The sequence below is a fragment of the Tiliqua scincoides genome, chromosome 1, assembly GCF_035046505.1.
Source record: "Tiliqua scincoides isolate rTilSci1 chromosome 1, rTilSci1.hap2, whole genome shotgun sequence".
Lineage (NCBI taxonomy): Eukaryota > Metazoa > Chordata > Lepidosauria > Squamata > Scincidae > Tiliqua > Tiliqua scincoides.
Window position 1 is genome coordinate 17,768,787 of NC_089821.1, and position 107,584 is coordinate 17,876,370.

General features: G+C 45.3%; 2 protein-coding genes, 1 long non-coding RNA gene and 1 pseudogene across 4 annotated transcripts; 2 read left to right on the plus strand and 2 right to left on the minus strand.

Moving 5' to 3' along the window:
- Positions 1 to 17,781: 17,781 nt before the first annotated feature.
- On the minus strand, positions 17,782 to 21,060 carry LOC136662484 (uncharacterized). The gene is made up of 3 exons (XR_010794984.1): positions 20,928 to 21,060; positions 19,500 to 19,626; positions 17,782 to 19,117 (listed from the first exon to the last, which is right to left on the minus strand). It is a non-coding gene; the product is annotated as an uncharacterized lncRNA (long non-coding RNA).
- A 255-nt stretch (positions 21,061 to 21,315) lies between these two features.
- Positions 21,316 to 53,154, plus strand: ZFYVE1 (zinc finger FYVE-type containing 1). 2 transcript variants are annotated; one of them, XM_066631495.1, is made up of 12 exons: positions 21,316 to 21,378; positions 23,031 to 23,905; positions 30,878 to 31,382; positions 34,637 to 34,851; positions 42,561 to 42,667; positions 43,197 to 43,305; positions 45,018 to 45,115; positions 45,203 to 45,320; positions 46,440 to 46,610; positions 48,091 to 48,295; positions 48,920 to 49,033; positions 51,122 to 53,154. In XM_066631495.1, exons 2-12 carry the CDS (start codon positions 23,408 to 23,410, stop codon positions 51,352 to 51,354), a joined length of 2,373 nt encoding a protein of 790 aa, XP_066487592.1. In that variant the 5' UTR covers positions 21,316 to 21,378; positions 23,031 to 23,407; the 3' UTR covers positions 51,355 to 53,154. The 2 variants fall into 2 exon arrangements, with proteins under 2 accessions (XP_066487592.1, XP_066487594.1); XM_066631497.1 differs by lacking the exon at positions 21,316 to 21,378 and adding an exon at positions 21,721 to 21,815.
- On the minus strand, positions 52,396 to 74,406 carry DCAF4 (DDB1 and CUL4 associated factor 4). Its single transcript, XM_066631498.1, has 14 exons — positions 74,320 to 74,406; positions 70,476 to 70,581; positions 67,537 to 67,628; positions 65,811 to 65,968; positions 64,863 to 64,945; positions 63,788 to 63,890; positions 62,869 to 63,012; positions 62,255 to 62,304; positions 60,906 to 60,985; positions 58,790 to 58,885; positions 58,600 to 58,697; positions 58,140 to 58,316; positions 57,907 to 58,021; positions 52,396 to 55,319 (listed from the first exon to the last, which is right to left on the minus strand). The coding sequence occupies exons 2-14, from the start codon at positions 70,577 to 70,579 to the stop codon at positions 55,078 to 55,080; spliced, it is 1,542 nt and encodes a 513-aa protein (XP_066487595.1). The 5' UTR covers positions 70,580 to 70,581; positions 74,320 to 74,406; the 3' UTR covers positions 52,396 to 55,077.
- Positions 74,407 to 89,278: 14,872 nt separating this feature from the next.
- On the plus strand, positions 89,279 to 89,398 carry LOC136637578 (5S ribosomal RNA; annotated as a pseudogene).
- Positions 89,399 to 107,584: the final 18,186 nt, after the last annotated feature.

The window sequence follows — 107,584 nt, forward strand, 5'->3', positions numbered from 1 at the left end:
ATGGGGTGCTTGCTCAGTCATGGCGTCCGTCGTGATGCCATCCAACCCCGCAGGGCAGGTTTTTTCATGCGTACATTCCAGGGACAGATTTGAATTGATATTAAGAACCTCTCTGTAATAAGTTGGTGGTGTAGGGAGGAGGGGTTTAGATTCGTTAGGCACTGGGGAACGTTTTGGGACAAGCGGGGCCTGTACACGAGGGACGGGCTCCATTTGAACCAGAATGGAACCAGACTGCTGGCGCATAACATTAAAAAGGTGGCAGAGCAGCTTTTAAACTGATCCCTGGGGGAAGGCCGACAGGAGCCGAGGGGCATCCAGTTCGGGACTCCTCATCCCTATGGGATGAGGATGGGGAGGTTAGAGAACAACAAGACAAAGGCAGGGTAAGAGAAGAAATTGGGAAAGGTAGGGTGATGGGATGTGATAGACGGTTTGGCACAATGAGAGGATGCGGGGACAAAGGAGCAAATAAGCAGACCATCCTGGGGCATTCCGTGTATAAATGCTTTTATGCGAATGCCCGAAGTCTACGAGCAAAGGTGGGAGAACTGGAATGTCTGGTGACAAGGGAAAACATTGACATAGTGGGCATAATGGAAACCTGGTGGAATGCGGAGAATCAGTGGGATACCGCAATCCCAGGCTATAAACTCTACAGGAGGGGCAGGCAGGGGCGTGTTGGAGGTGGGGTGGCCCTTTATGTTAAGGAAGGGATAGAATCCAGCAAAGTAGAGATTGAAGGTGGGTCCGACTCCACCGTAGAATCTCTGTGGGTTAAATTACCAGGCTTGTGCAGCGATGTAATACTGGGGGCGTGCTATCGTCCTCCAGACCAGAAATCTGATGGGGACCTTGAAATGAGGAAACAGATCAGGGAGGTGTCAAGGAGGGACAGGGTTGTAATCATGGGGAACTTCAATTATCCTCATATTGACTGGGTCAATTTGTGTTCTGGTCACGATAAGGAAACCGGATTTCTTGACGTGCTTAATGACTGTGGCTTAGATCAGCTAGTCACGGAGCCCACCAGAGGACAGGTGACTCTGGATTTAATATTGTGCGGTACGCAGGACCTGGTTAGAGATGTAAATGTTAGTGAGCCATTGGGGAACAGTGATCATGCTGCGATCCGTTTTGACATGCACGTTGGGGGAAGAATACCAGGCAAATCTCTAACAAAATCCCTTGACTTCCGACGGGCGGACTTCCCTCAAATGAGGAGGCTGGTTAGAAGGAGGTTGAAAGGGAGGGTAAAAAGAGTCCAATCTCTCCAGAGTGCATGGAGGCTGCTTAAAACAACAGTAATAGAGGCCCAGCAGAGGTGTATACCGCAAAGAAAGAAGGGTTCCACTAAATCCAGGAGGGTGCCCGCATGGCTAACCAGCCAAGTTAGAGAGGCTGTGAAGGGCAAGGAAGCTTCCTTCCGTAAATGGAAGTCTTGCCCTAATGAGGAGAATAAAAAGGAACATAAACTGTGGCAAAAGAAATGTAAGAAGGTGATATGGGAGGCCAAGAGAGACTATGAGGAACACATGGCCAGCAACATTAAGGGGAATAATAAAAGCTTCTTCAAATATGTTAGAAGCAGGAAACCCACCAGAGAAGCGGTTGGCCCTCTGGATGGTGAGGGAGGGAAAGGGGAGATAGAAGGAGACTTAGAGATGGCAGAGAAATTAAATGAGTTCTTTGCATCTGTCTTCACGGCAGAAGACCTCAGGCAGATACCGATGCCCGAACGGCCCCTCCTAACCAAGGAGTTAAGTCAGATAGAGGTTAAAAGAGAAGATGTTTCAGACCTCATTGATAAATTAAAGATCAATAAGTTACTGGGCCCTGATGGCATCCACCCAAGGGTTATTAAGGAATTGAAGAATGAAGTTGCAGATCTCTTGACTAAGGTATGCAACTTGTCCCTCAAAACGGCCACGGTGCCAGAAGATTGGAGGATAGCAAATGTCATGCCTATTTTTAAAAAGGGAAAGAGGGGGGACCCGGGAAACTATAGGCCGGTCAGCCTAACATCCATACCGGGTAAGATGGTGGAATGCCTCATCAAAGATAGGATCTCAAAACACATAGACGAACAGGCCTTGCTGAGGGAGAGTCAGCATGGCTTCTGTAAGGGTAAGTCTTGCCTCACGAACCTTTTAGAATTCTTTGAAAAGGTCAACAGGCATGTGAATGCGGGAGAACCCGTGGACAATATATATCTGGACTTTCAGAAGGCGTTTGACACGGTCCCTCACCAAAGGCTACTGAAAAAACTCCACAATCAGGGAATTAGAGGACAGGTCCTCTCGTGGATTGAGAACTGGTTGGAGGCCAGAAAGCAGAGAGTGGGTGTCAATGGGCAATTTTCACAATGGAGAGAGGTGAAAAGCGGTGTGCCCCAAGGATCTGTCCTGGGACCGGTGCTTTTCAACCTCTTCATAAATGACCTGGAGACAGGGTTGAGCAGTGAAGTGGCTAAGTTTGCAGACGACACCAAACTTTTCCGAGTGGTAAAGACCAGAAGTGATTGTGAGGAGCTCCAGAAGGATCTTTCCAGACAGGCAGAATGGGCAGCAAAATGGCAGATGTGCTTCAATGTCAGTAAGTGTAAAGTCATGCACATTGGGGCAAAAAATCAAAACTTTAGATATAGGCTGATGGGTTCTGAGCTGTCTATGACAGATCAGGAGAGAGATCTTGGGGTGGTGGTGGACAGGTCGATGAAAGTGTCGACCCAATGTGCAGCGGCAGTGAAGAAGGCCAATTCTATGCTTGGGATCATTAGGAAGGGTATTGAGAACAAAACGGTTAGTATTATAATGCCGTTGTACAAATCTATGGTAAGGCCACACCTGGAGTATTGTGTCCAGTTCTGGTCGCCGCATCTCAAAAAAGACATAGTGGAAATGGAAAAGGTGCAAAAGAGAGCGACTAAGATGATTACGGGGCTGGGGCACCTTCCTTATGAGGAAAGGCTACGGCATTTGGGCCTCTTCAGCCTAGAAAAGAGATGCCTGAGGGGGGACATGATTGAGACATACAAAATTATGCAGGGGATGGACAGAGTGGATAGGGAGATGCTCTTTACACTCTCACATAATACCAGAACCAGGGGACATCCACTAAAATTGAGTGTTGGGCGGGTTAGGACAGACAAAAGAAAATATTTCTTTACTCAGCGTGTGGTCGGTCTGTGGAACTCCTTGCCACAGGATGTGGTGCTGGCGTCTAGCCTAGACGCCTTTAAAAGGGGATTGGACAAGTTTCTGGAGGAAAAATCCATTATGGGGTACAAGCCATGATGTGTATGCGCAACCTCCTGATTTTAGAAATGGGTTAAGTCAGAATGCCAGATGTAGGGGAGGGCACCAGGATGAGGTCTCTTGTTATCTGGTGTGCTCCCTGGGGCATTTGGTGGGCCGCTGTGAGATACAGGAAGCTGGACTAGATGGGCCTATGGCCTGATCCAGTGGGGCTGTTCTTATGTTAGAAAGTGTAAATACTCTTCCCAGAACTGAGGACATATCCACTAAAATTGAGTGTCGGGAGAATTAGAACAGAGAAAAATAAGTATTTCTTTACCCAGCATGTCATTAGTCTGTGGAACACCTTGCCCCTGTGAGACGAGGCCATGAAAGCCACTTACGCTAACAAACTAAATGTTTACAAGCTTAATGAACCAAATGTTTATGCTATGCTATAGGTGTTTATAGCTAAATTAGTTTAAAACAAATTATTAGTTTATATGTTTAAGAAATAGGGGAAAAAATGTTTATATGCTTAGCATGATCACAAACACATTAGTTTAGCAGCTTAATGGGAAAATGATGCTTAAAACATGAAATCCACTATGTTTGTCTGAAGAAGTCTGTCTGCAAATTGCAAGCTGGCTGTTAAATTAGTCTCAAGGAATGTCTCTTGACAAACTGCCAAAGCATCAGATAAGGTGAACACTTCATGAAAAGGGAGTATGAAGCTGGAATTTCCATCTCACGCTCAATTGCTAGTATGGCAAATGAAAACAAAGTGCCAATGTTTGCATGCATTCTTCAATATTTTAATAGTTATTGCTTAAAAGTATAAATTAATGTTAGTAGCAATATATGGTAGTTTAAAGTGAATTTTAGCTGTTAGAATAGTTTGATCAAAGCATAAAATACACAGAAAGGTGAAAAAGCTATTAAAAAGGCTTAAGCCACAAGTCTGAAAATACAACCTTGAAAGGCAGATGTCTGGCAAAAGTTAATTAAAAGAGTCTAACAAGGAGACTCTGGAATGTGGTATAAAGTTACTCCTCACAGATAAGACTCTTATCTTGGGCAAAAGCATTCCTAACTCTGTATCTCCTCTGTAGACTCAAGGTCCTGCCTGATACTTTTAATTGGAACTAGGGAGTTACAACTCAAAGAGAGATTTAGATACAACATATGAGAGAGAGAGAGAGAGTGAGAGAGAGAACACACAGATAGGGAGTAGCCAAGAAGCAGAGTGCATTTGCAACAATTAATTGGGAAGAGTTCTCTCTTGGCACCTAGAAGAGAGAAAACACAGGTTAGAAACATTTTAATGAGGAAAACTAGCAACATTAGATAGAAAGGCCTTGGCAAGGTCAGTTTATCTGTTGCTAATTAAAATAGCATTTTCTAAGATACCGACACCTGCAAACACCAGCTAGACAGAAGATAACAGAAATAACATGTTATATAAATACTGTTAACAACGACGACGGCGACGGCGTCCCCTGATCAGCAAAACATCATGAGAGCCTCTAAGCTGACAGAAGGAGCTGGATTTAGTTAAAATGAATGAGAAATGTATCTTAAAATCCTTTTTACAATAAGAGGTTGTTTTGTCTTGTATTAAATATAAGTTTATACCACTATACATCACAGTAACAAGTCACATATAGAGAATTACACATGGAATAAAGGAAAGACCAAAGGGCTTAGTTTAAACAGAGGTTGGCAGAAAACCCACAGTGTTTGATGAGACCAGACAGAAAGGAATGTTAGAGAGATAGCACTGGTGGCTCTACCAAGGTCAAACCAGTAAAGAGTAGCAAAAGAGATAAGCACAAGACATATCAAAAATCCATTTCTGTAATAAATGAGTAAATAGTGCCACGTAGTGCTTGTTGCCTTTTTTGGAACTTGTAACTTGAAACCAACTAATCAAATGCTTGTAAAGTTATCTCTAGCCAACCCTGAAAAAGCCCCATCTACGATGTCACACACCAGCCAATGTGAAGTGTAAGACTCCTCAAACAAAGGAGCCAGAATCAAATATAAGTGAGAGGCTCACACTGGAAAATTGCTCTCTTTGAGGGCTCTCATTGCTCTCTTCACTTTGGACAGGAGTCCCTGAGAAGCCCGTTGCTGGCAACAAAATAAAGCTTGCAGACGATCACCACTCTTGCCTACTGAGTTTGCTTTTGAACTTTGCTTTTGACCTTGCAACAACAGGATGTGGTGATGGCATCTGGCCCAGATGCCTTTAAAAGGGGATTGGACAGATTTACAGAGGAAAAGTCCATCACAGGTTACAAGCCATGATGGGTATGCACAGCCTCCTGGTTTTAGAAGTAGGCTATCTCAGAAGGCCAGGTGCAAGAGGGCACCAGGATGCTTGTTCTGCCACATTCCCAGTCCAAGCTCTGCCTGGAGAACTATGCCCACTTTTAGCTAATTAGCTCCCCTTCTTTCCTCAAAAATGACCCTGGTTCTGCCCTGCAGTACTGCTGGACCCACCACCAGTGTAGCTCACCTGTTTAACCTACAGAGGTCCTCTTTCCTGCCAGCAGCCTCCCACCACTACAGCAGCCCCTTGTGTCCTTAGCAGGTCTTGGGCACAGCAGCCAAACACCAGTCTTAGTGTCTCTAGTAGTTTCTGCGCCAGCAGCTTTAAAATCCATTCACAAAGCCATCCAGTCTGTCTTTCTTCCTTCTGCTACCCACACCAAACTCTCCCTTTATCAGGTGCTTTTATGCCTGAGGGCCCTATTGCCTTCAACTGGCTGCAGCTGTGCAGCACACTCTGCTGGATGCCCAGGCCTTACCCTTAAAGGGGCCACTGCTAATACCACATTGGACAATAAAAGGGGATTGGACAAGTTTCTGGAGGAAAAATCCATTATGGGGTACAAGCCATGATGTGTATGTGCAACCTCCTGATTTTAGAAATGGGTTATGTCAGAATGCCAGATGCAAGGGAGGGCACCAGGATGCGGTCTCTTGTTATCTGGTGTGCTCCCCGGGGCATTTGGTGGGCCGCTGTGAGATACAGGAAGCTGGACTAGATGGGCCTATGGCCTGATCCAGTGGGGCTGTTCTTATGTTCACATCTACCTCCTCGCCAGATCTTCCAAGATTCCAATACAATGCAGTCTCTTGTCTTGTGTTCTCCCTGAGGCATCTGGTGGTCCACTGTAAGACTGTTCTTAGAAGCTCTAGAGTGCCTTTTTTTAAAGCTTCCAGTGTGCTCAGGTCACTTTTTTTTTTTAGGTTCTAGCATGCTAGGCAAGCTAGAATTTCTGCAAGTGAGCTCAGAGCTACAAAGATGGCCACCACCATTTTTTCCTCACCTCCGTCTATTTTCAATCAAAACGAATGCGGGAACCTGTCAAAAACATGGTGGCCTCCACAGTGTATGGAGTGTATTAAGAAAACATATCGACCTCCATACAACTGATTTTAATGAAGGGGCATCATTTTGTCCTTTTTAAAATAACCTTGCTGGAACCAGGCTAGCAGCATGCTAGAAACGTCACTTCCGCCTATATCCCTAGCTAAAAAAAGAATGCAGCCTCAGTGATAGAGAGAGCAACAGTAGCGGGGGGGGGGGGGTCACACAAGGATGAGAGTACAATCTTATAAAAACTTTCATGGGAGCAAGCCCAATTGTGCTGAAAAACACTGTGCTTGCACAACAGAGCTGCTTGTTGTTTGACATCCCGCTCTGAAATTTGAAATCACTATGTGGGATGATAAAGTGCTATAATTTCATCAGTTAGACATTAACTACTCAGTACTGTTTTCCACTTTGTGTTAATTTACAACTGAAATCCTATGTGTGCTTACATAAGGAGTAGGGACCATTGAACTCAGTGATACTTCACATATAGGCTGATGGGTTCTGAGCTGTCTGTGACAGATCAGGAGAGAGATCTTGGGGTAGTGGTGGACAAGTCAATTAAAGTGTCTACCCAATGTGCGGTGGCAGTGAAGAAGGCCAATTCTATGCTTGGGATCATCAAAAAAGACACAGTGGAAATGGAAAAGGTGCAAAAGAGAGCGACTAAGATGATTACTGGGCTGGGGCACCTTCCTTATGAGGAAAGGCTAAGGTGTTTGGGCCTCTTCAGCCTAAAAAAGAGGCGCCTGAGGGGGGATATGATTGAGACATACAAAATTATGCAGGGGATGGACACAGTGGATAGGGAGATGCTCTTTACACTCTCACATAACACCAGAACCAGGGGACATCCACTAAAATTGAGTGTTGGGAGAGTTAGAACAGACAAAAGAAAATATTTCTTTACTCAGCGTGTGGTTGGTCTGTGGAACTCCTTGCCACAGGATGTGGTGATGGCATCTGGCCTGGACGCCTTTAAAAGGGGACTGGACAAGTTTCTAGAGGAAAAATCCATCACGGGTTACAAGCCATGATGTGTATGTGCTTTTGTATTGGCAACCTTCAGTCTCGAAAGACTATGGTATCGCGCTCTGAAAGGTGGTTCTGGCACAGCTTCTAGTGTGGCTGAAAAGGCCAATCCGGGAGTGACAATCCCTTCCACACCGGGAGCAAGTGCAGTCTGTCCCTGGTCTGTCTCCCTGGCTATGGGCCTTTCTTCTTTGCCTCTTAGCCTCAGACTGTTGGCAAAGTGTCTCTTCAAACTGGGAAAGGCCATGCTGCACAGCCTGCCTCCAAGCGGGCCGCTCAGAGGCCAGGGTTTCCCACTTGTTGAGGTCCATCCCTAAGGCCTTCAGATCCCTCTTGCAGATGTCCTTGTATCGCAGCTGTGGTCTACCTGTAGGGCGCTTTCCTTGCACGAGTTCTCCATAGAGGAGATCCTTTGGGATCCGGCCATCATCCATTCTCACGACATGACCAAGCCAACGCAGGCGTCTCTGTTTCAGCAGTGAATACATGCTAGGGATTCCAGCACGTTCCAGGACTGTGTTGTTTGGAACTTTGTCCTGCCAGGTGATGCCGAGGATGCGTCGGAGGCAGCGCATGTGGAAAGCGTTCAGTTTCCTCTCCTGTTGTGAGCGAAGAGTCCATGACTCGCTGCAGTACAGAAGTGTACTCAGGACGCAAGCTCTGTAGACCTGGATCTTGGTATGTTCCGTCAGCTTCTTGTTGGACCAGACTCTCTTTGTGAGTCTGGAAAACGTGGTAGCTGCTTTACCGATGCGCTTGTTTAGCTCGGTATCGAGAGAATGAGTGTCGGAGATCGTTGAGCCAAGGTACACAAAGTCATGGACAACCTCCAGTTCATGCTCAGAGATTGTAATGCAGGGAGGTGAGTCCACATCCTGAACCATGACCTGTGTTTTCTTCAGGCTGATTGTCAGTCCAAAATCTTGGCAGGCCTTGCTAAAACGATCCATGAGCTGCTGGAGATCTTTGGCAGAGTGGGTAGTGACAGCTGCATCGTCGGCAAAGAGGAAGTCACGCAGACATTTCAGCTGGACTTTGGATTTTGCTCTCAGTCTGGAGAGGTTGAAGAGCTTTCCGTCTGATCTGGTCCGGAGATAGATGCCTTCTGTTGCAGTTCCAAAGGCCTGCTTCAGCAGGACAGCGAAGAAAATCCCAAACAAGGTTAGTGCAAGAACACAGCCCTGCTTCACTCCGCTTCGGATGTCAAAAGGGTCTGATGTGGAGCCATCGAAGACAACAGTGCCCTTCATGTCCTTGTGGAAAGATCTGATGATGCTGAGGAGCCTGGGTGGACAACCAATCTTGGGGAGAATCTTGAAGAGGCCGTCTCTGCTGACCAGGTCGAAAGCCTTTGTGAGATCTATGAAGGCTATAAAGAGTGGCTGTCGTTGTTCCCTGCATTTCTCCTGCAGTTGTCTAAGGGAGAATACCATATCAGTGGTGGACCTGTTGGCTCGGAATCCACACTGCGATTCTGGATAGACGCTCTCTGCAAGTACCTGGAGCCTCTTTAGTACAACTCGGGCAAACAGCTTTCCTACAACGCTAAGGAGAGAGATGCCGCGGTAGTTGTTGCAGTCACCCCTGTCACCTTTGTTCTTGTACAGCGTGATGATGTTTGCATCCCTCATGTCTTGAGGTACTCCACCTTCTCTCCAGCAGAGACAGAGGATTTCATGCAGCTCAGTGACGATGATCTCTTTGCAGCATTTTAGGACTTCAGCAGGGATGCTGTCTTTTCCAGGTGCCTTGCCAAAGGCAAGGGAGTCCAGGGCCACGTGAAGTTCTTCTAGGGTTGGTTCACTGTCAAGCTCTTCCAGCACAGGCAGGCACTCAATGTTGTTCAGTGCTTCTTCGGTGACTACATTTTCTCTGGAATATAGCTCAGAGTAGTGCTGCACCCAGCGTTCCATCTGCTGCGCCCGATCCTGGATGACCTCGCCTGTGGCAGACTTCAGAGGGGCAATTTTCTTCTGTGTTGGACCTAGGGCCTGCTTGATACCATCATACATCCCCTTGATGTTGCCCGTGTCAGCTGCTATCTGTATCTCGGAACAGAGCTCGAGCCAGTAGTCGTTAGCACATCTCCTGGCAGTCTGTTGGACTTTGCTGCGAGCAGTTCGGAGGACCTGCAGGTTGCGCTCACTGGGACAGGCCTTGTATGCTGCTTGAGCTCTCCTCTTTTCCTCAATGACTGGTGTCAACTCCTCAGAGTGGGCTTCAAACCAGTCTGCCGCCTTGTTGGTCTTTTTGCCGAATATGGACAAGGCGGTGTTGTAAACGGTATTCTTGAAATGTTCCCATCTGTTGGATGCGTTTGCGTCGGCCGGGCCTGGAAGAGATTCCTCAAGCGCTTGTGCAAATTCCTCCACTTTTCTCTGATCCCGGGTCTTGCTGGTATCAATGCGAGGTCTTCCTTCCTTTTTCGTGTGATACAGTCGCTTTGTTTGCAGTTTCACTCTGCTGCACACCAGGGAGTGGTCAGTGTCGCAGGCAGCACCATGATAACTGCGTGTGATCTTGATGCTGGGAAGGCTGGAGCGTCTGGTGAGGATCAGGTCGAGCTGGTGCCAGTGCTTTGATCTTGGATGTCTCCAAGAGACTCTATGTTGGGGCTTTGTGTTGAAAAACGTGTTGCTGACACAGAGACCGTGATGACAGCAAAACTCTAGCAGGCGTTGGCCATTTTCGTTCATCCTCCCAGTGCCAAACTGACCTAAGCAAGTGGGCCATGAACTGTTATCAGCACCAACTCTAGCATTGAAATCGCCGAGGATGAACAATGGCTCTTTTACAGGGATTTTCTTGACAGTGGTGGCCAGGTCATCATAGAATTTGTCTTTGGCTTCTGCTGGAGACGACAGAGTCGGTGCATAAGCACTGATGAGAGTGATAGGTCCTGCTGATGACTGCAGCTGCAGGGACAAAATTCTTTCACTTCCCACAGTAGGTGGGATGATGGATTTCAGCAAGGTATTTCTGACCGCAAAGCCAACGCCATGTTCCCTGGTTTCGTTTGGTGGTTTTCCCTGCCAGAAAAATGAGAAATTTCTCTCCTTGACAGATCCGAAATCTGGCAGCCTAGTCTCTTGAAGGGCGACGATGTCCATCTGCAGTCTGCTCAGCTCCATGTCGATGACAGCTGTTTTGCGTGCGTCGTCTATTTCTTGCAGGTCATTAGAGAAGCCAGGTGTCATTGTCCTAACGTTCCAGGTGCCCAGCTTTAGGGCAGTAGTTTTCTGTTTTCTGTTGCATGGTGCAGAGTTGTCGATCCGCTTGTCGGTTTTCACCCTAAACCCCACGCACCCCATGAGGTTAACAGACCGTGGCGAGGCAACACCTTACTGGCTGGGGACTGCCCAGCTTAAGGCGGGCGGTAGCTGCCCAATGAGATGCAATGATCTCTCCCACCGTCGGAAGCAGCCCCTGGCGTCATGCTCTACGCCAATCGAGCAAAGACTTATAACCGGTAAACTGCTGCTTCCCGTGTTGTGCCGACGCCGTATGGCGAAGTTGGAGTGTCCTCTCCAGTGCACGAAGCCTGGGTAAAGAAGGTATGGAGGATAGGCTGTTACCCATGCAGCAAATCCCCCCTCTCCACGTCGCTGGAATGGTCCAATGGAAAGGCAGAAGCCAATACGGTTGGTTCCAGCGGCGTCGCAGGAGTTGCCAGAACGTGACTGTGTTCAGCCATGAACTGCCTAAGGGACTCCGGCTCCTGATTTTGCCTCGAGGTTGACTCCTGAAGCCTTTTCCAGAACTGGATGTAGCCACAAGGCAGTGGAGGTTTGAGGTCAGAGTTTCCTTCTCTTAGATGAGCTGCCTTCCTAGGCTGACGAGTCCCATCTACCCGGTGGCTGTTTAGTCGCCTCTTACGACAAGTACAGCCAAACTGAGGGCCTATTCTTAGCCCCCAGCCCCCAGGATATGTGCAACCTCCTGTTTTTAGAAATGGTCTATGTCAGAATGCCAGATGCAAGGGAGGGCACCAGGATGAGGTCTCTTGTTATCTGGTGTGCTCCCTGGGGCATTTGGTGGGCCGCTGTGAGATACAGGAAGCTGGACTAGATGGGCCTATGGCCTGATCCAGTGGGGCTGTTCTTATGTTCTTATACTTATTCCTTGATAAATATGTCCAGGATTGGGCTGCACAATAATTAAAACAAGATGACTAAGCATCTTTTAATTGATTGCAGTTAGAATATGTTGGTTGATGTCTTACAGCCCAATCCTAACAAAAACCCTGCACTATGATGCGGTGGTGCTGATGTAGGGCGCAATCCTAACCCCTTATGCCAGTGCTTTCCAGCACTGGCATAGTGGTGCCAATGGGACGTGTGCTGCATCCTGCAGTTGGGGGGGCACTCACGGAGACCTCCTCAAAGTAAGGGAATGTTTGTTCCCTTACCTAGGAGCTGCATTGCCCTTATGTCCGCACTGGAAAGCACTGACATAAGGGGTTAGGATTGCGCCCGTAGCCTCCATCACACCCAGTGGATACCTACACATCCTGTAGATGCATAGGTGTGATGTTATGGGAAAAGCTTCCCATGCTGAACTTTTGCCTGTCATGAAGTTGTTACAGCACGGGAAGAAATGGTAGTTTTGCTCACATTTTTGAAGTCATTATATGGGGTTACAACCTGTTCTGGTTGGAGTTGCACTCCTTGAAGATCAGGTTCACAGTCTGCAAATCTTCTGGATCCAGCCTTGGTCCTAGATCTTCAGATAGTAGGTGTGGCCAGAAGTGCTTTTACTGAGCTTCCACTGGTGCACCAGCTGTGGCTCTTCTTGAAGAAAGCAGTTCTGCCTACAGTGATCCAAGGCTCAGTCATATCTCATTTGGATTACTATAACACACTTTACTGGAGCTTCCCTTGAAGGCTGTTCCCAGAAACTGCAGTTGGTGCAAAATGTGGCAGTCAAGGTGATTTTGGTGTGCAGTGCTCAGAGCATGTTATACCTGCTTGTGAACAGCTTGGCTTCTAGTGTGTTTCTAGGCATAATTCAGGGTGCTAGTTATAACCTATAAATTATTATATGATTTTAGTACTGGATGTCTGAAGGATTATCTCCTCCCACATCAACCTGCCTGCACTCTCCATTTTTAATTAGAGGCTTTGCTTTGTATTCCACCATTGATTAAAATACAGTTGGAGAAGCAAAGCAGCACCTTCTCAAGAGGTGGCCAAGATTACTGTTTTTTAAAAAACAGATTGCAATTGTAATGGCTACTAACAGATCATCCTTTTGTAAAGCAAATTGCTTGTCAATAGTTCAGGATCATCCCTTGAAATTTCCTGAATGTGATGGTTAGAGGGGATAATTTCCTGAAGGGGAATTTCACCTACCCTGCAGGGGAAGGGTCTAAGTTGATGAGTCACTCTGCAAAGTGTGTGTGTTAGAAACAGCCAGCTTAGAATTTGAATGATGGGGGGGGGGCGAGTGGGAGAGAGTGCCTATGCATGAACTGAGAGTTTAGCTGGTGCAGGGTGGAAATGGTTGCAGTAGCTGCTCTTGAGAAATCTAATGCATAAATTAATGGCTCTGTATTATTTGCTTTATTTACAGATATATAAGCAGAGTGGAGGGTGCGTTCACAAAAAAAAAAATAATTAATGGTTTTGAACACACTCCCCTCTGCTCTGCTTGTATATCCCTGAATAAAGCAAAATATATGTCTAGTTGTCTCCAGGGTTGGGAACTTGACGTGGATGACTGAGACTCATGTCGCAAAAATGTGCATTTATCGCTGACTCGTGAGTTGTGCGCATGGAAGACTTGAGTCAGGGGCCTCCTGACTCGGCACTCATCCACTCTGAGTCTGCCTGTGTCTGAGATTGCTTGCTTACTGTTTTCACGGTATGAAAAACCTTGTGAGGCCATCATTCTGACTGGGAGAGCAGCAGGGAAGTTCCGGCTGGGAGGCAGGGAAGGGTTAATGTTTTCCTTTTGCATTGGGCAGGAGAGTGAGAGGGAGCTCTTTTCTCCATCTGTGATAGGAAGGAAGGAATCTGCATCATTGGACACAGGATGCAAAGTATCTTCCAATATTTTCTTTGGCTGAGGGAGGACAGAAGGAGAAGCCAAGGGTGTTCTTGCCTTACCATTGGCTGCAGAAGCCCAGGGAGGAAGATTTTTCCCCTGGATGAATGAGGAGAGAAGGGGGGGGGGCAGTTCCTAGTCATCCCAGAGAAATTCATGGCATGGCTCCAGCAAATTCACTGAATGACTGGCTGCAGTGGGACTACTTGTGAGTAGAGCTGCAAAGAATTGGGTTGCCTTGGAAAGCCTTGCAGCTGCTGCACATGACCTCCTCCCTCCTGCCACTTCTGTCCCCATTCTTCTGCAGTTTCTCCCACCCTGTTTATAGATGGGTGGGGACATCAAAGGTGTGTTTAAAGAGAATTCCAACACACATACCCTGGCAGCATCCCCATTTTTCCCCACCTTGGGCTTTTTAAAGGGGGCAGGGCAATTCAAGTCCTATCAAGTCATGAAAGAGTGAATGGGGGACTTGGAAAGTGCCCCGTTATGACTTGTTTTTGAGTCAAGTTGCAGGGGGCAGTGACTAGACTCAACTTAAGTCAAGCTGTGCTGGACCTTCCCATCTCTGGTGTTCTACATCTTGCTGTTCAAAGTACTAAAGATTAGGGTCAGGGGGTCTATGTGGGGCTGCCCTTCAGTCAGGAAACTTCAGCTGGTGCAAGTGCAACCAGTTGGCTGCCAACTGGTGTGAGATGCCTTGAGTATATCTCACTTGTGTTGTATCCTCTGCATTGGCTTTTATTTCCAATGACCAGTTCAAGGTATTGGTTATTACCCTTAAAGCTCCCTATGACTTGGGGCCAAGTTATCTGAACACTTGTACCTGTATGTGCTTGCCCAGAGTTAAGATCACCATCTTGGGCTATGTCTCTATCCTGCCACCTACACAAGTTCAGTTGAGGATCAGAGATAGGGCCTTCTCTGTGGTGGTGCCACAGCTGTGGAACACATTAGTAGAGGAGGTCTGTCAGATCCCCAAACTCACTGTCTCCCATTGTGCCTTTTCCACTCAGCATTTATGTGTAGTTTTTTTATTCCCGCTGTTTTGTGGTTTTATTTCAGACTGCTGGTTTTTTTTAATGTGCTGTCCTATCTTTTTAATTATTTAATTTTTTTTAATTTAAGAAATTTATATCCCACCTTTCCCATGCCAAAGCAAATGCCCAAAGCAGCTAACAAAGCTTACAAATAGGTACAAAGTTTAGTAACAGGTAAAAACATCAAATTAAGCATTAAAGCAATTAAATTTTCCCATTACATAGTGGAACCTGGAATGTAACAAAAACTAACAATTAGAGTAAGCCCAGGGAGGCAGTCAAGTCACAATAGTATTATTAGAGACATTGAGGACAAGTATTCATTCAACAGCCAAATATCAGACAAAACAGGTATGTTTTGAGCCCTTGATAAAAAGCCACAAGAGAGGGAATACAGGTACAAGGGAGAGGGAGTACAAGTACAGTCTCATTAGTCATTAGTCTCATTAGTCTCTCTCCAGGTGCTTAGGCTTCACTAGGAGGCAGCAATCCCTCCCTTCACCAGAAGCCCCAGCTAGGGGGAAAGAATGGAGAAGGTGATAATTGCTGCCATTTAGCTTTCTTTCATGTGCTCAGGGGGAAGGGAGGAGTGAAGCCTGCAGAGAATGATTGATGGATTGTCAGCCTGCTGCCCTCTCTGGCTTTATTAAAAGACTGTTTTCCTTTAATTTAAAGGGCCCTTATCAGCTTTGACATAGAAAAATCTGTGGATACTTAGGTTATACCTGTAATCACTTGTATGACTGTCTCTCTGCAACAGTAAAAAGCAGTTTTTTAAACTGATTTTAAAGGGGTGCATTTTTTCCCCTTCTCCAGGGATCAGCACATTCTTTCTCATTTGCAGGGGTCATTCCTGTTGAGTCAAATCTGTGTATAAAAAAATCTGAGTATAACAAGGCTGGACCTGTAGTTTTCAATTCCCCTGGGAGAGAATTCCATAGTTGTGACACCACTACGGAGAAGGCTTGCCCCCAAGCTGCCACTTCTCTCACTTGGGACAAAGGCAGCACTTTGTAGAAGTGGGTGGGCTGAGGGTTACCACTTACCTAAGAGGGTGGGCTGGAATGTATGGAAGGAGGCGGTTTTTCAAGTAGCCTGGACCCAGATATGGAGGGCCTTAAAGGCTAGAACTAGTACCTTGAATTGGGATTGGAAGTGAATGGGCAGCCAGCGTAGCTGTTGAAGCAATGGTTCAGCCGAGTCATAAAGTCTGGCTCCTGTAACCACTCTAGCTGCTGCATTCTTCACTAATTGCAGTTTATGAATTATGATTGTAGATCTTTTTTTTATTTTGTATGTTGCTTTTTGTAAAATTATTTTTTAAAAGTCTGTTTATAAATATATTAAAATAGATATGAACTAATGTTTCATAATGAAATCTCTTTCCCAGGAGCAGTGCCAATAAATTCCTGGAACAATTTTTGTAATTGCATTCTGCCACTTAACTGCTGTGTTGTGTAACATTAAAATGTTTGTTCTGATGTAGATTTATTGACATCAAATAGTTTGAAGTTTTCTGTCTATACAGACACATTGTGTGGTTGGGGGTTTCTGATAACCAAGCATGATTATCTAGGATGCATGTTCTTCAGCACTGGCTTTAAACCTTTTCTTTTGCACATACCACAACTGTCACCAGAGGCAGCAACCAGAGGCATGCACAGGAGTTGGTAGTTGTCCCATAGTTGAGGATTTGCTGTGTTGCCAACCCTTACTGAGGCTGTTCCTGGAGATGTTTTTCCCACCATGATGTAATGTCATTAAACCAGGGAGACTTCAGGTCAATGCTGGAGGGTTGTTTGCCCAACCTTCTTCCCCAGATTAGGGCTGTTTAGAAGATCAGGCAGCTGTACATTCGTACTGTGCCCATTGGTGCACTACTACCCCAGCTACCTCCACATTTCAATTAAATTTTACAGGAAAGGCACTCTGTGAGGCACTCTGGGACACAAAACTAACGTTTGTTTGTTTGGCTGCATAAACTGCTTTGTAAGCTTTTTGTTGAATGGCAGAATAATTCTTATAAATACACTGTGTGTGGAAAGTAGCATGTCAAGTGTATCGCAGCGGGCCTGTTTGAAGCACACTTTATGTCACTGCTCAATTTTGAGACTAGCTTTGTGCAATAGAAGTCTGGCAAGCATCTGAACAGGCCAATGTGATCCATCACAAAGATAGAAGCAGGTTCAAGGAGCTCTGACAAACTACAATCAGAGATCCAAAGCTTTTGTGGTTAACATTGCAAAGCGACTGTATGAATCTCTTTCCAGTAATAAAAGAGTGATACGTACAATCCTCTATTCAAGTGGCTCCCAAACTGTGGGTCAGGACCCACTGAGGAGTTGACAAAGGGTGATGGACCAATCAGATACCATTTCCCCGAAAATAAGACCTACCCCGAAAATAAGACCTAGTGCGTTTTTTGAGAATTGCTGAAATATAAGACCTACCCTGAAAATAAGACCTAGTTGTGATCAGGGCTGGGATGAGGGGGGCAGAAGGGGTCCTCGGGCAAGGGCGGGTGGACAATGTGAACACTGCACTCCCACGCGTGCCACCTAGAAAGCGCCTGCTGTGCTGCCTTGGGCAGAGGACGCTGAGGGGGAGCTGAGGCAGGAAGCAGCAAGCGAGGCAACCCTGCCTACCAGGCTCTGAGGCTCTCCACACTTTCCAGGGAGTAAGTTCCATTAACTATAAAGGGGCTGACTTCTGAGTAGACAGGCATCCCCCTGAGCGCTGAGGGGACACCATCTCCACACCTTCAAGGGAGTAAGTCCCATTAACTATAAAGGGACTGACTTCTGAGTAGACAGGCAGGCAGTACATTGTTGTACATTTAAAAAAAAGAGACTACCCCGAAAATAAGACCTAGTATGATTTTTTGAGCCAAAAAAAAAAAAAAAAATAAGACAGTGTCTTATTTTCAGGAAACAAGGTAACTAACTGCCTGAAGCCCTGAGGCTATTCAAAAATCAGATACTTTAGCTGCTTTTTTGGTGTTGTTGGCAACCTTCAGTCTCGGAAGACTATGGTATCGCGCTCTGAATGGTGGCTCTGGAACAGCGTCTAGTGTGGCTGAAAAGGCCAATTTGGGAGTGACAATCCCTTCCACACTGGGAGCAAGTGCAGTCTGTCCCTGGTCTGTCTCCCTGGCTATGGACCTTCCTTCTTTGCCTCTTTGCCTCAGTCTGCTGGCTAAGCATCTCTTCAAATTGGGAGAGGCCATGCTGCACAGTCTGCCTCCAAGCGGGACGCTCAGAAGCCATCTATTGAGGTCCATTCCTAAGGCCTTCAGATCTCTCTTGCAGATATCCTTGTAATGCAGCTGTGGTCTACCTGTAGGGTGCTTTCCCTGCCCTAGTTCTCCATAGATCCTTTGGGATCTGACCATCGCCCATACTCACGAAATGACCAAGCCAACGCAGGTGTCTCTGTTTAAGCAGTGTATACATGCTAGGGGTTCCAGCTCATTCCAGGACTGTGTTGTTTGGAACTTTGTCCTGTCAGGTGATACTGAGGATGTGTCGGAGGCAGTGCATGTGGAAAGCGTTCAGTTTCCTCTCCTGTTGTGTGTGAAGAGTCCATGACTCACTGCAGTACAGAACTGTACTCAAGACGCAAGCTCTGTCGACCTGGATCTTGGTATGTTCCATCAGCTTCTTGTTGGACCATACTCTTTGAGAGTCTGTAAAATGTGGTAGCTGCTTTGCTGATGCGTTTGTTTAGCTTGGTATCAAGAGAAAGAGTGTTGGAGGTCGTTGAGCCAAGGTACACAAAGTCATGGACAACCTCCAGTTCATGTGCAGAGATTGCAATGCAGGGAGTTGAGTTCACATCCTGAACCATGACCTGTGTTTTCTTCAGGCTGATTGTCAGTCCAAAGTCTTGGCAGGCCTTGCTAAAATTATTCATGAGCTGCTGGAGATCTTTGGCAGAGTGGGTAGTGACAGCTGTATCTTCGGCAAAGAGGAAGTCATGCAGACATTTCAGCTGGACTTTGCTCTCAGTCTGGAGAGGTTGGAGAGCTTTCCGTCTGATCTGGTCCGGAGATAGATGCCTTCTGTTGCAGTTCCAAAAGGCATGCTGCAGTAGGACAGCGAAGAAAATCCCAAACACGGTCGGCGCAAGAACACAGCCCTGCTTCACTCCGCTTCGGTGTCAAAGGGGTCTGATGTGGAGCCATCAAAGACTACAGTACCCTTCATGTCCTCGTGGAAAGATCTGATGATGCTGAGGAGCCTGGGTGGACATCCAATCTTGGGGAGAATCTTGAAGAGGCCGTCCCTGCTGACCAGGTCGAAAGCCTTCATGAGATCTAAAGAGCTCAGCTCCTGCAGTTTGCAAGATAGCTGCCAATTGCCCTGCAAGGAACTGAGCTCCTGAAGTTTGGAAGCAAGTATAAACATAGGGAGATAAATGTTTGAGGGTCTTTTTCTAGTTGTTGTTATTAATAAATAAATATAATAAAATATTATTTCCAGATGTCCTTTTTAAAAAATCTGCTAAACCCAGGTGGGTCCTGATGGAGTGTTGTTTTAAAAAGTGTGGTTCCTGTGCTAAAAAGTTTGGGAACCCACTCCTCTATTCCTTCTTAAACTACAGGTGCGCATCACTTAACGACAGGGATACATTCCCCAATCCCTGTTGTTATGTGATTAGGTTGTTAAGCAGACATTCAGTCCAATCTAGTGCCTTTGTTGTGTAGACAGGCACTCCATGCCAGACACTTGCTGGCTACACAGGCTACTGGAGACCGCTTACCTCATCTTTATATTAAGAGCTTCCTTGTTGTATAAACAGACACTCTGTTGCAGGCTACAAGAGACCTGATTGCCTCTATAAAGATTGCCTCTATGCAGTCCCTCGTTAAGCATTAAATAATGCACACCTGTATTAGGAGGAAAGAGCATACAGTATTACTAACAGCTGCACAAAACCAGGTTTCATAGCTTCATGCATTTTTCCAAACTGTAGCTTTAGGATGGAGGTGCAAAGGTGTTGGTGTCTAGTTACTGGCTCAGAGCCCAATCCTATGCATGCCCAATGCATCCTCAGAGCCCAATCCTATGCAAGTGTAAAGTCATGCACATTGGGGCAAAAAATCAAAACTTCACATATAGGCTAATGGGTTCTGAGCTGTCTGTGACAGATCAGGAGAGACATCTTGGGGTGGTAGTAGACAGGTCAATGAAAGTGTCGATCCAGTGTGCGGTGGCAGTGAAGAAGGCCAATTCTATGCTTGGGATCATTAGAAAAGGTATTGAGAACAAAACAGCTAATATTATAATGCCGTTGTACAAATCGATGGTAAGGCCACACCTGGAGTATTGCGTCCAGTTCTAGTCGCCACATCTCAAAAAAGACATAGTGGAAATGGAAAAGGTGCAAAAGAGAGTGACTAAGGTGATTACTGGGCTGGGGCACCTTCCTTATGAGGAAAGGCTACAGCGTTCGGGCCTCTTCAGCCTCGAAAAGAGATGCTTGAGGGGGGACACGATTGAAACATACAAAATTATGCAGGGGAAAGATAAAGTGGATAGAGAGATGCTCTTTACACTCTCACATAGTACCAGAACCAGGGTACATCCACTAAAATTGATTGTTGGGAGGGTTAGGTCAGACAAAAGAAAATATTTCTTTACTCAGCGTGTGATTGGTCTTTGGAACACCTTGCCACAGGATGTGGTGATGGCATCTGGCCTGGATGCCTTTAAAAGGAGATTGGACAAGTTTCTGGAGGAAAAATCCATTACGGGGTACAAGCCATGATGTGTATGCGCAACCTCCTGATTTTAGAAATGGGTTATGTCAGAATGCCAGATGCAAGGGAGGGCACCAGGATGAGGTCTCTTGTTATCTGGTGTGCTCCCTGGGGCATTTGGTGGGTCGCTGTGAGATACAGGAAGCTGGACTAGATGGGCCTATGGCCTGATCCATTGGGGCTGTTCTTATGCCTTCTCACAAGTAAGTTCCATGATAGTCAATGGGGCTTACTCCCAGGTAAGTGTGGATAGGATTGCAGCCTCAGTTACCCCTCTTCTTAATCCAACTGCAGGCAAACAGAGTAGCCTTCCACTCCTAGGCATGCCAAAGCCAACAAGAATGTTCCATAAATGCGGAAGTCCCTCTGTATGGATATATTTCTCACCATCATTGATCTGCACATATATCATTGAATATATTTCTCACCCTACTTATCATTGATCCGCATCTCTTCCCATTACACAACATGTTGTTAAACCACATGGCACCCAGCCAGCCAGTCCTTCCACTCTCCTCTTCCTTGCACCAAGTCTTCTTTTCACTGACTCAGCATATCCCTGGAAAGGAGTTCAGGGGGCTTTCCAAAACTCCATCTCCCAGCATGCAGCGCGCACCCCCTTCCCTTCTTCCTGCTATGCACAGAGGGACATGTAGTCCCACCCTGTCCCTGAGTACATCAAGGTATTACTCTTTGAGTACTACAACTCCCAGAATGCATCTGGAAGCTCCCTCCTCCCCCTATTCTACCATTCACCTTCCTGTCTTGGATGAGGAAAAAAAATAACCCTGAAGTTCCCTGGGATCAGCTGATCACCATTGACAACAAGGAGAGAGGAACTGGAGACTGGCCCTGATCACCCCTTCCCCTTGGAGCCAGGTCTGCATGGTGGGGCTTGGAGGCACCTGGAGTTAAACCCTAAGCAGGGAAGGGGGGCTCTGGGGAAGGGTTCTCCCCCTCCCTGCAGCCAGGAGGAGGAGCATGAGGCTGGGGAGGGGCTAGGATCTGATTCCTTAGTCACCCACACTTGCAGGGAGGAAGAGGGTGCCCCACTGGTTTGTAAACAATAGGCTGGGCTCATAGAGTCCTTTCACTAGGGACCCTGTTTTGTCCCTAGACCTGATTTTTTGGGTTTAAACTTGTTTATCCCATTTCTTCCTCTCCCTGTTGCTTTCTAGGAAGGGTGACTACTTCCTAAGAAATATTAAATACTATTATACTAAAATACTATAATATAGTATTTAGTATAGTATTTGGTGTAATCGTATTTAGTATAACACTATTTCTATTTAAAGTGAACTGTCAGAGCTTCTTAGGTAAGTATTTGTCCTTTGATTATATTAATGAGAAAAAGCATTATTTATTGTGGTTCAGGGAAAGGTCTTGTTTTGGAAGCCGTGGAGCTACACGTGTAAACAGTGAAGACATCGAAATCGTGTTACTGTAAATCCTACTTCCCCCCACCAAGTGGCTTAAAGATTGCCTGAGGCTGCAATCCTAACCACACTTTCCTGAGAGTAAGCAGCACTGAACAAAATAGGACTTACTTCTGAGTAGACATGGTTAGGATTGTGCCCTAAGTGTACAGTATCTGTGAAAGGATTCTTCTTGTTTTGATTTCAGGTAAGTGGGGAGATCTCCACTGGAAAACAAACAGCTGTTAGTGTATAGATTAGGGGAGGGGAAAAAACATGTTAACCCATTTCTGCCCAGCCCACAGGTGTTCACATTTGATCTCTGTTGCATACATGCAACACTGGGCAGAAATGGCTTAAATGCTGGATTTTACTGAGATCCAGGTTTATTTGCAAAATATGTTTTTCAGGGCACCATCCTAACCAACTTTCCAGCAGCAAGCTAAGGGCAATGCAGCTCCAAGATAAGGAAACAAACATTCCCTTACCTTGAGGAGGTCTCTATGACTGCCCCCCACCCCATCTGTATTATGAAGCTTTTTAAATAAAAATCTATATTTCCCTAAAAAAATAATCTGTATTTCCCAACTGCAGGATGCAGCACATGCCCCATTGGCACAGTTATGTCAGTGCTGGAAAGTTGGTTAGGATTTGGGCCTCAGTGGCTTAAATACTGCAATCCTATGCACACTTATATGAGTAAGCCCTATTGAACTCAGTCAGATGTACTCTGTGTAAACATACATAAGATTAGACTGCATACCAGTTAGCTTTGTGCAGGCTTCCAACTATTTTTTCTCTCTGATATATTTGTAGCTAAAGTAGATAGCATTGCTGTAACCAGAAAAAGAAGTGTCTTGTTTTTGGAAAAGTCAGCCAATCTGGGAAATCCCTGCAAGTGGTTTGCAAGGAAGAGCTGACCCCATCGAAGGAAAACAGTGGATTTTATAATATTTATTTTTCACATTTTATATTGCCCTTCCTCCAAGGAGCTCAGGGTGGTGTACATGACTCATTGTCTTAATTTAATAATAATTCTTGTCTTAATTCTCTGTTGATCCTTTGCTTTTCTAATGTTGTTTGTTTGCTTTACTATTTTTCTTTTTTCTTTTCTAGGTATCCCAGAAGGGGGAAAAAGGAAAAAAGCTGGATTGCATTTTAGAAATGCATGAGATTGCTTTTCTTCCACCTATCTAATGTGATGGTGACTTTAAGCTCAGAATTCATTTACGTCAGCATTTGGGCCTCTAGTTAGTTGTGAGAAACTGATTACATTTGTGTTAGACACACAGAAAATTGTAGTTTGTGTTTTATGAAGCCATTATAGCGAAAACATTAAGCCCAGTACAGACCAATATTAAGAGAAGCCCTCTCTTTTGCAGACTGTCTTCCATGAGAAGGTAAATACTAATTTTAGACCTTTGGACAACCAATGCCAACTTCTGTTAAAAAAAATAAACTGGTTGTATAAAGCCAATAGCAAGTTGCTGACAATGAGTGCCCAGCCTCCAACAGGAGATAAAGGACTGAATACTGCCCTTTTGTGCCAGGAAAGCTATGCTTGCAGTGGGACAGATGAAGCAACCTTTGAGTGTGATGAGTGTGGAAGCCTACAGTGCCAGTGGTGTGAAGAAGAGCTGCACAGGCAGGAAAGGCTCCGAAATCATGAACGGACCCGTATTAAAGCCGGCCATATCCCCTACTGTGACTCCTGCAAGGTTTCCAGTGGGAATATCATGCAGAGTAATCACACCAGCTCCAGGCAGAGGGCAGCAGTCAGGTGCCAGGCGTGCAAAATCAACCTCTGTATCGAGTGTCAGAAGAGGACTCACGCTGGTGGAAACAAGAGGAAGCACCCCATCACTGTCTACCATGGTGGCAAATCCCAGGAACAAGAGGTGGAGGAGGGAGTGGACCAGGAGGCCAAGAGGAAGAAGATGACGGAAAATGTTGTGAGCTTCCTCTTGGTGGACGAAACAGAAGAGATCCAGGTAAGAACTGCTGTGAGTGCTGAAAAGCAAGGAGCAGCTAGGCCAATGGGAAGTCCTCTGGTATGCCAATCATGTCAGCTTGGTCTACATGAAGGGCCTGAGGATCAGTATCTTGAGAAACATAAATCAAACAAGGTATAGGATTTTCATTTGCTGTCTATAGGGTTGAAGAACACTGGGTTTGTTCTGTTTCTGAATGCAAAATACTGGACTTCTTTAGCTGGATTGTCATAACAGAGATTATGTTAGAGCTTGTTACAACAATTCTTTACTTCTGCAAATCTACCAAAATACAGGATAATGGGAAATGGAAAATAAGCATGCATTGTACCCAGGTCAGAGCTTGTCTTATGCATGAGCTAGTCAGAAGCAAGCATTAGTTGGGGTCCCTGGAAAACTGTGTGGCTGAAATTGCTTGGCAGTAAGGTGAACTGGTAGAAAAACAGAGCGGTCTAGTGAAGAGATATCTAGAGAAGGGTTCCCTCCATGCCTGCAATCTGTGGTTTTCATTGACATGTGGATCATAGGGATGATGTATCTAGTGATTTGATTCAAAGTACCATTCCAAATCTTGTGCCAATCCTGACTAGAAATTATTCAGAATATTTATTATCCCAGTATTGACTGACATCTGACAACTGACATCTTAGCCAAAGCCAGGTTGTGTTTGTATTATGACTGTAATTGATCCCCTGTACAAAGTTTTGGGATCAATGCTTCATTTGCCATGAATAACCAGTAACCTCCTTTAGAGCTTCTTTTCTGCTAAATTCTTGTTCCAAGCTTTACCTAGAGAATTTGTGCCCACTTTAAGCTAATTAGTTCCCCTAGCTCAAACCCTGCTCACTGCAGCAGTGTACAAAACTATTATGACCCTCAGCGCTAACAGGAAGGAAACCAGTAGATAGCTTGCCTGTGGAGCTGCAGGATCCCTCCTCCCAGTTCTCAAAGTAACAGCTCTTCTGAATACAGTAGCATCCCTCAGCTGTCCACCACCCAGCAGTCCCCGGTCCAGCAATCCTTAGTAGTACATTCATCTGGCCGTCCACCCATCTGTTAGTTAGTCCACTGATCATTCAGCAGGTCCAGCAGTCCATCAGCCAGCCTGCCCATCCACTTTCCTCCAAGCTCCTTCCTTCAGCTCTCTCAGTCTCACCAAGCTCCTTCCCTCTGCACCCACAAACTCTTCCTCCTTCCAGGTGCTGCTTTTATCTCTGAGGACCTTGTTGCCTCTAAGTGACTGCAGCTGTGCAGCACACGCGCTACAATCTAAGGCCCTGGTGTTAACTCCATGCTTCCCAGACCTGTCAGAGCAAGGGGCCACTGTTGACACCACACCCTGTCTCCTTGAGGGATCTTTCGCATTTCCACTCCATTTTCTCCAATGTATAGTGGTAGGATACAAAAGAGCTTTAAAAACTGATGTATACAGACATGAAGGTGTGGTTCACTGAATGCTATGCCATTGTGCAACCTTCTTTCATTTTGCTGGAATTTAGGTGGGAAGTATTCAAAAGTTTCAGGGTGCAATCCTAGAAGTGAATAACAAGGCACAACCTGTATGTCTTGCTGTCAAGCACTTTTGCGCCACTTGTTGGGGCCTCCCTACGCCGATGCAGGCCCCGGAGGAAAGGTGAGTTGTGTTGGCCAAGCTTGGCCGATGCAGGGGTCTGGGGGGAAAGTGGGGAGGACAGGGAGGAGGTAGGTGGGAGGCCTTTCAGGGTGGGGAGCGGGAGGCAGGGCAAGGGTCTGGCAGTTATGTCAGAACCCAACCCTGTTCCTGAGTGGCCCGGGGCAGTCCTGAGCTGCTTGGATTTGCGCCATCTCATCAGGTGGCGCAGATCCCAGTAGACTCATTGGGGCTGCTGCCGCATGACGTGGGGTAAGGGGGAAATGTTTCCCCTTGTCTCAAGCTGCACTGATGAAAAGAGATTTTCTAGAGGTAGGTGAAACTCTTCTCTCCTCCTATGCATTGTCCTTTGTTCCTGCTGGAATGAGCACTTGTGTGGTCTCCTGCCTTGGTTCCTTGCCCTGGGGTGAAGTCAGACCCCACTGTCACCTTGCTATTCAGTGGCAAGGAAATGTTTTCACTCCATCCATACTGTTTCTATTGTATATTCCAAGCCTAATGACTCATGGTATGGCACGTGGAAGTCTGCAAATTGACAAAAAGACTCCATGTAAAATACTTCTGTGTTGCAAGAACAATAAATGGGGTTAGGCTGCAATCCTATACATGCTTACCAGGGAGTTGGTTCTGTTGAACTCAGTGGGGCTTATGTCTGAGTGACATGCCTAAGATTGCACTGTTAGTAAGGCAAGAGTGGTGGTTGATTACAACAGCAAGCAGGGACTGGAATATAAGAGAGATTGCTATTTTTAGGCGTGCCAATGACTTGAGTTGATAACTAGGGTTGCCATCTTTTTTAATAGCCCTGTTCCAGTGCCTTTTAAAGAAATGCAAGTCATGCTTGACTTGTTGTGGAAGTAAGGAAAAGCACCACCTGCTGGGTTCCTGGCTGTGAGCAACACTAGCAACAACACAGCAATTATTTACAGACTTGTAAACGCTACTCCGGTCTTTGTTCTTTCACTGGGCAAGTCCATGGGACTGCAGAGTATGTAGAAATGAACAATAACACATTTGTAAACTGCAGCATTTCCACTGCCTTTAAATAGGAGTACAGAGTAAGAGGGTGCTTGGGAGTAAGAGGGTTATTATGGCTTGTGGCTGTCAGGGAGGTTCCCGTTTCCAAAATACCTCTTTTATGATTTGTTTGGACAGGGGTTTGGACTTGAATTGGAAGTGTTCTTTTTAGCCATTACATATTACTTTGGAAGTTCTCCCATCTTTCCGTTCTTGCTCTTTGTGATATTATAAGCAGCTTTGACTCAGAAGGAAACACCCCCCCAAGATAAAGTAGTATCTTTCTGATGCAAATGAAAATTAGATGTGTTGAATTAGTACAAGGAGTTTTCTAATCTGCTTTTTACAGTCTTGATGCAATTGGTAGAAACAAAAATAATCATCCCCCCCCCCATTTGTTTCTTAAGCAATAAACTTTAATGTGGTGGTTTTGACACCAGGGAGGACAAAGGCCACTTTGGTGGGCCACTGTGAGATACAGGAAGCTGGACTAGTTGGGCCTATGGCCTGATCCAGCAGGGCTGTTCTTATGTTCTAAAGAGCTCCACCCAGTGGCTTTCTTAGGAGGCTAGTTACAGTTTTCAGTATGGCTTTTGAATTATCAGTCAGTTGTCAGTCACAGCTGGAGCACATCTGCTCCTTGTTTAGTTTACCTATAAATGGGATCATAGGTCATAGCAGTATAAAAGGGGGATCCTGAACAAGTAAATAGGCCAGTTGGTGAGTATGTTGTTTCTTTAAAAACCAGTAACTAAAGAAGAATGAGATATAGCTGCTCTCTCTAATGCTTTCTTTAAATCAAGTAGTGTACCTTGCGGAAAATGGCCAGCTCTTTTTTCAGTTTTAGTACATGTGGTTTGTTTTTTTTAAAAAAAAAGAGTTTGAGACACATAGGGTGCTGGAAAGCACTGGCATAGTGGTGCCAATGGGCCGTGTGCTGCATCCTGCAATTGGGTGTCACTCATGGAGGCCTCCTCAAAGTAAGGGAATGTTTGTTCCCTTACCTCAGAGCTGCATTGCCCTTATGTCAGTGCTTCACTTTCTAACTTTTGCCTAAATATACAGGAGTCCTGCAAGAGAAAAGTTGGCAATATCTATTATTATTATTGTTGTGGTTGTCAAAGTAAGAGCTATAATTTTGTATTTTCCTGTGAAAGAGCACATTAAAGTGACATTACAAATGGACATAAAAGCATAAGATACATATGCCTCCTATCTTTTGCTGAACATTTTGCATGAAATACATAGCTTTCAATCCCATACACATGGACCTGCTTCTCTTGGAGACCTATATGTCATTAATATAGGTATGTACACTTTATCCACTCATTTAGAGGTTTATACTTCTGGGGCTAAATGAATTTAATTATTATTCACTGTTATTATTCACTGGCTCACTGGAATTGGCATAGCTAGAACTAAGGCAAAGATGTAAGGGAAGTCATAATAGGTGGCCTGCATCCTTGGCCTGGCCACTTTTGCTTCCAGGGGCCACCTCCTGGTTCACAGCTTTGGGGGTCTCCTAACACACTACAGTCACATGGGAAATAGCTGTAAACATCCTACCTTGTAGGTCTACTCGGAGGCTATATGTGTATTTCGGTGTGCCCTTGCTCTGTGCTTCTCAAACAGCCTGATGTGGCAGACCAGCAATTCTTGTTTCTAATGTGCTAAGGAGCAGTACTATGTTTGTGCCACGTTACTGTATTCTCATAGTCTTGGGCATCTTCTTCAAAGATGCCCACGTTGCAGCATACTCATTCACAAGAAAAAGAGCGTTGCTCAGATAGAACTGACGGAGCCTGCATCTGTGAAAGGCAGATGCCCGATCTCGTCTGATCTAGGAAGCTAAGCAGGGTCAGGCCTGGTTAGTACTTGGAGGGGAGACTGCCTGGGAATACCGGGTGCTGTAGGCTTATACCATAGTCTTTAGAGACTGAAGGCTGCCAACCAGCTGCTTTGTGTTACAAATTAATACAAATAAAGAAATATTAATGCAATAATAAACTGTGGCTGCCGCCACTGAACCCTTACCTCCTCCACACAAAATAGCCACTTACTCACTTTCTCCACATTAGTGATTTGAAGTTGGTAGGTAGCAATGGATGGAGGAGGTGGGCATAGCTCTAACACCAAGGACGTAAAGCTCCAACCAAATCAGACCCCAGAGTCTTCCAGGCTCTAGAAACAATTGTTGCTTTTCTTTTCCCTCTAGCAGCTTTGAGGTGAAGTTTGGGGAGTTGAAAGCTTTGGAGAAAGCTTTGGGGTGTGTGTGGCACAAGAAGAAAGAAGAAGAGAGATGTTTTCATTGGGTGGGAGGACATGTATTGCTCAGAGCTGATGATGGCTCATGGATCAGCAATAGTCCACACTTGGAGAAGTACTGCTCTAGCTGATTTTGGCCATCTGTGCAGCATTGGAGGTTGTGGTTTTGGTCTACACAGGCCTAAATAACTTCCTGATCCTAGTGCACTAAGTACCTCATAGCTGTGGCAGTCCTTCCCTTCCCTTGAATCTGTGCCAAAGTTCAAGTGCTATAAACTAAAATGTGGCTTTAAAGGGAGCAAGAGGAAGGGATGAACTTTAAAGAGTTACCCCTGCTAACTGGGTAAGAGGCACTTTTTCAAGTAGGTGCTCCTCTTTTTAGCAGGGGAAGAGTAACTGGCTTACCTCACCCCAGCAGTGTCTTTTCTAGTGGCTGACTGCTAGTGTTCTTTTGCATCTTTTTAGATTGTGAACCCTTTGGACACAGGGAGCCATTAGTTATTTGATTTTTCTCTGTAAACAGCATTGTGAACTTTTAGTTGAAAAGTGGTATATAAATACTGTTAATAATTAATAATAAGATTGCAAATAATATTCAGAATCAGAAGCAGGTGGCTTGAGACTCTGGCCCAAAGCCCTATATTGAGTCCTTCAAATTTATTGATGGCAGGTGATGGCTAGTGGCAATTCCTTCCACCCTGCCCATGCCACTTGGGGGGTGGTTGGGAGAGATGCATGGCAGCTGACCAGTACTAGGGACTTAGGAGCTTGCTCAGCTGACAGCATCTTCTAGTGAATCCTTGGACCATAGGAAGGATGTAGGCTGACCTCCTAGCCTGCTAACCAGAGTTGGCTGTAAACCAGTTTATTCTTTGATTTGGTGGATCCACCTTTGATACAGCACTGCAGATTGGAACTGCTACTAGTTGTTCTTTGTACTGTAAACCTGCACTTTTACAAGGAAGGTGTTTTGAGACTTAGTAAAAGTGTTTAGGAATGCAGAAATGCTAAGTTAAGCATAGAAATTCAGAGAGGCAATTAACAGCATGAACCTTCTTGGGTCTATTAGGAAGCAAATTCTATTCAATTCACTAGGAATTACTTCCATGAAAATGATTCATTAGGAATAAGCACTCCCCCCTTCCCCCCCCTCTCTTCATCAAAGGTGGGTTAAGAAAGAAATGGAGTAAAAACAGAGGAGTTATTGCATTAGGAACCAGAGATAAATGGTTGATGAAGAAAGGGAAAGAGCTGTGAGATTCAAGTTGTTTTGAGAGAGAAAAGATAAATACAACTGTGTCAAGATTATGATTAGGAGTTAAAGTTAAAGAACCATCATAAGAATGCTGTATTTCGTTATGCTTTGTGGAATGATGTGCAGATTTTTCAGAAAGCTATGAAGAAGTTGCAGAGAATGTCAGGAGCTGAAGGATCACTGAGAATTGTATTCAGGAACAGGAAGAGAAAATAGATTTAGATGTGGTTGGTGGATTGTGAAGGGGATACGTTTCCCTTGAGTAGTGGTGTATCTAGAGGAGGTGCAAAGCACTAAGTTCTGCTGGGAGCCTCACTGCAGTGTGTAAGCAGCCCCTCCCCCTTCAGAGCCATTCCGGGTGGGGGGGAGCAAAATGTGTGAATGAAAATGCATGACAGTAAGATGAACTGGTAGAAAAATAGAATGGTTTAGTGATGTAGACCAGTGGTTCTCAAACTTTTGGCACCAGGACCCACTTTTTAGAATGAGAATCTGTCAGGACCCACCAGAAGTGATGTCATGACCGGAAGTGACATCAAGTCAGAAAATTTTAACAATTCTAGGCTGCAATCCTCCCCACGCTTACCCAGGAGTAAGTCCCATTTACTATCATTGTTTAAAGCATATGCAGAATAGCCTGTTAAAAGTACAGAGCTGTAACATTTCCCCAATGCAGTCTCCTTCGTTTTGAGTTTTGAGCAGCTGCTTCTTTGGGGTGGGGCTTGTAAAGTCTAGAGTAGCACAGCCTCGGCTGTTGGCTTTTTCAGTATCAACGTTCTAAAACAGTCTTCTTTTGTGTTGGAAGGTGGAGAATGAAGAAGAATTCATCAGGAAACTGGACTGCAAACCTGAACAGCATGTAAAAGTAGTGTCTATTTTTGGGAACACTGGGGATGGCAAATCACATACCCTGAACCACACTTTCTTCTATGGCCGTGAGGTCTTTAAAACCTCTCCTGGACAGGAATCTTGTACAGTTGGGGTTTGGGCAGCTTATGATCCTGTCCATAAAGTGGTGGTGGTGGACACAGAAGGTCTCCTAGGAGCCACTGTGAATCTTAGTCAGAGAACTCGACTGCTTCTGAAGGTCTTGGCCATTTCAGATCTCATCATCTACCGCACTCACGCTGATAGACTTCATAATGATCTCTTCAAATTTCTTGGCGATGCCTCGGAGGCCTACCTAAAACATTTCACCAAAGAGCTGAAGGCAACCACAGCCCGTTGTGGTCTGGATGTTCCCTTGTCTACTCTGGGACCTGGAGTTATTATCTTCCATGAGACTGTATACACACAGCTATTGGGTGCTGGTGAGTAATTGTAGATGGTCAGTTGCAATGGGGTGGATCCATAGCATGACAGCTAGAGGTGTGAATAAGATAGGTATACCCTCTTACTGAATGCAGTGGGCTGACTTCTGTGTGAAATAACACTGTTTTCAAGCACCTCTAATGATAGCACTCAGGATCACCAAACAGAATCCCTGGGTTTGAATCCTGACTTGCTTCACTTTGTAGGATATGAAAATTCAAAGGTTAAGGACAGGTAGTTAGAATTTTTCAACTTAAAAAGAATCTGTTAGCCTGGCTGAGGTGGGTTCTATGCAAAGACAGCATTTGGTACAGAATTCATTAATTTGATGATGGAGGACAGGAACGGAACTCCAATAAGCTAATGACAAAAGAAGAAAAGATAGAAGCAAAAATGGCAATCCCCAATTGGCAGGATTGTGCTTTGAAGGAGGCATAGGATTTGTGCTTGCAAGCTAGTGTTAAACATAAATATTTTTGTAAGGACTGACAGAATGATACAATGAGGAGTGTGTGTGGGTATTTAAAAGAATAAGACATTTTTTAAAAGATCACAAAATGTCAGAGTGGACATTAGGTCTGCAGTGGCAGTGATGTTAGTAGGCACTATCCAATCAGTTACCATGATACTCGCACAGGAAGGGCCATAGCATATTGGCAGAGTGCATGCTTTGTATGCAGAAGGTTTCTGGCAGCATCTCCAGGTAGGGTGGAGAATGATTCTTGCCTGAAAACCAGGAGAGCCACTTCCAGTCAGTGTTGACCATGCCTAGTGAGATGGACCATTGGTTTGTCCTAGCATGAGACAGATTCCCTTGTTCCTACTCACAAGTCCACATAGCACTTGCCATTGCAACAGCGGGTCTCATTGGGGTGGATATGGAAGGAAAGCATTTTCCCTGCTTCCAAATAAAGTCGTGTTTTGTTAGGAATTGTAATTTCCGCACAACTGAAGTGACTTTTGATAGAACCATATTTTTGTTTTCCAAAAAAAGACAGGAACACCTATCAACCCCCCCCCCCCCACAACCCAGCATCATGTAGACTATACTTCCTGCTATTCCCCCATCCAGCCTTAGGGCACAATCCAACCGGCCTGCACAGTATCCAACACAAGGTAGGTGTGGGCTGGAGTGCAACTCGGAGTAATTGGGTATTTGTTCCCTTACCCCGTGTTGCATGCCAGTCACCCCTGTGGGGCTACTTGGATCTGCACCAGCAATATTGCTGCTCAGGCCAGGGACTGGGGTTGGGATTCAGCCTAAGATGCTGCAGCTGGTTCCACCCTCCTGGATCTGATCCTGGACCACCCTTCCCCTGACCAAAAATGCCCCCTCCCCACCTCTGTTTCACCCTTCCACCACCATCCTCTGTGCTAGCCTGCCTTGGCCAGTACAAACTCACCCTTTCCAGGGCAGGATCTGGCACCAGCAGGTAAGTGCACATCCTGTGCTGGCCTAATCGGCTCTTAAATAGCCACGAAGTGCTTTATAGCACATTTGTGACACTTGGGAGCAGGCACAAGGAACTTGTACTGGTTCAGGAGCAAGTTTGGATTGCTCTGTTAGCCGTAAAATTATCACACGGACAAAGGGATGGGAGAAACAGAAAAACTGTGAATTCTTCTTGTGCAAGAAGGCTATTATCTCAAAGGCCCACAGATAATTATCCAGGTCCCCCACATGTTATATGTAGCAATGAATGACTATCCAATGAGTAGATTTTAACTAAAAGTGAAAGCTGGAAAGGGGCTAAGAACACCTTTTCCTAGCAGTTTTGCTTCTGGTGAGACTCTGAAACTTTGAGAAAGGCTGATGAGGGAAGCTGGAAAGCTAGGAGTGGTGTTTCAGAGGGGAGAAGCACAGGCAAATGAAGAATTCAGCACCCGCCTTCTGCCCATAATTTTTAATTTAACAGTATTTATATACCGTTTTTCAACAAAAGTTCACAAAGTGATTTACAGAGAAAAATCAAATAACTAATGGCTCCCTGTCCCAAAAGGGCTCACAGTCTAAAAGATGCAAAACACCAGCAGACAGCCACTAGAAAAGGCACTGCTGGGGTGAGGAGGGCCAGTTACTCTCCCCTGCTAAATAAAAGAGGAGCACCCACTTGAAAAAGTGCCTCTTACCCAATTAGCAAGGGTAATTTGAACTCCTTTTCATAAGGATTTGGTGGTGAACAACCAGCATATGACTCTGCCTTGTCCCATTTCGGCCAGCATTGTCTACTCTACCTGGCAGTGGCTCTCCAGGTCACAGGCAGTGATCTGGTTCACCTGGAAATAGCCTTCTGAAGACAATGCATGTGCTGTACCATCGTGCCCATCCCAGTATTCAGCTTCAAGAGCCTGCTGTTCTTGCATCTACTTGGCTTTTGAGATATGTGGCTGACAGAGCTTGGAGAACTTTCCCCACCATGAAGCTGGCGGCTTCCATCATTTTCTGAGCATTTCTCTGAACACAATTTGAAAGGACTATTAGCAAAAACTAATGCTAAAAGAAGTCCTTGGGGGAGGGAGGTGTTTGCAACAATTTCCTATGGAAAGGGAAATGTAAAGGCTATTTTGCCTTTTACTTATACACACACACACTGTTTTGCCAGATTCCTGTTCCTAGCTTTAACTAGAGAACTTATGCCCACTTTAAACTAACTAGTTCCCCTGGCTTAAACCCAACTCACTCTAGCAGCATACAAAGCTACAATTAAGCCTCAGCTCTACCAGGAAGGTAACTAGTAGGCAGCTTGCCTGTGGGGCTGCAGGGTCCCTGCTCCTGGTTCTCAAAGCAACAGCTCCTCTGGGTACAGCAGCACCCCCTCAGCTCTCCATCACCCAACAGTCTCCAGCCATCCCCATTCCATCAATCCTCAGTAGTCAGTTCACCCATCTGTCAGTCAGTAGGTTCAGTAGTCTGTTAGTCAGTCCTCTCTCCTTCCTCCAGCTTTTCCTCCTGCTGCTAACAAACTCTCCTCCAGGTGCTACTTTTATCCATGAGGGCCTTGTTGCCTCTAAGTGGCTGTAGCTGGGCAGCACAACACTACAATCTAAGGCCCTGGTGTTAACCCCATGCTTCCCAGACTTGTCAGAGCAAGGGACCACTTTTGACACCCTATCTCCTTGAGAGATCTTTCACTCACTCACTCACTCACTCACTCACTCACTCACTCACACCAATTCTTAAGAGACTAGAAAAATGACGTTGAGGTGGTAAGAATGATCTGTTTTAACAGCTGTTCATTGCTTGAATGTTTAGATCGCCCTTCTGAGGTGCCCGAGAAACTTATCCAGGATCGGTTCCGGAAACTGAATCTTTTGCCTGAAGCTTTCAGCTCAATTCATTACAAAGGAACCAGAACTTATAATCCCCCAACTGATTTCTCTGGACTCAGGCATGCTGTGGAGCAGCAGCTAGAAAACAATACCACTCGTTCTCCCCGGGCTCCTGGAGTTATCTATAAAGCACTCAAAGTAAGTTTGGGATTGGGAATCACCAGAGTTCTATAGAGCTGCCAAGGTTCTATGGCTGGGACCTCAGTGTCTATCCACTGTTCATTACCACCTTGTTGGCAAGTGGCAATTTTCCAACCTGCAATTTTTCCCGTCTCATTGTTATAAGCGATCAGAAAGTAATGCAATCTAACTTTTGCCACAAGCCAGGATTGCCCCACACAGGTACCATCCACAGATCAGCTCCCAGAATCTAAAGCAATGAACAGTTGCCTACAAGATGCATTGCACCAGGGTCCCTGAAGTTTAGGAAGCCCTAGAATATCACAGCAAGTATATCAAGGAGTAGATAGGCAACCATCCACCCCCACTTCTAGAATTCCTAGGCAGTTTAACCCTTTTTTGCCCACAGGTGTACACATTTGGTCCCTGTTGTGTATATGCAACACTGGGTAGAAATGACTTAACCTTGGGGGGGGGGAAATGTCTGACACTTCGCTCTGAACAATCTGGGATACAGGTGAGACAGGTGATACTGAAGGTGAAAGGATTTGAACACTATCTGACTTGAACACTGTTTTTCTTAGGCTGAGTAATCTAATTTTTATAGTCTCAGGGCCCAGTCCTATCCAACTTTCCAGCAGCTGTGCAACTGCAATGCAGCCCCAAGGTAAGGGAACAAATGTTCCCATACCTTGAGGAGGCCTCTGTGATTGCATTTCCATCATAGGAAGCAGTGCATATCCCATAGGCCCATCAGCACTGGAAAATTGGACCCTCAGTACCACAGAGGTTTAGCCTCTAACACTTAGTACTAGTAATAATTTGTGTACTATAAATGCATGAGCAAGACAGGACTAAGGTATTGCAATACAATGGAAAGGTCTATATTGTTGCCAGGGTAACTGAGAGTCAAGACATGGTCTCCAGGTAACAACCCATTCTCTGACTTTCCTCCAGTTTCCTTAAATGAGAAGCATGTTTTTCATGCGATGATCATAAAGATGTGACACCTGAAACTAGTGGAGGTCAAGAGCAGCTCTTCAAGGGACAATGTAAGAGCCTGAGTAGCTGATGGGAAAAGTATATGAATCAAATCTGTGTATTTCACAATGAGAAGACATTGTTTTGGAGGGAAATTTTTAGCCTTTCCCACAAATCCATTGTGGCTTCATCTTTCACATCTAACTCTGGTGTCACTAACCAACACCCCTGCCGAGCCCAGGGTTACCAAGAGCCTAGGAGATGGACCCAATGCGTGGAGCTAAAGTTTTCCCCTTGATATTAATCCTTCATGTTTTAATCTGTGTAATATCTATTCATTCACGATGAATTATGAAATGTGCACATTTTTGGAAGTTATTTTCTTTCCCCTGGCAGATTAAGAGATGCCATTTAAATTAAAAGTAGTCGTTATTCATGAAGGGTTGTTGTCTCTGGGACCAATGAGGGCTTCTGTGGCATGAATTACAGTGTCACAGGGAATGTCTGTAAAGTGCCTTTTTACCCCAAGAGTCATCAGAGTTTCTCCCAAGCCAAGCACTGACACCTTTGTAATCTGTAAGGTATCTAAGTGTTAATTTGGCACTTTTGCCATTTTTACATTACATGTAAAAAAACAACTTGGTTACAAACTACTCAGGGAAACTTTCTCCCATAGAATGTTGTTAAGTTACCAATTTAGAGCCCAATCCTGGGCTCAGTGCTGCGACTTCGTGCTGGTGTGCACTGTTACGGAACGTTTGCGAGCCTCACACCAGCGCTGGCTGGTGCTGGGTTATTGCTGGGCTAGTGCGGGGCAGGTGCCCAGCCTCCGCCGTTAGGCGGTCACATGGACTGCCAAGTCGCAGCACGGTAAGCAGGGGCGGGGAGGGGGGCGAGGAGAAGGCATTCTGGGGAGGGAGGAGGCGTGGGGAGGGCAGAGAGAGGTTGGGCAAGAGGCGTGCCGGGGGAGGGAGTGGGGAGGTAGGAGGTGGGTTCGGTGGAGCGGACAGGTGGATCCTGTCCATTTGTGCAGAGCTCAGCACCTTACACCGGGGGTCTCCAAACTTTTTGGCCAGAGGGCCGCATCAAATACCTGGCACGGTGCTGAGGGCCGGAAAAAAAATTTAAATATAAAATTTGTATAAATAAGAGGTAGAACTTAGATGAGTGAATAAATGAATGAATGGACTCGTTCATTCAACCTCTCTGGCCCTTAGAACACCCTCCAGACACAACCAGAGCATAGTTCCTGTCACATTCGGCCAAATGGGCCAGAGGCTTTCAAGGGACAAGAGGCTGGCTGAGGGCCGGATAGAGGCTTGCCTCGGGCCGCATCTGGCCCCCGGGCCGGGGTTTGGAGACCCCTGCCCTACACGAATGGCTTTACTTTGCCGCCGACCTTTTGGGGCTGCTTCCCTTACCTGGGAGAAGGGCACTAGAGTCTCCTTCTCCAGAGGTGCCGCCTGCAGTAGCCCGAAACGCACAGGATTCGGTGGCAGATGTTCTCGGTGTCGCCAAAGCTGGGTTCCCCGGGCAGCTCAGGATTGCGCTGTTACAGTGCTGAAAGTAGGCTGAGAATGAAGGGGTCATCTCTTTACCCTTCTTTCTCTTGCTGGAAAGTGGTAATGGATGAGCAATATGGTTAGAATTCCTGGGCATCTCAAAAATCGGAGAATTTTTTATCCTTGCCCGGGATCTGCATCTTACAGGCCTGAAGCTAGAACATAAGAACATAAGAACAGCCCCACTGGATCAGGCCATAGGCCCATCTAGTCCAGCTTCCTGTATCTCACAGCGGCCCACCAAATGCCCCAGGGAGCACACCAGATAACAAGAGACCTCATCCTGGTGCTCTCCCCTACATCTGGCATTCTGACTTAACCCATTCCTAAAATCAGGAGGTTGCGCATACACATCATGGCTTGTACCCCATAATGGATTTTTCCTCCAGAAACTCGTCCAATCCCCTTTTAAAGGCGTCTAGGCTAGACGCCGGCACCACATCCTGTGGCAAGGAGTTCCACAGACCGACCACGCGCTGAGTAAAGAAATATTTTCTTTTGTCTGTCCTAACCCGCCCAACACTCAATTTTAGTGGATGTCCCCTGGTTCTGGTATTATGTGAGAGTGTAAAGAGCATCTCCCTATCCACTCTGTCCATCCCCTGCATAATTTTGTATGTCTCAATCATGTCCCCCCTCAAGCGTCTCTTTTCTAGGCTGAAGAGGCCCAAACGCCGTAGCCTTTCCTCATAAGGAAGGTGCCCCAGCCCCGTAATCATCTTAGTCGCTCTCTTTTGCACCTTTTCCATTTCCACTATGTCTTTTTTGAGATGCGGCGACCAGAACTGGACACAATACTCCAGGTGTGGCCTTACCATCGATTTGTACAACGGCATTATAATACTAGCCGTTTTGTTCTCAATACCCTTCCTAATGATCCCAAGCATAGAATTGGCCTTCTTCACTGCCACCGCACATTGGGTCGACACTTTCATCGACCTGTCCACCACCACCCCAAGATCTCTCTCCTGATCTGTCACAGACAGCTCAGAACCCATCAGCCTATATCTAAAGTTTTGATTTTTTGCCCCAATGTGCATGACTTTACACTTACTGACATTGAAGCGCATCTGCCATTTTGCTGCCCATTCTGCCAGTCTGGAGAGATCCTTCTGGAGCTCCTCCCAATCACTTCTGGTCTTTACCACTCGGAAAAGTTTGGTGTCATCTGCAAACTTAGCCACTTCACTGCTCAACCCTGTCTCCAGGTCATTTATGAAGAGGTTGAAAAGCACCGGTCCCAGGACAGATCCTTGGGGCACACCGCTTTTCACCTCTCTCCATTGTGAAAATTGCCCATTGACACCCACTCTCTGCTTCCTGGCCTCCAACCAGTTCTCAATCCATGAGAGGACCTGTCCTCTAATTCCCTGACTGTGGAGTTTTTTCAGTAGCCTTTGGTGAGGGACCGTGTCAAACGCCTTCTGAAAGTCCAGATATATAATGTCCATGGGTTCTCCCGCATCCACATGCCTGTTGACCTTTTCAAAGAATTCTATAAGGTTTGTGAGGCAAGACTTACCCTTACAGAAGCCATGCTGACTCTCCCTCAGCAAGGCCTGTTCATCTATGTGTTTTGAGATCCTATCTTTGATGAGGCATTCCACCATCTTACCCGGTATGGATGTTAGGCTGACCGGCCTATAGTTTCCCGGGTCCCCCCTCTTTCCCTTTTTAAAAATAGGCGTCACATTTGCTATCCTCCAATCTTCTGGCACCGTGGCCGTTTTGAGGGACAAGTTGCATATTTTAGTCAAGAGATCTGCAACTTCATTCTTCAATTCCTTAATAACCCTTGGGTGGATGCCATCAGGGCCCGGTGACTTATTGATCTTTAATTTATCAATCAAACATCTTCTCTTTTAACCTCTATCTGACTTAACTCCTCGGTTAGGAGGGGCCGTTCGGGCAGCGGTATCTGCCCGAGGTCTTCTGCCGTGAAGACAGATGCAAAGAACTCATTTAATTTCTCTGCCATCTCTAAGTCTCCTTTTATCTCCCCTTTCCCTCCCTCACCATCCAGAGGGCCAACCGCTTCTCTGGCGGGTTTCCTGCTTCTAACATATTTGAAGAAGCTTTTATTATTCCCCTTAATGTTGCTGGCCATGCGTTCCTCATAGTCTCGCTTGGCCTCCCCTATCACCTTCTTACATTTCTTTTGCCACAGTTTATGTTCCTTTTTATTCTCTTCATTAGGGCAAGACTTCCATTTACGGAAGGAAGCTTCCTTGCCCTTCACAGCCTCTCTAACTTGGCTGGTTAGCCATGCGGGCACTCTCCTGGATTTAGTGGAACCCTTCTTTCTTTGCGGTATAGACCTCTGCTGGGCCTCTATTACTGTTGTTTTAAGCAGCCTCCACGCACTCTGGAGAGACTGGACTCTTTTTACCCTCCCTTTCAACCTCCTTCTAACCAGCCTCCTCATTTGAGGGAAGTCCACCCGTCGGAAGTCAAGGGATTTTGTTAGAGATTTGCCTGGTATTCTTCCCCCAACGTGCACGTCAAAACGGATCGCAGCATGATCACTGTTCCCCAATGGCTCAGTAACATTTACATCTCTAACCAGGTCCTGCGTACCGCACAAAATTAAATCCAGAGTCACCTGTCCTCTGGTGGGCTCCGTGACTAGCTGATCTAAGCCACAGTCATTTAGCACGTCAAGAAATCCGGTTTCCTTATCGTGACCAGAACACAAATTGACCCAGTCAATATGAGGATAATTGAAGTCCCCCATGATTACAACCCTGTCCTTCCTTGTCACCTCCCTGATCTGTTTCCTCATTTCATGGTCCCCATCAGATTTCTGGTCTGGAGGACGATAGCACGCCCCCAGTATTACATTGCTGCACAAGCCTGGTAATTTAACCCACAGAGATTCTACGGTGGAGTCGGACCCACCTTCAATCTCTACTTTGCTGGATTCTATCCCTTCCTTAACATAAAGGGCCACCCCACCTCCAACACGCCCCTGCCTGTCCCTCCTGTAGAGTTTATAGCCCGGGATTGCGGTATCCCACTGATTCTCCGCATTCCACCAGGTTTCCGTTATGCCCACTATGTCAATATTTTCCCTTGTCACCAGACATTCCAGTTCTCCCACCTTTGCTCGTAGACTTCGGGCATTCGCATAAAAGCATTTATACACGGAATGCCCCAGGATGGGCTGCTTATTCGCTCCTTTGTCCCCGCATCCTCTCATTGTGCCAAACCGTCTATCACATCCCATCACCCTACCTTTCCCAATTTCTTCTCCTACCCTGCCTTTGTCTTGTTGTTCTCTAACCTCCCCATCCTCATCCCTATGGGATGAGGAGTCCCGAACCGGATGCCCCTCGGCTCCTGTCGGCCTTCCCCCAGGGATCAGTTTAAAAGCTGCTCTGCCACCTTTTTAATGTTATGCGCCAGCAGTCTGGTTCCATTCTGGTTCAAATGGAGCCCGTCCCTCTTGTACAGGCCCCGCTTGTCCCAAAACGTTCCCCAGTGCCTAACGAATCTAAACCCCTCCTCCCTACACCACCGTCTCATCCACGCATTGAGACCCCTGATCTCCGCCTGCCTAGCTGGCCCTGCGCATGGAACAGGTAGCACTTCAGAGAACGCTACCTTTGAGGTCCTGGCTTTCAGCTTCCTGCCTAAAAGCCTAAATTTGGCCTCCAGGACCTCCCAGCTACACTTGCCCACATCGTTGGTGCCGACATGCACCACAGCCGCTACCTCTCCCCCAGCACTGTCTACTAGCCTGTCTAGACGAGAAGTGATGTCCGCAACCTTCGCACCAGGCAGGCAAGTCACCATGGGGTCCTCACATCCGTCGCAAACCCCCCTCTCTATGTTTCTAATAATCGAATCCCCCACTACAAGAAGCCCCCTCCCCCCCTCCCGCCGAGGAGTATCCCGAGTGCGCTCGGATACGGGCCCATCCCCTGGAGAAGGGATCCCCCCTAGGGGATTGTTTCCCTCCTCTCCAGGATGACGTCCTCCAGTCCCGAGACTTCCCACCCGGGCAGCCGAGGAGCTGCACGCCTGAGGTTGGGACGAAGCCTGATCGTCCCCAGAAGTCTCCCCACGGTCCTCCTCTGGCTGCCTGCGCTTCTCCAGGTCGGCCACCAAGGCTTCAAGGGAGCGGACGCGTTCCCTGAGAGCCTGGAGCTCCTTGCATCGAGGACACACCCATGACTTATGCCTCAGAGGCATATAATCATACATGTGGCACTCGATGCAGAACACTGGATAGCCCCCACCCTGCTGCTGGCTGTCTGACTGCATAGCTTTTTTTGTGTGTGTGTTGTTGTTTTATTTAGGGGTCCTTTTAAAAACCGTACACTGGATAGCAGCCCTCTTCTCGAGGGAAGAGGAAGGGCAGCGTATGGGGCCCTGGCCTCCTCGCCCTGCTGCTGAACTCGCCCAGATGCTAAACTCTTGTGCCTTACCTGGCACTTAGTTCCCGAGGCACTTGGTTCCCAGAGGCCACACGCGTCTGCAGAGAGCCTCACGCGATGGCCCGCCTAGCTTTATACTCCTGGCTGGCTCCTCCCCTTATTATATTATTAATTATTAATATTAATTATTATCATTATTAACAGTATTTAATAATTTGATTCTGGTGCTAAAAAATAGGCAGTCTTTTTGCAGGCCAGTATGTGAGAGCAGTTTTCACCTTTTCCACATTGTTTGTCAGGGTAGTTCTTACTTTGGTCTCTGCTTGGAAGCTACCTAGGGCCGAATCCTATCCAACTTACCAGCACTGGTTCAGCTACAATGCATCCCTGAGGTAAGGGAAGAAATGTTCCAGACCTTGAGGGGGCCTCTGTGACTGCCTCCCCACCACAGGATATAGTACATGCCCCATTGGCACAGCTGCACTGGCATTTGGCAATTGAATCGGATTGGGCCCCTGGTCTCCCCATTCCTAAGCATACTCTTCAAGAGCTCTAAAACAGGAGAGGGTCAACAGAAGTAATAACATGTGTTTCAGGAAATAGGTAGCTGCTTTCAACAAGAAGGTAGCAATTACAGGTGGCAAAATAGAGAAGGGGTGAGCCTTCTGATCTTACTATATTCTCAACTCTAAGGCAGACAGTGCAACATTAATGAAAAAACAGGCAGCCTCCGAGGAGGTGTCATTCACTGATACCCTTCTGTAAAGCTACAATCTTTGATGGTTTCAGTCTCACTGTCTTGCAGGCGTTGAGTGATCGGTTCTGTGGTGAAATCCCAGATGATCAGATGGCTTACAGCTCCTTCTTCCCAGATGAGTACTTCACCTGTTCCTCTGTATGTCTCAGCTGCGGGTAGGTGGATGCAAAGCACCTTATTTGGTCTACAGTGCTAGAGCATTTTGTATAGTATTGTGCTGTGAGCAGGCTGGCCCAGGGAGAAATGGCACCTGAAGCTGACATGGCTGTTTGCGCCCCTGCATCCCTTCATCTGCTTCTGTGAAGGTATATTTCAAAGATTCCCAAACTGGGGCATCGCCACGCCCATGCCAGCGGAAACTTGGTCATTACCCCCTTAAGGGGCCTTTAGGATCCCTCTTAAGGCACCTCCAGGATCGTGCCACCGCTGTGAAAAGGGGGCATTCTTTAACTCAACTGGGGTCACGCTGGCCCTCTGGAGGGTGCAGGGAACCTGTGGACTCCTTTGTGGGCCGTCCTGTGCCTCAGAATGGGAAACCGATGAAAACTGAAAGTGGATCACAATCATGTTACGTTATATAGGATTGCAGCCATTATCTGTGTCGTAACAATTAACATTAAAGCAAGATTGTCTTGCTGTGAGCCAATCCACTGAGCATTTCTCTGCTTTATTCTGAAACTCCAGGTGTGGGTGTAAGAACAGCATGAACCATGCAAAAGAAGGAGTTCCTCATGAAGCAAAGAATCGCTGCAGGTATACCCACCAGTATGATAACAGAGTGTTCACCTGCAAGGTGAGTGCAAAAAGTGAAATGGGGCCTGAGGGTACTAAAGGAGATAACCTGTAAGCCCTGGGAGGCCTGCACAACTGAACGCAGCAGCCAGCTATGTGTGTGTTTATTTTAGAAGTGTATCACCTGACTTTTTACTCCAGTAAAGCGGCAGCTGAGGTGACTTACAGTTTCAGTGAAAATAATTTAGCAGCCAAGGAAAATCCCATTTAAAAAAAAGAACAAGCCAAATAAAACATAGCAAAATGTATTGTGGCCTGCCAGGTGCTTGACAAACTGATGGAAACTGGCTGAATTTTTGATGTTGTTTCAACTTAACCTAGATAGATAGATACTTTATTTACGGTCATCCGACCAGCTAAACAACTTAACCTGATAACTCCTTATTCCTAGAGTCCTAGTACCCCATTATAACAGTCTGTATGTTTCATTTCCTTTGGGGATTAGTACCTGATACTGTAAGAGAAGCAGAACCTCTGTGCCTAGCAAGCTACCAGACCTTCTACACCCATTTATTATTAACAGTATTTATATACCACTTTTCAACTAAAAGTTCACAAAGCGGTTTACAGAGAAAAATCAAATAACTAAATGGCTCCCTGTCCCAAAAGGGCTCACAATCTAAAAAGATGTAAATGAATACCAGCAGACAGCCACTAGAACAGACAGTGCTGGGGTAAGGTGGGCCAGTTACTCTCCCCCTGCTAAAAAAAGGAGCACCCACTTGAAAAAGTGCCTCTTACCCAATTAGCAGGGGTTTCACCTGTTATATATTTCATCTGTTATACTGGGATTAAACTGGGTGGTGATTTCTGCCGCCATTGAAAGCTAAGGAGTTTCAGACAGAAGGAGGCAGCCTTCCTCCCAGGTTAGCAAAGGCCCAAATCCAGGGGTCCTGTTAAAAGCACATAAGTAGCTGAAGGTGGGTAATCTGGGAACCAACTTCCTCCTGAGTGAACTGAGACCAGACAGGTAAAGCTGTAAAATATAGGGATATTATTTTTTTTTTAAAGAATAAAAAATAACAAAGGAGGGGGAATAAGAAGGAATAAACAAGGCACTAGCAAGAATGCGGCAGCTGTGCAGGCAACAAGGAAGAGAAGGGGTGGGTGGACAAAAGGTTTGCATGGAAGTTAAACAGCAAGGGAAAAATAATTCAAAATGCTCCTCTGTGTTCTCCTTAACCTTGGTGCTTGTTCTAATTCCAAATCTAGTTCTTTTTCTCAGTGGTTCTCAAACTGGTGGATCACAATCCACCAGTTTGAGTAAAGGTTCCCCCATCTCTTTAAGGGGCGGGGGAAGGGGAGAGGCAGGGAAGTGATCGTAGATCGAGTCCATATGGGGGGGGTGAGGGAGGTGCTTTTGACTTACGTTAGGCAAGCAGGGCTGCAACAGGCTGCAGGAGGTGCGGGGAGCCCTGCATAGCCCTCCTTAGCGCTCCCCCAGGCTTGGAATGTTCAGAAAAACGGGACGCAGAGCACTTCCGTTTTGCACTTCCGTTTTCCAGCGCTTCAGCTGTCCAGGAGCTCCCTCTGTGATTGGAAGGAGCGTTCTCCTCATGCAAGGAGCATTTTGGCAAGCAGGACGCTTCTCCCCTTTATGGAGGTAGCTTCTGTTTGAGGACTGAGCTCCCAACAGTAGAAGTACTACGGGGTCCTTCCTGTAGACTTTGCCATCTAATGAAAAAACCTTTTAACTGATGTCTCACATTGCAGGCCTGTTATGAACATGGGAATGAGGTTAGGGTGGTGCCAAAAACGTCTGCTTCCACGGATTCCCCTTGGATGGGCCTTGCCAAGTATGCATGGTCAGGGTAAGTACAAGAGCAGAAGAATTGTTGGCACCTCTTATTATTACTGGGGGCATGCTTGAGTGACTTGCTCTTTCTCCCTAACTGCAGGTATGTGATTGAGTGCCCCAATTGTGGTGTTGTGTATCGCAGCCGTCAGTATTGGTTTGGGAATCAAGATCCTGTGGACACTGTAGTGAGGACAGAAATTGTGCATGTCTGGCCAGGAGTAAGTCTGTCTGTCTGGTTTGGTTTCTTGTCCTTTTAATAGGAAAGACAAACATCAGTCTGACATAACAATGGATATTCTATGTCCCATATAGAATGTGTCAAATAACTACAACCAGTAGTTGCCAGGCGGTTATGAGAGAAACGTTGTGTATTTAAAACTAGATGCTCCCTTGCTGTGGCCTTTGAAACTTGAGTTAGAAAAGATAAGAAAACTCCACTTTCCTGCTACAAAAACTGTTTACTATCATCATCTCAGCTTGCTCTTTGTGAACCCTCTTTGCCTCCCCATTAAAATCCAAGCCAGCATGCTTAGGCCCCTGATTTCAAAGTAAAGAGTGATAGTGAGAAGTGAAAATAATATATTGGGACCTTTGATGCCCCCAGATTGTTTTGAAGTCCTTGCATGAAAGTTGCTGAGGTGTCTGAAGTGTATCAGATTGCAGCAGGATGCCACCCCCACTCTTCAAGCAAAAGATATGTCTTCTAAAAATTCATAGAATCATAGAGTTGGAAGGGGCCTAATAGGTCATCTAGTCCAGGGGTGTCCAAAGTTTTTGGCAGGAGGGCCACATCGTCTCTCTGACACTGTGTCGGGGGCTGGGGGGAAAAAGAATTAATTTACATTTAAAATTTGAATAACTTTACATAAGTTTACATAAACGAATATATTAAAGATGAACTTGTATGAATGAATGAAGGTCTTGCAATAGCTCAAGGCCTATAAAGGGCCTTGCACAAAGCAAGGACAGCCTTTCCTTTGCTGCCACTACTGCATCACAGATGTAAAACAACAAGCAGTGGAGGGAGCCCCCATCCCACAGCTCACGCGAGAGGTCAAACAGTCGCCCTCACGCTGAGAGCAGTTGCATCTGGCCAGTGTGGGCTCCAACAAATCTCCGGAGGGCCAGAAGCTCATTGGAGACTGGGGGCTACCTGAGGGCCGCATTGAGAGGCCTCGAGGGCCACAAGTGGCCCCAGGGCCGGGGTTTGATCTAGGGGTTTGACCCCTGATCTAGTCCAATCCTCTGCCTGTAGCAGGAATTATTTTTGATGGAGGGCAGCTCATTAGCAGATAGGCAAGAGATGTCTGTTTCACCAAATGTCTGTTTTGTTACAGACGGATAGCAGTCTGAAGGACAACAACAACGCTGCTCAGCGCCTCATAGATGGGATGAATTTCATGGCACAGTCAGTGTCCGAACTGAGCCTGGGACCCACCAAAGCTGTGACCTCTTGGCTGACCGACCAAATTGCTCCAGCCTACTGGAAACCCAATTCCCAGATTCTGGTATATCCTGCTGATAACAAACCCTTTCTCCCCTTAACTGTATCTAAAGAAATGAAATAGTGCGTCTGCTTGATGAAATGGATTCTTTGTATTGTAAGGAACTGCTGCTCTAAGTCAGCGATTTTCATCTGGTGTGCCGCGATGGGAGTTTGGAGTACAGTCGTGCCCCCATATCCACAGGGATCTGTTCCAATGATCCCTCCTCCAAGGATATGGAAACTACGGATATGGGGGACACTTGTATTGACAATCCCCCCCACTTTCTTCTAAGTTTAAGAACTTAGCAGGGGAAGTGTATGTATATTCCTTAAACAGCACTCTGTAAGCTTACAGCGCAATGAACTCCAGGTCTGAGCAGTGTGAATCCTTGCTTAAATAAGCTCTGATGCTATACAGGAAGTGGCAGTTAACTCCTTTGCATCTAGCTTCAGAGCTAGTTTAATCAAGGGTTCTCTCTGCTGAGAGTTGTGTTGCACCAAGCTGCAAACTAAACTGCTTAATTGCCATGCAGTGAGGATCCCTTTCTGTGAATCCTTTGTTTAAACAAGGTCCTACGCTAGACAAGAGGTGGCTGTTAACCCCTTCCTGTCTAGTTTTGGAGCTAGTTTTATCCAGGGATTCACACTGGTAGAAACTGAATTGCATTGTGCTGTAAGCTTAATTGCTTACAGCGATCTGCTTAAGCCAAGTGGGAGTAAGTGTGTGTATCTTGAAACCATGGATATGGGATCCACGGATATTGGGCTCCCCCGTACAGCACTGAAATTAGCTGAAAAATTATTCTGAGTTCTGTGGCTCTGTTTCTAGGGCAACTCTCTGTAGTAATGGTTATTAAAATACTGCAGACAGTTGCCCTAGAAACAGAGCTGGAGAACCCAGAAGTCTCCTAGAAGTAACGTCACAAGAGGCAAAGACCATAGTGGTCAATATGCCATGAAAAGAAAAATGTTGAAACTCACTGCTCTAAGTGTTGTGTAGGGTAGTTAATGACCACTCTCCTGGAATAAGTAAAAATTGCCTCCTGGAGACCTAGTAAGACAGTCTCTGTACACCAACTTCCCACATTAGGGCTCTCACTTCCTCCCTTTCTGGGAAAGAGGGAAGTAGGAAATATCCCATGGGGAGGCTGACAGTCTCACAAAGAGAACCCTGCTTGGGATGCAGCACGTGAGACTTTTCCTCTCCTCTCCAGAATGTGAGAAGGTGATTTGATAAATTCATGGAGGACATGAATAGATAGTAAATGCTCCTGACCTGTTCTGCCTGTGTCCCCTGAGATTCTCTCAGGCAGCCAGGCTATTCAGAACTCTGAATAGGTCTGTCCTGGTCCACAGTGATTCTGCAAACATCATTATTGACTGAGCCAGTTGAGCAGCTTAGAATATCTCTTCATTTTCATTTGCTCTTTCGAGTAAGCTGACTAGGATAAGAAGCCAGTGGTTTATTTATTGTTGTGTTTCCCCCACTGTTTCTTTTGCAGAATTGCAGAAAGTGTGGCATATCATTTAAGGATAATGACACCAAACACCATTGTCGGGCTTGCGGAGAAGGGTTCTGTGATGGGTGCTCATCCAAGACCCGCCCTGTCCCAGAGCGGGGTTGGGGGGCCACACCTGTGCGAGTGTGCGACAGCTGTTATGACAACAGGGGCATGCAGTTAGGTAAACCTGCCCTGAACATAGTAGGTATGTGAATCAAAGGAGATTCACAAAGTATCAAAGTGTGAATCTTTCTTTTTATGACTTTCTTTCTTTTAGAATAATGCTATTTTTTTTTAACATCACCCCACCTGATGAGACTGAGGGGCAAACTAGATGAGATGTTGGCAATTTGCAATCTGTGATCCCAACACTGTAGCCCTTTACCAGTTTGGGTCTGCAGGTGCTTTTTAAAAAAATTGGGTTATTGTATCCTAAATCTCCAACTTTTCATTTTGTTTGACCTGAGTATCACCTTAGCCTCTGGTTAATTCTTAAGTTGTGACCGTGAACTGAGTGGTGGCAGTAGGCAGTGGGAGAAGGAGGAGAACCACACTACCCAGCAGAATGGGAGGACAAAATCTTGGGGAAAGATTTATTAGTAAGCTGATTTCCAAATGTCCAAAATAATATATACAAGAGTTTGAAAACTACTGAGCTATGCTAACAGGAGTAACACATCTACAGTGTTCAGTTATTGCTCCTACCACTGTAGGACACTGTCTGTGGTTGGTTGATGTTATTGTGTGGGACATCGGTTTCTTTCTATATAGAGATTTAACACTGAATTAGGCTGGACTTGTGCCTTTGACTCTAACTTTTGTCTTGCAGATGTGCCAGAGGCACTAACAGATGAGGAAGGGGGGACAGTGATAGCCAGGAAAGTTGGTGAAGCTGTGCAGAACACCCTGGGAGCTGTTGTGACTGCCATTGACTTTCCTTTAGGTAAGTGTTACTGATTTGCTAAGAACTTGTTACAGTACCTCAATTCATAATGTAGATAATGGTCTTTTTTGCAGGGAGTGTGTAAGAGAGGATTTTGAGTTTTTGGTGAGCCTAAGGGTGTTTTGAAGGTTCTTCATTTTTGCACATACCTATGAAAACCGGATCCATTATCATAAAAGATCTCAAGTTTTGATTAACTTCACACACAACTGCAGCACGTAGGAACCACTTTCCAGTGATGGTGTCCTGCATGGCTGTAGTAGGTGTGAGAATACTGCAACTCCCTTGAGCAGAACTGAACATTTATGTCTTTCTGACCTACACTATAATGCTGTAGGAAAGTCCCAGTTGGATAAGAAAAACCAATGCAGTTGGTTCTGACAACATAGTTGTGATATACACAAATGATGCAGCCATGTGGGATAGCATCATGATGGTTCGAGAGAGTGATGGTCTCTTGAACAGAAAGCTTGTGTAAAACCTTGACGGTCTCTCAGTTGAGCTCCAGCACAAAGGCAGGAATATACAGCGCCTGCAGTCCACTCATTGGGACAAGGGCAACATTGGTCTTGTTTTTGCTTCCACATGGACATCTGTGGTGTCACAAGTATGATCAAACAAGACAAGGCCTGTGTAGTTCAGATCAGGTCCACTGAGAGGAATTTCATCAGGTGATACAAATTTCTCTTGGACCCCTTTTGGAGTAAAATGTTTTTTGCGGGGCCCTTTCCTTCTTCATTAGATCATAATTTCTACAAATTATGATATATAAAACTATAATGTGCATGCTAGTCTTCCCTCCCTCCTCCATGTCCCACAATCTCTTCTCTATCCACCACAATTCTGCAGTCCTCTCCCTCCACAACCCCAGTTTGGCTGTACTTGTTGTAAGAGGAGACTAAACAGCCACCGGGTAGATGAGACTCGTCAGCCTGGGAAGGCAGCTCATCTGAGAGAACGAAAACTCTGATTCCAAACCTCCACTGCCTTGTGGCTATATCCAGTTGTGGAAAAGGCTTCAGGAGTCAACCTCGTGTAGTGGTTTGGGAGGTGGACTTAGACCTGGAAGATCCAGGTTTGAATCCCCTGTCAGCCACGAAGCTTCCTGGGGGACCTTGGGCCAGTCACTTTCTCTCAGCCTCACCTACCTCACAGGGTTGTTGTGAGGCCAAAAGGAGGGGAGCAGCTGTGTACACCGCCCTGAGCTCTTTGGAGGAAGGGTGGTATAAAAATGTGAAAAATAAAAATAATAAAATAAAATCCGGAGCCGGAGTCCCTGAGGCAGTTCATGGCTGAACAACTCCTGCGATGCCACTGGAACCAACCGTATTGGCTTCTGCCTTTCCATTAGACCATTCCAGCAACGTGGAGAGGGGGGATTTGCCGCACAGGTAACAGACTATCCTCCATATCTACTTTACCCAGGCTTTGCACACTGGAGAGGACACTCTGTTCCAGAACCACTATTCAGAGCGCGATACCATAGTCTTCCGAGACTGAAGGATGCCAAAATGAAGTCTTCACACAATACAGTACATGCAAACATTTTCTGAGATCCCAGGAAATTTCTGGCTCCCCTCCTTAAGCTCCCTGGCTCCCTTTTTGACACCAGCCCCAGGTAGGATGTATCCAGTGACCCCCTCCCCTCATGAGCCCTAATGAGATAGGAAAATTCTAAGGAATTTTTGTCTCCCCCCCCCCCCGGCTCCTGGGCCTCCTTTTTGACACTGGCTGCAGGTACAATGTACTCCCAGCACCCTTCTCTCATGGGTCCTGGTTCAGATGGCAGATGTGGGGAAACTACTGTCCACATATGAAAAAGTGCAGTGTAGCCTCTTAACTGGGGGACTGGTTCCCAAACATCAGGTTGTGTGTTAGAGCAACTGGCCAGCTTCGCCCTAATGAAAACATGTTCACTGAGCCACAGAGTGAGAATGATTTGAAACATGTTGGTGTAAACTCTTCCTCAGAAAATCCACCCTTTTCCTGGAAACAGCAACAGCAGCAGCATATTCTGTAGTCCTTCCCCCCCTTTGCTAATAGTGAACAGAAACGACATTGTGGGCTTTTCTTTTTGGACTTTTGCAGGTCTCGTGAAGGATGCTGCCCGGCCTGCTTACTGGGTGCCCGACCATGAAATCTTGCATTGCCACCACTGCCAGAAGGAGTTCAACATCAAGCTCTCGAAGCACCACTGCCGTGCCTGTGGGCAGGGATTCTGTGACGAATGCTCGCATGAGCGCAGAGCTGTCCCTTCCCGCGGCTGGGATCATCCCGTCAGAGTCTGCTTTAACTGCAATAAAAAGCCTGGTGACCTTTAACCCCAGCTTTCTCCTGTGGGTCCTCCATATAACACCTTAGCTTCTCAGGGTTAGGCAAAAAAGAAAAAAATTGCCCTTTTAAACTTTGTACTGTCAGAGTGCATGCTTTTGATCTCTGGCCTTTTCTTTTACTCTTCATTTTGGATTTCCAGAAGGCTGGTTGCACAGGTTCCTTAGGGCTTGATTTTCAAACTAGCCTTGAAGGTTGGGGGTGTGGAGAAGCTTGTAGTTAAATGAGGAATCCAAAATCCAATGTATTACATACCAGTGGAAATTATGTATCTCTATATCTATAATCATGTAATATGCTAAGAACACAGTTGGCTGACAACCAGCAAAGCACAGGAAAACCAAGCAAAGGTGAATCGGTAGTTTTCTGAAGTGCACGCATCAAACGCAACGCCTTTCGAGTGCCTTGGAATTATTTTGTGTGAAGCGGGCAACATCATAGGTTTAGAAAGAGTTTGTTCCTCCATGGCCTGAGATGACAGTTTTGCAAGGTGGCCCCTGCTTTTGGATGGGGAGCCCCAGCTCTTGTGATGCAGCCCCTTGTGACTCCCGCACCCATATTTATTTTTCCCCAGCTTGCCTGCATTCAATTTTTAGGGCTTTATCAGCAACAAGAAAGGCCTCTGTCTAGGTTCTGATCAAGTTTATACTGCTGCTACAAGGTGTCGTTTTCAGCTCTTGAAAGGACACTGCAATAAATGCAGTGAGTTTCAAGAAGAGCAGCTGATGTAGCACAAACCCCAAAGGGAGTCTAATAGCTGTTTCAGTTTTGCTGGGGGCTGATGTAGCGTTTTTCCTGACGACATAATCATGTGCGGTGGGTTTCTCCATAATGGACTCTTACGTCTCCATCATGTCACCCCCTCAGAGCAAAGGTATCAGACAGCTTCCCACACCCTGCAGTTCAGTGCTTGCTTAGCATCTTAGTCACTAGGTTTTTCTGACTGATACCTAGTAAATATTCTTAGAGAGATCTGTAGGAACCACCCTTAAAGCACTCAAGCCACTCTGGAATATATGTTCACCAGAACCTAAGAGCAAATGACATTTATTGTTTTCAACACACCCTGCATTTGAACCACTTTGAGACACTGATCAAACTACTGAATACAATGATAGCATTTGACTTTTATATGGATTGTGGCTTCTGTAATAAGAAAACATCGGAAGTTTAATCAGACTGGAAGAATGAATCCCCTCCTCCTTTTGGTTCTTAGGGGTAAGGCACATTCCCATAGTGGAGATTTGTCTCCACCCATTATAGCATGATATCCTAGCACTGTCTTTTCTTCCATTTACACAATGGATATATCATTGTATACTTTGGTGACTAAAACTCTATTTTAGGACTATTAACTTAAGTGATACAATGTTCTGCCCCTTCTGAAGAAGTATACCGATTTCTTCTGTCTATCTAATCTTGCTCTGTCACTCGAAGGAAGTGACTGTTTCTGGCTTGCATGCCAAAACAGAACTGGATTATGTAGTAGTAAATTTGCGCTCTCTGAATGCCACAGGAATTGAATATGTATTTTGTAAGTAGAAGCTGACCATTTCCCCCACCCCTCACCCCAGGGGTAGACGTGGGATAAGAGTCCTCTTGTAGAGATTTTCCAGCTTAGGTATTACACTTTGAAGTGTTTTATTTTTTAACTTTGATGGAAAATGCCATTGGAACTTGTTTATAGTCCATGCTGTGTGTGATCTTCATGCATGTAGCTATCCAGTCATGTTACTGCATCTACAGCAGTCATCCCTGACATTCCTTGTATAAAATCTTTACTTGTAAGAGTCTGCTTCATTGACTTGTCTGGTTTTTTGGTACCCCAAGAAGGAGCACACTGCCTCCTCCTTTTAGAGCTAGATAGTTCTATTATATGTCAGGACAAGTTAAATGCATCAATTGAAAGCCTACATAAGTACTAGAGCACCTATCCAAGCTTTTCTGTGTTAAAGTGGCTTGTTCAGTGCAGCCTGAGCACAGCAAAGGGATATTGTTAATAGTTACTAAATTTCAGTTAATATTTATTTAATGGTCAAAAAAGACACTCTTAAGGAAGCTGCCCAGTCATGGAACAGAAAACCCTGTATTAAAAAAAACAACTTTAAATACAAGAATCAATTCATGAAGATAACTAAAGCTCCTATCATCTGTTCACAACAATAGACAAAATGTTTGGTGCCAAGATTACCAATTAGTGCAATTAGCAGAGTAAGGATAACTTGCAAAAAAAAGTAAAATTAAAATGGGGAGTACAAATCAGCAAACTGGCTGCTCACAGAGACTTTAAGAGGCCTATCTACTCTGGTTTGAAATTATAAAGGGGCAGGGAAGTGAACAAGACAGGGTCACGCTTTTAAAAGTTTCATTTTCTAGAAAATGGGATAAATATACTTTGCAGCTTACCAGCAGCAGTCACAAAACTATTAAGAGAGCAACCAAGGATTTTCTCCTGGGTTTACCTACTTAGCAGTCCACAAGACAGTTCACATAGCATATGGTCATATTTATCAAGGTTTCAGATGAGGTAATGCAATAAAATGCCAGAATATAGGAAAGTCATTATGAATCAAAGCTTATATGAATCATCCATTCAGTGACACAGTAACCTTTTGTTTTCAGTATAGCAGCTGGCAAACAGAAGAGCAGTCTTAGCTGCTGCCTTCAAGAAGCTTCAAAATATGAAGGAAATAAAGATATATAATTGGCCCTTGTTATTCACAGGGGTTCCGTTACTGAAACCCCCGCAGATAAGGAAAACTGCAGGTGTTTGAATCTACTGTTTTCTGGCCAACCCAAGCCCCTGAAGGTGACCGGACCAATGCTCTGGTCACCTTCAGAGGCTTTCTGAAGCCCAAAGAGGCTGTGTGCGTCCAACCATGGCCTCTGCAGGATTCAGAATGAACTTGGAGGCTGTAAAATGTAACTTCCAGTTTTCATCAAAATACCCAATATTTTGCACTGCATGCAGATTATGAAATCACAGATGCTGAGCCCGGAGATAACAGAGGCCCCCTGTACAATATTAGAAGTATTAAAAGTATGAATTCACTGCTGTACAATGAGATATGAGAAGTATGAATTCACTGCTGTCACCAGCACAGGTTTCAGTTTGTGTTTCAGGAAAGGGACACTATTTTTTCCATGCTGCTGTGTTGAGAGAATAGGACTTGAAAGTTCATCTTCTGAATGTTGGTGATCAGAGTTGCTAAATTAAAAACCCCATTAAATTAATTTAGTTCTTTGGAAAGCATGCCTGCCTTATTCCAAGAAAAAGGTAGAAGCTGTGTCCTGAACCTGTAATGACCTAGTTTATGCCACTGGCCAAGCTCAGCAAAAATCTGCAGACCCTCCTTTCATGTCCAGAGAGCTAAACACATACATTTCTTTTAAAAATATATTACATGTGGAATAATTGTGCGTTTTCTGCAGCTACCTTTTGGATAACTAGTTCTTGCAACATGGGAGATGTGATCTACCTCAGTCTCCATGTTGAGGTATTTTGCCATTGCTGAATATTCCTAGTAAATCCTGCAACAAGTCAAGTCAGTATCATCTACTAAAAAAATTTATGGCAGTAACTTGAGATTTTCAGCCAGAGGCTAAAACTGGTTCTCTGATTAAGAGGGTCCAGAATGCTACAGAGGAGAAATACCACACTCCACATCAATACAATAGTAACTTCCAGGACATCTACCAATTGCATTTTTTCTTCAATCACTAAAGTCAATTTCTTTGATATGCAGACAATATGGATCATCCGTCTTATAGGAGAAATAATAGAGATCTTGTCCAACTGCCATGAGTAGGCCAGGAACCCCATTGGCGCCTCCAAGTTGTGATGAGAATACCACGCTTGGGATGGAGTCCATAGATGACGGGCGTGGAGAAGGGACTGTCCGTAGCAAATGAGCATCTTGGAGACTCCAGATTCGTGTATAGCAATCCTGACCAACTGAGGACAAAAAGCAATACAAATCAGAACAAACTATAGCAACATAACCTAAAGAAGTATGTTTGTGTGTTAAGACTCTTTTCCCACTTGAGGTAGCTAGCTGAAAATTTCAGGAACAGCAGTTACGTTAAGTAGGGAAACAATTAGGCAAGTGTGAAGGGGCAGGCATGATAAAAATCTAAGGCAGGGCAGCAATCCCAACCAGTTCATCAAGGCAAACCAACCAAGACAGAAGGCACATGGAGGCAAAGGGCACCAGAACTCCCACAGAGAGGAATGCAGACTGCACAATACAAGGCTTCTCACTTTTTAGGAATCTGGTTAAGCATCAACATAAGAAAATAGGAACAGCCCCACTGGATCAAGCCATAGGCCCATCTAGTCCAGCTTCCTGCATCTCACAGCGGCCCAACAAATGCCCCAGGGAGCACACCAGATAACAAGAGACCTGCCTCCTGGTGCCCTCCCTTGCATCTGACATAGCCCATTTCAAAAATCAGGAGGTTGCATGTACACATCATGGCTTGTAACCTGTAATGGATTTTTCCTCCAGAAACTTGTCCAATCCCTTTTAAAAGGCATCCAGGCCAGATGCCGTCACCACATCCTGTGGCAAGGAGTTCCACAGACCTACCATATACTGAGTAAGGAAATCTTTTGTCTGTTCCAACTCTCCCAACACTCAATTTTAGTGAAGCAACAGGCATGGGGTCTGTGTCAGTGTGGCTGGATAGGCATCACCTAATTTTAGTGGCTGGATGGGCTGGATGGGCATCACCTAATTTGAGTGGATGTCCCCTGGTTCTGGTGTTATGCAAGAGTGTAAAGAGCATCTCTCTAGCCACTTTATTCTTCCCATGCATAATTTTGTATGTCTCAATCATGTAATCATGTCCCCCCTCAGGCATCTCTTTTCTAGGCTGAAGAGGTGCAAACGCCTCTTATGAGGCCTTTCCTCATAAGGAAGGTGCCCCAGCCCAGCAATCATCTTAGTCGCTCTCTTTTGCACCTTTCCTATTACCACTATGTCTTTTTTGAGATGCGGCGACCAGAACTGGACACAATACTCCAGGTGTGGCCTTACCATAGATTTGTACAACAGCATAATAATATTAGCTGTTCTGTTCTCAATACCTTTTCTAATGATCCCAAGCATAGAATTGGCCTTTTTTACTGCCGCTGCACAGAGTCAACACTTTCATCGACCTGTCCGCCACCACCCCAAGATATCTGTCACAGACAGCTCAGAACCCATCAGCCTATGTTTTGATTTTTTGCCCCAATGTGCATAACTTTACACTTGCACATCCAATGTGCATGACTTTACACATCCTAAACTTGCTCTTGATGAAGAAGTCTTAATTAGCCAACAGTAATCCTTAAACAAACCATGTTGAAATATCCCCATTCTATCAAAAGTTATAGCCAATAAACCAGTGGGGGTGAGGCAATGGTGCTTCACCAAGGCATTGCCCCACCCACTGCATGGGAGGAGGTCCATTATGGGGGTAACACACTGGCCTACCACATCAAGTACCATATCTAGTGACGCCACGGCCAGGACCCATGGCTGGGACACCAAGGAGAAACTCTGAATTGAGGGGGCAAGGTTACCCAGTAAAAGGAGGCTGTAAACTCCAAATGGGTGCAAAAGCTGGATACTTAAAAATGACTCTGTAAGCCTGATGTGTTCTAGCAAGTGCCTTCTTCTAGGGCTTGATCAATTACTGTCTCTTCCAATGAGTTTGATGTATGATATGTAATTTTTCTGAGCATTATTACTTTTTTGTTTGAATTAGATAATATATTGATATTTATCCATTTTTAGTCAGTTATCCATATCAGTCATTTAGAGTCGTGGTTTTCAAACCTTTTAGCATTGGGACCCACTTTTTAGAATGACAATCTGTTGGGACCCACCAGATGTAATGTCATGGTCACAAGCGAGATCATAAAGCAGGAAAATCCCCCCCCCCAACAAAATCATATCAAGTAAAATTAAAAGTTTACAATAAGTTTAAAATTTTTTTTAAAAAAGAACCAACCGTAACGCTCCCAAGCGTTTGCTGATCTGTTTAAAAATATTCCCCAAACGCTGCAATCCTATCCACAGCTCCATTGACTATGATTGTTAAAAGCATGTGCATAAAGTACAGATCTATAACGTTTCCCCAGATACATACTATGGTAGCAGCAAGTCCAATATATTAAAAAGTACACATTGAAATGAATGGGGGACCACAACCCACCAACTGAGTCCCAACCCACAGTTTCAGAAAAACACTGACTTAAGAGGTTTGTATCGCGTTGTCTTCACAGTGCCTGAAGGAAAGGCACTTGCCTACACAGATATGCTTGTTAAATTTTGTTCATTTTTTTTGCATCTTCTTGGAGTTTACCTTCTCTTGTTTAGCTGCTGGTTTGGATACGGCTTTCCTTTTATCATGTGAAAAGACTATGCAGCCCTGAGGAACGTGAACAGTGTATTCTATTTTTCTCTGGAACAAGAGTGAACACTCTTATCTCCACAGCCTTTGGTTTATGCTTCTACCAACGCCATTTTGTGCACAGCCACATGTTGTCATACCTGCTGCCAGAAGCCCTTCTTCTTCACTGATGTGCAAAGGAAGAACGGCATGTTCGTTGTGATGTCCTCTATATTCTTGCACACATTTTAGTTTTCTCAGATCCCAGAGTTTCACCTGCAAGTAGTCAAAGAAACAGAACACAATAGATAAATTTAGTCAAAGGAAAATCTTGAAATGTATGGGCAACACAGATGTTATATTGAACATTAATTGTGAAAGAAGCTGTCGCTACCTGGCCAGCCATGTCTGCAGCCATGAGGCAGTGTTCAGTCTTCAGAAGGTTAACCGATGTGACTGCTGAGTCATGGAAGAGACGGACTGCTTTCCAATTTTGCCCTTTGTGGCTGCGCTGACGGACATCAATGCTGAATATCTCCCCTGAACGGCAGCCATTATACAGCACAGGAGTCTAGAAAAGCCAAGTAAGAGATTTAAGTGAGTTCCACAAGTGGGTTTCTGCAGTTACTTTCTAAACAAGTCCTTAAATCTTCAAAGCCACTTCAGGTGTTCGCATCACAACTTTCTTCTAATTTAAAGTACTGTAGTCCCGTGAAGCAATTATTCACATATAGCCTCTCTTTTTTTTCCTTCCCATTGGGTGTTGCCAGCATTAGTCCTGGTGATTCAGGGACATCACTGTGCAAAGGCACAGCATATGCTGGGGGCTGCTTGTCTCAAACAGACTCTCTTACCTGAGTGGCAAATTGCTGTGCCAAGACATCACTACTGGTACCAAATGTCTGACGATGACCTGTCACTGCATTGGTTACGAGGACTCGCCGACTTAAGCCTACAAAAACCACCACAGAAGTGCTGGGTCAGTTATCATATTCTAAAGGTGGGTGAAGGTGAGTGAGTGTGGGGGAAAGCATGCCATCTCACCTGTACTAAAGCAATTCTCAGCCTGAGGATTCAGACACCAGGCACAGGACCAGGCTGTGGAGATCTTGAAGCTGCACAACATTCCAGGCTGGTCTCCTAAATGGAACAGAACAGATGTTGTCAGATGCCACTATGAGATGAGAAACGATGACACTCCACCGAAGAGGGTTCACCCCAGGAAACATCCTGGGATTGCTCATTCATTAAACATTTTTTTAAAAAACCAAACACAAATCATGGCTTCAAAACATTCAACATTTTAAATGCAAGGCAGATACTGCTCCAATCACATTGAAGTTGCAATGCTGCATACTCCCAGGTAAGTACAAGTCTTACTGAACTCAATGCTGTGAACTACCCACCCCAGGGGTTTTTAAAGTGTAGGTTGGGGCTCCTGGGGGAGATCATGACCACAATGGAAGAGGGTTGTAAAGCTCTGATAAATTCAATACCTGGAATCTCCAGGTAGGGCTAGGAAAGACCCCTGTCTGAAACCCCAGAAAACCCCTAAGTGTAGGCTATACTGAGCTAGATGGACCAACTGTCTTACTGCAGGGGTTCTCAAAGCCTGGGCCACAACTAGCTGTAGATGGGGGTGAGTCACAAATTTCTACATCATTTTTTTGTGAGTAGCAGTTAACAAAGTTTGAGAGTGCTTGGACCAACTAAAGCCCCATTACTACATAAAACCAGTTGTGCTTTGGATATCTATTGGGGGAGGGATGAGAGTCTATAATGCACTTACTCTAAAGTAATCCCATTACTTTGGTAGCACTGCTGCAATGAATACTTGCATGATATACCTCAACATTTTATCTTCCGTAACTTTCACCAATATCCAAATAATGTCTTTGGGTCTTTCAATGGCAGAACATTGAAGTTAAGCAATAGAAGGGAAAGAAAGTAGGGAAAAGTTATGTTAGAGCAGTAGGTTCCCAAACCCACTGTGGCTCCCCAGGGAGCTGCAGAGACCAGCCAAGGGAGTTGTTGAATCCTCGCAAAAAAAACAAACCACTCACAGTCCTATACAATGTATAGAATTGTAGCCCTAATGGGGGGGCCATAGACAACCAAGGGCGCTGTCAGTCAAAAACATATGCATTAGAGTTATGTATTACAGCCAAGCCTTACAGCCAGGACAGATGTTATATGTCAAGACTTGTAGAATAGGATAGGGATATGTTTTAATTAAATTGGGAAACTACAGAAGACTTACATGATTAAGTAAGTCCGAATTCTGCCATTGTTCTAAAAGGAATATCCATTCTGATTTTCTGATAGAACTCCTTCAGAAGTTCTGCAGCTCAAGGAAGTAAGCTTGTGAGCAGTAATTTGTTCTTGTGGCAACACATAAGAAAATAAGAACAGCCCCACTGGATCAGGCCATAGGCCCATCTAGTCCAGCTTCCTGTATCTCACAGCGGCCCACCAAATGCCCCAGGGAGCACACCAGATAACAAGAGACCTCATCCTGGTGCCCTCCCTTGCATCTGGCATTCTGACATAGCCCATTTCAAAAATCAGGAGGTTGCGCATACACATCATGGCTTGTACCCCGTAATGGATTTTTTCACAGCGTAATGGCCGCTGTGAGATACAAGAAGCTGGACTAGATGGGCCTATGGCCTGATCCAGTGGGGCTGTTCTTATGTTGAATTCTCATTGCTCTCACACAGGCATTAATTGTCAGCCCTTAATATGGGAATCATAAATGAAGCTCTCATTCTGAGAGTACTGAAGGTAGCAGTACTACCTGCTACCTTCAGTACTCTCAATATTTGCATCACACACTAGTCTTCAAACAACCTAGACAAAATAGCCTACTAGGAATACAGTTGCCTTATTTAAAGTAAAACAGATAATTATATATATAATTTTTTAAAAATCACGAAAGTGCAGCTCAAACTCCTTTGCTAGGAGTCTGTACTTTGCAACATTCACAAATAAGAATTGTTATCAAGTCTCAAATTCTGTGTTCCCTACACATTGTGAAGGCTGGAAAACAACATTAGTGTTTATTCCCATTTGAGAAAGTCACTGGAAGGGCTGGAAAACCAACACACCACACTTTCAGATTTTTGCATGCATCACCTTTCACCCAAGAAATGTGCACTACCTGTATTAGAGTTGCTGAACAAGGATGCTGGGAGGAGGCTGGCACAGCCCAGAGTTTCTGCAATGCCCATGAGGCACAACTTGGAGGAGACAGTTAAGGATATTGCAAAGAAAAGGCCTGCAGCTCCCACAGGAACAGAACATGTCAATTACCATCAGTCTGAAAGGCAAGTGTACCAGAGCCACAGCAGGACAAATAAATACATCTCAGAATGTACAACCCCACACTTCTTTGAAGTGATCTCTTCTGTTTTTCCACTGGACACCAAATGCTTCCAGTCTCTGATCCTTATTATTTTAGCACAGATGCCAGGAGAGCTAGAAAGAAAAAAAATGTGATGAGGCAGCAAGAAACATTCTTGCTCTTCCCACCATAAAATGGTATGAAGAAGAGAAACAAATACAGGCTAGAACTGTTGCTTCTTCATTTGGCTCGGAATCCTTTGAACAGAAATGTAGAATTTTACAGCCTCTTCAGCCTAGAAAAGAGATGCCTGAGGGGGGACATGACTGAGACATACAAAACTATGCATGGGAAGGATAAAGTGGATAGAGAGATGCTCTTCACACTCTCACATAACACCAGAACCAGGGGACGTCCACTAAAATTAGGTATTGGGAGGGTTAGGGCAGACAAAGGAAAATATTTCTTTACTCAGCGTGTGGTCAATCTGTGGAACTCCTTGCCACAGGATGTGGTGACGGCATCTGGCCTGGATGCCTTTAAAAGGGGATTGGACAAGTTTCTGGAGGAAAAATCCATTATGGGGTACAAGCCATGATGTGTATGCGCAACCTCCTGATTTTAGAAATGGGTTATGTCAGAATGCCAATGCAAGGGAGGGCACCAGGATGAGGTCTCTTGTTATCTGGTGTGCTCCCTGGGGCATTTGGTGGGCCGCTGTGAGATAAAGGAAGCTGGACTAGATGGGCCTATGGCCTGATCCAGTGGGGCTGTTCTTATGTTCTTAAGTGGCTGCAATTCCGACATTAAACTCATCTTCAATACCACAAGATGAGAGGAAGAAGTAAACTACCCAACACCTTGCGACAAACACAGGACCTGGACCCCTTTTGTTTTCTAGTCCAGTTACTTTGTAGCTTGCCCCCTGCCTTGTGGTACCATTCCTCAGATCACTTCTCACATCCATTGCATTCCCTGTATCCTAAAGTCTGATGAGCATCTCTCTCAGCCTTGAGCCAGAAGGACTGTCTATAAGCATTTTCCAAAAAGCAGAGAGAAGGAAGAGCATCAATTTGGATTCTATACACTATGTAGCTTGTCCTACAGAATGGTGATATTGTGAAGCATAAAGAGACTCAAGTTTTTCATTTTAATAACAAGGATATAGAACATGAGAATCCGGATGACTCAGTGAGGCCCAGCACACAGAATTCACCTAAAAAAAACCAAACACACACAATAGACAAAGCAATAAGATGGCAGTCTTGACTGCACACACACTAACTGGAAAAGCCAGCTAGAAAGGTGTTGGAAAACCAGGAAAATAAGCAACAAGACTCAGAAGGTGACAATATTTCAAACTGAGTCCAACAGAGAAAGAAAAACAATAAATTCTTAGAGATCAGTAAGTTCACCACGTCTTTCAATATGATTTCTAATGGTATGAAGCCTGTAGAAATAGTTATATTTGACATTTCCACTCATCGATCTAATTTTTGCTTTTAAATAAATCAATACACAACTAAGCCTTTCCCTTCAGCATTTAAAGCAACAAAAGATGCACAATGTCTACTGCATCCAGAATATCCCATGCTATTAGAAACACCAATAAATGGTATGCATTATATCAGGGGTGGACAATCCTGCTTAACCTAAAAGCCACATACAATAAACTTCAGATCAAAGAGATAATGAATCTCAACTGTAGGTTTGCACTCTAAATAATAAGCATTGGACCGAATGAATACATTCTAATCTTGAATTATGCAGAGAACAGTACCTTGCGGTTTGTGAAATAGAGGTTGTCATACATCTCCACAGTAAGAGAATCTTTCCTCAAGCCACTAAGGTTGACAATGCCATATTTACAACCTCCATGCTCTACGTCATTCACAGTAAATATTCTCTTGTAATCGGTGTCTGCCTGTAAAAGCAAGAGACAGGAATTGCTCTGAGGCAGTCTTCCATGGAGACATTATGTTGGCATCCTTCAGTCTCGGAAGACTATGGTGTCACACTCTGAATGGTGGTTCTGGAACAGAGTGTCCTCTCCAGTGCGCGAAGCCTGGGTAAAGTAGGAATGGAGGACAGGCTGTTACCCATGCAACAAATCCCCCCTCTCCACGTCGCTGAAATGGTCCAATGGAAAGGCAGAGGCCAATACGGTTGGTTCCAGCGGCGTCGTAGGAGTTGCCAGAACATGACTGTGTTCAGCCATGGAGCCATGAACTGCCTCCATGGAGACAACCCATCCAAAAACCTCTAATTATGAATATCCCATGCTCCTTTCAAAAAGCAAGTCAGTCGTCCCAGATTGTCACAAAATAATGCGGTTAGGAACCATAGCTCAGGCAGACCTTGTGCTTTCCAGGCAAAAGGTCTCAAGTTCAATTCCAGGCATCTTCAGGAACAGAAAAATTCTAGTCTGAAACCCTGAAGAGCTGCTTTGCTGACAATACTGAGCTAGACAGACCCATGGTCTGACTCTGAGTAAGGCGGATTCCTTAGTTTCTTCCACATCCCTTCCAAGCACTTTCTTCCACATCCCAGGTCCATGTCATTCTTCCAAACATCAAGAAAGGGAGTTTTCCAAAAGAGTTTACTAATGTGTCTGAAGGAATCATCTTTGATGCAACAGCATATTCCAACCTTATTGTGAACAATAAACAGAACCTAGAATAAAAAAGTTTGCAACATACCGCTATCAATTTAAAATTGTTGCTTCCAGAAACGGAGGAATCGGGGCTCTCAATTTCTAATTTTCTTCTTTGCATGCAATTTACCTTTGCTTCATGGATCAGCCTATACAGGGAGAAAAAGCAAATGGGTATTGAATACCAACAAGGGCAAAACTTGTACAAAAGACATCTAACACCAGAGGGCTGCTTTAAAATCATTTATTTGTTTGCTCAAGTTTCCCTAAACCTTCAAAGTGAAGTGGGAGTGAGCAGATTACAGGCGGGGCCTTGGTATCAGTAGGGGATTTGTTCTCAGACCCCCTGCAGATACTGAAATCATGGATAATCAAATTTGTGGTTTTGTCCCTTTAAGCCCTCTGGAGCTGTGCTCCGGTTGCCGCCAGAGGACTTTCTGAAGCAGACCTCAAAAGACACAACCTCCTGTTTCCAAAGGGAAACTGGAAGTGACATTTTTTGCCCTTATAAGGTATTCTGAAGCCCAGGGAAAGGGAAAAAGATGTCATTTTCAGTTTCCCTCCAGAATCAGCATCCTTTCAGCCCTAAGGTTATTCTGAAACTAGCAGAGGCCATGTGCTTTTGTGGCTCCGGTCACCTCCTGAGGGCTCAAGCTGGACCAAGTCTGGCCCAACATGGGTCCAAGGGACCTGTGCTAAGCCAGATCCATGGATGCAGAATCGGTGGATACTGAGGCCCCACCTATAGTCACAATGTACTAGGTGAAAATATTCTTAGTAACATTAACTAAACTGATATCGAGAAAATTATAGTTATTAAAATGTATACAAGAACTACATGCTATATTTCTAAAATTCATTCTGCTAGGGAAAGACCAAAATGCAATTAAAAAAACACTTTTGTCAATATCTCTTCCAACAAATCACACAAATAAGTTTCAGTTACAAGGTAGGATACAAATTACAGAGTCAGCCTTTAAATATGTATTATAAGTACAGAAAAAGCCCCAAAATAATCATGTCTCCTTCAAACAGGCTTCACTTTTCAGCCTGCTTCATTTTCTGCAGGGCTGCAACAATAGATTAAAAAAAGAAGCATAAGCATTTTTTCTAAATCTTACCTGCAATAACTGAGAGAGCTAAACAAACCTAACTGCCTCTTGCGTAAGATGATTGAGGAGTTCAGCCCAGATCTGGATGTTTTCTGTTTAAAAGGAATTTAAAAAACAGTGTAAAATCTTTTTCTTAAAATCAAAATGAAATCTATCATGAACAATTAGGAACAAAAAATGCTATTCAAGCTACTCTTCCATCAAGCAAGAGTGAGAATTTCAGACAAAGCCTCACCCTGAGTTTAACCAAACAAATATTTCAACATTTCCATTTAAGAATTAAGCTTTCAAACACAAGAACTTGATTGTCTAACAATAGATAAAAAGAGACTGAAGTAAAAAAAAGGTCACAATCCAAACAAATTACAGCTTTTCAGGTTAAAGCCCACAGAAATAAACTGGTCTAAAGGCCAAATCCTATGGTGACCAGCGCCGGCAGTGAAACTACCGTAAGGAGCTTATATTGCTGGCGTGGAGGCAGCACCAGAAGGAGGCTGGGGATAAGTACTGCGGCTGGTTGGTGGCAAGGCATTTTGGGGTGGGGGGAGGCAGGGAGCGAGGGTGAAGGATTGGACCCGGGGGGAGGTGGAGAGACAGCGGCAGGGTCTGCCATTGTATCCTGTGCTCCCTCCCTGGCCAAGAAGCCCTACATGGGCTTCCTCGGTTCTGCACCCACTCAATAGTAGATGCAGCTCCAACGGGACCCATTGGGCTCCAACACCATTATCCTGGGCAAGGGAACAAATGCTCCCTTCCCCCAAGGAGTCCTCAGCAGCTGCCCCGGCCCCACTGGATACACTGATGACCATTTAGGCACCACTGCTCCTCTGGGTGCAAGGACAGCATAGGATTGGACTGTAAGAGTGGTTCAAGTGTGCTCTACTTTTGTGCTGGAATGTGACATAAAACCTGTGCTTGGATTCTAATTTAGGGGACAGGTTAAATATACCAAATTACCTTCATACGTTTCTCCTCCTCTTCTAACAGTCTTAGCCTTTGATTCTCCATCTCCCTGTGCTGAATACTCTCCTTGGTGAGAGGGTTGCAGTTGTTATGCCCAGGAAGGAGGCGGAAATAGCGGTTCTTTTCAGGATCATAGTAAAATCCAGGTAATTCTAAAAAAGAAATTAAATACAAACAGATTCCATGAGCAGGAGCCTCTTTTACTATTCCCATAATCTACATTACACAGGACAATCAAATATATATGGGATTCCAGAAGGAAATATCTACAATATATAGTTCCGTAAAGGAAGGGCAGCTTGGTGCAACTGGGCCCTCTCAGTTCCAATATCAAAATTTAGGCAATGAGCACTCTGGAAATATTGCTCAACAGGATGCTGAAGCCCAAGATGGCTCCTATCAATGATAAAAATTAAACTATGTATGTAATAGCTTTTGGAATACCCAAAGCAAATGGTGCTTGCAAACAAAACCAAAATAGAACTGCATATTAACACTCCCGTAGAAGAGACTCCAACTCTGAATATACCCCCAATGGGAATTCTGCTACTCCACCTTTGTATCCAAGCCACTTTTGCTTTTATTCATCATGCAATGGTAATCTGAAATACAGATTGAATTTACCACGTTCCAAATTGATGCACTAGACTCAGAAACAACTTGCCACCCTATGGCACCTTATCAACCTACACTTTTATTGCAATGTTAGGTTTCCTAATCAGTGATGTAGCTAATGATTGTGTAGCCCGCTGCCAAGTTCAAAATGCTGCCCCAGAAGTGACGTCACAACCGGAAGTGACATCATGTCCAGGCTTTTTAAAAAGTGAAAATTGGGAGGAACCTACCTCCTCCTCCCATCAGCACACCACCCACTTGCTCTGTTGCCTCCCCCCAGTCAGTGGCATAGATAAGGCATCTACCTGCTACCTGGGGTCAAAGAAGATTTTGTAGCCCCCCCTGCATGACAAAATCAAATTTAATTAAGTAAATAAATATAAAGTTTTTGTTCCATGCTCTATCATAACGACATCTCATTGGCACTCAGAACAATCAGTCTCATAGGTAAAAACTCAAGCTAATCCATTTTTTGTTCCACAAGGCAGTTGTGTTTTCATTTTCTGGTTAATTGGCCATAACTTTTGAAAGAACACAGATATTCCAGTGCAGTTTGTTTCATTGCATTCTGCATTAAATTCCTTTCCAATGATATATAACATGATGATATTATTCATACATACCAAGATTTTCAAAATTTTGGTCACCAGCTTGTTGCCCCCCCTAAAGCTTGATGTCCAGTGCAGCTGCTACCCTGCACTCCCTTAGCTACGCCACTGTTCCTAATCTGTTCCTAAAGCTGGTCCAGCTGGAAAGACATTTAGTTACAGTGTGGCACAGTTCCTGGATGGCACTAGAATCATCTATTTATAAAAGTTGTCTGGCAAGATCTTTTCACAGAACAGTGGGGAAAAAAACACTAAATATACCAGTCTAAACCAATCCAGGAAAAAAGAGATTTAAGCACAGGAAAGCAGCTATCTTCTATTTGTCCATTAACCTGCAAATATCTTACCAACATATTCAAAATATTTCTCAGCTATAGGGTGTCAAATACCTTTCAAAATGTTAGGTGAGAAAATACATATCATGCAGCATTGTCTTCAATCCAAACACCTTGAATTCATGAAAGCATTCTTGGCCCATGAAGCCTATGATTCCTTACCAGGCACTGGAGAGTTCTGGCACACATCAGCAGAAGTAGAGGGGGATTCAAGCTGGCTTGTCCCTGGGTTCTGCAATTCTTCTTGTTCATGTCTTTGAAAAAGATATGCATGAGGAAGATGGATGGCATAAAATGCAATACAGATGATATATTTTAAGATAGAGGTGTCAAACATTAGGCCTGTGGGGCAAATGTGGTCCCCGGAAGCAATTTATCCAACCCCCCAAGATAACTGGGCTCTCCCAACTTGATAATTAGGCTCTCTCATATCTTGAAAATATGAGCAAAATTTGCACATTTTCTCTGCTGTTATTTGCAGCTAATGAGCTTCTATGTGAGAACAAAGTGCTTATTTCTGGCTATCATCTGCTTAATTATGTCACTTCCAGACCTCAACAGGCATCATAAATGCTAACTTTGACCCTCTGTATGAAATCCCTGGACCTAGAAACATGAAATTTGGGGGGTATATTCTGTCTATGAAGCAAAAACACACCATGAAGGGATTTTTAAAAATTAGACCCGAGGGGGTAAAAAGGAATCAAATGTATTTTCACAGATTACTCAATATATCTTGGGCCTGATGACAACTTGGGTTTTTGCTTACAAAGGTTATTCATACAAATGCTTATAATTCAGGATTTCACCCTAATCAACCCCTAAAGGGACAGATCTAAATTTGGGGGTGAATTACACAGGCCAACACACATTTTGCTTCATTAAACGTTACACCAATTCCCGGGTATATTTGGGTGCCGATTCAAAAAATGGCATCCATTTTGCCCTATCATGTCTAGTTTTGGAGACACGGCATAGCCTCTTTAGTGAATGGTTCAAGCAAGCTTCCTTATGAGGAAGCCTACACCTCATGAGGAAGCTGCTTGAACCATTCACTAATGAGGCTATACTATATCTCCTAAACTAGACATAAGGCAAAACAGATGCCATTTTTGGAATCAACACCCCAAATTCATATCAAACCACCACAAAGTTTGGGAAAAACTTTTCTGACCCTCAATTTTGTAGGCCTGTGTTACAGAACCCTTCCTATTACATAGGCCTGACTAGCTTTTCCCCCAGTGCTACTGCCTACAGATGATTTTTTTACCTGCAGTTTTATCTCAATGTGATGAGAAGGGCCCTTTAAATTAAAGGAAAAAAGTCATTTAACAATAGCCTCGTTAATGTGAGAGGGCAGCCAGCTGACAATCCATCAATCATTCTCTCTCCAGGCACTCAGAGGCAAGCAACTCCTCCTTCACTGTAGTTGCTGTAAACAATAGCTGAGGGTCTCTTAATTTAAGTCAGCATGGCAATTAAGTACAGTGGTGCCTCGCATAACGAAATTTTTTCGTTTTGCGAAGCACGTTTTCCCATAAGAATGCATTGAAATTTAATTAATGCATTCCTATGGCCAAGAAAAGTCAGAACAAAGTCAAATTTGGTTTACAAAGTGTTTATTAAGTGCTCTTTAAAGGCATACATACTGTACTGAGGATTTCAAAAATGGGGGGATGCTGAGTGGGGAGCTTGAAGGCTGTAATCCTGTGCACACTTTCCTGGGAGCAAGCACAATGGGACTTACTTCTGAGGAGACATGCACAGGATTGTGCTCTAAGCTGGGGAGGACAGAGCAGCTGTACTCAATTGCTTGCTTTTGCCGTGATCATGGGGGGAAACATGAAGGAAATGGGGCAGTGAGAGGGTGAATGAGTGATGGGGGGGATGCTGAGTGGGGAGTTTGAAGACTGTAATCCTGTGCACACTTTCCTGGGAGCAAGCACAATGGGACTTACTTACATAAATTGACATGAAGATCCTCCCCTTACTAGGGTGGATGGGATCATAAACTGACATGAAGATCCCCCCTTATTAGGGTGAACGGGATCATAAACTGGCATGAAGATTCCCCCCCCTTAAAACAACCCCCCCCCCAAAAAAAATTCGTCTTGTGAAGCACGGGTCATAAAAATTCGTTGTGCGAGTCACCAAAAATCGCAAAACGCTTTCGTTCTGCGAGTTTTTCGGTGTGCGAGGCATTCATTATGCGAGGCGCCACTGTATTTAAATGTCAATGGGGAGTTGGTGCCTCACACTATTGTCCCCAGCACAGGAGACAGAGCATGCCTGTTCTGATCCCTCTCCTATCTCATGTATGATACTCAGCTAATGGCTAGGGAGGTCTGTGAGCTCATTGTGAGGCATGTGATGACCAAATGGGAAGAATTCTCCATCATGTCTCATGACAGTGAGGGGGGCAACTACACCAGCTCTACTAATTACCTTGCTCACATGTCCTGACAGTTTACTTATGGTGTTTTATGCAAGCTGGTGCCAGTTGGGCAACTGTTAAAGTTCATCCTTGAGGTTTTCCGCAATGGGGAGCTCTATGAGAGTTTCGGTACTGAAGGTCACCCTGGGAAGATGCTATGCTTTATGCACGTCTTTTCTTTTGCCATTTTGATGTGTACTTGCCATGTGAACTTGAAGAAGTATCCACCACACCACCCCTCCCTCAGACCTACTGTGCCTCACACCTCTAACAGCCATCACCTCTTCCTGTTCCCAAGAAGATTCCTGGAAAACTTCATGTCAGATTCACCAACACTAAAAGGAAGAAGCAACTTAAGGATGTGGCAAGCTAATATGTGCAGAGTAACCCTGCAGTGCACTGTGCTGCAGTGGTCAAGTACCAACAAAATTACCCCAAGGTCCACAGAGCAGCAGAGTTCTCCATATGAGTACAGCAATCCTGACATGGAGTAGTTGTGCTATATTTCAATTGTTCATTGCAATCAAAGTTCATTGGAGTCAAAATGGATTTAAGGTAGTTAAATACCATAGCAAAGCATAGGTATCATGCTAGTATCATATATTCTATGTTATAATTTGAAAAGCCCAAGTTTAAAAATACTGAAATTAACGTCATGTATACTTACCTTCCTGAGCCCCAGTGGTCGTGTATCCTGTATGGTCGAGGACTGTAGGATTGCCTACAATTGCTTCGCACATTATTTTGTCTACCTCGCCAACTGTTCTTCATTTCTAAAATGAAGGCAGACGCAGACAGTGAACACCACATAACATCCAGTGATTCTGAAAGGGTCACGTGTAATTCAACTGCTTACAAGTTTATATATTTCAAGCTTTGCTTACAAGTTCACAACTTAAGGAAGTTGACCAAGATCTAAAGAACTGCATAATTGATTCTGGTTGTTCAAGGAGCCTTTGGACTTATATTTCTTGATTATCAATATAATGATCATCATCATTATATTTCAAGATCATCATCTTGATCATACATGGAAAAACCTTTAGAAGCCAAAGATGATTTCCAATGCAGTGTGTAATACAGCACATGTTCTTTGGTTTAAATGAAAAACTAACCAAGAATCACAATGGGCTTTCAGAAACAATTTAGACTGTTTGAAAAGTAGCTCTCTGAATCCCAAGGACTACATAGGATATTGGAGACAGAGATCATGTTCCTGCTTTTTCTTATTTTAATATTTTATTATTAGTTTTGGGCTGCAGTAATGTTACAACATAAGCCATCATCTAGATTACGTGATAGAACAGCATTTCTCAATGTTAGTCCCCTGCCATACCACTCGGCAGAGTCCACTGATAGGAAGTACCACCAGAATAATTTACAATGATGTCATTGTCAGTTACTTCAGTTTGGGAGGTCAGCTGCGATGTGACATACGCTAGTAAGAAGCTCAAGACGGATGGGAGGGCTTTTTCAAGCATGCAAAAGTGCATGCTGGAACTATGACCAACAAACCAAGCCTCCTAACACTGCTTGTTACATTGCGTTGCTGGTCTCGCTGCCAGGTGCTAGTGTTCTGGGGGTCCTGTATGTACCACTGGACACCACAGCAAGTACCACCAGCAGTACCAGTACCACTGGTTGAGAAACACTGTGATAGAACAAAAAAAGATCTATTTGAAATAGACAGACAATTCAACCAATTGGTTGGCCATTCCAACCACAGCATCAAAAATAGAAACAGCAAACACACAGGAAAAGTCGATAAGATCTTATCAGGAAGAAAGGAAATGGTTCAGAAAGCTTCCAGCATTTTAAAATTGACCAGATGAAGTACAGAAGGGGAGACAACAGGGGCACACATTTGTCTTCTAAAAGGAATGAAGACTTCCTCTGGAATATCTGAAACAGATATTATTATTATTATAATACAGGTATTTATATACTGCCTTTCTAGGTCCTCAGATTTCTCCTCAGACTTTATTCAAGGCGGTTTACTAGGCAGGGTAATTTAAATCCCCGTAGGGATTTTTACAATTGAAAGAAGGCTCTATCTTTCAAGAGCTACAACAATTCAGATGTTTCGTTCTGATCTGGCCTCCATCCTCCCACGCTCAGAGCAGATGGAATAACTAGGCTCAGCTTGTCAGCTGCTTCAAGGTCGCACGTGCTGGTGGCCTCGAACTGGCGACCTTCAAATGTTATCTTCAGGCAAACGGAGGCTCAACCCTCTAGACCAGACCTCCTGCCCATATGCCCATATATGCCCTCCTACCCATATATGACAGACAGAGGATATTACTCTGTTCATTTAAAAATTATTCAGATGGTTTTGAAGTAAGAGTATATTATTAAACAAATGGAATAAAATGCATTCTGTCTATTAAGACATTTTAGAGATACCCCAATCATTAACTGTAGAATGAGTTGAAACTTTACCAAAAGGGTTGGGAAGCAGGATAATCCTTGCTCCTCCTTTGTCTTCCAAAGAGTAAATAAGTGTACTAAGGAATGGCTCCTGCTGCATCAGAGCAAACACAAAAGCTAAGCAAACAATGGAAAATTTAGGGAAGAACCTTGAGTTACAAGAATACAGGGGACTGCCTGAAGGAATAGGAGTCCATCAAACTGTTAGGTGGGGGCATTGACCGATTTTAGGTATTGTTCCTGGAAGACCTCAGAAGGATGCCAAGCGAATGAAATATGGAGATAATATTAGCCTACCAAGGGAAAAAAAGCAACAGCAGATAACCTATAATCCCTCTTTCTAGAAGGAACTAAAATAGTTAATAACATATTTGCTAGTAATAAGCAACTATTTTAAAAACAACATATTAAGAATGTGCTGCATGGACCTTGTGAATGCATAAAATGCTGTCGAAAGAGATGGGTGGAACATAAGCTTTTTAGGCACCCACTGACTTGCATCCCAACATAAGACTTTTAAAACCAAGCACTGGTATTTTTGTTTCTTTCCACAAACGCAGCAGAATCCTAAGGGCCCAATCCTACCCAGTTTTTTAGCGCCTGTGCAGCTGGTGCCAATGGGGCATGAAATGCATCCTGTGGTGGGGAAGAAGTCACAGAGGCCTCCTCTGTATTGCACTGTGGTTGCATTGTGGCCGCACAGGTGCTGGAAAGTTGGATAGGATTGGGCCCTCAGTTCCTATGCCTCCTGTCACAACAGTTTACATACCACACTGAGAGTTTTCTACCTTTTAAACATCTGTCTCAGCATTAAAAGCCTTCTGCATGTCATAAGAACATAAGAAGAGCCCAGAAGGATCAGGTCAAAAGCCCATCTAGTCTAGCTTCCTGTGTCTCACAGTGGCTCACCAGATGCCTCAGGAAGCACATAAGATACCTGCAACCTGGTGCTGCTCCCCTGCACCTGGCCTTCAGAGGTAGCTTACTTCTAAAACCAGGTTGCATAGACTCATCATATCTGGTAACCTGCGATGGGCATTTCCTCCAGAAATCTGTCCAATCCCCTTTTAAAGGCATTCAGGCTAGATGCCATGACCACATCCTGCAGCAAGGAGTTCCACAGACTTTCCAGCAGGGCCTTCTATACCCACTCAGACATAAGAACCTAATTCCTGCTGGATCAGGCCAAAGGCCCATCTAGCACAGCTTCCTGTATATCACAGTGGCCCATCAGATGTCTCAGGAAGCACACAAAACAATAAGAGATGTGCATCCTGGTGCCATCCCTTGTACCTGGCATTCTGAGGTAACCCACTTCTGAAAACAGGAGGTTGCACAGACCCATCCTGGCTTGTAACCTGTGATGGACTTTTCCAATCCAGAAATTTGTCCAATCCCCTTTTAAAGGCATCTAGGCCAGACATCATCACCACACTCTGTGGCAGGGAGTTCCACAGACTAATGGCATGCTGGGTAAAGAAATTTCCTTTTGTCTGTCCTAACTCTTCTGACATTTGATTTTAGTGGATGTCCCCTGGTGTTGGGTGAGAGGGAAAAGAACATCCCCTTATCCATTCTATGCATAACTTTAAGGGCATCTAGGCCAGATACCATCACCACACCCTGTGGCAAGGAGTTCCACAGACTAATTATATGCCGGGCAAAGAAACATTTCCTTATGCCTGTCCTAAATCTCCCTGTAAAGCTGAGTGTAAGATGTCTGCCTTCCCCCCTTCCAGGGGGAAGGAGGAGACAGCTGAGATACTCACAATAAACAGTGTTGTGATGGGGGGGGGCAAAGGCTGGGTTTATCACCACATCCTGGGGCAAGGAGTTCAACCTAGACCCTGTCACCACATCCTGCAGCAAGGAGTTCCATAGACTCATTATATGCCAGGTTGTCTGTCCTAACTCTCCCGTCACTCAATTTCAGTGGGTATCCCCTGGTTCTTGGGTCGTGTGGGTGGGAAAAGAACATCCCTCTAGCCACTGTATTCATCTGCCGGCCTACTGCCCCAGTGCCGGCCTCCCCACCGCCCCCCTCACAACTTCCATGCGCGCGGGCGCGTAACACTCAACGCCACCTGCTCCACCCGGTGACCGGACTCTCGGAGGCCCTCCGCTAGCCCAGCCTGGCTTTCCTCTCGCGAAGGCTTCTGTCGCGGCCACCCGCCGGCTTCCTCTCTTTCAGGACACGCGATTGGTCGCGGTCTCGCTTAGCCCCGCCCTCTGCGCGGCTTGTAATTGGACGGCGCGGGAGTCGATCATGGGTCGCGTAGTTTTGCTTCGCCCGCAAACGGCGGACGATCTCGAGGTTCGAAGTTCGCCTAGCCGGGTCTTTGCTTCGTGGGCGGGTGACTGGGAGAGGCTCTTGGCCACATGACTATCTACGCAACAAAAATGGGCGGGGCCACCAGTTGCTCTGATGAGCAATGTCAGAAGGGTTTCCCTGAGTTAGGCTGCAATGCTCTGCACACTTTCCTGGGAGTCAGCCCCATTGCCTGCAATGGCACTTACTTCTGAGTAGACATGCCTAGGATAGGGCTGTAAGACTGCAGTGCTCTGCACACTTGTCTGGGAGTAAGCCCCATTGACTGCAATGGCACTTACTTCTGAGTAGACATGCCTAGGGCCACTTCTAAAATCAGGAGGTTGCACATGCCCATCAGGGCTTGTAACCTGTGATGGGCTTTTCCTCCAGAAATTAATTAATAATTGAATAATTAATCACGTCATATGGGGTGACAAAAACTTATGAATTATTCATTCATTCATTCGCATTTTTATAGCTCATTTTATAGCTCCTCTAAGCAGCTCAGGGTAGTGTACATGGTTCTTCCCCTTATTTGTCCTCACAACAACCCTGTGAGGTAGGTGAGACAGAGATAGAAAGCTTCCTGGATGCGACTGGAAGTACTTCAGAAACGGCAATGAGTCAACTCTGTGGGTTCCTAAGTTGCTGATAAAAAGGCCCACCTCCAGAGTTCACTCCAGTAGTGATACCGTCCACGAAACTTTTCAAGCAGCAGTCAGTGACCTACGTGGCTGAGTAATATTTCTGGTCTGGGTCACTTTTGTAGGCCATGTAAGCAGCTATTTAGGAATGGTTTTCATACACGGGGTTTTTGTTCATCAATCCTCAGCCATTGTTATCAGCCTCAGTCCCACTACAGACCACGGAAGAGGCTTCCTCCCAGGAGGGCAGCCTCAGTCTTACTGAACACAATGGGACTCCCTGTGAGTAAGGCAACCAAGACTGTTCCAACACTCCACCTCCAGCCTGGAGCCTGGCACTGGGCAGGGTCTGTGCCTCCAAGGGCAGCCCAGTCCTGGTGCCTGACACTCAGCCACGAGCAGTCCCACGGGAGTCCTCCTGCTTGGTCCCCTCCACCCCTGGGTCCCCCGGAGCCGCCTGGCTCTGGCCGGGCAGCTGCACTCTGGCGCCCCTGGTGGCGGCGAGCGGCGCGGACCCGAGAGCGGCCAGGCGCCGGCACTGCCCCTCCCTCGCGGAGCTCCGGGCGGTGCAGGCGCGCGCGACAGTCGCTCTCGGCCAGCCTGCTAGTGGCTCCACCGGGCTCGCCCCATCCCCTAGCGGTGTGCGCGCCGAGATTGCGGTTCCGTCTGCAGACTCAGATTCGGCCGCCTGCAGGGCTCGTGCCGAGCGTGTTGAGTCCCGGCCCTGCGCGGGGTCTGCAGCTCCGCACGCCTCCTCCGGGGGGGACAGGCTGGCAGGCCCTCGCCGCCCCCGCGGCAGGCGGGTTACGGCCCCCGGGCAATCCGGGTCTGCCCGGGTCACTTTTGCCCCCCCCCCGGGGGAATTGAAGGGCGGCAGCCCAGGCGGGGGGGGGGGGGAGACCCTCTGGACCAGTAGTGTAGCCAGAGGGGGGCGAAGCACCACTGCGATGCACTAAGGTTGCAATCCTCGCCACGCTTACCTGGGAGTAAGCCCCACTGAGTGTAATGGGGCTTACTTCTGAGTAGGCATGCATAGGATTGGGCAGTAGGTTTGGTAGGCAGCAAGTTTTGTAGGGAGCCCCACCATGGCGAAGATTCCCCCCTCCAATTCTTATGACACATTTCTTTACTACAAGCGTTACAAAAGACCAATTAGAAGAAGTTCTCACAACCAATTTTTAAAAACAGTTCTCACTACAATTGCAGTTTAACCCTAAGTAGTTACCCTGGCAGCACCAAGTGTGTGAATAATTGTGGGACAGGCAGCGCAATCTTAACCTGAGCTGGAACAGACAGGCTGGGAGGCCTGCACTGTATCCAGCACAGGATTGGGACTGGCTGCAGCTCAGCCTGGGGCAAGGGAAATTAATTCCCCTTACTCTGGGTAAGGTGGCTCCAGTCCCAATGGGGCTACTCAAATCTGTGTCAGCTAAAGATGTGGTGCAGATCCAAGGAGCCCAGCGCTGTGCTGGGTTGCCCAGAAGCAGGGTTAGGATCTGGCCTAAGTACCAGATCCTGGCACCACCCCCCTCCTGGGTCCAACCACCCCCCACTATCCACCCTCTACCCACCCCAGAGTGCCCCAATTCCAGTGGCATCACTAGGGTTCACATCACCTGGTGCAGGAGGCCAGTGCATCATCCCATGCAGGGGGCAGGGCAACACCCCAGGTGGTGGGCGTGGTGATCTACCATCACCCCACCCCCACTAGTTTTTTGGTTGTACCTTTTGATAGAATAAAGATATTTCAACATGATTTGTTTCATCGTATTCTGCATGAAATCACACATTGATTGATATATAACATGATGGTATTATTCCTCCAAACTGATTTTAGTGATTTTGGTCCCTAGTGGTGGAAACCCCCCCCCCAGGGTGTCAAAATCTTATTGTAGCAGTTCTCAAACTTTTAGCACTGGGACCCACTTTTTAGAATGACGATCTGTTCTGGACCCACCAGAAGTGATGTCATGGGCAGAAGTGACATCATAAAGCAAATTAAAATAAATGATTATAAATCATTAAAGTAAAACAAATAATTAAATAAAGGGAAGCCAGCCCTGTTCCACCAAGTGAATTTTCTCTGTAGCCTGCCTGCAGTAACACCCCCTCCCAAACAGTGGCGGGCCTGCCATAAGGTCTGACTGGGCAAAACCCAGTGCTAGGGCCCTGTGGAAGCCTCTCTGAGGATTTCCCGGAAGCATAGTTTATAGCCTCAGAGAGGCTTCCCCGATGTGGGTGGAGGTCACGCGAGGCTCTGTGAGCCTCTGCTGAGTAGAGGAGGGTGGATTTCTGTGCGGGGGGGTGTGGCGATAACCCATGGGGGGTGCCATCGTGGACCTTTGCCCCGGGCACAGGGCTGAGGAGGTCTGCTGCTGCCCCCCCCCCAAAGAATCAGTAAGATTTTTAACCCTACCCAGTACCCAGTTCAATTTAAGTTCTTATATTTCAAGCATATCACTATCAGGACCCACCTGGCTTTTCAAGTCTAAAATAGAAAACATTCACCTTACCCTCTCAAGCCTCTGTTTTATTCTTTTGGGGGGGGCTGGCTTCTGGAGTATTTGTTGAGCTCCAGTTCCGTCAGATCAGGACCATTCTGGTGGCCTCACATTTCCCTTTGCCTGACCTGCCCAGGAGCCAAGGCACGATTGCTTACTTGTGAGTAAACACAACCCTGTGGCTTGATTTCGCTTTCCATAGGACTCAATACATTTGCCAGCTTGGAGGGAGGGACTTCCTTCTTGGGTGTTTTGGGGGGGCTGCTTTCATTAGATAGGAACCATTCTGATGTCATTGGATTCCTCTCAGCCTGCCCTTTCTGATGGACTAAGGCAAGTTTGCCTACTCACAAGTAAACACAGATATGACTTGATTTCACTTTCCATACGGCTCCATGCATTTTTTCTGTTTCCGGGGTTTTGGCCAGAACTTTTGATGGAAAGGAGATATTTCACTCCAGTTTTTTTCATTGCATTCAGCTGGAAATTCCACATTCAACGGTATATAGCATGATGGGGTTATTCCTAACCCCCTCAATGTTAGTGATGTTGGGTCATTTGTGGTGTCACCCCCCCCAAGGCTGGTAGCTGGGGCGGACTGCCCCCGCCCCTCGCTAGCTACGCCACTGCCTTTAGGGATCCTGGACCTAAACAACTGCGTAGGAGAGAGAACTTCAGCAGGTGCAGCTTGTCATCTCACCTGCTGAAATTCCCTCTGCTATACAATTGTTAAAGGTCCAGGATCCCTAAAGGTGAAAGTTTGCCCAGCCCGGCTCTATCCACTCTATCCATCCCCTGCAAAATTTTGTACATCTCAATCATGTCCCCCCTCAGGCACCTTTTTTCTAGACTGAATTGCCACAGACACTGTAGCCTTTCCTAGGGTAGGGTAGGGTAGGGCGGGAGGCACTCGGATTAGTTCATGGAACCATAAGGGCAGTTGCCAAAAAATGTTTGGGACCCACTGATATAGATGGTATATTGTGTCTTTTAGCAATGCATTCACACCCTCCATTCAAATGGCCACACCCAGGGCCTAGGAGAAGGGGCCTAGGAGAGGGGGGGTAAACGGGGTAATTTGTACCCAGGCCCAGAAAGGGGGCCCAGAAATTTCCTGGGATCTTACATTTTACAATCTCACCCAGAATCACTGTACACGTGGGATGCTGGGGACATTACCATGGGCGCGTGGTGGCGACTATAGCCACAAGACATACACACCAGGCCCAGGAATGCTTACATCCCTTAACAGTGTCATTTCTGGGAGAAACTGGCCTGCTATAGTAGCTCTTTGGCTTGTAGATTCACTTACCCATCTGTAAGTGATGCACTTGGGACAGGAGGTCTGGTCTAGAGGGTAGAGCCTCCGTCTGCCTGAAGATAACATCCACAAGGTCGCCAGTTCGAGGCCACTGGCACCGTGCGACCTTGAAGCAGCTGACAAGCTGAAGCCGAGCTATTCCATCTGCTCTGAGCATGGGAGAATGGAGGCCAGAATGTGAAGCCAGATCGGATTGAAACACCTGAATGTAGTGGTTCTTGAAAGAGAGAACCTTCTTTCAATTGTAAAAATCCCTATTTAATAAGGGATTTGGATAAGCCTGCCTATGTAAACCGCCTTGAATAAAGTCTTGAATAAAGACCAAGAAAGGCAGTATATAAATACCTGTTATTATTATTATTACCTTGAAATAGTGTAGAGGAGCTCAGAGACACAGCTGTAGGACTGAAGCTGCTGCAGAAGCAAGTTTTGGTACACACAGGATACTTTCTATTCTAGTGTGAGCCTAAATACAATCCTACTAATCTCAAGCAATGTTTTTCTATATTTGAAAGATTTTAGAGAGACACTGTATCTAGCTGCCAACGCCAGGCAGGCAGGCCTGAGCCCTGCATTGGGAAGACTGGTAGACCTGGGCTCCAAAGATCATTCTGGTTGTTGCTACTTTCCCCCTGCCTATTTTACCCCCATTCTGGCCACCCCTCTCCACTCTGTTTTGCCTTCTCCTTAACGGACCCAAAAGAAACTTTGTACCTGATAAAATTCCTCTTAGAGGCCCTGGCCACACCTCTGGTGGCTGCCTTAAGTGGCCAAGAAAGGGAAGAATGTAGTGAGCATGTGGTCAGTCTCTAACTCCCAAGCAACCTATTCATGCTATTCCCAGGCAGAATAAATTGGAATGTGTCATGTCCATCAAAATAAGACAATCAGTTGCCTCAGAAGTGTTGAGGACATTTTCAACACTGAATCCAAGTTGGCACAGATGTTAAGGGACCTTATCAGTAAAATGTTCCATAAATGAACCACAGTGGATCTCTGATAGTCTCATGCTACTCTCATAGGGGCCTAGGGGCCCAATCCTAATGTGTGTTCCCCTGGCATAGTGCATTTTCCCAGTGGTTGCAGATGGGACTCCACTGGAGAGCGCAGCCTAGCTGCCTCTGGAATTGGCAAGAGGCCAGGTTCACATGACAGTGCGTGCTGCTGTAGTGGTTGGGAGTGAAGTGGGGAGTGGAATGGGACAGCAGAGGGGTGGGGAAGAGGATAGATAGGGCCTGGGAATGGGATGAGTTCAGTGGGGGCAGTGACCTTGGGCCAGTCACTATTTCTCACCCTAACCTACCTGTGAGGTTGTTATGAGGACAAAAGGGAAGGAAGGAACCATGTACAGCACCCTGAGTTTCTCAGAAGAAAAGCAGTATAAAAATGTGAAGAGTAAATAAAATGATGCTGGAATTGGTTTCTAAAAATGGAATTTGGGGTGATTTGGGGTCTCATTATATTACTCTCCCCTAATATGTTGTTGTATATGAGTCTTGCCTGGTTAGGGGCAAACAGTCATTCCAAGTAGTTATTTATTAAAAATGGGTTGTGGCTGAGAAGGGGCTACAATTTCAATTCTGCATGCATGTCATTTCTAACATGTTGTTTTCATGTGTCTCTACTATCTCATGCTGTGTTTTACAGGATGTTGAGATAGAAAATATCAGTTCTAGCTTGTTCTGTCCTATTTTGGATAGGCTTTGACTGGGAAGGGGTTAATAGAAGCATGCTATTGGAATGATTTCAGGGTTAAAATATTATTATTGTGCTTAAATTACTCTAACTCATTCTGCTGGGTTTTTTGCATCAATTTCCTTTACTAATGGCCTGTTCCATACAAACTGTTACACATCCCCTGTGATAATTGTGGGGCCTTTATTGTTTCATATGCAGATTTTCCATTTTGATTGAACAAATTATTGACATTCCACATAGCTTTGCACTCTTGCTGTTTGTTTTGTTTGTTCTGCTTTTCCACACTGGCATATTGGAACAAAGCTTGCCAAAAAATGTCCAAGCCGGTGATTACCAGAACAAACACAGATCATCAGAATCTGATTGCTGAGTTTAAACATTCAATGAGATGGTCTGCTATCAGCATAAAATTCAGCATTCTTCTAACAAGCCTGAGAAGTCACTGCTCATTTCATCCAGAAGAGGACAGCATTGCATTAACACTAACAGTCTATTCTTCTGACAAATGGCAATTGTTGCCCATTCTTTGACAAATTAAACTGTAAGCATGTGGTGAAGCAGTGTGTGTTTTCGGTTTTCCTTCAGACTTCCCTTTCTTTCCCTCTCCCAGCAGGACATAACATAAGCTAGTTTAGATAACATTTTGTTACATATAATCCAGCCTTCATGTCAGCAAAATTAAAACAGTTAAGCTGCCAACTCCAGGCAATTTTGGACTATTTCATACATTACACTTTGTACTGAGGGAATAGATTACCAAGGAACTGCTTTGTGTCATGACTAATAATTTCTATTATAAGTTCTTTACAGTTCTCTCATCCCAGGTTAAACAGAGGAAAGCCCACTGAAGTCTTTTGCTTTCCCACATAGAAAAGGTGGTTTGAATGAGCTTCCAGGGACATGTGGTGGGCGGGAAGCCAGGTAAGGCAGAGTCCCCACCAGAGACCTTTGAAAAGCGCCGCAGTCACCTGAGGCATCCAAACACTCACAACCCATGTGCACTGCCTCCCACGGTGGCACCGCTTTTAGAAGGACTATGGTGGCCTCCCCACCCATCACACCTCCCTGTGAGTTTCATGGCTAAAGTACCAAATTCTTCCTCATGTCCACCCTAAATCTACTTTCCTACAGTTTCAGCCTATTGATTCTAGTCCTCAGAAAGCACCTCCTCTTCTGTGTGACAGCCCTTCAGGCGCCTGAAAACTGCAATCTTTCTCCACAGTCTTCTCCAAGTTAAACAGCAGAAGCTCTTTTAACCGTTCCTACTGGGACTTGGTTTCTAGATCCCTCACCATCTTGGTGACCTTCCACTGAATCCACTCCAGCTGATCAATATCTTTCTTAAAACACTGCGCCCAAAAATGGACACAGTATTCCAAGTGAGGTGTGGCTAGTGAATTACAAAGTGGAACTATCACTCTTCGTGATCTTGACCTGATGCCTCTGCTAGTGCAGCCAAGTATCACATTTGCTTTTTTGCAGTCTCATCTCACTGCCGGCTGCAAAGGACCCAGAAGTATAATCTAGTACATGGTTTTCAAACTGTGTGTCACAACCTGATTTTTGATGGTTGCATGCTGGTGCTACCCAGAAGCCACAAGGCATTCTGGGGCATGCTGTGGCCAACAAAGTGGGTTGTGCACCAGTGCTGCCTGGAAGCCACAAGGCATTCTGGAGCGTGCTGCAGCAGACAAAAGTGGGCTTTGGTGGTAAAAAGATTGAGAAGCACTGATCTAGTATGCATAGCTTTTCTTTTATCTGTTTTGTGAATATATTTGGAAATGAAACATTGGAAAAAAGTTCACAGGGAATTGGCCTCTGAAGAAATGTCTTACAAGGCTTTGTTCTCCTCCTTTTGCATAGAGTACCTAAACTGTGAGGAGATTGTCTACCTAGCAGTTCAAAGGTTGGTTTGTTGTGGTGGGGGCAGTGGTGAAGCTACAGGGGGGGTGGCACAGTAAGTACTGCAGGTGCTACAACACACTATGTAAGCACCCCCTCCCATTCACCATCATAGCCATTCTGGACAGTGATGGTACTGTTTAGGCATGCCTGCATATTGCCATCACTGACTGGAATGGCTCCAACTGTGGGGGGGAGCGGCTTACACAGCATGTTGCTGTGCCTGCAGAAATTACTTTACTTTGCCACTGGTTAGGGTAATCAAGTTCTAAGGGCAATTCCCCCCACCTTCCAGGCTGACAGGAGGCAAACCACTTGTCTCTTTTCAGCTGCTGAAACTCCCAGTCCCAGCCAGCTGGTGATGGCTTACCCCTGCATTCTCTTTCCCTTGCCAATGTTCCTTGGCAGTGTGAGGACAACAAACATTTGTAGCCTTTACCCTCCCCACTGGAACAGAGTCAGTATGGTTGTTTCAACCCATTGGCATTTTCCTGGAAGGGCAGGGGTCTCTGTCACTAATAGAGAGTCTTGTCCTTCTCTATTGGTTCCCAGTGCATCCACACTCTCAGCTTCCACTTTCCTTATAATGGAAATAATTCCAGTATTTAGAATGTGCCCCCCACAAAAGACCACCATACTGATAAATTCCTGAACGTTGTCTCTTTAAATTCAACATCCAAGCTGCTGTGTATCATTCATGTTGCAGACAATCATACTGTATTTTTCAGCATAAACTACCAGGCTGAGGTTTTCTGCAGGTTAGGCTGATCACCATCCCAACCTCCCTGCAACTAATCAAATCTTGATAGCCAAGAATCAAGTTTTCCCCAAGTTCCAAGCAAATTCTCCACCCCTCCATTCTGGGATGTAGATGCTGTTTCCACAGGCAGTAGCAGACTGTTCTTTCAAACAGCAATCAGCAACTCCCCACAGCCAATCCCAAGGTGCAAGCAAGCAGCCAGGCCTTATTACTAAATCTTAGTGCTGGGGGGAGGCCAGGCAGACTCAGCTCTGTTTCTCATTTGCATGTTCCTCCACATCTGGAGCTCATTCTTCCATCACAGATGTCCTCCCTGGAGAAGCTGTCTCCTGAAGGAGGAGCCCCCGTCTGGTTCCTGGCAGGAAAAGAGCCAGCTAACTAATAGCTAGTAAAGCTGGAGATACACGTTGCTGATGGACTTAATGCTGGTTTTATGGGAATTAGTAAATCAAATGGAAGACATCCTTTCCCAGATGTATCCAAAGCTTCTCACATACCATCTCCCCAGGTTTGGATGTTCTCTACTTTGGATGAACTCCCCACCATTCTACTCCTGAACATCCTTTAAAAACAAACAAACACACAGACACACACACACCAAATTTTTACTGAACTTATGAGAGTTGTATCTAGTAGATTGCACTGCATTTTCTTGGCTTGTATATATTGATTTTACATCATGTTACAATGTTTTATACTATACCTCTGCTTCCACTTAATAAGTGTATGGAACTCCCCAATCCAGATTACTTTCACTCAGGAACATTTAAACCCATCAGTAAAAATAGCTGCACTGTGTATTAATTGTATCCATGTTTCCTTTCAGGATGAAATGTAAGATTGCAGACCTCCCATTGGCTTTTTCCCACTGAGAGGCTACACTGCTTTTTAACTTAAAGAGGCAGGCACTTGCTTGAAGAGCCTCAACACACACACACACACACACACACACACACACACACACACACACACACACAGTCTTCAGAAACTATCAGCCTGTCTCTCTTCCTTTGCCCTCTGCAAAGGAAAAGGGAGGAAGAGGTAGATCATCTTAAACCCTCAGCCTTAGCCCCTCCCTCTTAGGTAGAGGTTATGTGGGGGTTGTCATACCAAGCTCTTCAGGGCCAGCTTTTAGGCAATGGGGAGATTTCACCCAGTTGGGCCCCATGCATAGTGGGGGCCCTACACTGCCCTTCCACCCCCGCTGCTTTCACTTCGCCCAAAATTGGGTCACTTCGGAAGCAGCTCCCAACCACCACTGCTTCCAGTTGACCCTAAATTGGTGCCATGCAGGCAGCAGCAGATGTCCTTCCCTCTTTCCCTGCCCTTGCAGCTCCAGGTGCCATCCTCTTCCCCATCTTGCTCTGGAGCAGACTGCTGTGGACAGGGCAGCAATGGCAAGAGTTGGGGAGTGCTGCAGGTTGGCTGCATGCTCCCTCCTCCCTCCAGCTGACCTCCCAGGCACCTATTCTGCATAACCACAAAGGTACAGGAGCTGTTCTGCCTGGAAAGACCAGATTCAGAAACAACCTGGATCTGTTCACACCTGTCTCATTTCTTGAGTCCGACCTCTGTATGCAAGAAAGCAGCTGGTTGGCCAATAGTCAGCTGTAAGCCCACACCATCAGCTAAGTCAGTGATACTATCTCCTCCCCCCCAAGAGGCCTTCTAAGTAAATCCTAACCTTCAAGAGAAATAAATGAACAGGTTAGCCAAAAGATTAAAACTCCAAAGCATACGAATTTAACAGGACACAGATTACCAAATTATTTCCAGAGCAGCAACAGGCCCCCAGTGCACATTGGGTTTTAAACAATTTCCTCCTCCTTTCTAGTTTCAATTTAGAGCATCAAAGTTGAACACAAAGGTAAGTTTCAGATAAGCATCATTCAGACTCCCAGCTTTTGTTTCCTGGTCTGGCTGCTCACACAAAAGAGTTGGAATTGTCCAACCAGCTGCTTATTCACCTTTCCCCAGTCCCCACTCTTAGGCAATTCTTGAAATGATGGGTTTTACAAACATCATACAGGTGCAGCTTTGTGTCCTCCAATACAACATCAGAGCTACATCATTTCACCTTATTACCAGCTGCCCTGAATACAGTTAGGAATCAGCCACTTTTCCTTGCCATCCCAAACACAAGCAAATCTTAATAGACACAACTTATCTTTTCCAAAAATCACATATTCCGTTCCAGTGCACCCCAAATCTAACCCTCCTCTAGTAGGCAGGTATCAAAATAATCCCACACTTCAATGCAGAGCTTTAAAACATCTCTTCCAAACAGGGTTGCCAAACTTTCAGGACTGACCTGGAGTCACCAGGAATCAGAATTGAATTTCCAGGTGACCATTATAGCAATCCTAGAGATTTTAATAGGGCTTTGAGGATTTTCCCACATTACATCATCCTGGAAAGAAAATCTCCAGGAGTCAACTTCAGTCAGAGTTGGCCATCCTACTCCCATCACATGGAGTTTCTTCATGCAAGCTGCTTCTCTTTCTCTCAGGGCTGGTTGGTCTCAGGGGTTTCCCATGATGGTGGCTGCCCGATAAAGGCCCAACTCCATTCCTCTGGAATGCTCTAATTGGAGCAGCCTCAGCCCGCCCACCAAAGCCATCATGGGGCAACCACACCTACAAGTAATTTTTCCTCCAAGATGTCTCCAGGTGGTGGCTGATCTACCTCTAGCCCACATGCTTTCAGCCTTTCCTCCTGTACTTTCTCTCTTTACAGCACTCAGTGTCAGCTTTTGTCCCTGCACACATTTCCAGATTGGACTGTATTTTCTCCACTCCTTCAATGTTTTTTTCAGCATCTCTCCCAATCCCAAGAGGTTTTTCTTCAAGCTTACACACTCATCATTCCTGACAGGCTCCTAGACAGAGGAGTTCTTCTGGTTCCCAGCTGCTGATTGTGAGACTTCACAGTCCTCGGACTCGCAATTCAGCAGCTCTTCCACCTTGTGAACCTCTTCCGGATGGGGCATACTGTGGCTGGTTTTCTAGGTCAAGCCTAATTCCCTGCAGCAGCTAAACCAGCAGGGCTCTTCTCCTTCCAGTGAAGCACCAAGTTTTCCTGCAGCTGCATTTCTGAGATATCTAGGTGGGCTTTGCTGACTTTGTTGTTCCCAGCTGCTCAGGCTGGCTGTGTGATTTCTGTGCTGCTACCTTTGCTGTTCCAGGCCAGATATTTCCTTGGCTGCAGGATTTGGCCTCCATAGGGCCTGCTTGTTTTGCTATTAAAGTAGCTTCGTTTGCTATTCCTTTTCCCTTCCCAGGCTCAGTCCCACCAGCTCACAGTTTCTCTCCAAGGAAACACTGTCTCAGTGCTGACACATACATGTTACACGCTCACGTCCCAATTCCCTGAACAGTGAGAGGTTCCATGGGGAGGTAGAGTATCTAGGCCTGGCTTCCTTTGAAGGAGTAGTCACTGGAGATTTACAGTGTTTTATCTCCAGTGTCTGTATAATATTAAGTTTTTAATTCAGTGTCCTTGTAATATCTGCTTTATTTACAAATATATACATTGAGCACTGGATAGAGGCAGATGGCAGAATAGTCCTGCAAGTGTATGTGAGGCATCACTGGCTGCCAGGTCCTTCTTTTACAGCCCAATCCTGTCCCCCACCATTGTATGCAATGCAGCCACACTGCTGGAGTGCATGCTGCATCCAGTAGTGGTGGTGGTGGGGTAACCAGAAGGCTAACCAGAGATAAATAATACCTCTGGCCGCCTATGGGTCTCCTTGGACCACTGCCAGCTATTTTGCTTGTGTAAGTCCAAGGAGAAGGAGTCAGGGCGGGCTAGAAAATTGGAGAAAAGACCCAGCATGTTCCTTTGCTGCCAAGATCCACCCCCAGCCCACTCCCTGCCCCCTGCTCTCCCCCAAACTGCCCATGGCCCACCCACAGTCCTCTCCAGCTGCCAGCTTATCTGGTCCAGCAGAGCATCTGGGTAAGTCTGGCATGCAAGCAGAGCCACTGACCATTTTTCACAGGATGGTGGCACGGCTTTTGCACTGCTGCAACAGGGTCTCCAGCAGCAGATCACTTCCCATAAGAAGCATCCTGGATTGTTCATGCCTCTGTCTTTGATTTCATGAGCTGCCAGTCAACCCACTATATGTGTGAAAGCAGCTGGTTAGCCAGTATTCACACTTGTAACCTCATTTTGCAGCAATACAAACTGTAGACTCAAGTATTTCTTGAAGGATGAGCTTGCAACAGATAAGGAAACAGCTTGATGAAGCATTACTGTCTCTCTTGAATGAGATGAAGAAAGAAACAAAAAGTAGGGAAAACTCTCACAGATGTTTGAATTATGGCAGAGAAGGCATCATCAGACAACACTATTGTGAACAGAGTGATTAGACACAGTAGAGTAGCTAGGAGGTGCAAAGCACTAGCTTTTGCAGGGAGCCTCACCGTGCCATGCAAGCAGCCCCTCCCCTTTGGAGCCATTCTAGGTGGGGGGAGCAAAATGGAGGCATATGCTTCCAATTCAGAGAAGGGGCCACTTGCACTGCACAGTGAGGCTCCCTGCAAAACTTAGTGCTTTGCACCTGCTCTAGCTACACTACTGATTAGACAGTCCTTGGTAAGGCAGTTTGGAGTAGAGGCAGGGCCTAGGAGGGGGGGGGTAAAAGGGGTAATTTTTACCCAGGCTGAGGGTCAAAAGGGAGCCCTGGAGCCAAAGGAGGGGGCCCCAGAAATTTCCTGGGATCTTACGTTTTCCTATCTACTCAGACTTGTTGCCCACATAGGATGCTAGGGACACTACCACAACTGGGGATGCTTGGGACACTACTGATGCCACATGGGTGGGTAGACCTCAGCTCCAAAGACTTTTCCAGCTGTCTCTACCCTCCCCCCATCCTTTTTTGCCCTTCCCTACTCCTATTCTGCTCACCTGTCACCACCCTCCCCCACTCTGTTTCACCCCTCCCCCTCTTCGCCCCAAAAGAAACTCCACCTTCACCCCCAAAAGAAACTTTGTACCCCCTGATAAATTCCTCTCAGAGGCCCTGAGTAGAGGTAAAGTTCCAGATTGCAAAGCAGGCAAACAAAGCAGACAGTTTGGTGAGCTTCACTAGTTCCTGCAGAAGAAATAGCTGATTCATGTCCGTTCATCCAATAGTATGTGGCTGCTGCCCAAGTTGGCCATAGCAAACATTAACTTTGGACCAAACGACATAGGAAAATGGAGTTTACAGCATTACAAGCCCTGATAGAATAACAGCTCAATCTTATTCGGATGTCTCGCCAACATTGCTTTCATATCCTAAGCCCGCTCAGGCAATGCCACCCCAGTGCAGCCCTCTCAGTAATGCCAGCATAGCCCTTCCCAGCCATGCCAACAGCATCCATGGAAACCCTGGCACAGCCTGTCATCCTCAGAGCAGCATCCTGACATTGGCACATCATCTGCATGACGTCAGTGTAACATCCGTGCATCACCGCGTTATGTCCATGCGTTGCCAGCATGATGTGCAAGGAGCTGATCACTGCATCCACACAGCCCCTGCACTGGCAGCCAGAGAAACGCCACCAGGGTGAATGGAATGGGGGGGCCAGGTGCAGGGCCAGTGAGCAGCCAGTGCTAAGAGAGATGCCCTTTGCCAGCCAGTGAGGAGCAGCACAGCATCTTTGCTAAGCACATAACACAGCCCATGATAAGAACAGCCCATAAGAACACAAACACGATGCAAGGATGCCACAGTACCCCCCACCTTCTAGGGGAGCTACAGGGGTATCAGCAAAGGGGTAAAAGCAAAGACCTGCTAGGAGCCCCTGCTCCTATGGTTCAAGTCCCTTTATCCCACCCACACAAACACATACTTCCAACAAATATCTTTTTGAGCAGATCAGAGGAAGGGCAGAAAATTAGATCCCCTGGAAGATGGCGGCAGCAATTGTTACCCTGCACATCCCTGATCTTGTCTGATCTTGGAAGCTAAGCAGGGTCAGGCCTGGCTAGTACTTGGATGGGAGACCGCCTGGGAATACCGGGTGCTGTAGGCTTATACCATAGTCTTTCGAGACTGAAGGTTGCCAACCATGCAACAGACACACATGTCTCTCCATGGTGAGGGTTTGAGTCCCAGTGGGGGCATCTGCCAAATGGAATGAACCTTTTTTGCCAGGGAGAAGGACTAGGGCAGTGACAAGGAGAGCCTCAACAGCATACAGGCTAAGCAGCGTCCTGGTAGCTCACTGCACAAAGTCACAAGTGGGTTGAGTTTGAGCCCAACCTAAAGACATGCCCTAACGATCAAAACACTCACTGTTTGCATGACTGGACAGAAAACGCCCATGGCAGGGACAAAAAAAGAGGGAGAGGGAGGTCTAGAACTCACACCTGCTACTCCACAAAGCTACTCTCTCACTACCCAGCCACAGCAGGAGACAAGCAATGTGCACCTCATCAGGCACTTACAACACCTTGCATCACTGCAAACAGGCACACCTGGCTGGGAGGCCACAGCATCTGGACCTCTCAGGGGGAGCTGGCACAGGGTGCCTCCTGCAGTGGCTTGCCCATCCAGCCACACTGACACAGACCCCATGCCCTTTGCTTCATCACTGGCATTTACTGGCATAGCTGTCAGGATGCTGCCCTTCCTGTCCTCCTACCACTGTTTGCTCCATTGACTGATGGCAACAAAAAACAGGGGGCTCATGATCATTGAAAAGATTCGTCCCCTGCAGAGTCCCATCCTGAGGCCAGCTGAGGTAATAAACTAGGGTTGGAAGAAGGATCCCTATCTCTAACAAAAAGATGAACAGCCCAGTCCTAATGGGGACTTGCACTGTGGGAACTAGTAGGGCAGCAGCGGCTACCATGTACAGTATATGTTTTTAATAATGATAGTCAATGGGGCTTACTCCCAGGTAAGTGTGGATACGAATGCAGCCCTTGGAGAATTTTTTAAAAAACAGATCAGCAACTGCTAGGGAGGGTTAGGAGGTTCTACTTTATTTTAAATAATTTTTTTCAACTTAATACTTATGGTAAACTTACTTGATTGATTGATTTGATTTTGTCAAATGGGGCTGCTTGATGATGTCACTTTTTGGCCATAACATCACTTCTGGTGGGTCCTGACAGATTTTCATTCCAAAAAGTGGGTCCCAGGGCTTAACGTTTGAGAACCACTGTGCTGGAGGAATATAGGTAGGTGTAGAATCTGACTAATGGTTCATGATCTTGTATCCAAACACAAACTATTTTTTGCATATGACCAATATTTTTCAGAGCTTTCTCTCTTATGGCTCTAGTTAGCAGTTTTGAATTTCTTTCTAAATTCAATGTACAGAATATTCAGTTAAGATAAATCACTGATTTACGAATCTTGCCTGTTTCTGCTGCCTCTAGTTCATGTAGAATGTTAAGTAGCTTATAGTGCAATCCAAATTCTGACTTTGGCCGGCACAGCATTTGCTACACCAGCTGAAGGTGTTATGAACACACTGTAAAGCAAGTTCATGGCACTCAGAGAGTAGGCTGAGCTGGTGGGAAGGTGTGCACCACCCTGCTGATACTGCTTTCAGGTGATGAGTGCCACTGTGGCATGGGGAGGGTGGCACGGAAGCAGGGAGAGGGTGTTTCTGGGTGGGTGAGGGCAGAACAAAGGCAGAGTGGGCCTGGAAGAGAATGTGATAGGTGGAGCCCTCTCCACCATATACCCTCCTGGCCCTCCGTGTGTCACACCAGGCATCCTGAATTTGTGCCAGCTACGAGTATATAGTTGGTGAAGATCTGAGACTTCCTATAGGGCAGGCTGGGGCATTACTCAAGGTAAGGGGGAAAATATCCTCTTACGCTGAAGAGAACACCAGCTGTCTCCTAATCTGTGCTGCATATAGCACAGGTCATGCAGCCTGGCTGCACCACTGCCCATGTGTTAAAAAAAGACAAAAACAATAAAACATTCATATCATCAAACATAAATCAAATATATAGTATAAAATTTCCAAGTATAGAGCAAACAACTATTTTAAATCACCCCAGAATACAGCTATAGGAAGTTCATGTTCACAACTGCTAAATGCATTCCTTCTTGGAGGTTTTAAGCAGTGACTTAGATTTAAAGAAAATTAAGGGCGCAATCCTAACCCCTTATGTCAGTGCTTTCCAGCACTGACATAAGGGCAATGCAGCTCTGAGGTAAGGGAACAAACATTCCGTTACTTTGAGGTGACCTCTGTGAGTGACACCCAACTGCAGGATTCAGCACACGTCCTATTGGCACAGCTATGCCAGTGCTGGAAAGCACTGACATAAGGGGTTAGGATTGCGCCCTAAGTTGCTCTTTTTTGTTTGAACTGTCAATTAACACAATGCAAACAATAAACAAATCACTCTTTGGAATGGGTCTCCCCCTAGTAGAAAGGGTGCATACAGCCACCTAGATCCACCAGGAGGTAAAAAGAACAATCCTGTCTGCATCTGTTAATAAGGTTCGTTGCACAGAGTTTGGAAACAACCTGGGACAGCAACATTTACTCATGTGACGAAATACTGCCATCTTGAGTATAAAAAGGAAATAACATGCTTGCAAGTTATACTTGGCCTTAATTAGGCAGCAGAGAAGTTTCAGAAGTGGTTTGCCATGCTCTTGTTACAGTGGCGGACAGATCACCCCCTGTGAATGTATGAGGCATTTTTCTCCCCCTTCGATAATCATGTGTCACATGGCTTTTTCATCTCAGACGTGGGTGACCATTCATACAGCTTGTCAGAAGCGGATGTAGAAGTATCCAGAAGGGCCTTCAGGTCTAGGACAGCCAGCAGCTCACATGCTTCCTTTTGAGTAACTGCAGAACAATATTGCCCCTTATGCCTGGCAAGAAGTGTGTCGAGGAACCCTCATCTGTAGGGTATCTCAGCCTGCAAATGTGTTCTGTGTAGTTCTTACACACTCGGTGCCTCCAAAAGGTATTAGGGCACAGGTCTTGATTAGCTGTACCCCTTCTCCCTTATGTGCAAAAGAACTGAAAATTTCTAACTAGCTTATTTTTAAAAGCAGTGTACAAAGCAGTGGCATAGCTAGAGGGGGTGCAAAGCATTAAGTTTTGCAGGGAGCCTCACCGCAGTGTGCAAGAAGCCCTTCCACCCCTTTGGAGCCATTCTGGGCAATGGGAGCAAAACAGAGGCATTCATCTCTGTTTTGCTCCAGCTGCCAGGAATGGCTCTGAAGGGGAGTGGGAGGGTCCACTTGCACACCACAGTGAGACTCCCTGCAAAACTTAGTGCTTTGCATCCCCTCTAGCTATGCCACTGAAACAAAGCAAACTACAAAAATATGTGGCTTTGCATTCTTCCTGGGCCTGGGCATTCATCCACAGCCCAGTGTGCTTTCTTGAAATCTTATTCAGATACAGGAAAATCAGACAACAGGAAAGCAAATCACTGTACTAAAACTCTAATAATACCTATGCCCTCTTCAAATTCTGCCCCCTGATAGTTAATAGATGCCTATTTTTGAGGTCTTCCAACTTGTATCTCATCTGTCTTTGTCATCTGATGGTTGACCTCAGATTGGTACTTTAGGCCATGTTAGCCGTTTCTCCTTTTTCTGATAGCTTTTTCCTCATACAGTGCTTGCTTGAGGGGATTGATAGCTCCTAACTACTCAGTTGCCAATTCTTGCCTCAGCTGTTGCAGCTGAAAAGCTACATTAGTCAATGGATCTGAGCCACATAGCCAAGACGTAACCCAAGATACCATGCCTAAGAGTGCCAACATTCCCATCATGGCTGCGCCTTCTCCATCCTCAGGCATCCCTGTCTGACATGGCCTCATGTCAGAGTCATGATGTGGTGTTCTTGATCATGTTCTTGATTCATGATCATGACTACAGTTACATTCCTCAAATGCCTACATGTTGCCTTGTGTTTTTGGATCAAATTAACATGCTGATCCAAGGTCTTCTCTTTTGGCATGTTATTATACAATATACTGTCTTGCCTGATAGCTTATCACACCCCATCAACACACCTCTCTGCTTATTGGGGCCATGAAGCAGACTAAGAAATGAGCATAAGTCACAAAATATGACTTGTAGACTGTCATGGGATTTTGCTGTTCTCTTCAATAACATCTGGGAGCTTCGAAGAAGCTGGTAGAAGTCTCCATTCACTAGTAGTGTGCTGCTATAATCCATTCTAATACCCGTGATCCATTCTAAGACTTATTCTATGACCTTGGTCTCATGCTATCGATATTCTGGTACTGATGTTTGTGATCCACTGCTATGGAGTTACTGTTACGTGAAAAGCCCCTTTTTCCTTAGTTGTGATTTTATATTTGGTTATGTTACTAAAACATCATGCAGGCCACCCTTCTCCCAGCACACTTTTCCAAAAACCCTGGTAAAGTCACAAGCTCATGGTGACAACATCCACTTCTCTAGGGTCAAGGAGTCTGGCATAGTAAATCATTGTTTAAATGTCTCCTATTCATTGTATTGTTTTAACCCAATCACTGTTTATGCAAAAGTGTCTCCTAATCCAATCACTGTTTATACAAACACATTAAACTTCTCACACAGGCCAAATTCAGGTCAAGTCACAAGCTACACAATCTCCACCTCTCTAGGAAGAAGTCTGACATAGTAAATCATTGTTTAAGTGTCTCCTATTCATTGTATTGTTTTAACTTAATCACCGTTTAAGTACTCTATGCAAATTTGATCTGCCTTCCTGGGTTATTGTATTTATTTATTGTAAATTTATTGTATTTATTTATTTATTGTTTTTACTTTATTATGTAAGTTCCCCCAGCTAGGAAGATTTTGCTGATAATCCTTTCAATGTGTTACATATTCCAAGTACCCCACTGTGTGTAGTAAGCAAGCACATCCAGGTCAGCTCTAGGTCTCATCCAGGTCAGCAAAAACCCTTTTTAAGAGAGGGCTGGATGCCACATGCTCTCTCTCTGGGCTCCCCCTCCAAGGACACAACACATCTGTGTTGTGAGGGTCCTCCATAGGACTCTCCCCCCCCCATCCAACTGCTCTACAAGTCAGGTAACTATATATCACGTCTGGAACACTTTCCCTTCTTTCACCCCCCCCTTTTTTTCTCCCCTTCTCTCCTCATCTTCAGTTAGCAACTGGGTTTGGCAGACCAGGAACCCCTAAAATCCTTCCCTACAACCGTTCCCTTTCTAATTTCCTCAGATGCACCAAATACTTTTCACATGCAACCACCATAAAGCTAGGTACACTAGATGCAAGTACTAGGACCAAGACTCATCATTTTTTCCATGTGCATTATGTTTACCTGTGTGTTTTTGTAATAAAAATATAATCTTTTATTAAAAGTTATCTTTCTCTCAGTCTCCTCTTAAGCTAAAAGGTAATTTCTCTGCATTACGCCGTCTTGTTATCCAGTCTATGGTCCTGAAGTTTTCAATAAAGGCAGTGTAATTATTCCCCTATACAAAACAGCCCTTTTTGGTAACATTACTGGATCAGAAGACTTAGAGCCCAGTCCTATCCAACTTTCCAGCACTGATGCAGTTGTGCTAATGGGGCATGCACTGCATCCTGTGGTGTGGGGGCAGTCATAGAGGCTTCCTCAAGGTAAGAGAACATTTGTTCCCTTACCTCAGTGCTGCATTGCGGCTGCATTGGTGCTGGAAAGTTGAAAAGGATTGGGACCATAGGGTCTGATCCTAAAGGCCCTCAGCACTGGAGATGAGCTCCAGTGCCGGTTCAGTGTGTTGTAAGCATGCTATAGAGCAGGGGTGCCCAAACCCCGGTCTGGGGGCCACTTGTGGCCCTTGTGGGCTCCCAATCCAGCCCGGGGAGAACCTCTAGTCTCCAATGAGCCTCTGGCCCTCCGGAGACTTGCTGGAGCCTGTGCTGATCTGATGCAACTGCTCTCAGTGTGAAGACAACTGCTCGACCTCTCACCTGAGCTGTGGGACAAGGGCTCCCTCCACTACTTGCTGTTTCATGTCTGTGATGCAGCATTGGCAGTGAAGGAAAGGCTAGCCTTGCTTTGTGCAAGGCCTTTTATAGACCTTGAGCTACTGCAAGACCTCATTCATTCATATAAGTTCCATCTCTAATATATTCATTTATGTAAATTTATTCAAATTTAAAAAGTAAATTAATTCTTTTTTTTCTTGACACAGTGTCAGCAAATAATGGATATAACATATCGATGGATGACTGGAAACAAATTTGGAATATAAATATTAAGATAACTAAAGCAGTGTCTTTTAAAGAGAATTTATATAAAATGTTTTATAGATGGTATTTAACTCCAGATAAATTAGCAAAAATGTATTCTGGGTCATCAAATAAGTGTTGGAAATGTAAAGAGGTTGAAGGAACCTTTTATCATATGTGGTGGACATGTGAAAAAGCAAAGAAATACTGGAAAATGATACATAAATTCTTGCAAGAGATATTGAATTGTGTGTTACCATTCAAACCAGAAATATTCCTCCTAAATGTGACATCAGAAATTAAAGACCAATATAGAAAATACCCTATTGTACATATTGTTATAGCAGCAAGAATACTGTTTGCGCAAAATTGGAAATCTACAGACGTGCCGACTAGAGAAAATTTAATAGACAAAATTTATGAAATAGCAGAAATTGAAGTTTTAACAGAAAGAATGAAAGAGAGAGATTTAGGTAGAGTAAGAAAATATAGGAAGCCTTTTAATGATTGGATAGATAATTTTAGTTAAACAATATTGAGAGTTTAGATAAATTTAAATTTTTATAATGGCAAATGTGATAGCTTTTGTATTGAAGATTATTGTGTTTTTTCAGTCTTTTGATTGCTTTTTTTTTTTTTAATAATGCATGTTGTAATCTAGGGCCATATCCTCATGTGTAACCAGTGTAGTACCTGCCCAAGTCTAACCCATTTTCCTCACCTGTATCTGTAATAAATAAATAAAATACTTAATTTTTAAAAAAAGGAAATTCTGACACAGTGTCAGAGAGTTGATATGGCCCTCCTGCCAAAATGTTTGGACACCCCTGCTATAGAGCATGTGTATGGCACCCTCTGTGCAGGCACTGGGCCCAGTGCTGGACAGATGCCACCCGCAGCAAGGGAGGATCTCTGGGCAGCAGTAAAGTGTGTTGGGGTGGGCGAGGGCATTCCAGAGTGGGTGGGAGGGTAGGGCAGGGGGAGGAACTGCAGTGGGAGGGGGGTGGGACCGGCGGAGCCCTCCTCCGCCTTATCCTATCCTCCATGTTGGGCTGCAAAACCTGACATGGAGGCTCTCAAGAGTATGCCAGCAAAATAGCCGACGCAGACTTAAGAAGCCCCATTGCAGGGCTTGGGGCTTTCCTAGGAGTAAGGGAATAAACGTCCTTCACTGTTAACCTTCCAATGAGGCCTGAAGACTTTTCTGTTTTGGAAAGGCTTTGATGATGGCTGCTTTTTTAGTAATTAATTGTTTTTTAACTGCTGGTTTTTATTGCTGCTGCTGTTTCATTTTTATTCTCTATAGTTCTATTTGTATCTTATAGTTTTGTATGTATTTTTTTATGTATTTTAATTGCTATTAGCCACCTTGTGTGCCCTTGGGGAAGAAAGGTGTTTTACAAATCGAATAAATAAATAATAAATTTGCCCTGTCTTAGAAGTCACATATATCAACAGGTCATTCAGTGGAGATGCCCAGAGCTCTGTCTAGTTCTGTTCGATTGGATACATTTCAGCTGCTTGATGTAAACAAGGTTCTAGGACAAGGGTGGCCTCCCACCTGCATGCTTGCCTTTTTTGGCAAAGCAGGGAGGGGTTGGGGGTTCCAGGAGATGCCAGATGCCTCCTTGCAAGAGGGAACAGCAGTCCCAGCCATCCATGCTGCCGTGCTGCACAGGAATCTGAGTTTGGTTGTCCTCAGTGTTGCAAGCTGGGCTTCGGCCAGGGTTCTTTTGAATATAATATGCTTATGCTGGGATTTGGACTACAAGCGGAATTCCCATGTTCCAAGTGCAGGCGGTGAATGAGTGAGGGAAGCAGCTGCACGTCTTTGGCACTCTGCTCTGCACGATGACCCTTGGTGTGTAACCTCGGTACTCTGGAGAAGCAGAATCCATTTCAGGCCGTGGGCGTTTATTTACCCACAGAAAGCATTAGGTGACGAACGGTTCCAAATGTATAAATAGAGTGAGAAGACTCAGCATGACCAGTGCTAGTGCAGATTTCATGAGCAACCTGCAGAAAATGTAGGCACACTTGAACCTTAGGTTAAAATACTTAGGGGTATGATTCTCACCCTGGGTCATATAAGTTCTGCATTGAAAGAGTGAAAATGCCCTAAAGAGGGTAGATGAAGAGAAAGTCTCTGTGTCAATCCAGGCATCTCTGGTTACAGAAAGAATCTCTGCTAGCCGGACTGGGAAAAACCTTTGCCTGAAACCTTGTTAGAGCAAACAGACCAGCCAGTTGGAACTGGACTAACTGGACCAATGGTTTCATGCATTAGAAGGCAGCTTCATATGGTCACGTTTTCCATGGAGCTTCTTCCACTACTGTGCAGGGTTATAGTTGAAGGAGGACGAGATGGAGTGTTGTGATTTATCCTGCAGCAGGAATGGTGATACAGTGAGCAGGAATGCTCAGGTGTTGCCCCTGAAACTTTTTTTCCCAAAGGACCTGAGCTGAAAAGAAGCATCAGCCAGGGTCAGCAGAAGGCAAACTGAGATATTTACCTGCCCTGCTGCTGATACAGGTGGAAAATTGATAAGCAAGAGGGTGCAGATGGATGGATGGGTAAAGGAAGGCTGTTTAGATAAAGAAGGGGAGAAATTAAGGTGGGATTATGCCCCCAAAACAGGGAAAGGAAGGAAATTTGTCTACTCCGTTTTGTTGGATGAAGGGCCTCAGAATGTATAGACCTTTTCTCCCGTCTCCTCTACATGCTTGGCAAAAATTAATCCCCCTGAGTGTTCAATCGAAATTACTTCCAGATATCTTAAAAGACTGTAGGCTTAGAGAAGAAAATATTCTGATTTTTTTTTTTTTTTTGGGGTGGGTTGGTGGCCATAGGAGGGTGCCATGACAGCTCCTACACTTTTACCATGACTCCACTGTTGGGGTAGTAGGACTCAGTGCCTAGAAAACAATGGGTTATCAGTTGGCTGCAGGGATTTTATACTGAAAAAGAGTAGAGCATTCATTAAAATAATGCAGGAATGCCAAAGCACACAAGGTGTGCTCCCTGGGGCATTTGGTGGGCCGCTGTGAGATACAGGAAGCTGGACTAGGTGGTCCTATGGCCTGATCCAGTGGGGCTGTTCTTATGTTCTTAAGGAAATCTGATAGGTGGACTGATGAATTGTGCAACCTAATTCTATTCCTGAGTACTTTGAAGTAAGTCCCACTGAGTTAGTGGGTCTTGCTCTCTAGTAAATGGGAATAAGAGGATATTAACCAAGGTTTGCACTCTCATGCACACTTGGAAATAAGTCCAACTGAAACTGGGGTCTGAATGACCATGCATAGTCTTGAACACCACATTTTGTTTCTCCGTAAACATGCATGCACCAAAATGGTTTGCAGTATCCTAGTTAGGACCTGTGTTGGTTGCAGAACTGACCTTGGTAGCTGAATTTAAGAGCAGTTTAAATCTGTTTAAGAAAGGCTGGTTTGTTAGTACATGTGAAATATTTGTTTGCTAGTGCTGAGTTTAGTGCAAATTGAGGTGCCATTAATATTTTATTTGCTTTTCATTCACCCTGGTGTAAGTGAGAAATTCTCTGCTGACTTATGTGATTTAAAATGATGGATTGTAAACTTCGTGAATGAAACATGCTCAGTGTCTTTGCCTGAATTTCCTGGGTCACAAAGATAAAGATTTCACTAGGGAAGCTTACATTTTAAAAAAATCTACCAATGTTGCAGCATGGTCAGCAGCAAAAATAGTACTGAGCCCTGAAGCATATGTCCTATCAGTCTTATCCATCATGAAGAATTTCATAATAATTTTTGACAGTTCCTCTCCAGCATTTTCCTTCGAAGACAGAGTGGTCCAGTGGGGCAAGACACCACTAACTAGGCATAGCTTGAATACCAGCTTTCAAATCCAATGCCTTTCTCCATTTTGGTAATGCACAATCATGGTAGAAGAAGCTATATGTTAAAAAGTTGGTGCCCCTATTTTTAACCTGTAATGTGTGACACAAGCTATTATTATTATTATTATTATTAACAGTATTTATATACCGCTTTTCAACTAAAAGTTCACAAAGCGGTTTACAGAGAAAAATCAAATAACTAATGGCTCCCTGTCCCAAAAGGGCTCACAATCTAAAAAGATGCAAATGAATACCAGCAGACAGCCACTAGAACAGACAGTGCTGGGGTGAGGTGGGCCAGTTACTCTCCCCCTGCTAAAAAAAGGAGCACCCACTTGAAAAGTGCCTCTTACCCAATTAGCAGGGGTTATGCGGCTCACCCAGTATTTGCTTAATGTAGGAACACATGATGGGGATTTCAGGCAAATGAAAGCCTGAAATCAGAGTATTTCCACAGGGTACACATAGTGGAAACATTTTTTTATCAAAAATATTGGAATAGGCAATGGAAGCTTGGAGACATGGAAGAGATACATGGCTGATTCTACCACACATCCTGAACAGGCAGCTGTTTACATTGGTATTAGGGCTGCCCACCCTCTAGGTTCAGCTTGGAGTCTCCAGGAATCAGCATCAATCTTCAGATGACTGCCGAAAGCAATCCTGGAGATTTTAGCAGGGCCTCCTAGCTAAATTACATTATGTCATGTTGGAGGGAAGGGGAAAAAAAACCTCTCCAGGAATAGCTTCAGTCAGAGTTGGCAATCTTAACTGGCATAATTTATACTGAAAGCTCTTTTGTTGGCCTGGCCAATTCCTTGTTCAACCACCCTGACTAGAGTGGCAATAAAACAAAAGTTTGAACCAACCTCAAGAACAGGGGTCTCCAAACTTTTTGGTTAGAGGGCCGCATCAAATATCTGGCGTGGTATGGAGGGCCGGAAAAAAATTTCAATATAAAATTTAAATAAATAAATTTTATTAGAGATGGAGCTTAGATGAATGAATAAATGAATGAATGGGCTCATTCATTCAACCTCTCTGGACACCCTCCAGACACAATCAGTGCACAGTTCTGGTCATGTTCAGTTGAGTGGGCCAGAAGCTTTCAGGGGACAAGAGGTTGGCCGTGGGCTAGAAAGAGGCTTGCTGCGGGCCGCACCTGGCCCCTGGGCCGGGGTTTGGAGACCCCTGCTCAAGAAGAAAGGCAGAGCATTTTCACACACAAGGCTTAAATTGCCCTTGGGCCTTTCTGCCACTATTTATGTTGTCATCTTGTAGGAAATGTGAAAGAGAAGCATTAGAGTATCATGGCCAGGAAAGGTGGTCAAATCACACTATGACTTGGATTTGCAAATGACTGAAGTGAGTCCTTTAAAGTGTCAGGTGTGAAAAAGGTCTGTGACTGACTGAAGCTATCTTAAATCTGAAGTCTTTAATGTGATCAGGTGTTCATATAGTTTGGACCCAGCAGTACTTTCTGGTGTGTTTGGACTCTGTGGAAGTGGACCCAAATTGTGCTTCCTTTGTTTGCCTGCCTTCCACAACTGTTTCCATTTCCACTGATCCTGGAAAAGGTATCTGTACTACCAGAATTTAATGAATCAGTGTAAACTGTGACATTGAAATCAGGGTCAAAAGATGCTGAATAGGCCTCAATGGCCTTGAGGCACTCTGCACAGACTGTTGTCGATGGAGGAATTCTGTTTGAAAGAAAATTCTGGCTCACCTTGTAGAATGTGACTCCTGAAGCTGCAAAGAGGGAAGGATTGGTGTCTGTTTTTATTGCAGTCACCCCTGCAAAATGGAGGCGGCTTGTCTCTGCAAAGAGGCCCTGGTCGAGGCTGAGCCTCTGACATGTTATTTTCTGCGGTCTTAAAATTAATTGATCTACTGGTAGAGATCAAAGGGTAGGGGAGGAACAAACTGACCCAGGACCATGAATGTGAGTTGTCTGCAGAATGTCAGACAATTAAATGGGTCAGGATCCCTCCTCCTCTGTAACAAAACATCTAACATTCCAATATTTCCTTTTGCAGACCAGAACATCAGATAATGGTCCAACCAAAAGGAAATAAAATAGTATTTACAAAACAAATGTCACCCTGCTTAGAAGGGATTGGATCTTGCTTCTTTCAAGTACCTGCATGTGATAGATTTGTTCCAAACCATAGAGGGGGAAAGGCAGCACCACTGCAGTCCTTCAATGCGCTATGTACTGGCCTCCCATATTAATGGGTTAGTTGGCTCCCTTACACTCAGGTTTCTGGCTGTGGCTGCACGTGTTCAGCTGTGCCTCTAGGCAAGAGTTCTCCCTAGAGCTTTTTGCCTAATGAGACTTTGGGGCTTATCCAGACAATCACTTTTCTGAGCAATTAATGCGCAGTGGTTTCTCCGTTGGCACAGGGAATCCAATTGCCTTCCCTTGAGCAAGTCCTACCATAGTGGGGAAATCACATTTTCCTAGTGCTGAAAGTATATAATATGCAGTTGTTAGGAAAATGTGATGCTCTGCACTAGTACACTGACATTTCCAGTGTACTACTGTTTTGTGAGCTATGGCTGTGTGGATGTTACAGGTCCATTACATTATTGGTGATGTAAAACTGCTGGTGTATGCTGGTAAGCATATTCACACCCTGCAGCACCTGCACCATTTTGTGTACCTGTATTCTGTTCTGGAGCTGTGCGCCCCTCACCTCCAAAGGGTCTTCTGAGTCTGGCAGAGGCCGCAGACTACCTGGCCGCAGACAATCTATAAAAACGTCTACCTGGTTTTTATAAAAACCGGAAGTAATGTTTATAATGCCTTATAAGGCATAGGGAAGCCCAAGATATTCTCTCTCTCTCTCTCTCTCTCTCTCTCTCTCTCTCTCTCTCAGGCTGCAATCCTAACCAATTTTCCAGCACTGACATAAGGCAATGCAACTCGGAGATAAGGGAACAAACATTGACTGCTCCGTGACTGCTCCCCCAACTGCAGGATGCAGCACATGTCCCACTGGCACAGCTATACCAGTGCTGGAAAGTTGATTAAGATTGTGCCCTTAGTTATGATGATGATGATGATGATGATAATGATGATGCTTAGCATTTGTATAGCACTTTCTAAGTGTACAAAATGCTTCATCTCTATAATCTTGATGTTGACCTTACAAGAATCCTGCAAGGTAAATATTGTTCTCTCCATATTGCTGCTGAGCCTGAGAGGAAGCAGCTTTCTCTAAGTCCGCCAAGTAAGTTCATGGCAGAGGTGAAATTTGAACTGGGATTGTCCTGATTCACAGTTTCATCTCTTTGCTATAGGGTAGTGGTGGTAGCTGATGTAAATTCCGTGGAATCCATCATCTGTGGGCAGCTAGAGAAGGGAAGGCTGCCTAAACAACTAAGAATGAACAAGTTTAGAAGATTGTGGTGGAAGGAATATATAGAATGTCTGTGGGTCCACAGCTGATGGCTCTTCACCATTAAAAATATCTTTCATAAAAAGTCCCATGGGATCCTCTCTTTCTTGCAATCTTTCAAAATAGTAATTATGTTTATGAAAGCAGTTAATGTGAAATGTTTGGCACAAGACATCAATACAGCCCTTTTTTCTGCCATTTGTTGCTACTTTATAAGTGTTCTGTGGGTAATTCTGCATGGTCTCCTTAGTACTTGGCTGGGAAATGTGGAACCTAGACATGGCGATTTGACAGTTTAGGAAACGGGTGGATGTTTGTCAAAGTTTTTTGTCTCTAATTTTCTATCCATTATTCATGGCGAAGCTTGCAGCTCTCAAATTTAGCTGACTCAAATGGACTGAATCCAGACACAAAGTCCGCCTCTTTGCCTGTGAGGCTTGGCAAGTCAAGGTGGATATTAATCAAGCAAATAGGTTCTCATGTGTGTGAATGTGTGCATTTAGACTGGTAAGAGGTTGCATTGGCATGGATCTGCCCCTGCAGCTATAGGTGAGCAAAGGTTGCATCAGATGTGTGATCTAGCATGTGTAAATGTATGTGAATGTGCACATGATTTGATGGGTCATTTTGCATATGTCCATGTGGGGGTAGAAAGGCTAGAGGGCAAAACTGAGAAGAGGTAAGGATCACAGGACCCAACTAGAACCTCCTTGCTTTATGGCTGGTCCAGACGCTACTCTAGCAGCACTAGAAAGCATTCTTCGCTCATAGATGTTGGCTACCACTGTACTCATTTGGCTGATATATGTGAGCATGGACTCTTCGCTCACAACAGGAGAGGAAACTGAGCGCTTTCCACATGCGCTGCCTCCGACGCATCCTCGGCATCACCTGGCAGGACAAAGTTCCAAACAACACAGTCCTGGAACGTGCTGGAATCCCTAGCATGTATGCACTGCTGAAACAGAGACACCTGCATTGGCTTGGTCATGTCGTGAGAATGGATGATGGCCGGATCCCAAAGGATCTCCTCTATGGAGAACTCGTGCAAGGAAAGCGCCCTACAGGTAGACCACAGCTGCGATACAAGGACATCTGCAAGAGGGATCTGAAGGCCTTAGGGATGGACCTCAACAAGTGGGAAACCCTGGCCTCTGAGCGGCCCGCTTGGAGGCAGGCTGTGCAGCATGGCCTTTCCCAGTTTGAAGAGACACTTTGCCAACAGTCTGAGGCTAAGAGGCAAAGAAGGAAGGCCCATAGCCAGGGAGACAGACCAGGGACAGACTGCACTTGCTCCCGGTGTGGAAGGGATTGTCACTCCCGGATTGGCCTTTTCAGCCACACTAGACGCTGTGCCAGAACCACCTTTCACAGCGCGATACCATAGTCTTTCGAGACTGAAGGTTGCCAATACATGTGAGCACCTCAAGGTGCTTCTGCTCTTAGCTTGCCCTCTTCCAGCTCCTTCACTCCAGTCAGTCAGTCAGATCAACTCTACCTGTCTGCTTCACTCAGCAACAGAGATCAATCACCCTCCTTTTGTTACACCCCTCCTTCCAGTTGCAATTTTACCACCAGCAGAGTCTTCAGAGTGGTTAACACCTCATTTAGGGACATCAGCCAACAATTTGTTTGACAAAAGCTTTGACCCTGGGTAGCCATTACCTAATCCTATAAAATTAAGACTATGAATAGTATAGAACAAAAGAGTGGATAAAGAGAAAAGGTTCTTTCTCATAACATTTTGGAAGGTGCCTGGAGTCTCAGACTAGGATGGCTGGTAGTAGGACTCCAGCGCCATACCCTCTCCCTTACCACAGCAGAATTACTAGTATAGTGTTAAGAAAATTTATATGCTGCTTTTCAGTAAACAAAAATTGCATGAAGCAACCATATCCAACTGCTCACTGCTGCAGTGCACTATCAAAGTATTCAAAGGCTGGAACCTAGATTGCAACTCTTCAGCCCAGGTGAACAGAGCAACAGGTGCAACCTGTGATAGACTGGATTCTCAATGTCACTTCTTACAGCAGTTGCCTCACCCCACTTCACTTAATATTCAACCCCAGTCTGGCCCTGACTATTTCTTATGCCTTTGGACCTTTTGATACCTGTCTAGCTGATCCAGCACTGCCTTGGCCAAGTCTGCGGCCTCTGGCCCCTTTGACCCTCCGCCTACTTCGCAGTTGGACACCCCCAGCTGCAGACTGGCTTGAAGCCAAGCCAAGGCCTGAGGACAGGAGAACATGGGGGGGCAGTCACCCATAAAATTGGGAGGGGGTACATTCAGGACATTCTGAAAGAAAAGTATTTATTTGCACAAGGAATAATTATGAAATTCATTGCCAGAAGATGTTGTGATGATAGCCACTGCCTCAGATGGCTTTAGAAGGAGATTAGAGGGGTTCATGGAGCAGAGGTTGCTAACTGTTAGCTACAAGAGTTAAGTAGTAGAACTTCCATCTTCAGAGGTGTGAATACCAGGTGCTAGGGACAGCTGATGGGAAGGTCATTGTCCTCATGCTTTGCTTGTGATCTTCCCATCTGGCTGACTACTGAGAAAACAGAATGCTAGAATAGGTGAACTCTTGATCTGATCCAGAAATAATTTCATACATTCTTAAATAGCTATTGGTTGACCAGTTATGTAAGGCTCCTGAGACTGTGTCTGGTCTCAGGATCGGAAAATGTATACCATCCTGATTCTGATATGAAACAGTCACATTTCCAGCTGCTTCAGTTCAAATTTAAAATGTATGTTTCCTGCATTACATACACCATGAATGCTATTCTTTTTTTATTTTTAAAGAAAATACTTCAGAGGTGTCTTTCATGACCTCCCTGAGATTCCAGACTTTAAAACAATGGCAAGTATTTGATCACTTCTTTTTTAGAGATGACTGAGTTGAGTATACTTGAATTTACAGCCTTGTCCTGAAGCTGCAGTCAAAAAAAGATGTTTGTTCATCTCAGCAGAGGATGTGGGCTGCAAGAACTTTGACAGGTGCCAGTTATTTCAATTAAAGATCCCTCACTTCTGGAATACCAGAGTTCTGTGAAAGATAAGCAAGAGTCGCTTATCTCAGAAGAGCATTCCTGGACACTGTAGCAACCTTATTTGTGAATTTCTTATCTGGTGCCCCTTTGATTCTTTGCCTGCTCAAAGTGCTGGGTCAGTTTCAGCCTCTCCTTTATATTAGCTGACAAACAACCCCCCAAAGAGATGTTGCAACAGCCAAAAATACTAGCTCTAATTACTAGATGTCACAACAGAATGTGGCCCCATCTTACAGAACTTGATCTTTGAGGCATGGTCTAAGCTTTATGCAAGGGACGAGCAACCTTGCAATTACCTTGCAACCTTGCAACCAGGGCAGGAGGCCTGGTCTAGAGGGTAGAGCCTCCGTTTGCCTGAAGATAACATCCAAAGGTCGCCAGTTCGAGGCCACCAGCACTGTGAACGGTGAGACCTTGAAGCAGCTGATGAGCCTAGCCGAATTATGCTGAGTTATTCCACCTGCTGTTTGGCCGCTGTCAGCCTGTGTGGGAGGAAAATGGAGGCCAGAATGTGATACCAGATCATAGAAGATCCATCTGAAATGTTGTGGTTCTTGAAAGACAGAACCTTCTTCAATTGTAAAAATCCCTATTGGGATTTAGTATAGCCTGCCTATGTAAACCGCCTTGAATTAAAGTCTGAGGAGAAATCTAACGACCAAGAAAGGCAGTATATAAATACCTGTATTTATTATTATTATTATTATTATTATTATTATTATTATTATTATTATTATTATTATTATTATTATTATTATTACTGTACATCTAAAACCCAGCTTGCCACATGAATTGTGTAGGTTGATTGGATTTTGAGGCCACCTTCCTACTAGAACAGACTCAGCGGCTTACAAGTGACTCAGTATAAAGCAACTCATTCCATAAGAAGATATCCCATTAGAAACACAATACATTCTTAAGTAAATCATAGAAAACACTCTAAACCAGAGTTTCTCAAAGTGTGCTCTTGACCGATCTTATGCACTCCCAGTTCATTGGCCAACACCCCCAATGAATCAGAAGCATAAGTTCCCAGTTGTGTATCCTACTATCTTAACACACCAGGAGAGAGCAGGGTACAGTTCCTAGGCAAAAAACCCACAGGTCTTGTGCACATTCACCTGATTGGCCAAACACACCAAACAGGTAGGTATGCCAGTTCTCAGGGTAAACTGGCAAACATCAAATGGAGTACCACTTCTGACCATGTGGGTTGTCTCACGTAGAATGAGAGAAGTCATCTATAAAGTTTCTATGTTATCTTCTCACAGAATCAGAAGCCCAATCTTATGGCTGTAGCTCTTCACAAATTTTTGTCTCAAAATGGCTGCTGACAACACATGGAGCACTTACTTGGCAGTCATTTGTCTGTCACCCCGTCTGTCACCAGACCTGTCTGCAACCATCAGAGTAGGTAAGGCAGTGGAGGGAGTAAGGAAGGGAGAAACTGGGCACGGAGTGGGCAAAACAGAGCAGCGAGGGGGAGGAATGGGGCAGGGAGGTTGTGAGAGGGGGTGGATCAAGCAGCATTGGCACATACCAGTTCCTATCCTGGCAGCCTCCCTAACCCCTTTCGGTCTTTGGACTTAAGGGTGCAATCCTAACCAACTTTCCAGCACTGACTTAGCTGCAATGCAGCTCCCAAGTTAAGGCAACAAACATGTCCTTAGCTTGAGGAGGCCCCCT

Bases quoted from the DNA above. Each gene is read 5' to 3' on its own strand.
- ZFYVE1 (XM_066631495.1), top strand. From the start codon at position 23,408: ATGAGTGCCCAGCCTCCAACAGGAGATAAAGGACTGAATACTGCCCTT. The intron at 45,321-46,439 runs GTAAGTCTGTCT...GTTTTGTTACAG, and splicing joins TTGTGCATGTCTGGCCAGGA to ACGGATAGCAGTCTGAAGGA. The intron at 48,296-48,919 runs GTATGTGAATCA...TTTGTCTTGCAG, and splicing joins ACCTGCCCTGAACATAGTAG to ATGTGCCAGAGGCACTAACA.
- DCAF4 (XM_066631498.1), bottom strand. From the start codon at position 70,579: ATGAAGAACAGTTGGCGAGGTAGACAAAATAATGTGCGAAGCAATTGT. The intron at 64,946-65,810 runs GTAATTTGGTAT...CCTTTTAAACAG, and splicing joins AGGAGGAGAAACGTATGAAG to AAAACATCCAGATCTGGGCT. The intron at 58,317-58,599 runs GTAAGAGAGTCT...TGGCTTTTCTAG, and splicing joins CACAGCAATTTGCCACTCAG to ACTCCTGTGCTGTATAATGG.